This window comes from Sphaerodactylus townsendi, linkage group LG08, assembly GCF_021028975.2.
Source record: "Sphaerodactylus townsendi isolate TG3544 linkage group LG08, MPM_Stown_v2.3, whole genome shotgun sequence".
In the NCBI taxonomy this organism is placed as follows: Eukaryota; Metazoa; Chordata; class Lepidosauria; order Squamata; family Sphaerodactylidae; genus Sphaerodactylus; species Sphaerodactylus townsendi.
The window spans coordinates 9,204,935-9,348,109 of record NC_059432.1 but is presented as its reverse complement, the minus strand read 5'-3'; the positions used below and the strand labels follow the sequence as shown (position 1 = coordinate 9,348,109).

Genomic DNA, 143,175 nt, shown 5'->3' with positions numbered 1-143,175 from the left:
TCTTCCTTGGCTACATTCCCTGTTGAGCTTCCATCCCTCCCACCCCAAGATGGTTGCTATTGTCAGCATTTTTTCCCAGATTCCCCCCTCTGTGTGCTTTGCAACTTATCCCTGAAATCAGCCTCCATTGCTGAAGACTGGAAGATGGCCAATGTCACACCAATCTTTAAGAAAGGATCTAGGGGGGACCCGGGAAATTACAGGCCAGTCAGTTTGACATCTGTTCCTGGTAAATTAGTAGAATCCATCGTCAAAAATAAAATTATAAAACATGTAGTAAAGCAAGACCTGCTGAGGAAGAGTCAGCATGGCTTTTGCAAAGTCCTGTCTTACAAACTTACTAGAGTTTTTTGAGGGTGTAAACAGGCATGTGGATAAGGGGGAACCAGTGGAGATTGTCTATTGTCTATGGAGCAGCAGTGGCGTAGTGGCTAAGAGCAGTGGCTAAGAGCAGGTGCACTCTGATCTGGAGGAACTGGGTTTGATTCCCAGCTCTGCAGCTTGAGTTGTGGAGGCTTATCTGGGGAATTCAGATTAGCCTGTACATTCCCACACACACCAGCTGGGTGACCTTGGGCTAGTCACAGCTTTTTGGAGCTCTCTCAGCCCCACCCACTTCACAGGGTGTTTGTTGTGAGTGGGGAAGGGCAAGGAGATTGTATGCCCCTTTGAGTCTCCTACAGGAGAGAAAGGGGGGATATAAATCCAAACTCCTCCTCCTCCTCCTCCTCCTCCTCCTCTTCTACTTCTACTTCTACTTGGATTTCCAAAAGGCTTTTGACAAAGTTCCTCACCAGAGACTGTTGAGAAAACTCAGCAATGAAGGAATAAGAGGGGAAGTCATCCTATGGATTGAAAACTGGTCGAGGAACAGGAAGCAAAGGGTGGGTGTAAATGGGAAGTTCTCACAATAGAGAGATGTAGGGAGTGGTGTCCCCCAAAGATCCATTTTGGGACCAGTGCTCTTTAACCTATTCATGAATGACCTGGAAGTAGGGGTGGGTAGCGTGGTGGCCAAGTTTGCAGATGATACAAAATTATGTAGGGTAGTGAGAACCACAAAGGATTGCGAAGAGCTCCAAGCTGACCTTGATAAATTAGGTGAGTGGGCTAAGAAATGGCAAATGCAGTTCAATGTAGCAAAATGTAAAGTGATGCACATGGGGCAAAAAATTCAAACTTCACATACACGCTACAGGGGTCAGTGCTATCTGTCACAGACCAGGAAAGGGATTTGGGCATCTTAGTTGATAGTTCCACGGGAATGTCAACTCAATGCATGGCAGCTGTGAAAAAGGCAAACTCTATGGTGGGGATAATTTGGAAAGGAGTTGATAATAAAACTGCAGAGATTGTCATGCCCTTATATAAAGCCATGGTGCGACTGCACTTGGAGTACTGTGTTCAGTTCTGGTCGCCACATCTCAAAAAGGATATCGAAGAGATAGAAAAAGTGCAGAGGAGGGCAACGATTGGAGCACCTACCTTATGAGGAGAGGCTGCAGCGTTTAGGACTCCTTAGTTTGGAGAGATCTGAGGGGGGATATGATTGAAGTCTATAAAATTATGCATGGGCTAGAAAATGTTGACAGAGACACATTTTTCTCTCTTTCTCACAATTCTAGAATCAGGGGGCATACATTGAAAATGCTGGGGGGAAGAATTAGGACTAATAAAAGGAAACATTTTTTCACGCAACGTGTGATTGGTGTTTGGAATATGCTGCCACAGGAGGTGGTGATGGCCACTAACCTGGATAGCTTTAAAAAGGGTTTGGACAGATTTATGGAGGAGAAGTCGAACAATGGCTCCCAATCTTGATCCTCCTTGATCTGAGATTGCAAATGCCTTAGCAGACAGGTGCTCGGGAGCAGCAGCAGCAGCAGAAGGCCATTGCTTTCACCTCCTGCCTGTGAGCTCCCAAAGGCACCTTGTGGGCCACTGCGAGTAGCAGAGTGCTGGACTAGATGGACTCTGGTCTGATCCAGCAGGCTTGTTCTTATGTTTTTATGTTCTTATGCTGTCTACTAGCATTTGTTTGGTTAGAGTTTGTGTCCCTAGTTATTTTTATTTGGGTGGCAATTCTTTTTACAGGAAGCCCTCTTGTCCTTGTGGTGTGGATTCCATGACCCAGCTCTTTTAAACATGTCAGGTTTCTCCTGGGGGGGGGGGACATGGCTCAGTGGGTGATGCTGAAGACCTCTGGCCCGAGACGACCCTGGAGAGTGGCTGCCGGTCTGAGCAGGCAAGTCTGACCTTCAGGCTCATGACCTGACTCAGTCAGAGACAGCATCACAAGCCTGGGTGGTTGTTCAATACGGATCTTGAGCACAGAACGGAACACGCCCTTTCCCACCTTCAAATTATGCTCTGGAAGGATGACCCTGCCAAGAACCCCACAAAGAGGAGTCTGGCTGGGAAGACAGGAGAGATTCCAGTCCCAGCCTGGTCTGGCCCTCCAGTTGGCTCAGGGGAGAGGCAGCAAACCACAGGTCCCATGTCCGGATCACCAGCAAGCGGCTTCTGAAGAGGGGACCAGCTGGGTGGTCTCCCGGCAGAGGCATAGGTAGGGAAAATGGAATCTGGGACAAAATCTGAGTTTTCCACCCCCCCCATATGGACAGCCACCCTCCCCCACCATGACCAAAAGCCACCCTCCCCTACTACAACCAAAGAACGATTTTTTGCACCAGGTCAACTCAAAGCGACCATCATATTGTAGAACTTGTCTCAACTCGCAAATCTGAACATAGCAATGGGCCATGGCACACCAGAGATTTTTTAAATTGGCAACATTTTCATAATGCTTTCAAAATGTTTAACAATTATTATAACACTTTAAAGTATACTACTTAAAATGCTTTCAAAATGTTTTATTACTGCTGTGAATAATGTTTTATTACCCTCCACTCATTCCTTTGCATTTCTCCCAAGCATTGCCAGAAATAATAGCCAATTTGGATAAATGTATTGTCGAAGGCTTTCATGGCCGGAATCACTGGGGTGCTGTGTGGTTTCCAAGCTGCATGGCCGTGTTCTAGCAGCATTCTCTCCTGACGTTTCGCCTGCATCTGTGGCTGGCGATCCTCTGAAGATGAGAGATCCTCTGAAGATGCCAGCCACAGATGCAGGGGAAATGTCAAGAGAGAATGCTGCTAGAACACGGCAATACAGCCCGGAAACCACACACTATCCCAATTTGGATAAATAAGCCACAGTACAAGCAAGCCTGAATTTTCTTCTCTTCCTTTGAATGCCTATTTCACAAGAATTCCAAGATTCGTTCTCTAATTGCTAAGGGTGCAGCCCAAAGTAACCTCTGGATGACCCAAAGGTTCTTCCCGGGGGGGGGGTGGTGGTGGTGGTGGTGGTGGTGGTGGTGGTTATGTATTCTTTTGCTTTTATATGGTGGTGAGCATTCATCAGCCTGGGTAGCCAAAGCCAGAAGCTGCTGTGGGCTGCTTGAGCACAAACTCACAATCTACTTTCTTGACTTGCTCTTGAAAAATCTGTCTTGAGTGCTGAAAATGTGCAGAATTTCCACATTCAGTAAACCTCTGAATACCAGTGCCAAGAGGCAACATCAGACTTTGGCCTCTATGCTTTTTTGTTGAACCTCAGGGAGTTTACTGTGGGGAGCTTTACCTGCCTAAGCATTCTCCTTAACGCATCACTCTCTAAGCAATCCCAGATCCTGCATTTAGAGGAAATTCTATGAGCTGCTATGTGTTTGTGTCCCCTGCTCTTTCTTCTAGGCTCCTTTGTTGACAATTTAGTTATCACAGACATTGAAGATACAGCTATTATTAAAACATCCTACATTGTGCAGAACTAGGGTTGCCTGCTCCAGACTGGGAAATACCTGGAGATTTTCAAGGTGAAACCTGAGGAAGGGGGGTTCAGAGAGAGGACAGACTTCAGTGGAGTGCAATGCAGAATCTACCACACAAAGATGCCATTTTCTCCTGGTGAACTGATCTCTGTACCTGGAAATCATTTGCAATTCCAGGAGATCTCCAGCCACCACCTGGAGGTTGGAACAATGTGACTTGCACTCTTTAGATAACTATTATGTATCTGAAATTCATTCCACTATCTATTCAACCACTATAGTGAAATTCAACCACTATAGTGAAAAACTTACTTTGAGAGACACGGTATTATAAAATTATATGCCAAAAGCTATACCAAAAACAAAATAGCCACAGGCAACTAAAATAGCAAAGCGGAAGACAGGAAAGTTTAGAGATAGATCTTTTTCAAGTGGAATCAAGCATGCACTTACAGCACATGTCAGTGTAAGTAAACTGATCATCAAAATCTATTTGGCATTTACATGACAGCCAACAGCTGCAGCCACTTTCTGAGTATAATTAACAGTGAACTGTGATAGGCTAGGTAACAGTATATAAGGCTGCAGCATACTGAGAACTGTGAGACTCATGTCTTCGCTTTGCTTTGCGAAGCACTTTGTCTGAGTGAATCATACTTGAGAACCAATAAATGCAGGCCACTTCTGTGAAGCAGAACTTCTGTGTGAGTGTCTATGTTCCTACAGGGTTCCAGTATTCCGTGCTGCTCTACTACAGGGGTGTTTACTCTACACCTCAACAGCACATACATGTATATGCATAATTTTTTAGCTATATGGATTGTGCATAATATTAAAAACTACTAATCAAAACTTTGCAGGTTCAATTGTTCAAGTTTCATGGCTGGATGCATTCTAGCATTTATGAAATTATTTTGTAAACTCTTCAGATTCTGAATCTCCAAAGTTCATGGTGCCTGTGTGCTGTTTGCATAATGCGGTTTTATAGTGCTAAACTGTTACCTATAAAGGATTATTTTCATATTCAATGCATTATTCCATATTTCATATTCCCCGATGCTTTTTAACATCTGAATGCACCCCCTGGCAAGTTTGGTCCAGAGTTTCGGGCTGCGGTGTCATCAATATATGGATGTCACTCAGCTTGTGTTCACGATGGAGGGCCACCCGTCTTCAGACCCTGAGGCTCTCCAGCGTTGTTTGGACGCTGTTGCTGGTTGGTTGAGTGCGAGTTGGCTGAAATTAAATCCTACAAAGATGGAAGGCCTGTGGCTGGGTCGGGGAGAGTGTCCAGAGTCCTTTGGCCTACCTATGCTGCATGGTGAGGCTTTACAGCTAGCCTCATCCTCCAAAAGCCTGGGGGTGATTCTGGACCCAGTACTATCAATGGAGGCCCAGGTCACCCGAACGGCTCAAACTGCTTTTTTCCATCTGCGGCAGGCACGGCAATTGGCCCCATACCTCTCCCGCCCTGATCTAGCCGCTGTGATTCATGCAATGGTCACCTCCAGGCTAGAATACTGTATCTCGCTCTTTGCGAGCTTGCCTGTACCTCGCTCTTCGCGAGCTTGCCATCTGGAAACTGAAACTCGTACAAAACGTGGCAACCAAGCTTCTTACGGGAGCATCGAGCAGGGACTGGATTACTCCGGTCCTATACCATCTGCACTGGCTGCCGATCGAGTTCAGGTCATGTTCAAAGTGTTGGTCTTGACCTTCAAAGCTATTCACGGTCTTGGACCTGCATACCTGAGGGACCACTTCTCCCCATATTGCCCCGTTAGGCCCCTCCGTTCTTCAGAGGAGGACCTGTTGGTGATCCCTGGCCCTAAAGCAATCAGGCTGGCCTCTACAAGGGCCAGGGCTTTTACAGCCCTGCCCCCCACCTGGTGGAACAGGCTCCCGAGGAAGATCAGGGCCCTGCAGGACTTGCAGAGTTTCCGCAGGGCCTGTAAGATGGACCTGTTCCGCCAGGCATTTGGCCAGCCTGGGTAAGAACATCGCTGCCATTTCATCTGGCTTCCCATGGGCATAAAGGTGGGGAGGGGGGAGGGATGAACGCCATCTGACACTATATGGTTCCTGGTTTTATTATTGATAATTAGTTGTTTTATGTTATGTTTTTAAGCTGCTTTTATTACTGTTGTTCACCACCCTGAGCCCCTTGGGGGAGGGCAGTCTAAAACTTTAATAATAAATAAAAATATTTTTTTAAAAAATTAAAGATCTCGTGCAAATGCAATTCACAGATATCATACTGTGCTTATGCTGGAAGATAACAGGTAAAAGCCACAAATTAGCTTTTGTTTTGATTAGCCCCCTCGTGAAACCTTTGTTAAACTGAAAGCAGAAAGTCATTTTTTCTTTTCTTTTAAAACTTACCAGTGCAATTTTCAGAAGGGCATGCATGATCTCTTCTCTACTGTCCCTGCTGGCTGCATCCCAGCCCTTTTGTCAGTTTTCTCCCCCCCCCGCCCCCACTTCATGAGGCAAAACTGATTAGTGGAGTGAAAGTGTTAGGATCCTTAGGTGGAAGTGATCACGTTCTTCTGGAGTTTGTTATCCAGTGGAAAGGGGATGCTAAGCATAGTCATACACGCATTCTAGATTTTAAGAAAGCAGATTTCAGTAAGCTTAGGAATCTACTGGGTGCGATCCCATGGTTAAAAATACTAAAAGAGAAAGAAGTGCATGATGGCTGGGAGTTTCTTAAAAGTGAGATTTTGAGGGCACAATTTCAAACAGTTCCAATGAGGAGAAAAAATGGGAAGTGTCTAAGGAAACCAGGATGGCTATCTAAAGAACTTTCAACTGAGCTAAGATTTAAAAAGGACATGGACAAGAAATGGAAAAGGGGGGAAATCGCCAAAGAGGAATTCAAACAAACAAGCAGGATGTGTAGAGAGAAAGTCAGAAAAGCCAAAGCACACAATGAGCTGAGGCTTGCCAGAGAGGTTAAAAACAACAACAAAAGGCTTTTTTGGTTATGTCCGTAGCAAAAGAATAGAGTCACTGCATGGAGGGGATGGCAAAATACTAACCGGGGATGGAGAAAAGGCAGAACTACTCAGCACCTTCTTTGCCTCAGTCTTTTCCAAAAAAGGAAACACTGCACATCCAGGAGAAAAAGAAACAGAAGATGCAGTAGGAGAAATGCAGCACAAAATAAATAAAGAGGTAGTGCAGGAATACCTATCTACTTTAAACGAATTCAAATCTCCAGGGCCTGATGAACTGCATCCCAGGGTATTAAAAGAACTGGCAGAAGTAATCTCAGAACCACTTGCTATAATCTTTGAGAACTCCTGGAGAACAGAAGTCCCAGTGGACTGGAGGAGGGCTAATGTTATCCCCATCTCTCAAAAAGGGGAAAAAGGAGGACCCTAATAATTCCCGTCCAGTCAGCCTGACATCGATACCAGAGAAGATTCTGGAGCAGATCATTAGACAGACGGTCTGCCTGCACTTAGGGTGATTCCCCACAGTACATTCTGTAGAGCTCGACTTGCGTCCGCCTGATTTTTTCTTCATGAATTTGACTCACTGTCATTCTGTACAGCAGTTGAGCTCGTTGTTCCTCAGCTGAGCTCGTACATCCTTAGCCGAACTCAGAGGGCGGGATGAGCTATCCTGCCGTGCATTCTTTGGGCTGACACGAAAAATTGGCAGCCGAGCTCGATTCGCTGTTCGTCTGCACATGTTGAGCTCGTCTCTCCTTACCTGAGCTCATTGGGCGGTTCTACTCGGTAAGGCTATCCACCCCTTCAAGGCTGATTGGCTCCATTTTTTCCAGCGGCTGGATATTGACAGCCCCTTTAACGGGCATGTCGCAATGTTGGATGGACTTTGCGACACCGTCGTGAAGGTGCAACTTTACATGCTTCCTCACAAACAGGCTGGTGAACAATCATGGATCCTGAATTGGAGGAGCTCTTTGCTGCCATTGTGGTGTTGGTTGCACATTTGAGCAGCCTACTGGAGACAGCGGCGACGGTCTGCTGCCGCATTGTCAGGCAGCTGAGCCACAGCTGCTCTGTTCCTCTTGCCCATTGTGTGGCCCTTTCAGCGATTTCCCGACGTCCACGTCAATGGTGGAAAAACTGCATGTTGCCATACTGGGATGACAAGAAGTGGATGGAAAACTTCAGAATGGACAAGGGGACTTTTAAGTGGCTGGTCGAAATCCTGAGGCCGCACCTGCAGTACCGGGACATGCACATGCGCCATGCTTTGCCTGTGGAAACGAGGGTTGGCATGGCTCTCTGGTACTTGGGAAGTCAAAACACATTTCGGGAAGTGAGGGAGCAGCTCGGTGTTGGGCGGACCGGTGCCGCAGACGCTCTGCACGAATTCTGCAAGGCGGTCCAACAGGTGCTGTTCCCAAGCGTGGTCAGAATGAATCAACCCATCCATACAGTTTGTGAAGGCTAAGTCGCTCCCCCCCCCCCCGCGTTTATACGTTTCATGATACGGTGGCCCTCTCTTTACATTTCCGCCATGTCCCCTGAGTTGCCTGGAGTGGACTGGTGGGAGGGGTTTTTTGGGGTGGGGGTGGGATTTCACATATACATTATGCAGATCAGTTGTTTAGGACATCTCCCAAGAAACACAGGATTAATTCATCCCTGGGGTTGGATGCAGTTCAGAAAAGGTATGCTTTGAGATGTGATGTATGTGAGTGCCTGGGGTCCACTTGCCATGGCTTCGTGCCTGCCCACGGACCGAACCTTGGTCCCACCCAGATGCAGCTAAAGTCCTGACCCTGACAGAAAGCCCCAACCTCCTCTCCCTGTGATGCTTCAAAGGGCTTGGTTTTTGCAAACATGAAGATTTCCAAGACTGGCAGGTTGCAAGGATGAGAGGCAGCTGCAAAGGTGACTGGCAAGCTTGCTTCACCCAGAGTTTGGCAAGGTCGGGTTGGGTTGGGGGCCAGGCAAATTTCCTTCCTGGCCATTACGGGTTCCAAGGCAGCCGGAGCTCACTGAGAGATGGCTGAATTCAATCAGGGCAGTACTCTGTTCCAGACATGGAGGCTCAATGTAGCCACTGAGGAACACCTCCCCTTCTGATTTGTTCAACCTCCTTTTAAAGTCAACCCTGGTCAGTAGTTGGGCAGGAGACCTCCAGTACAGGTGGGTGATGTGGAAACAGGCAGTTGTAAACCTCTTCAGAACTGGGTGCAGTGGTTAAGAAAAGGAGACTGTAATCTGTAGAACCGGGTTTGATTCCCAACTCCTTCACAGGAGTGATAAGACTCTAATTTGAAATAGGTTTGTTTCCCCTCTCCTCCACATGGAGTCTGCTGGGTGACCTTGTTCGAGTCACAGTTCTCTCAGTCTCTCAGACTCACCTACCTCAGTCTCACCTACCTCACACAGTGTGTGTTGGGGGAGGGGAGGTGATTGTAAGCTGGCCCTCTCTTCGGAGTTCCGCCATGTCCCCTAAATTTCCTGGAGTGCACCGGGGGGAGGTGTGTTGGGGGGGGGGAGTTGGATTTTAAAGTGATATATATTGCGCAGATCAGCTGTTTAGGAGATCTCCCAAGAAACACAGGATTAATTCATCCTTGGGGTTGGATGCAGTTTAGAAATGATATGCATCCAGATAAGATGTTTAAAACCAGGATGGCCTACTCCAAACATAACGCCTGGTGTGTTCTCGGTGATAGGTGGAGTAACTCATCTATTCTGAATAGAAGCAATTCAGCTCACTTTTTAAGTGAACCTCCACTTCCTGCAGCACAACAAGCTTGGCCTCTTATTACTTATCCCTTTCTCTCCACTGTCTGCACAGGTGATGCATGGTTTTGCAAAACTTGGATTCCCACAGTGTGTTGGTGCCGTTGACGGATGCCACATTCAGATACAGAACCCCGCAGACAGCAGAGAGGAGTACATCAACAGGAAATTGGACATCCAGGGAAGAGTCATGATGCCCACATTTTCTACTGGTGCGAGTTTGTTGGATGGTGGTGTCTTCTTTCCCTCTGCTCCATCTCTAATGGTGAATGGTGCCAATGTCCCCCCATTAGTCCTGGATGATGGTGCTTTCCCCATCCGTAAGTGGCTTGTCAAGCTGTATGGGCCCAACTCCAGTGCTCTGCAGCGCAGGTTCAACTGAAGGTTGTCAAGAGCCAGATGTGTGGTGGAGCGCGCTTTCGGGAGACTGAAGCAAAGGTGGAGGTGTCTCCAGGGCAAGGATGTAGGTAAGTGGGGGGTTCTTGGGTTCAACCCCCCCCATTTATGTCCAAAGCTCCGCCCCTCCGTTTGTGGGTTTTTAAAACATTTGTAGTGTTTTTGGTTTTTGGTCTGCAGGGGGCGCAGTGTTTGGGCTAGCAGCACCAAACTTTCAGGGATTGTTTGGGGGACTCTCCTGATGATACTACCTATCTCTTAATGATACCACCCAGGTTTGGTGAGGTTTGGTTCAGGGGGTCTAAAGTTATGGACTCCCAAAGGCGGTGCCTCCATCCCCCATTGTTTCCAAAGGGAGCTAATAGAAGATGGGGGCTACATCTTTGAGGGTGCATAACTTTGGACACCCTGAACCAAAGTTCACCAAACATGGGATGTATTATCAGGAGAGTCTTTTATTGATACCACCCAGGTTTTGTGAAGTTTGGTCCAGGGGGTCCAAAGCTATGGACTCCCAAAGGGGGTGCCCCCATCCCCCATTGTTTCCAAAGGGAGCTAATAGAAGATGGGGGCTACACCTTTGAGGGTCCATAACTTTGGACCCCCTGAACCAAACTTCACCAAACCTGGGTGGTATCATTAAGAGATTCTCCTAAAGATACCCAGAAAGTTTGGTGCTTCTAGCTTATCAATTGCACCCCTGAAAGCAGGTACCCCCCAAATTTCCCCAGATTCTCCTTTTAAATCCACCCCCTTCGGCATGGATTTAAGGGAAGAATCTGAGGTCCTCAGTTTAGAAGAAGAGTTTGGATTTATAACCCCTTTTCTCTCCTGTAGGAGACTCAAAGAAGTTTAAAAGGAGAATTTGGGCTCTCTAGTTTAAACACCATTGAAAGTGATGCTGTTTGGGGATGGATTCCAGCATCACAGCGGCTGCGGGGGGGGGGGGGGGGGCTCATATTTTGCACCAGGCTCCATTTCCCTTCCATGCCTCTGCCCAGAGGGGAGGGCAGAAGGAACTGCCGGCTGCCAGCTGGGAGTCCAGCTGGTGGGAGGCAGGGGAGGGAAGGGCAAGGGAGTCTGCCGTCCCCGGCCTTGGAGAGCTGCTTTTATAAGCGCTAGGCCAGGGGCGGGGCTTGGGGAGGTGTGGTGATGCCCTAGGGGCAGATGGGGGTGTGGCCCCACCCCCAAACCTTTCCCATAAAAAATCTATACCTACGTCCCTGCTCCAGGGTCCCTTGAGAGTTAAGTTTGAGAACATGAGCACACTTGTAAGTGCCTATGTTGCCCTCCACAACGTTTTGTGAAAACCATGGGACTTACGTTCCAGAGGAAGAGGGGAGTGGTGGTCTGCCACCAATTGATTCTGTAGCATGTTGTGACAACATTTTTGAATGCAATGAGGGTGAGGACTATGACCCTACTGAGGCTAGGAACAGAACAGAGGGACAACTGGTTAGAGACACTATAGCGGAGTTTATGCTAGCAACACCGGAGTAGAATTAGTGGTGCTGACTTGTTATAGTATTCCAAAATAAAGTGGTGATGTTGAGGACATGCAGCTATTTCTCTTGCATTTCTACTCCCATTATTTTGCCTCAGCAGTGATTGCTGCACGGGTGAGGGCGGTTTCCCTGCCCAGCTTCCAGGGTTCATCAGCAACAGAATCATTTGGAACGTTACTTGCCCCTCAGACATCCCCTGCTGAAGACACTCCCCACCCGCATTTCCATTGCACCCCTTTGGGTGACAGACCACCCTCAGAACAGCTGCCTGTCCCTGTAGCACAGAAAGAAACAGTTAACACAAGAAAGTGAGGAGGCCTGGTTATAAGCAAAACTGTAACATTTATTTAAATCCAAATAACTGTATTGTCGGCTAGTAACTTGCCAACGGCATCAGCGGGCCTGTAAGAAACAGTCCAACAGAACTCCACAAAATTCAAGGTGAGGAGCTAGACTCCGCCTAAACGGCAGAGCTAATCACAACCACCTCCTCTGTTGCTGTGATTGGTGGGGGTGTGTGACCTCCATCTCCTGACTCGACATCAGTAACGATGACAAGTCTCCCCTAAGAGCTAGGTGTGGAGAGCTTGGCCATTCCTCTGCTCCTGCGGGCGTTGAAGGTGGGTCCACAAATACAGCATTTTCCAGTCTCTTCAATCCACACCTGCAATGGTGCTCTCCAGTCGTTTCAGGCCTCGACATCTCCCCAACAGACCAGCTGTAAATCAGGCAGTGCGCTACCTGACCAACGCTCTCTCTCTAACGTTACAGTGCGAGGCCTGCAGCAGCAGATGGATAGGATGGACCAGAGACTGACTACACATATCAAGGGTCTGCAGATGCAGCGGTTTGAACAGACTGTGCACGCAGATGAGGGGTGGTAAGGCATTGTGTAAGGCCAAGCATGCACCAGATGTGGAGGATGTGAGCACAGAGGCTTACAGCACACCGTCTCCCACTGTGTCCTCGTCAGAAACAGACTGATTTTTGGATCAAGAGTGGAGTGTGGTTTGAAACAGTCTCAATAGTGGACAATATATCCTGTTTCCTCCCCCCGCCCCTTTACAGGCCAGAAGTCGCTGTTGGACTTCATCTGAAAGTTGCACACCTGGCCAGCATGCAATTGCATGTGACTGTAACCTTTCATGTTTTATGAGAACTCATTTGAATAAATCAATGTTTTTTATTGAACACATGTGTGCTTATTCAATATCATACAGACCACCGCTCACAGTACCTTCCCCATTGTCCCAGGAAATGGCCAAATCCCCCTCCCCACCACAGGAGATAGGTTTCATTCCATTGAGTAAATGGTGAAGAGTAGTCCATTCTGAGAACGTTACGTGGAGCTGCAATACTTAGGGAAACAGAGAAGTTACTCATGGAAAGCAGTGTTGTCAGGCCTTCTTAAATCTCACCTACTCCCTGTAAAATTTATAACTGGTCAACAGGGAGGGAGGATTGTGTTACTTCCCGCACTCCGAGGTTCCAAATGTCTACAGATCCAACACTTTGGTAGGCTTCTTTGTGTGTTTATCAGTACCCCTCTGACTGCCAAGGTTTGGCTGCCTTGCCTCTTTTTGCCAGGAGTGCCCTCAATCTCCTCAGAAGAACCCCCCCACATCCCCCACTTTCATGACCACAGCTGGCCAAATTTGAGGTCTGCCCTGTCATCCTGGTTTGCTGAGTGAAAAACTGGACTAGACTTTCTATGGCAGCTGTTGACCCTTTCACAGCATCGGCTATGGTAGACATGTGGCGGTTGAGAGTGCTCATCTCTGACTGAGCTGTGTCCAGGAAACCTTTGGTGGTGTCCAGCATCCACTCACCAATGTCGGACAGCTCACCCACATGACGTAGCCTCCTTTTTTTCAGCAGAGCTTCGCGCTCTGGAGACTGCATCAATTGTAAAGGGCAAGGTGAACCTGCAGTGAGAGAAAAGGGGAGAAGGTGAACGTGGCCTTGGTGCACATGTGTTTTTTACACACTCTGAAGTTAAGGAAACGCTCTGCGGATTGTCAGTGGTAGGTACAGCCTGTGGCGCACATGGAGCACGTTCACAGCTTCCACAGGCATGACTGCACATTCCTATGCAGAAAACAACCACAAGCGCCATCCTAGCCCGTAACCAACAACGGTGCACGCTGAAAGGAATTGGCGGCGCTCATGGAAAATTAATGGTCCCAGTTGCCTTCCAGTGAAAATATTGACCAGTGTGGCAATTCATGTGCTCACCTTCCCTTGTGCTCAAACCTCGTGGTGTGTTGTCCTCTCCCCCCTCTTCATCATCACTGTAGAGGCTGGGTGAGTTTCCTGTTTCTGAGCAATCAATTGCAATAGTCAGCAATAAGCAGCTTGCAGTATCCCTTTCCAGCTCCCAGAATCCCCGCCCTCTCTTCCCAACTTTCAAAGTTTCCAAAACTGGCCATGGGGTCACACACCTTCTGAACCTCGTAGAAGCTTTTGTGGATCTTTCCCACCTAGTTTTCGGGGGCTGAGCACCATTGGACTGCTGGTGACAAGGAGACGGGGCCAATCAAGTGTGCTTTGACCGCTTGGCGTCACTGGCTGGAGGGTGCAGCCCTCCCGTTCGAGGTGTGGACCGACCATCGGAACTTGGCGGTGCTCTGTGCCCCGGGGAAGTTGTCTGCCAAGCTAAATCCAAGTTGGGCTGACTTCTTCTCCCGCTTCAAGTTCACTCTACATTTCCATTTTGGATATCGCGCACATAGGGCAACCTTTCACATAAGCCTCCACATCCTCCCTCAAAGTTTTTCACCAAAACTGTCTACGGACCAAATGCAACATCTTCACAAACCCAAAGTGACCTGCCGTTTTTACGTCATGGGAGCCCTGTAACGCAAGGAGGCGCGCTGCTGGACGCACATACAGTTGATCCCCCTTCCACCAGAACTCACCCCGCTTTTCCAGCAGGTCACCCCCTTCATCCCGTGGCACTTTGAGTGCCCCTGCCCCCCGTAGGGCCTCTTCCAGCGAGGTGGGAAAAGCTGGGGGGCTGGAGTGAAGCGCCGCCCGACTCCGAGTGACAACCGCCAAGCCCAGCTGAGAGGGGGAAAATACCGTCCCGACCAGAGCGGGGTCCCCCGGGGAAGGATCTGGCAGCTGAGACAAGGCATCAGCCAGGCAATTGGCCTTCCCGGGGAGGAAATGTAGAGTGAACTTGAAGCGGGAGAAGAAGTCAGCCCAATGAAGTTGCTTGGCAGACAACTTCCCCGAGGCGCAGAGCACCCCCAAGTTCCGATGGTCGGTCCACACCTCGAACAGGAGGGCCGCGCTCTCCAGCCAGTGACGCCAAGCGGTCAAAAGCACACTTGATCACCCTGTCTTCTTGTCACCAACTGTCCAATGGCGCTCAGCCCCCAAAAACTTGCGGGAAAGATAGGCGGGAAAGATCCTCCCCTGTAGGGGTGAGCCAGCGAACCCAGCAGAGCTTCAGACAGAGCACAGGAATGCCTGCACCATCTGTTGCCTTCTGGGCGCACACGTTCACCTGTCACAAGACCCCATGACACATGGGTCACAAGATGCCCTGGACAAAGGGACAAAAGGTATATACCCCTAGGTATGGATTAGGCCCGGACAGGAACGTTTCCTCCCGCACGTACGCAGCCCCTATTTTATTTATTTATTTATTTATATATGTTTCGATTTATAAACCGCCCTATCCCCTGGGGGCTCTATGAGTCAGGTATTGTGCAACATCCTCCCACTCTCCCGCCTTCCCCAAAACCCTAATAAAAGGTGCTAGGGACCGCCAGCTCGGCAGAGTAGCCAGATCCACGGATCACGCTATATCGCCACTGGCTTCTCTCCACCGGATGATATCGCTGCGTCTTGTCTCTTCATTGCGTCACCCGTAACGACTTCATGCCCCTTTCTGCAGTAGGACTGTGCCCATAGCTTTGTCCAAAGCGTCAATGTGAACAACAAAGGGCTTAGAGGGGTCACCATGGCACAAGAGGGGCTCCAACATGAAGGCGTGTTTGAGCGCCTGGAATGCCGCCTCACATCCTGGCAACCACGGCAGCGGACCCGGAGGCCTCGTTGCCCCTGGCCCCTTTTCCTTCGTGCATAGCAAATCGGTGAGAGGTAGCACCAGTCGGGTGAAATCCAGTATAAAATCCCGATAGAAGTTAGCGAAGCCCAGGAATGACTGCAGCTGGCGCCTGGTGTAGGGCTCCTGCCACTGCACCACATCACAAACCTTACCCAGGTCCATCTCCAACCCCCGGCTGGAGATCCGGTAGCCCAGAAAATCCAGCCGCTCCTTATGAAAGTCACATTTAGAGATCTTCACGAACAGGTCATTGTCCAGGAGCCGCTGAAGCACAGCCCGCACAGTTGCGACGTGCTCCTCCTCCGGCTGGGAGTAAATTAATACATCGTCCAAATACACTACCACCCCCTTGAACAGAAAGTCCTGGAGCACCTCATTAATCAAACACATGAAAGTCTCCGGAGCCCTGGCTAATCCAAACGGGAGGACGCGGTAGGCAAACTGGCCCAGCCTTGTGTTGAAAGCCGTCAGGTGCTCATAGCCCTTGCTGATCCGCACCCGGTAGTAGGCTTCCCGCAAGTCCAACTTAGTGAATATCTTGCCCTCGCCTAAGCAATTAAATAAGTCCTTGATTAGGGGGAGGGGGTACTTGTTACAGGCAGAAACCGCATTCAGTCCCCGGTAGTCTGGACACAAGCGCAAGGAGCCATCCTTTTTCCGCACGAACAAGACAGGTGCGGCAAAGTCGCTGGTCATCTGTTTTATAAAGCCCCATTTCAAATTTTTGTCCAAAAACTCCTGGAGCGCCTGCGCTTGCAATGGGCTCATGGGGTAGAGGCGGCTTTTCGGCAGCTTAGCCCCCGGGAGTAACTCGATCTTACAGTCAGTCATATGGTGGGGGGCCAGCTTGTCACACTCTGTCTCTTCGAACACCCTCCGGAGGTCCCGGTAGAGCCGGGGGATGGCTGAGACATCCAGTGCGCTCCCAGCCCCCTTGTGGGAGAGTGCCGCCTTCAACTGTGGGGGCCCAGACATATGGTCGCCGCAAGGGGGGGGTCAACAAATCGAATAGAGTTGGAGGGCTCTATCCAATGCGTGGCCAGTGCACCCCCAATGTTGCCCCATCCATCTGCTCAAACAGAATGGGACAGTGCAGGGGGACCCGCCGTAGCCCCAACAGGGTTACAAGGGCCGGCTGCATTAGGCAGCGGGTGCAACCTGAGTCAACAAGGGCCTGCGTCTGCACTCTAGTCCCACAAGTCTGGTTCGACACAGTCACTGGGAGAAGAAATGGGCCATTGAGTCCACTCACTGTCAATTTCACACCCTTTGAAGGGACCTGGTGTCGCGCACGCATCAGGCCAGGTCTCTGTTGTTTCCTGCCGACTCCTTGGGGTCACCCGCCTCCTTGGAGGCCAAGCTCGCCTCACGCAATGCCACTTGTAGTCCAGCACCCTTCTTGAATGGGGATTTCTTCCCCGGACCCGGAGTCGTCCTGGTCTTCGCTGTGCCCGCGGCGGGAACCACCAGGGAGTCGGATTTCTTTCTCGGACACACCGCCACCTTGTGTCCCTCAGGCACAGTCCCAGCCACCACTGCCGAGCATAAAGCGACTCCCTTGCCTCCTTGCCACCGCGAGCTGGGGAGGTATCCTCCAATGAGGGACGGGGAGATGCCGGCGGGGGTTTGTCCTGTTGTTTGAGTAGCTGCACCCTCCGTAGGCGGATCTCCGCTTCGCCCGCTTGCATGTACCACCCTGCCAGGGAGGTCGGCTCCGCCGTCACCATGGCCCATTGTGCCACCTCTGGGTGAAGTCCCTCTTGGAAGAAGTGAATCTTCACCTGCTCCGGCTAGTCCTGGACCACCCCAGCTAGCTGGCGGGACTCTGAGACGTACTCACTCACGGATCAGGACCCTTGCCGGATCTGCCACAGCCTGACCCGGGCCTTCTCCTCCTCAAACGGATCCTCGAACTGCCGCCGCAGGGCCATCATGAAGTGGGGGAACAAATGCAGTTCAGGCACCCGGCTTTTGTAAAGTCCCACGTACCAACTGGCCACCGCTCCCTCCAGGAGAGCCCCCATCTCATGTACCTGCTCGACCTCATCCTTGTAGTTACCGCCGTGCTTCTTCATGTGCGCCTCGACCTGTACGAGGAAGTAGGCCAGCTTCTCCATAGTCCCATCAAAACGGGCCTTCACACGCCACCACCGCTGCGGTGCCTGCAGTTGTTGCAGCCCGGGCGGGTCCAGTGGCCCTGGCTGCCTGGGCGGTTCATCATTGGGAAGCGCGGGCACTGGCTGCTCCCCCTCTGGAGGCTGCGGCGGCAGCAACTGCGGCGGATCCTGATGATCCCGCTCTGCCGCCTCTGCGCGGTCCAACAGGAGTTCCATGTTGCGCCGTAGGAAGTGTATCTCCTGCAGCATTTCATCTCGCTCCCGCCCTTGCTCGGACCTGGGCCTGTGACCACTCACTTTGCGCTGCCGGGTACCACTCTGAATAAATGTCCTGATCTATGGGTTGCGTGAGCCAAGTGGACGCACGCCGCCCAGTCGCCTTGGCCCCCCAGCCCACCTGCTGAGAGGAGGCCCACACGTAGGGCAATCTCACGCTCTCCCCACCGCTGGTGCTCCACGCGGCACCCAAGGAAGGATCGGGTCATTCGGGGATGAGGGCATCCTTCTCCTCATCTCCCGAGTCTGGGTCGCAGGGCTCCTCGTCCTTGTCCGGACGACCAGTCCCTTCCCTTCATCAGGTTCGCCCGTAAGGGTCCCGCTTGTCGTTCCATCCGAGTATGGGTCAAACTGAGATTCAGCTTAATGTCAGGCTCTCGAACGTGGAAATAACAGACACCGTAGGAAATTCCTAAAGCAGTTTATTTCTAACAATGCGTAAAGTAACAATAGAAAGCTGAATCTAAGGTCTCCAGTTTAGATCCAGAGATTATATCCTTCAACCCCCCCCATTTGTCCCACACCAAATGTGCCTTACAATTTCTACAACATTTGCACTACAGAGCTTCAAAGAACCTGGGAACTGTTCACACCTTCTTGCAGGAGAGCTGGCACCATGGAGTTGCCAGGAAGGGAAGAGGGAAACAGAAAAGCAGTTACATGAAAGCATTTACAGAAAAGCAGTTACAGGAAAGCATTTGCAATTCTTACACAGCAAGACATCTGGGTACTGACAGGCTTGGTCCTGACAGGTTAAGGGGTGACATGATAACCATTTTTAAATATTTGAAGGGATTTCATATCGAAGAGGGAGCAAGATTGTTTTCTGCTGCCTCAGAGACTGCCATTAGGAAGAATTCCCTGACCACCAGAGCTGTTCGACAGTGGAATTCACTGCTTCGGAGAGTGGAAGAGTCTCCTTCTTTGGAGGTTTTTAAACAAAGGCTGGATCAGCATATGTCGGGAGTGCTTTGATTGTGTGTTCCAGCATTGCAGGGGGTTGGACTTGATGGCCCTTGTGGTCTCTTCCAACTCTATGATTCTATGAAAACTGAAAGTAGGAGCCAATGAGAAGAGGGCTCATTTGCATGCAGGCTCTGAGGGTGCTGGGGGTGTCAGACTCTCAGTTCACAGAACAACTCACTTGAAAATTCAAGGACATAGAGCAGAGAAATAGAAAAGACTGTTCTGGCCCATTGGCGCCAAAACTGTTGATAATGTGTTCAGGCAATCCCAACCCCCCATGTGAACTCACAGACACAGAAAGGTCCAGCCCGTTCTCACCACAGAGCTTCAAGGGCAAGGAATTCATAAACACCTGCAAAGCAAAAGCAGGATGCTGGGAAACTGGGTAAAATGAAATTGGGACTCGCGATAACTTGAAAGGTTCGCTGATAGTGAAGACATAAATACCAAGCTGAGTGAGTTTTTTATATACAGAGAGAAACAGAGCGAGAGCGAGGGAGAGGAGGAGGGGTGTGCGATTGGGCGGAGGGGGCGGGGAGCAATTGGGTGATTTTGTGCCCCCACGTGGATCCCTGGGAAAAATGGAGCCCAAGTCAAAATCTGAGTTTTGCGCCCCCCTCCCAATATGGGCAGCCCCCCTCCCATTCCACGACCAAACGTTTTTTGCACCAGGTCATCTCAAAGTCACCATCACATTATAGAACGTGCCCCAACACACAAATCTGAACACACCCAGGGCTCCCTAGTTTAAACAACATTGAAAGTGATGCTATTTTTTGAAGGGGGGGATCCACCCTGAAACAGCATCACTTTTAATGTTGTTTAAACTAGAGAGCCCAGATTCTTCTAGAGAGCTCAGATTCTCCTTTTAAATCCATCTTAAAGGGAGACTGTGGGCTCCCTAGTTTAAACAACATTGAAAGTGATGCTGTTTCAGGGTAGATTCCCCACCCACCCTCCAAACAGCATCACTTTCATCAGTTATGGTTGTGGGTTTTCCAGATAGATGAGCCTTGGTCTGATTCAGATCTGTAATTCCTGACTGCTCCGCCTGCAACTGTGGCTGGCATCTTCAGAGGTGTATCACAGAGAGAAGTCTGTTATACACTGTGTCCAGCCACAGATGCAGGCAAAACGTTAGGAACAAGATCTACCAGACCACGGCCACACAGCCTGTAAAACCCACAACAACCTGTTGAATCTGGTTGTGAAAGCCTTCGACAATACTTTCAACGTTTTTTAATGTAGGGAGCCCATATTCTCCCTTTAAATCCAGTCCAAAGGGGGTGGATTTAAAGAGAGAACCTGGGGAAATTTTGAGGGTGCCTGTCAGGGAGTAATATTTAAGCTAGCAGTACCAAACTGTTAGGCTATATTCAGGAGACTATCCTGATGATACCATATAGGTTTAGTGAAGTTTGGTTCAGGGGGTCCAAAGGTATGGACCTTCAAATGGGCAGCCCCATCAACTATCAGCTCCCATTGAAAACAATGGGGGATGGGGCACCCCCTTTGGGGGTCCATAGCTTTGGACAGCCTGAGCCAAACTTCACCAAACTTGGGTGGTATCAGCAGGAGTGTCACCTGACAATAGTCTGAAATTTTAGTGCTGCTCGCCTAAAATTGCGCCCCCTGCTGGCCGACAAAATAAAAACATTAAAAATATCAAAAAAATAGAAATGATCCCAAATTTTTCCTGCGCCCCCAATGGTGGGTGCCCAGGACATTTGTTCCTGGATGTCCCTGTGGTAGCTACGCCTCTGCCACAAGGTCCCCCGGGTCATGTGTTCCTGGATGACCCCATGGGAGCCTTCCAGAAAGATCATGGGCATATCCTGAAAACTCACCTCCACTACTCTAAGGTTATTGAGTGTGAGCAAGGCAGCCTCTATGCTTCTGAGCTGCAAACAGCAAGGGCCAGGCAGGGCAGCTGTAGCTTCAGGCATCCGGCTGCGAGGAAGAGCCCACCCACAACTGGCCACTCCAGGCCTCCTGGCTGCACACGAAAAGCAGCTTCCTTGTGACAGGATGGCCCACAGAGGCACCGACATAAGCCTGAGACATAACTGACAAACAGCCAAGGAGCAAGGAGGACTGCCAGCATGTGGCCACTGCCCTGGAAGTGGGCTGAGAGTGCCCCCCCTCCCAATCCTGCCCCCAGATGCTCCTCTGCTCACTCCATTGCTGTGGTTGTTGGCTTGGCTGTGATGATTGGCTCGCTCTTCCAGAGGTGCCACATGACAGTCTTACTCATGAGGTGGGCTGAGGAAAAGGTTGCTGCAGCTGCTGGTTCCAAGCCACCACACTGATGTCCTCTGGAGGCTGCCGAGAAGAGAAGGGGAGGCGGCGGCATTTAAACACAAACCCTTCGAAGCCAAGAGCTGAAAGGGATCCTGACAGCTCCTCTAGCAAAGGCCCTTGCCCGGCACTCCTGGCTGACCCTTCAGGAGCCTTTTCCACACCTGAAGAGGTTCTGGATCGCCTCTTCAGGAAGTTTGGTCCGCACCCCAACATCACGGTGCATTTCTGCGCTTCCCGGGATTGTGCAGACTTTTCCCTGATCCTTCTCAAATCTGCTTTGTTCTGCCATGTTGGGAAGGACTAAAGAAAAGCCCAGGTGGCTGCCCTGGGATAGGGGTGGGAACATTTGGATTTTCCTGGTCCTGCCACATGGTGGCCATTTCCCCTCATGGCCGCCATTTCCTCTCCCCATGGTGGCAGGGGCGGGTTTACAAAAAAATCAGCTATTTAATATTGTTATATTGATATACTAAAATACCAAAATATGCATGAGTTTCTTTGAATATTCAGTTTTTTAAAGCAAGTTTCTGTTTCCTTCCTTTGTGGAAACATATGCAAAAGATCCCGTTTCCACAAAGAAATGAGCTAGAGACATATTTTTAAAAAGAAAGAAAGCTGGGAATTCAGAGAACCTGATACATAAACAGTGTGTGTGTGTGTGTGTGTGTGTGTGTGTGTGTGTGTGTGTGTGTGTGTGTGTGTGTGTGTGTGTGTGTGTGTGTGTGAGAGAGAGAGAGAGAGAGAGAGAGAGAGAGAGAGAGAGAGAGAGAAAATAATTTTTTTTATACCAGGGGTACCTGTTGTGCAGAAGCCCCAAATCCACCTGAGCAGCTGCAGCCAAAACAGAGAAGCCAGGCTTGTCTTTCTCCATGTGGAGAACACCAATGATTACTGCTGGCACTGCCAAGAAATTATGTAATTTTGGCAAGAGACGAATGTTAGAATTAATCTTATTTTGCCTCCTTCACTTATTCTTACTTTAAATACTTTAATTCTAGGATCTTTCTGCTCCTCGGATCAGGTGCATTGAATTCTTAAATCTGCTTTGGGGGCTAGTAGGATAACCTTGCATGACTTGAAGGCTCATGCTTCCTCTGGGACTGATGGATTTTTGTGCTGAGGGGAAAAGACACCCCTGACAGGTTCATATAAGTTTCCCCTCTGAATGTTGCCTAATTTCCTCTGATGCTGCATTTTGCCTTCACCTCTCTTCTCTACTCCACCAGCCTTACGTAGACCACCTTTACTGTTATTTGACAATTAATGATTTCTTAAAATGTTTTTAAAAGGATGCCAATAGATCACCGTCACTAGAGAACTGCCAACCTCACCCCCCACACCACCGCAGGAGCAACATCCATTTGGTGGAATGTTCCTGAAGGGTTTTGGTTCAGCTTCGATTCCAGCTTTGGTGAACACATTCCAGGCTGATTTGTGTGACCTCATCATTATTCATTATTTCTGCTTCTGTACTCAAGTGCAAACAACAGTTTGCTGGTTGAGGTGTTGTGGCAAATTCTGGTTTGCTGAGAAAGTAGAAGCAACTGATCAGCTCTCTGAGGAAGAAAGGAGCCTGCTTGAACACACAAACTGGCCTTATACTGAATCAGATGTCTAGTCTGTTGAGGACCTGTATGGAGGTCAGTGTGGCCTACTCTGGCTGGCAGCGGCTTGCCAGCGTCTCAGGCAGAGCCTTTCACATCAGCCTTTTTAAAAACAGACCCAGGACCTCTTGCACACACAGCGGATGCTCCGCCATTGAGCTGCAGCCCCCTCAGCAGGTGAGGCTGAAGCTCATGTTGTACAGCAGCAAAGTGCAGTTGTTTGTAGAACTGAAACAAAGCCACAAGCTCTCCTCTGCCCTGCCTGGGCTGCTTGAGCAACCTGGCAGGAAATATCTGGGCAGGAGGACCAAGCGCAGGAGCAAATACCCTCAAGTAACAGTTTCAGGACACAAGAGGCACATACTGGACTGGGCATGATGCCAACCCCTGCAGTGTAATTAATCTCCTCTCAAGTGCCAGGAAAGAACCAGGCACCTGTCACCATTGGTTGCCCCATTTCTGCTCCTCCACTTGCCAAAGTGGTCTCTGGGGTGAGGAGTGGGGGAAAGAGACAGGAGACACTGGCCATTTTGTGCAGCTTCTCAGGTCAAGCTGCAAAGCCAGGTGAAGAAGGGTGACCGGCCAGAGGGACCCTCCAGTATGGAGGCGCCCTGCAGAGGCCCTCCACGGAGCAGTTCGGCTTCTCCCATGGGTGTCTCACAGTCTGGGCTGCCTGAGCATGTGATCGGCCATCAGAGACGCCACAAGGCAATGGGAGCAGGCAGTTGAACACATCCGCAGGCCCGAGACAGTGAGAGATTAGCCCACAGACGAAGGGAAGCAGCTGCCCCCTGACCCCGGCGAGAGAACAGAACGGGGAAGAGGCACCACGTGCACCACTTCAGAAGTGCAGCCAGCTGGAAAAGGTGACAGTGCTGAAGCCCCGTGACAGCCTTCCCACCCTTCGCCCCAACAGCAGAGGGAAGCAGAGCAGACGACAGGAAGGGGCACCACGAGGCACGACGGTCCTCTGGAGGAGAGCAGTGGGGCGTGTTGGGCGTTATAATTCTCAGGGCAAGAATTCTGCGTGCACAGAAGAGCTAAACCATCCAGGAGCAAAAATGGTATTTTCTCAGCAGGTTCCCTGGACAGGCAGCAGGAACTATTTTTTTAAAGAAAAAAATAAAATAACCAAGAGTTATTTCTAGACATGGAGATTTGCCAGAGAAAGAGAGCTTTAGAAAAGTATTAGGGAAGGTGGAGTTTGCAGAAATTCTATGGCAGATGCTGCGGTGTTTACAGTGACAGACTCATCACAGGAGCCCCGTGGGGTGCGCGGTCGGCTGCACCACCAGAGTTTGATCTCGATGGAGGTCTGTTTCAGGCAGCCGCTCAAGGTCGGCTCAGCCTCCCATCTTTCCCAGGTCAGTAAAATGAGCACCTGCCTTGCTGGCAGCAAAGTGCAGATGACTGGGGAAGGCCATGGCAAACCATCCCATAAAAATAGTCTGCTAATAAACATTGCGATATGACATCACCCTGTGGGTCAGTAATGACCTAGTACTTGCACTGGGGACGACCTTTACCTTTCACCTGTCAAGCGTCCTTAAAAATTGCTAAGGCTGCTTATTCAGCTAAGGGAATACACAGATCACAGCACTACCTGAGAACTTGTCATCAGAGATGGAAAGAATGGGGTCTTTCCACTTTTGAAAAATGCAAGACACCAGAGGCATATCAGGGGAAATGGCACCCGAAGACAACCCCTCCTCCAGGCACCCCCCGTGCTCCCTGCCACTGAGCCCTGCCCCCAGCCTCCGTGCAGGCTGAGCCCCACCCCACCCCCACCCCGGCCTCCATGCAGGCTGGCAGTGCCTGGGCAGGGCCTGGGGAGACCTGCACAGAGGCCAGGGAGCGGGGCTCTGTGGTGTATGGCTTAGGCTTACACCTTTTGGTTATGTGGGAGAGCATCCGCCCCCCCACATAATCAAAAGGCGCGCTCTCCGACGACAAACTGCCTGGGCAGTCGGGACCACCGGGTCCGCTCGGGCCACAACAACCACCGGTACCGCCGAGGCGGCGGGTGTGAAGGCTCGTTTTGATGGGACGATGGAAAAGCTGGCCTACTTCCTCGTGCAGGTCGAGGCGCACATGGAGAAGTACGGCGACGACTACGAGGATGAGATCGAGCAGGTACATGAGGTGGGGGCTCTCCTAGAGGGAGCGGCTGCCAGTTGGTATGTGGGACTTTACAGGAGCCGGGTGCCCGAACTGCATTCCTTCCCCCACTTCATGTTGGCCCTGCGGCAGCAGTTCAAGGATCCGTTTGAGGAAGAGAAGGCCCGGGTCGGACTATGGCAAATCCGGCAAGGGTCCCGATCCATGAGTGAGTACGTCTCAGAGTTCCGACAGCTAGCTGGTGTGGTCCAGGACTGGCCTGAGCAGGTGAAAATCCACTTCTTCTGAGAGGGGCTTCACCCAGAGGTGGCCCAATGGGCCATGGTGACGGCGGAGCCGACCTCCCTGGCGGGGTGGTACATGAAGGCGGGCGAGGCAGAGATCCGCCTACGGAGAGTTAAGTTACTGAAACAGCGGGACAAACTCCCGTCGGCACCTTCTCATCCCTCGTTGGAGGGTACCTCCCCAGCTCGCAGTGGTAAGGAGGCAAAGGAGTCGCTCTATGCTCAGCGGCGGTGGCTGGGACTGTGCCTGAATTGTGGCGGCAAGGGGCACAAGGCGGAGGCGTGCCCGAGTAAGAAGTCCGACTCCCTGGTGGGTCCCACTGGCGGCACGGCGATGGCCAAGACAACCCCAGGTCCTGGGAAGAAATCCCCATTCAAGAAAGGATCGGGTCTGCAAGTGGCATCACGTGAGGCGATCTCGACTCCCGAGGAGGTAGGCGGCCCCGACTCCAGCGAGGAGTCGGCGGGAAACAACAGCGACCTGGCCTGATGCGGGCCCGATGCCAGGTCCCTTTGAAGGGTGCGAAATTGACAGTGAGTGAAGCCAACGGCCCATTCCTTCTCCCAGTGACTGTGTCGAACCAGACTTGTGGGACTAGTGTGCAGACGCAGGCTCTTGTTGACTCAGGTTGCACCCGCTGCCTAATGCAGCCGGCCCTTGTAAACCAGTTGGGATTACGGCGGGTTCCCCTGCGCTGCCCCATTATGTTTGAGCAGATGGATGGGGCTACATTGGGGGGTGCACCGGCCACGCATCGGACAGAGCCGGTCCTTATCCAATGCGGGGAGCACTGGGAGGAGCAGCAGTTCATCATTGCAAAGGTGGCCAAATATTCCCTGGTGCTGGGGGTGCCCCGGTTGTGAGACCATGATCCGGAGATCTCCTGGGTGTAAGGTTGTGGGGTGATAACTGTTTTCTGCTTCTAAGCCACGGCCTTAGTAACATTCCAGAGACTGGGCTACGTGCCCGGGAGGACTGTAATCAGTAACCTTGCTGTCTATGCTTTTTGCTTCTGTGAGAACCGAGCTTGGAGTTTGGGGAAGGTTGTCTTATGGGCTGTGGGAGGGGGCAAAACCGCTCGTAAAAGCAGCGGTCTGGTGGGAAAAGGTCAGAGTCCGCATTCCGTGTATTGTGCATCATGGAAGTTTAAGAATAAAGAACTTTTCAAGTTACTTTGTTTCTAGTCCTTTCTGGTTCCTTACACTAGGCCTCCAACTCTATTCAATTTGCAGATGCAGGCGGGGGTCTCCCAGGAGTGGGCTGGGAGCGCACTGCATGTCTCGGCCATCCCCCAGCCCTACCGGGACCTCTGGAGGGTGTTTGAAGAGACAGAGTGCGACAAGCTGCCGCCCCACCATAAGACCGACTGCAAGATCGAGTTACTCCCTGGGGCCAAGCTACCGAAAAGCCGCCTCTACCCCATGAGCCCATCAGAAGCCCAGGCGCTCCAAGAGTTTTTGGACAAAAATTTGAAACGGGGCTTTATAAAACAGATGACCAGCGACTTTGCCGCACCTGTCTTGTTCGTGCGGAAAAAGGATGGCTCCTTGCGCTTGTGTCCAGACTACCGGGGACTGAACGCAGTCTCTGCCTGTAACAAGTACCCTATCCCACTGATCAAGGACTTGCTTAGTTGCTTGGGCGAGGGCAAGATTTTCACTAAGTTGGACTTGCGGGAAGCCTACTACCGGGTGTGGATCGCCAAGGGCTACGAGCACCTGATGGCTTTCAACACGAGGCTGGACCAGTTTGCCTACCGCGTCCTCCCGTTCGGGTTAGCCGGCGCACCGGGCACTTTCATGTGTTTGATTAACGAGGTGCTCCAGGACTTTCTGTTCAAGGGGGTGGTAGTGTATTTGAACGATGTATTAATTTACTCTCAGTCGGAGGAGGAGCACGTCGCAACTGTGCGGGCTGTGCTTCAGCGGCTCCCGGGCTGTGCTTCAGCAGCTGCCTGTAACAAGTACCCCCTCCCACTGATCAAGGACTTGCTTAGTTGCTTGGGCGAGGGCAAGATTTTCACTAAGTTGGACTTGCGGGAAGCCTACTACCGGGTGCGGATCGCCATAGGGCTAACGAAAGCACCCTGACGGCTTTCTAACACGGCAGGTAAGGCTGGAACCAGTTTGCCTACCGCTGGGCCTCCCGTCTCGCCGGGCGCACCGGCACTTTCATCTGGGCGTGCTTCTGATTAACGAGGTGCTCCAGGACTTTCTGTTCAAGGGGGTGGTAGTGGCATTTGGACGCATGTATTAATTTACTCTCAGTCGGAGGAGGAGCACGTCGCAAGTGTGCGGGCTGTGCTTCAGCGGCTCCCGGACAATGACCTGTTCGTGAAGCTCTCTAAATGTGACTTTCATAAGGAGCGGCTGGATTTTCTGGGTTACTGGATCTCCAGCCGGGGGTTGGAGATGGACCCGGGTAAGGTGAATGATGTGGTGCAGTGGCAGGAACCCCGCACCAGGCGCCAGCTGCAGTCATTCCTGGGCTTCGCTAACTTCTATCGGGACTTTATACCAGACTTTGCCAGGCTGGCGCTGCCTCTCACCGATTTGTTGTGCACGAGGGAGAGGGGGCCAGGGGCGACGAGGCCTCCGGGTCCGTTGCCATGGTTGCCAGAATGTGAGGTGGAATTCCGGGTGCTTAAACGCGCCTTCACGTAGGAGCCCCTCTTACACCATGGAGACCCATCCAAGCCCTTTGTCGTTCACGTCGACGCTTCGGATAAGGCTATGGGTGCGGCCCTACTACAGAGGGGGGAGGATGGGAGGTTGTATCCCTGCGCCTATCTTTCCAGTAAGTTGTCGGGGGCTGAGCGCCATTGGACGGTTGGTGACAAGGAGACGGGGGCTATCAAGTGTGCTCTGACCACCTGGCGTCACTGGCTGGAGGGAGAGGCCCTCCCATTCGAGGTGTGGACCGACCATTAGAATTTGGCGGTGCTTCGCGCCCCAGGGAAGCTGTCCGCCAAGCAACTTCGTTGGGCTGACTTCTTCTCCCGCTTCCAGTTCACTCTGCATTTCCTCCCTAGGAAGGCCAATTGCCTGGCTGATGCGTTGTCTCAGCTGCCAGATCCCTCCCCGGGGGACCCCACTCCGGTTGGGACGGTGTTCTCCCCTTCTCAGCTGGGCTTGGCGGTTGTCACTCGGAGTCGGGCGGCGCTCCGTCCCAGCTCCCGAGCTGTCCCTGCCTTGCTGGAAGAGCTCCTACGGGGGGCGGGGGCACTCGAAGTGCCGCAGAATGAAGGGGGTGACCTGCTGGAAAGGCGGGGGGAGTTTTGGTGGAAGGGGGATTGACTGTATGTGCCTCCGGCAGCGCGCCTTCTCGCGCTGCAGGGCTCTCACGATGTAAAGACAGCTGGACACTTTGGATTTGTGAAAACTTTGCATTTGGTCCATAGACAATTTTGGTGGAAAACTTTGAGGGGAGATGTGGAGGCCTATGTGAAAGGGTGCCCTACATGCGTGATGTTTAAAAGAGTGCAAGGGAAGGTGTCCGGCCTCCAGCCCTTGCCGACACCCGCCACGCCCTGGAAGGTGATTTCCATGGATTTAATTACCGATCTCCCGACCAGCAGAGGGAAGTCAGTGATCTGGATGGTTGTGGACTTGTTTTCAAAGCAAGCACATTTTGTTCCTTGCACCTCGCTGCCATCGGCGAGCAAGTTAGCCCGCCTGTTTGTAACTCACATCTACCAACTCCACGCCGCTCATGATAAGATAGTATCAGACCACGGCGGGCAGTTCATTTTGCGGTTCTGGCGGCATTTTCTGAAGCTACTGGGCACAGAACTCATGCTGTCCTCGGCGTTTCACGCTGCCACAGATCGGGCCAGGAAGGGAGCAATAACGAACGCTGACTCTCGAAAGCAGTACCCAAGCGAAGTGTTACATAAATTTCCAGCAAGACAATTGGGTTGACCTGCTGCCTTTTGAGGAATTCGGCCTATAATACATGCGGTGCATAAGCAGCATCGGGAAAACCCCTTCGAGGTCGCCTCAGCAGTCGGCAGCCGCCTCTTCTTGGGGGAGGTGCAGGAGGGGCCCGTAGAGCTCCAGGAATGGGTGCAGTCCATCCGGCAAGCTTGGGGGCCGATGCAGCGGGCTTTGGAGAAGGCGAAGCAGGGGTATAAGCGGCAGGCCTACAAGAAGCGGCAGCCGGTGACTCTTACGGTGGGGGATTGGATGTATTTATCTACCCCGAACTTGCGGGGGCTGCAAGGGTGCAGGAAACTGGGGAAGAAGTACATAGGCCCTTTCCAGGTGCTCAGAGTGATCAATGATGTGACAGCCGAATTACGGTTGCCAAAAAATTTGAAGTTCGTGCATCCTGTTTTCCATTGCAGCCTTCTCAAAAAGGCGCCCCCGCCAGATGATTGGCACCCTCAGCCGGCCGTGCCTGTTCCGAGGATGGTGCGAGGGGAGCCTCACCACGAGGTGGAGGAAATCTTAGACTCCCGGGTGCACCGGGGCCGGCTTCAGTATTTGATCGCATGGACTCATTTCCCGGCTGGAGACAACGAGTGGGTCGACTCCAAAAACGTTCAGGCCGCTCGCTTGGTGAAGACATCCCACCGGGCCTACCCCGATCGCCCGGGGGGGGAGATCTTTAGGTGGGCAGAATGTCAGATCCATGCCTGTCAGTGTTTAGATGTCTTGCTGTGTGGGGATTGCAAATGTTTCCTGTAAATGCTTTCCTGTTTCCCTCTCCCCTCCCTGGCAATTCCCTGGCGCCAGCCCTCCTGCGGGAAGGTGCGAACGTTCCCAGGTTTCTTGAAGCTCTGTAGTGCAAATGTCATGCTCTCTGTGAAACCCATTTGGTGGGAATCAAATGGGGGGGGGGAATTGAAGGATATAATCGCTGGATCTAAGCTTAGATTCAGCTTTCTTTGTTACTCTATGTGTTGTAGAAATAAACTGCTTTAGGACTTTCCTACGGTCTCTGTTATTTCCACGTTCGAGAGCCTGACACGAGGCTCGGTGGTGTATGGCTTAGGCTTACACCTTTTGGTTATGTGGGAGAGCACCCCCCCCCCATAACCAAAAGGCTTGTGCCCAGGAACATGGGTGACCCCATGTCCCTATAAGCCATACACCTCTGCAAGAGACACAGTATTGTTCTGAACCTCTACTAATTTTTCAGTTCCCAGAATATTTTTTGGGGCTCCACTCATCCTGAACCTTTCCAAAAACTCCCTGGCAGGTTCCACATGGCTTCTTAGACATCACACAGCATTCGAGTTGATAGAACGTTCTACATTTATTATATTCAGCCTGTGCGGAATCCACCAAAGTCTATTTCCTGCTAGTCTGCTTCCCAATTTATTTATTTATTTAAAAACCCAAGCTTAATCCATTCTGATTGCTGGCCCTTTGCTCTGGAAAAAAGCAGGCCCACTCGCGAAAAGGATGTGTAGACCCAGTCCTTCTGTGGTTTTCCTGCACCGAGGGGCCTGTTGTTCCCTTCTGCATCCTGTCAGAGTTACCAGAGTCGGGGTCTACACAGTTTGCCCTGATGAGAACCAGCCTGGGAGGCCCCTGGCCTTGGGTGCTGGTCTACTGCCTACCCTCCTGTGTCATCCTGGAATGGAAAATGTCCCCGTTTGTGCTGAAGCAGCCTTTTTTTCTTTCCACTTTGTCTGACCTGGACAGACAAGCAAATGGCCCTTTTGCTCGCACAGGCAGATTCCAAACACAGGTCTCTTCCATTTCCTCCTCCCAATCATCCCAGGAGCTCTACCTGTGATGTAGTCCCTTGTGCCACTGGTGTACTGAGGTTATTCAGATCCCAGATTGATTGATTGATTGATTAATTGATTGATTATATTTATAAGCCGCCCTCCCCTGAAGGGCTCAGAGATCTCAGAGCTGTTGGCCCAGAAGCCAGGAGGTTGTCCTGGAAGGAAAACAGCTATTAGAAGCATAATAGTCTAGCCAGGCTGAGAAAAAAAACCAGAATCTGCAGAATGGGTTCCTTACCAGCAACCTTGCAATGATCTAATGTGACCTACGGCTACACAGACTTGACTTAGGGTTTGAATAAAGTGCATAAAGGTATGTTCCCTCTCCCTGGGGCCAAAAACCCACAAATTTGCCCTCTTAAAGAGCAAGTTGCTGGTTTCAGACAGTCCTCCTGATGTCAGGCCCAAGCCATGCTGGCCTGGCATCTCGCACATCCGCACCAAGGCCACAGCTGGGTTTGCATTATCATCGCCTGAGGCTGGGAAGGTTTTCTGTTGCTTGCTTGCAACTAGTTGCAGAGGCAAAACCGCTTTCTTATCTCCAGCTTCCTGGAGGAGGGAAGTGTCTGCAACTATCACAACAATATTTCATTCTCGCCGTCTTTCTTGTGCTGATGTTTGGGGAATGTGAGGGAGGGGGGATTCTGGGATGAGCCATGTGGCAAATGCTCAGGAATATACTGGGGTTCAAGGGACAAAGCGCCAGCTTTGGCTTCCTGAATCTTGGGCTGACAACAGTTCCAATAAAGTTCTTGAAACTTTCCTGCGTCTTGGGGTGTTGTGTGGTTTCCAGACTGTCTGGCCGTGTTCTAGTAGCATTTTCTCCTGACATTTTGCCTGCATCTGTGGCTGACATCTTCTTCCCTGAGTCTTGTTTGCTGACTGGAGAAAACTGACCTTACATTACATTGCTGATCTTACATTAAGTCAAAGCTTCTAAATCCCCAATTCTAAGCCCAGATCTACTCTCAGTATGGCTGGGTCCAAGGGGAACCACACTACTTCTGACAGTGAGTCAGATACCAATGATGGCGGACTCTGTGGCCGGCCTACAACCCCCTTTGCTTGGGGACATATTCACCCTGGCCCTGGATTGTGGCCTAGGCACCCTGGCTGACTTGCCAGGTCCCCAGGAGCCCGGGATTCATGGATGGCAGCGGCCCCTTCCAGGCGATGGGAATGAGAACATGAGGGGGCCCTCGCTGCCTGCGACCCTGGGAGCCCCGCCAGTTTGAGCATGGCCCAGCACAAGAGGCTGGATGATGGTGCCGTGAGGCTGAGGCACTTCGGAGGGAAAAGGAAGACCTCCAGCGGGAATGCGACCAAATGCGGTTCAAGATGTGGGCCATGCAACGCCAGGTGACTGACCTGATGGCACCCTAGCTGGACCTGGCAGCAGGAATACAGAACCCACCTGGCCAAGCCCTTGCCCAAGCAGGCAGTGGTGCTGCAGGGGGAGCAGCCCTGGTGAGACCAACACCTCCAGCACCGGGCCAAGGAGGAGAAGGGAGCTGAAAGCAATGTTCGATGGGGAACCTGAGAACTGCCCCTACTTCCTTGTGCAAGTGGGGGGCCTATATGCACATGATGGATGATGAATACACCAACGATGTTGAGTGCATGTACAATATTGGAACCCTCCTTGGGGGGGGAAGCAGCGGCCTAGCTGGTGGGCCTCTTCGAAGAAGATGCCCCCGAACTCCATGATTTTGACCGCTTTATGATTTTGCTCCACCGCTAATTCGAAGACCCCTTCCTGGAGGAGAAGGAGAAATAGGCTGCAATGCCTACACCAAGGGTTCCAATCAGTAGCCAACTACAGGGCTGAATTCTGTCAGCTGGCCAGCCACCTGCGAAATTGGCCTGAGCATATCTTCATTCACAAGTTCAAAGATGGCCTAGATCCAGAGGTTATGCAGTGGGCCGTCGTGTCTGGGGATCCGGATATTCTGATGGGATGGATTTGCCTGGCAGGAGATGCGGAGGCCCACCTGAAGGAGGTGCAACGAGCCAAACAGCGCAGGGGACTGAGCCCCTGCCGACCCAGTTAGAGGAGTGTGGGGGGGTGCAAGCTGTTTTAATTACTGGATTTTGTGCAGGCAAATCAGTTCTGGCTTTGTCCAGGGAAGATCCACATCTCTGAATAAACTACTGCTCTATACATGGGTTTGTTTCAGTTTTTGGGGATTCTGACATGCTGCCCTAGTGTTTTGGGGATGATGATGATTATGATGATAGTTGTTGTTTCAGAGTTCCAGTTGTTAACCACAACCAGGTCTTTTTGTTATCCACCTTGTCCTTGATTTTCTCCAGAAATTGGCCGTGCAGTGCTTTGTTGTGCCAGCTTTCAGTCCTCATTTTTATTATTATGGTAGATTTCACAGCTGCCAGATCTTTAGTTGGTTGTTGGCCTTCATTACAGTTCGAGCCTCACCCAGAGGCCTAGGAAGTTGAAATGTATTGGCGTAGTATTCGTGCGGATCCCAGCAGGGCTGCCTTCTGAATTTGACCGATGTTAATTTTGTCAATTCGAAGATGTTTCAAGTGCTGCCCTAGTGTTTTCGGGATGGCGCCCAGCATGTCGGGATGGCACCCAGCATCCAACAGACTGACAATTAATTATGAAAAAACCAAGGTATTGGTCTTCTCTAGTCACTTTAAGAAACTCACATGGGCAATGAAAAGCACCCAAATTGAACAGGTTAAGTGCTATAAATACCTTGGCCTCTCATTCTCCTTTAACCTTTCATGGGCAACCCAGAGGAAGGCCGCTCTCCTAGCTACATCTAACAGTATGGCAGCATTACTACGTTTCTTTTACAGCAGTGGCTACTCCTTTATCCCTCCTGCCCTCAAATTTTTCAATGCCAAAGTCGCCTCGAGATTTCTTTTACTGGAGTCCCAATTTGGATTCCAAGCTATTAACCACCTCTTGAATCCTCTTAAATCCAATTTTTTCACAAGATAACTGGACTCCCAAATTCAGTGTGCCCTATGCAGTCCTCCTTTTGTCTGGAGTTAGGGTCAAAACTCCTTGGAATCAGCAAGCAGCTTGCATTGAGGACTCTTTAGATTCTGGCTTGCTAATTCATTTTCTCTCGGACTGTAAATTCCCTGGCTATCCACCGGCCTGCTCCTCTCTGACACTACCATATCTCCAACCCCCCTGGTTTTCCCATTACAATTGTAGAAAAAAAAAAATTGCCCTCCTTATTGGACTGTCAGTGGATTCACTTTGTCCCTTGTCTTATTCAGAAGCTTATAGGAAATTAAAAGGTCAACTATTGGATAGAGAGTCGTCTACCCTAATCACCACAGCCAAGAAAACGTGTTCCCCCCGTATTTTTCGCCCCCATTTGAACTTGGCACACTAGTTCCCACTTGGCACACTAACTCCCACTTGGCACACTACCTGTATTGCTTAATAAACCCCGTTCAAAGGAGAGCCATAATGCTCGCCAGGTTTAATGTTATGCCTTCTGCCTTGTTGCATGGCAAATTTAATAAGCAAGAAAAGGCTAAAAGATTGTGCCCATGTAACAATGGCTCAGTTGAATCTCTGGCCCACCAATTACTACACTGTCTCAGATTCAAGGAAATCAGATCCAAGTATGTGAATCTTACTCCTTTACATTTACCCCATCTCCCCGATTTAATTAGATTACACTACTTGTTGGACAACCCTGATTCTTCTCTCTGTATGATAGTGGCAGACTTTCTCCTGGAAATTACCAAACGCCAGTAGATTTCCTTCGACCTAACATTTATTTCCTGTATTGCATATGCTTTTTAATTGTTTTTTATTATTGTTGTACTGTTGTCTATGCCAATAAAGGCTTGCTTCTCACTGAGATGACCTCAGCTGGCTTGTGCCATAGACGCTGAAGGTCAATTTTCAAATCATGGTATCTAGTGACCTTCTCGTGTTCTTTTTCAGTGACCCTGCTGTCACCGGGTACTTCTGTGTCGATGATGGTCACTTTCTTGTCCTCGATCACAGTGATGTCTGGTGTATTGTGTTTCAACACTTTGTCCATTTGGACATCTTTTCATTTTCCATTACTTTCTCTGGACCATGTTCCCACCAGTTCTTAGCTGTTCTTATGTTGTAATTCTTCTTGCATAAATTCCAGTGGATTATCTTGGCCACTGAGTTGTGTCTCTGTACTCAGTCTGGGCAATCTTTTTGCAGCAGCTGAGGACATGATCTACAGTTTCACCAGCTTCTTTGAACAATCTGCACTTTGCATCATCTGAGGATGATGATGATGATATATTAAATGTATAAACCACCCTCCTCCAAGGGGCTCAGGGCGGTGAACAACAATAATAAATACAACTTTAAAACAGTTTAAAACAATCAATATCTTCTTATAAAAACCAAGAACCATATAAGATCAGATGGCATCTCATCCCGCCCCTCTCCCCATTCAACCAAGTGAAATATGGGTTCTATGGGACTTACCAATTCTATGCCTAGCATCATTCTTTATCTTGCCTATATATCTTTATCCTAATAAGTTTGAAAGAGCATACAGAAATTATTCTTTCTAGAGCATCCTCCAGTCTTTCAATCCAGATAATTGGCATTAAAAAGTTATCAGATCTTTTTTAGGATTGTCATGCATCAATAAAGCTTTTTCAGAACACTTTTCTGTAATGGAAGTACCACCACAGTTATACTTTTTAGGAGTATGTTAACACTTGTACTTTTTATATTTGAATACTCAAAGGGCTAATTTTTGTATAAATATTAACACATTTTTGTTTTTCTGTACTCTGACATTTGCCAAGACTGTTAATAAAAACAGTCTAATGTTAAAAAAGAACAAAAGCTTTTTACATGTTATGTTCTAGCATAAGCACAGTATATCTGTGACTTGCATTTGCACAAGATCTTTAATGCACTGAATATGAAAATAATCCCTTTATAGGAACAGTTTAGCACTATAAAACTGCATTATGCAAACAGAACACAGGTATCAGAAACTGCAAAATTTTAATTAGTAGTTTTTTTAATATTATGCATAAGCCATATAATTAAAAAAATTATGTAGATACATAGAGGCCAAAGTCTGATTTTTTGCACCAGCTCATCTCAAAGTCACCATCACATGGAACATGTCTCAACTCACAAATCTGAACACAGCAATGTGTCATGGCACACAGCAGAGATTAAAATTTTTGACAACGTTTTCAAAAGTCTGATGTTGCCTCTTGGCACTGGCATTCAGAGGTTTACTGCCTCTGAATCTGGAAGTTCTGCACATTTTCAGCACTCAAGACAGATTTTTCAAGAGCAAGTCAAGAAAGTAGATTCTGAGTTTATGCCCAAGCAGGCCACAGCAGCTTCTGGCCTCAGCTACCCAGGCTGATGAATACTCACCATATAAATTCAAAAGAATACATAAGCCCCCTCTCTCTTTTTCTCTGGGAAGAAGCTTTGGGTCATCCAGGGGTTACTTTGCGCTGTAACCTTAGCAATTAGAGGGCAAATCTGCAGCACTTGGAGTTCTTTTTTTAATAAATGCTTTATTCAGTTTCATAAAATACAGTTATGAATAGTCATTTTCACTCTTACATCACAGTTGTTTGTCATTAAAATAACAAATCAAGTATATTATAAACTTTATACAAACATAAATCAAGTCAAGTTTCATTTTGCTTCAATGTTTATAATAACTTCTTCCCCTCCCCCCTTATGACTTCCCCTCTAATCCTATCCTTTTAACATTTTAACAACTTTGTTACAACAGTTTTGTTAACAAAAAACAAATTAGAGAAGCAAGGTTCTCTACTAACTAAGCATCAAAAGAAGAATTCTCAGCTGATATTGTTATTAATATTCTACTGGAGCTATTGAAATATTATTTCTTTCTGACTGGTAATTTGTCCACGGGAGCCATATTTGTTTATATTCTTCTGAAGGTCTTCCCCTGATCTGAAAGGATATCCTGTCCATTATGTACAAATTCTGTACTTTTGCTTGCCACTCCTTCATTGTGGGTATTTGGTCTTCCCTCCAGTGCCTTGCTACTACTATTCGAGCTGCTGAAAGTAAGTGAAAAATTAAATGTTTATGTTTTACAGGTATCTTCTCTTCCATAAAAGCCGGCCCCAAAGGTAAGTTAATGCATTTTTCTTTATATTGTATCCTATTATTTCTCTTATTTGTTTTTCAATTTCTTGCCAGTATTTTTTAATTTTCTTACAAGTCCACCATTGATGGAAAAAGGTACCTGCTTCTTCTTTGCATTTCCAGCCCCTAGGGGAATATTTATTATTCATTTTGGATATTGTTGTTGGTGTATAATAAACTCTATAATACATTTTAATACTGTTTTCCCACAGATCTGCAGATGGTGTAAACTTATAGACCTCTGTGTAGAATTTCTCCCATTGTTCTAGGGTGATTACTTTACCTTTGTTTTCAGCCCATTTGATCATATTGCATTTGACCGTTTCATCCTTTTTTAAAATTTTTTTTATTGTATAGAGTATTTATACATTTGTTACATTTAGTATTTTTCTTTCATCTATACATTTTTTCCATTTTCACCCCCCTCCCCCTTCTCTTTATTGATTTTTTTCATGCAAGCAGCAGGAGGTTCATTCTTCTTATTCTCTTGTTCCATGGCTCTTCGTTAAATCTGTAAGGGTGGGGGCTAGTGCGCTCACCCAGCCGTCTCGACCTTGGCAGATTCCTCGTACTGGGCTTACTGCCCGGAGTACTGACCTTGCTATGCTTATCATATATGTTTGAAGCTTACTTTTGCTTTCCTGTGTGAAACTTTGCTTGGGTCTGTGCAAGGGGGAGGGGCAGTGACTTTGTCTGTAAAAACGACAGCTCTAGCCGAGGGGGGTCAGTTCTCACATTGCGTGTATTGAGACCGTTGAAGTTTATGGAATAAATGAACTGATTTAAGTTGCTTTGTTTCAAGTCCTTCTGAAGTTCCTTACAAAATCCGGCATCTTCAATCCATTCTTTATACACTGTCCATATCTTCTTAATATCTTCTATTTTTTCTTTCCATAAAATATTTCTTGTCAGTCTTTCAAATATCTCTAGCTGTATTTGTTCCCATATATATTCCAACCAACTTGAAACTGTCCATTTTTTATTATCTTTCCAGCCCAACGCCAACACTGCGTGTGCTGCTCTAATCATTATTTTATACATTGGTTCCAAACTTCTATTCACTCTAATGTCGTCTATTATCCCCACAATTAATAATTCTTTATTTACATCAATTTTTACTTTTACCAGTAGTTCTACATATTTTAAAATATTCTCCCAAAACTTTTTCACTACTTTGCATTCTATCCACATATGTATATAATATGCTCCTTTTTCTCCACAATGCCAACACTTTGGGCTTAATCCTTTAATCATATAGGCTAGCTGTCTTGGGGTTCTGTACCATTTAAGTATGACCTTTCTTTCTAATTCCACATATTTTTCAATCTTTATCTTCTTCATACTATCCATTATTCTATTTTTTCTTCATCTAAGAAATCATCTTTTTCCCATTTTTGTTTCAACGTTCTTATCATAAATTCTTTATCCTCTACTATATATTTGTAAACTACTCCTATAATCTTCCCTTTCATTGTTTCATGGAGTCTTAACCATTGATTCATTATACATTCACCTTTTATTCTATATTTCCTTAATTTTTCCCATAATCCTCTTATTGCCAGCCAATTCTCTCTCCCACCCAATTCTATTAAGTTTTGTAATGGTATGATTTCTCCTTCATGAACTAAATCTGATACTTTATGTATCCCTTCTTCTTTCAATTTTCTTATAAGTTTTTCGCCTTCTATTCCAGTCACGCTCCCCACTGGGGCCCTATCCAGAATGCCAGGCATCCATTTACTTCTCCATTTTTCCCAAATATCCATATTCACTTTTCTTGGACCTATTACTTTATTTATAACATTTTTATAATCATTTATATAAATACCATGATTACCTATTCCCTAATTTACTTCATTTTCAAATTTCAGCCATTTTGAAGTATTATCTTCATTAATATCTAATAAGCTTTTTATCTGGAATGCTTCATAATATTCCTGGGTTTTCGGTATTCTCCAGCCTAGGAAATTGTGGGAACAGGCCAGAATGTGTATAAATTTGTATTTGATTAAGTTATAGAACCAAGGATTTGCAAAGAATCAAAATGGGAGCTTCTGTGTAAGTGACCAAAAGCCTGCATGTTTTGCAACAGGTCAAAGGAATGTTACAAGCTTGCTAGTGAAGATGCTGGCAAGCAAGATAACATCTTTGACATCTTGGCACTGAGGGGCCAACGTGACAGAAGACAAATGCATTTTATAACTTTGGTTTTTGGGTTAGAAATGAATGTGATTAGTTAAATCAACAAAGTGTTTTTCTATATAGTTAAATGAACACATAAATGATAATGAGAGAGATTCACATGTATTAGTATTTCACTATAATTCTATTGTTTTAGAATCATGTATGTATAAATCTTTTAAAATGTTAGAAACATTTCATGCTGGGAAAAGTAAGTTTTATGAGCCAAAGGAATCCTGCATGCCCTGGAGGTATAGCTCTCTCTGGGAGAAACTTAGCAAAACGGGTTTTTCTTGGAGGAGCAAGCTAATTTTATGGCAGCCCTTTGCATATGCCTAGAGGGCCATAAAGGTAACAGCATGTAGTGTTTGAGTAACAGAATATACTTAGAATACAGGCTGCCTTCATGTGACCAGATCTATCCAATTAGATTTTTAAGGTATATGAATCATAATACGTGGAACAAAAAGGGAGGACTATGTGACGTCTGTACTCTTTGCATCTACAAAAACTAAGGCTCTTCCTCTACTGGGCCTGTCTCTCGCTTGAGAGCACCAGGGCCTCTCCCTCGGGAGAGGTCACCTTCTGTAACTTATCTGTATTCTGTAACGTTCTAAAATCCGTGTCTCTCAATTGAGAGCACTGGGGCGTGTCTCTCCCTCGGGAGAGTTCACATTCTGTAAACTGATCTAAATTCTGCTAAGTAAAAGAAACTGTCTGTTTGTTTTCTAATGTCAGATATCTTTTGCTCTTATTTTTAACTTAGTTTTTCTTAAAACTAACTCAGCTGTGTAGGACCAGAGAGCGGCCCTGGCCCCACAAGATCATTTGGCATATATGCTATTTTATTCATAACTCTCGCATTTTTTTTATTAAATACCCATGCTTTTATTTTCCTATCCCATTCTTCAAATTGTTTTTTAGCAATTTCCATTGGTAGTGTTCTAAATAAATAAGAGATTTTAGGCAATATACACATTTTTACTGCTTTTATCTTCCCCGTTATAGATAGGGTTTTTGCTTCTTAACTTTTTATTTGATTTTGAATTCTTTTCCATCTATTTTCATAGTTATACTTATATATCTTATCTTTTCTGGTAGAAATTACAATTCCTAAATATTTAATTTTCTTCTTTAATATTTCTTTATTAAATTGTTTCTTTTCTATATTCACTCCTAATATTTCTGTCTTGTCCATATTCACTGTTAATCCTGAATATTTCTTCAAATCCTCTAAAATTATTTTTAACTCTTTCATTGTGTCCTCAGGGTTAGTTGTTATCAGTAATACATCATCTGCAAACATATTTATTTTGACCGTTTCATCCTTTGTTTTTTGTTGTCTTAAGATTTTGTATATTGTACTTATGGTTTTCCCTTCATTATTATTTAAGGCTTTATCTAGTTCATTCAACTCTTTCTGAATACCCCAGGTTTTTAGATCTATTTGGAAGCTGTTACGTATTTGCATATAAGTATACCAGTGACATATATTTCCTTCAAAATGTATTAATTCTCTTCTCTTCATCAATGCAGCACTTGGAGTTCTTGTAGATACAAGTGTGAAATAGGCATTCAGAGGAAGAGATAGAAATTCAGGCTTGCTTGTACTGTGGCTTATTTGGGCAGGTTTGATATTAATCCAAATTGACTATTATTTCTGGCAATGCTTGGGAGAAATACAAAGGAATGAGTGGAGGGTAATGAAACATTATTCACAGTAGTAATGAAACATTTTGAAAGCATTTTTAGTAGTATACTTTTAAGTGTTATAACAATTGTTAAACATTTTGAAAGCATTTTGAAAATGTGTTCAAAATGTTTAATCTCTGCTGTGTGCCATGACACATTGCTGTGTTCAGATTTGTGAGTTGAGACATGTTCAATGTGATTGGTGGCTTTGAGATGAGCTGGTGCAAAAAATCATTCTTTGGTTGTAGTGGGGGAGTGTGGCCTTTGGTCATAGTGGGGGAGGGTGGCTGCCCATGGGGGGGGGCGCAAAGCACAGATTTTTGCCCCAGGCTCAATTTTCCATAGCTACACCTCTGCCTACCACCACCCCCCACCTAAGAGACAACTTACCTTATAGCCAGATGTTAAGACTCAAGAGAAACTCTACTCAGGAACACACTTTCCAGAATGAAGCTACTTTGTTGATCCGCACTTATTTCTCTAGAGGTTATCCCACCCAAGTGTTACAGACAGCCTGGAATCGCATGTGCACTGTGTGTAAGGAATTCCATAGAAGCAGAAATAAAAGGCTTTTTGGGTGTAAAAGACCGTTTATTCAGACATCCTAGAAAGCTCACGTACACGCAGTGGCAGGAATAAGATCTCCCGCCAGAAGCACAGGTTATAACTCTGTCCATCCCATCCCCCCTCCCGGATTCCCATGGGAACGGAGGTCTCATCTCCCTCGCAGAGATAAGGTCTCCGCCGGAGAAGCTGGCCCATCGCCCGGGCTGTGGAATGTAGTCAAGGCCAGGCGGCTGACCCGCTCATCGACACCATTGAATCCTTTACACTCTGCCTCCCTTAAAAAAGACCTCCCCAGGTTTCCAGCGGAAAGGCGCCGGTGGAAAGCAGCAGAAATGAGGGCGGGGCGCCAATATTTTCGAATAAACCCATTGATTATGGGCTCCAGAGGAATACCCCACCCAAGAGACTAAATATTGTAAGCTGCTACATTAAAACTAGAGTCCAGGGATGTTAAGGCCAATTTCTGTGAATGCTTGTGGCCATCAATAATAGTCGGTGGGGGTCTCTCCGGCTGGTCGCTAAGCAGGCATCGAAACGGAGCCTCCTTGGAGTAAACTGGAATGGAAGACAGGATGGATATTACTAAGAGAGTTAGGGCAAATCCAATCGGCAGTGACATCATTAATCACTTTAGTAATCTGAAAAGGTCCTACCTAATCTTTTGCCTAGTTTTGAAAATTTATGCATCGCCTCTGGAGATTTTTGGTAGACAAATACACCCAGGCGCCTACACGCAGAGGGAAATCCGAAGCGGTGCTTTATCCGCTTGCAGCTTTTGGGAGTCTTTAGCCTGTTGTAAGGCAGTCTGGACCATTTTCCACCCCTCGGCCAGAGATGAAATCCACTGCTGAAACTCCATTGGGATCCAATGCTTCCGCGAGGTAGTTGCGGCAACGGGCGGGAAGGAGCTTAACCGACACAATTTCTCGAAGGGGGTCTTTTTGTACCAAGGCGAACCGCATTATTATAGGCTGCATTCTGCAAACGAATTAGCTCGCTAATTCAATTGTCTTGGTGGTAGTTGGTGTAACAACGTGAAATACTCGCTCTAGGGTTCTGTTCGCTCTCTCTGACTCCACCACAATACTTTGAACGCAGTAGGGGGCGGCAACCGCCGGGCTGCCCCCCTAACAACCTCTAGAAAAGCTTTCCAGAACTTTTGAAAATGAATTGGGGGCCAAGGGGTCGAGACCACCTTAACGGGGGCGGAGTGTAGACGGTAAACATGCTGAATGAACAGACGCTACTTAATTTAGGAGCTGGAGGGGATGGAAGCACATGGGATGAAATGGGCTTTGTTTAGAAAATAAGTCCACCACCACCCACAAGACCGTGTTGCCATGACTTTCTGGCAAATCTGTAATAAAATCCATGGAGATGACTTCCCAGGGCGGGAGGCCACCGCAGAGGCTCTCAACAGACCATGGGTTTTCCCCTGAACGCTCTTGGCTTCTGCACAAAACGTGGAGCAACCTTTTAATACATCGCCTCAATGTCTCATGGCGCATCAAGCTACCACCAGAACTTCGACGGGCGGGCCAAATGCAGAGTTTTTAGAAAGCCAAAATGTCCAGCCGAAAGCGGGCATCATCATGACAGGCCTTCGAACCTGCTTTACGGAGGGGAGGTATCGCACTAACAATCCCCCCGCCGCCAAACGCCATTCTCCAAACGCCTATAATTGGGAGTCACCTTCCTCCGCCGGAGGCTCGCGCAGCCCCGCCTCCTCGAAAAGGTTCCCCGTGAGGGAAAGGAGGAGACCAGGGCTGGGAGATGGGCGGAGAAGGAGGAGTGGATGTCTGAGATCGGGTGACAGCCAGCCCCAATTGGGAGGGGATAGAACAGTGCGCTTGTGAATGTCTCCGATAAGGCAGCTCCACCCCCCTCCCCGGGTAGGCTGGTGAGAGCGCATCAGCCAGTTTATTGGTTTTTTCCGGGGAAAAAATGGACCGCGAAAGAGAAACGAGAAAAAGAAATCGCCCAACGGCTAAGTTTTTCGCTGACATCTTGAGGGTGGAGAGGGCTGACCAAAGTTCTTTGTGATCCGACTCAAACTTGAAAGGGGTGTTTAGGCCCCTCCAGCCAGTGGTGGCGCCAAGTGGAGAGTGCTACTTTGATGGCCGCGAGTCTCTTTATCCCCCCCTACAGTCCAGTTGAGTTCGTAGCACCGGAGAATTTCTTTTTTTTTGGATAAATAAGCACACGGAACCAGCCTATCATCTTTATTTTCTTCTGCAACAGGGCTGCCTCTAAGCGCTTTGTCCTGAGGGCATCCACGCCGGAACCACAAACGGGAGATCTGGGTCAGGGTGCTTCAGGATAGGTTCGGTAGTAAAAGCAGATTTTAAAAGCTGAAAGGCTGGTCTGGACATTCTTCAGACCATGGAAAGGGGGGGCCCCTGGCTTTGGCAGTCAGTGGATCTTTACCCTTAGATGCGTAAGAGGTCTCGTGGAGTGGGAGAGTCAGTTCAGCGAATTGGGGTATAAAGTCACGAGTAGAAATTAGCAAAACCTAGAAAAGATTGGAGTTCTTTTCGGCTGGTAGGGCAGGCCATTGGAGGGACCTGCATCAATCTTAGCAGGATCCATTTTAGGCCCTCGGGCGCAGATCCGGTAACCCAAATAGTCAATAGAGGTTTTGCGGGAAACAGCATTTGGAAAGTTTGGCATTAAGAGGGAGTTGTTGAGCAAACGTGCTTTAATACTTCCCTAACCAATGCTTCATGCTCCCACTCCATGGTTTGTGGAATAAATTAAAAAGCGTCATCTAAGTACACCACTACTCCCTTGTACAATAAATCATGGAGAACTTCTGCTGATAAAAGGGCCATAAAAGAAGCTCTGGGGGCCCCACTTAACCCGAATGGCATTATTAAGAGGTATTCAAATCTGTCCAAGCAAACTTTGTGTTAAATGCAGTCAAGTGTTCATAGCCTTCAGCAATTCTGACTCTGTAGTAAGCTTTCTTCCTCAAGTCCAACTTAGGTAAAGATAAAGGTCCCTTTGCCCCTAACAATGCATCTAAAAAGATCCTTGGATTAATGGCAAAGAAAGGTATTTATTGGACATTGTGGGAGACTGCATTGGAGTCCTCGGTAATCTGTGCAGAGCTAAGTAAAGACTCCATCTTTCTTTTTTACAAAACAATACAGGAGCAGCATGTGTGTGTTTGGTAGCTCATTGCATGAACTCATGAAAGCGAAGTTCTTGTCTAAGAAGGCACGGGTTCCTTCTCCTCATTGGGACTCCATGCGGTAGATTCTACCTTTTGGGGCAGTTGCCTGGCTGTATTACTTCACTTTTGCAGTCGGTGTCTCTATGGGGTGGCAACTGGATCGCATTCTTGCTCCTGAAATACTCTGGCTAAATCTTGGTAAGTCCGGTGGAATGCCGGTAGAATCGGGAGCATATGTCAGCTGGATAAGAGAAAGCCAGGGGTGTGTGTCAGGAGAAGCCGAAGTTTTCCCCAATTCATGTGTTCACCGCAGGGAGGGTCAAAGTGAATTCTAAGATCCTTTCTTCCAAAATGAATTTTGGTTCATTGCAACAACAACCATGTAGCATGCGCAGAACTATGGAGTGTTTGGCCACTGGCGCCAGAATAAAACTAATTTTCTCCTCTAATCGGTCGGGCGCAGCCGGAGGGAGAACCGGTTATGCGCTTTTGAACTGGGCCGGGTCCTTTCGCCTTTCCCCGAAAGAGGGACTGCCATCCATTTGGGTGAATGGTATGGAGCTTAGCCAGGGGACTCTCGGCTCTAGACCCTAGCTCCTCCGCCACCTGGGGTCAGCATTAAGCAATGGGAGCAGCCAGAATCCCACAAGGGCTGGAGGGCTTATAATACGAGTGGCATGCTTAGCGGGGTTGGCCAGAAACGCTTGGATTGTAATGGGAGCGCTTGCCTCACCTTACACCAGCTGCCTGGAGTCAACCAACCCATGTCCATGGGGCCTGAAGAAAGGCAAACAGCTGCTTCCCTCTCTCTGGGTGCGCCTTCGATAACTGCCTTTAGATCGAAGCCCCTGTTAGCGACCCCGGATTTGGCGTGGTGGCTTGGCAGGATGGGAGTGCGCGCAAGGCCGGAGCGTTGGCTTCTGCTTTTTCGGGCAGTTGGCGACCAGATGACCTGGTCCTCCGCGCAGTAAAGACACAATCCCAGTCGGGCGACGGCGCTCGGAGAGTGGTCTCTCGGGTAGGGGCGGCTGGGCTTGGCAATTGGTGGTCGCCAGTGGCGGGTTTTAACGGGCGTGGGCGGCCTCCCTCGACTAACGGCAGCGCATCTAAACGAGACGCGCCTACCTGGGGATCCCAATTGATCCAATCAGCAATAGTGGGGGATCCGACTTAAAAACACCGCTTTCAACGCAGCTTGCCGGGCCAACAGCATCCGAGAAGTATTCACATTTGGCGCGCTTCCAGGCCACTCCAGGAGGGAGTCGGCAGTCACGCAGACGCAAATTGCAATAACGGGCAGAATTCTTTCGCAAAACGAAAGCGGGTTGCCTTGCTGAATAAGGATTTGATGGTGCGGGGATAGCTTCATTTTCAGCACCCGGATCTTGGAAGCCGGTGGGCCTTAAGGCTTGGAGGAACGCTGGCACCCGTAAGGCAGTATCTTCATCTTGCAGGTTCAAAAAAGAGTTACAAACCAGTCGGGCTAAGCTGCCCCATCCAGGACAACTGAGCCGATGTCCCGATATTTTTTCGCGCTCAGACCGGTATAAATCGCCATAGTCCTCCATGGGCATTGGGCATCGAAGGTTGCAAGATGGCAAGTAGGGAAGTTTGGAAGCCGGGTCCCATCGAAACTTGGGCAGGTATTGGGAGGTTCTGTAATATCCCCTCTCCATCGGCCCTTAGGCTTGCACGCAGAGGGCGAAGCGGTTGGGCAAAGCAGGTTGGCGCAGGGTTGAGGCAGCGGGTTGCGCAGGGGGGGCCGGAGATCGGTGGAGGTGGAGGTACCTAACGCTGGTGACGCTTGGCGCTCTGGGTGGGGAGCCGGTCCTTGGAAGGTGGTGCAGGACCCAGCAGCGCCGCCCTCTAGGCGCCCGGCTGTACCCATGACAGCGTGCAGGACTCCAACTTGGAGTTGTCCTGTTCTGCTGCTTCTTCAGTTCCCTCTCCAAGGCAGCCAGCTCTTCTCTCCTTGGCGCAGGTCAATGCGTCCCTGGTGCGCATGCAAAGCTGCTTTCTCTCTCGCTCCAAATTTTAGCCAGTTCGCCTCGCTGAACAGCTGCAGTGAAGTTCCACTCTAGATGCGTACGTTAGCGCCTGAACGCTTTCGCGTTGACGCTGTAAGTCCAGTTTGGAGTGGTCCAGGACTTTATCATGGGACGGATAGATTCTGGCGCGATATTGCCAAGTTGCAGCGCATCTTTGGCTTACCAGTCCAATTACGAAAGTTGGACTTCTTTGCGCTTCGCTGTTCCCGGTCTCTTTGCAGGTTTTCACGCTCTTGCTGCAGCTGTTCTCGCTCCTCTTCCCATGTAGCTGGCGCTCTTTCACGTGGCTCCACATGCTTCTTGGGCATCTCGCAGTCGGCCCACTTCCCCTCATCCCAGCTCTCTTTCGATGGGAGAGGGAATAGCCGATCCCAGGCTGGGAGTGCAGAGCTTTCTCCGGACTCCTACTTCATCTGAATCGGGCAGGACGTGATGCTTCCACCGGGTGGCTCCACAGGAGGCATCTCAGGGTGCAGCCGCTGGTCCGGGATCTGGGGGGGGTCCGATGAGGAAGATGGTAACGGATAATTCCCTCCCAATCCCTGGTATAGTCCCAGTTTCAACGGTGGTCTTCGGACGGGCCCCAGTGCTATGCCACGGTGGATCTTTGGGAGCATCACCAAAATACGCAGTCCACAGGAATCGCTCAATGGACTCCCTGTGTTTGCTGCATGAAAAGGTGGTCAGGCCCGCCTCCTCCCGCGACAGGTTGCATCTGAGGTTTGTAATCCCATACCAAAACGGGTAGATACCCGCATCCACAGGCGCTCGATCCATAGACAGCGCCCCAAACGCACTCAATGCTAAGTCCCCATGAGTCGCTCTCTCTCGCCCCTCGCTCCAACGTGGAGTAAGGGAAGACTCGTGCCTTTGATAATGCAGGACGGGAAAGAGTCACTCAGCTGCAGACCTCGCTCTCCTCGCCGGTTCCTCTAACCCCAGAAGGGAGAGCTCGGAGCCCTCTTTGGGGGCTACCGAACCTTCCACAGGAACATTCAACCTCTCCATGCCGAGACACCAGAGGTCCACTGCACTAGGAAGATAGATGAACGATGGATTCCTGCCACAATGTAAGGAATTCCATAGAAGCAGAAATAAAAGGCTTTTTGGGTGTAAAAGACCGTTTATTCAGACATCCTAGAAAGCTCACGTACACGCAGTGGCAGGAATAAGATCTCCCGCCAGAAGCACAGGTTATAACTCTGTCCATCCCATCCCCCCTCCCGGATTCCCATGGGAACGGAGGTCTCATCTCCCTCGCAGAGATAAGGTCTCCGCCGGAGAAGCTGGCCCATCGCCCGGGCTGTGGAATGTAGTCAAGGCCAGGCGGCTGACCCGCTCATCAACACCATTGAATCCTTTACACTGTGCCACACGACCAATTGTTAACACCAAAAGTGAAAGGAAGGGAGACAGGCATTAGACTTCACCCCCAGAGCACAAGAAATTAAAAAAGATTATTATCAAACATTGGCATCTGGTCAATGAAATTTCTGGTTGCCAACAAATACCTTAAATAGGCTTTAGAAGGATTTCTAATTTTAAACAACAATTAATCCATTCAGATTTTCTAAAGATAGACAGACCCATCCCACCTATTATTGGACATTATAGATGTGGGCATTGTGGGTTATATAAACAGTCTCTCAATACTAAAATTGTTGAAGATCCAGCTATGGGTTGTAAATGGCAACTACAACATTGATCTAATTGTAACACAACCAAATGTGTTTATTTATTGGAATGTCCATGCCATTATATTTAGATTGGGATGACGACCAGAAGCTTGAGGACCAGATTATTAGAGCACGTATCAAATATAAGGTTAAAAAAGTGGAAGCTCAGTTAGTTGAGCATTTTGTGAGAGCAGGTCATAATGAGAGAGATTTTACTTTTGTGATCTTATATCATTGCAACCATTTGTCAGAGAAACGAGTTGATATTTTTAAAAATCTGTTTGCGCAGTGAAGCCAAGTGGAAACATAGATTCCACAGCTATATGGGAAATGGGCTTAACAAAGAATTGGATCTTTCATGTTACTTATGACATGCATAGGGTTATTCTTTAAGGATAGCAGTATGGTAGATTGAGCTTCAAATGAGTTCCACCTGGATAGTTATACTCAATTAGCAGTGTAGTATAAGGAAATGGGCTTCAGTGTCAGCTGCAGCTATTACACTGAAAAAAACAGGAAGGGATAAGAGAGAGATATGACGGTTGTCACTTATAAAATAATGTAAGTATGAGATAGCTTGAAAACAGTCATTGAGCGCATTCCGTTTGGATGTGGTTATTTATTTGACTTTTGGGGGACTATGTCCCGTCTTTTGAGCCGGGTTGGGAACCTGGGCAAGTTGTTTATTTCCCAATTTTGAGGAGAAGCTCTGTGAAGATAAAATATATTGGTATATGAAGAGATCCAGAAGGATACTGAATCAGTTGATGTTCCATTACTCCGTTAAAGGGATATATGCATTGTAAACAGTGAATGAAAGTTAATTCTTGAATGTACTGATGATATTATTAATTTGACTTGATGATTAGCAAAGCATTAAGCATTAAAATGTCTGGGCATCTGTGCCAGCGGTTAGGTGCAACATGTATTTCTATTGTTCCATGCATGGTACGTTGCATCTCTTTAGGTTCCTTTTTTCCTTGTAGAGGCCAGCCTGATAGCTTTAGGGCCAGGGATCACCAATAGGTCCCCCTCCGAAGAACGGAGGGGCCTGACGGGGTGATATAGGGAGAGGTGGTCCCTCAGGTATGCAGATCCAAGGCTGTCAAGGGCTTTGAAGGTCAAGACCATCACTTTAAACATGACCCAGTACTCAATCAGCAGCCAGTGCAGATGGTATAGGACTGGCGTAATCCCGTCCCTGATTGATGTTCCCGTAAGGAGCCTGGCTGCCGCATTCTATATGAGTTTCAGTTTCCAGATCATGGCTAAAGGTAAGCCCGGATAGAGCGAGTTGCAGTAGTCTAGCCTGGAGGTGACTGTTGCATGAATCATAGTGGCTAGATCAGGACGGGAGATATGGGGCCAGTTGCCTTGCCTGCTGCAGATGGTAAAAATGCACCTCGCAGTAGCGGAAGGGCTAGGGTTGAGGCTCAAGAAACTCAGAACCCCCATTAATTTGAGCAAATGGGGGGGAGCCCCATGGATGGGTCCCACTGAACCCACAAGACTGTGGCAGTATTAGTAAAATGTGGCAGGCCCCCTGCATCCGCAGGCAACTACAATCGTTCCTGTGGTTTGCAAACTTTTACTGCGATTTCATCCCTGACTTTGCCGAAAAAGCCCTCCCCCTCACAGGATCCAAGTTAAATTGGACTGTTGGTGAGAAGGTAACCAGTGCCATCAAGAAAGCCTTGGCGGCCTGACGCCATTGGCTAGAGGGTGCCAAATTTCCCTTCGAGGTTTGGACTGATCACAAGAATTTGGTCGTCCTAAAAACCCCCAGTAAATTGAACGTGAAACAGCTCCACTGGGCCGCTTTATTTGCACACTTTGACTTCACCCTCCATTTTTTTCCAGGCAGGCGTAATTGCCTGGCCAACGCCCTCTCCCACCTCCCCCAGAAGGGGGCCGGGCCAGCCCACTCCTCTCATACAATCTTCATGCCCACTCAGCTCGGCCCCCAATTGGTCATGTGTAGCATGGCTAAAGGCACTGCCCAACCCACAGCCAAGCCCCGTCTGCCTCTCCCTTTGGGGGACAAACTGAAAGCTCTCTGCAGAGGAGGAAAAAGAGGTGGGGGCCCTCGAAGAGCAGGAGGGGTCTTGGTGGGAGGGTGGAAAGCTTTATGTCCCTGCGACCCTCTGCACCAAGGTCCTCACTGGTTGCCACAATGTCAAGTCGGCAGGCCACTTCGGCTTCGTCAATACCCTGCACCTGGCCTGCTGCCAGTTTTGGTGGTGCTCCCTGCGCAAGGATGTTGAAGCCTATGTAAAAGGATGCCAAACATGCGCAATTACAAAATATGTCCCATGCAAGCAACTGGGCTTGCTCCAACCCCTGCCCACTCCTGAGGTCCCTTGGCGGGTTGTGTAAATGGATTTCATTGTCGACCTCCCCTACAGCAAAGGGAATTCTGTAATTTGGGTGGTGATCGACCTGTTGTCCAAGCAGGCTCACTTTGTGTCCGGTGGGGGATCCCCTCAGCCTAAAAACCTGCCAAACTCTTCAACACATCTATCACCTCCCCACCACCCCGGTCAAAATAATTTCTGACCACGGCAGCCAGTTCGTGTCCCAGTTCTGGAGACAGTTCATGAAGTTTCTGGGCATGGAGCAGGGCCTCTCCTCAGCATACCACGCTGCCACAGACGGCCAAACCGAACACATCAACGGGGTATTGGAACAATACCTGAGGTATTACGTTGACCACCACAACAATGATTGGGTGGACCTGCTCCCTTTTGCAGAGTTTGCATACAACAATGCCATGCATTTCAGCATGGGGAAAAGCCCCTTCCATGTAGTTTATGGCCAACCTTTCCCCTTGACAGGAGATCTCCAGCAAACCTTTTCCCTTGGTGGGAGATCTCCAGGATTGGGTGGCGTCCATTCGGGCCTCCTGGAAAATAGTGCAGGATGCCCTGTGGAAGGTCAGAGAGGACTTTAAGAAATAGGCCGACCACAAACGGACCCCAGTCAGCTATGCAGTGGGGGATTATGCTTATATCTCCACAAAAAAACTGTGGGACCTCCCCGGCACTTGGAAACTGGAGCATAAGTTCATTGGACCCTTTAAAGTCCTAAGAGTGATCAACCCGGTGGCCATGGAACTAGAACTGCCTAAGAACTTATGAGGTGTGCACCCTGTTTTTCATTCTAGCCTCCTCAAGAAAGTTGCTTCAGGCAAACAATTGGCAGCCTCTGGACCCCCGCATGTTGCGAGGCAAGCTACACCACATAGTGGCCAACATCTTGGACTCTTGACTACACAGGGGCCACCTACAACATCTGGTGGCCTGGACGAACTTGCCACCTGGTTTCAATGAATGGGTCTCCCATCCACATGTGCAAGCTCCCCGATTGATCAGGGACTTTCACCATGCCTACCCCAACTGCCCAGGGGTGAGGGAGTTTTAAGGAGGGCAGAATGTCCTGGGCTGACACAGTTCTAATAAAGCTCTTGAAACTTTCCTGTTTGCTGACTGGAGTAACAGACCCTTACACCTGAGGACGCGCATATTCCAAGGATGCTTTCTGATCAGAAGCTCAGAACAACGGCCTGGAGGACCAGGAGGTAGAGTTGCAGATGAAAACTTAATCCCTGTTTTGACCCTGGTTTGCACTTCTGACTTGGCTTTGCTGCACCTCTCTGGGTTCGGTGCTTTGCTGTCCTGGTGTGCATTAAACTGCTGGATTGTCTGTGGACTGCTTCTGACTTTCATTGGTGGGTGTCTGCCTATGACAAAACTATGAAAATGGCAAAAAAGGACAATGCTAGTAGCTTTCAACTCAAAGCACCTGTAAATAGGTCAGCCAGAGATCTGCCATGGAAGGAGCATTCTGGTGCATGTGCCCAAAGTAGTGCTGGGCATGGAAAACACTTGAAGGTATCCTTGGGCGCTGCTTTCATCTTCACAAGATAAAAAAATGCAGCCTTTTACAATCAACTTCATAAATGTGAAGCAGAAGAACCAACGATTTGGGATTTAAACTTGGAGCACAGAAAATTGGATGCCACTAGCCTAGATCTGAGTGGATGTCTCAGTCTCTTTCAGCATCCCTGATCCCATCTGGAAAAATTTGGCTGACACACCTGGTGCCAGAAACAGGCATGAAGTACACAGGTGTTTGGCAGTTTTTGTGTTTTCTGTCTCCCCCTAGTGGCTAAAGACAGTGTATACAGCTGATCATTTCCTCCACCATTACATTATATTATGGGAGGTGCAAGTTATGAATTTTAAACCAAAAATCTATTTTTACCATTTTAAAGATAGCATTTAAACTCTGAGCAACTGTGTGCTTCTTAAGAACCTATAATTTACCTGAGACAATCAATGGTATTTTTGTAGTAAGGTACAGAATTAGAACCACGTTTGAAATCCTAAGAGACAACACACTCCTAGTCAATTGTCACATGTTCCACCTGGGACAGGAGAGGTGGGGGCAGAGCAGGTGTGATCTTGCAAGCTGGGCTTTGGGCTGGGACCCCCTGCCTGAGCCCTTTTACTGCACAGGAGCTTGAATGTTGGGTTGAGCAGCCCAGCATGCAAGATTGCCCCCTTGCCTCTCCTGTCTGAACCTTTGCTTTCCAAGGCCTACGGAAGGGAGGTGGGTGGGTGGAGGAGAATCCGATCCTGGGTGCTGGACATATCTTCAAAGCTTCACAACTTGAGAATTGTAATGGATTTTCATATCTTCAAAGACATGTCCTCTAAAATAAAGGGAAACTATACATTGCTTCACTCCTGCGGCCAACAACAGCTATCCAGAGCCCACTGTATTGTATACCACCACAGGCTTTGCAGCTAGTATAAAGAATTCAGTACATCAAACTGTATTACACAAAGGACACAGAACATCCTAGCTAGCTCTTTGTGTGTGTTTGTGTGTGTGAGCGCGCACGCGTGTGCACGTGGGGTTCCTTGAACAAGCTGTGTTTTGGCACTCTCAAATGTATAAAATGTTTCTCTACTAGAGATTATTATTATTTAATTAAATATATATCCTGCCCTGAAGTCAGGCTCAAGGCAGAGTGAAAACATTTATCCTTCAAAAGCCGGGATCCAGAGTCCTGTCAGGATGGCAGCTATGGGGATTTGGCTGCCTGGGGAACTGTGGCTTTCAGCTATGCACTGCTTTTGCTCCTTTGTCTTTTTCCACAGCTGGCTTATCAAGCAACCTTGAATATCTGGAGATGTTGCGGGGAACTGTTCTGCTGAGGGTTTCACATGGGGGGGGGGGAATGAAAAGTACAATCCATAACAACACTGGTCTGAGAACTTGAGCTTCAGAACAGTCTTCTGTTGCTTTCTTGTCACTTGCAATAACATCTGAAACTTTTAAAGTTTGCCTGGTTCATTGTCAATCCAGGGGAGTCCTAACAAGTCCCTGGATGCATCCTGCAGCCTGAATGGCCATATGAGTGATGCTGAGCTCTGCCCCGTGAAGCTGATGACCTACACTCTGCGAAAACTGGAGGTGCCTCCTCCTTGGCGGGACAGAAGAGCTCACCTGTGCAAGAACTACACATGCTCAACTCCTCGCTTACGCAAGTCCCTCAACAATCACCCCTGCGCCATTAGCGTAGCTGGTATACTGAGCCCAGGGGGAGAGAGCATCATGTAGTTGTGTCAATGAGGCATATCTGGCGGCACCTCCTTGAAAGTGAGACTGATTCCACACACACACACACACACACTCCAGAAAGCCAGGAGACCAAGGCTGCCCTGATGGGCATCCACCAGTGGGTGTTACTGGCCTCTGGAGCACCTCTCTGTCCCCAAGGGTCTTCAAGGCCCACTGGATCCCAGGCAATCCTCAGCCAAGCTGGGGCGGGGGGAGTCACAATCTGCCCTCACTTGCTCTCTCGTTCAGATCAGAATGGCATCACGTGGGCTTTTGGAACAATCCAGGATCCTCCCCCCGGCTCTGCTGGCGGCTTCCGTGTCTTTCCTGGGCTTCCCTACCCATTAGTTTTTACACTGTAGACACTGGGTTCTTCGGAACGTTTTGGAAGCAGCTTCTTCTCTGTGGGTCTCAGGCCCTGGCTCTATACACTTGGTACTACCACTGGAACTGGGAAGCTGCAGAATTGCATTCCTTTAATTGTATGCCAGTATGTAGAGGAAGTCTGTGGAGTCCTGAGTTTCACTTTCACTTGGTCCTTGATGACTGACTGAACACTGAATTTGGTCTTCACTGAATTTTGTGGACTTCTAGTTTGATTCATAATCAAAGGCAGAAGGCAAGGTTTTTCTTTCAGCAGTCTGCAGGCAATAAACCTTTGATGTCAAAGTCTTGTGTCTGTGTTACGTTAGTTGACTACTCCAATTCTGTACCTACTTCAACCTATAATTCCATTGGTTGGTGATTCCCTTGTTTTTTTTCCACCTTTCGGGTTCTAGATTTTGGGGAACAAACTTGCTTTTGGTTTCCTGAATTGCATGCCCCCATCACTCCACATGGAGTTTAGGAGTGGGGGTTCTGGGATAGGAGGCTCTGGGCTGCCTGATGATCCTAACCCACTCACCCAACCTTAGGCAGAGCCCAGGCTTGCCCCACCCCAGATATGCCTTTGCTAAAGGATGGCAGAACAAAAGCATTCAGGCTGCTGCTGGAATTTTCACACTCCAGACCCAACGGGCTCGATTAGATGCCAGCCAAATGACTGACTCACTCTTTCCTTTGCTTTCACCCACAACACTCAGTCATCCCACACCTAGCATGTTTCACACGTGGCTCACTTGACAGCCCTCTTTCCCCCAGCCTGGAATCCCTAACTTTTTTGACCCTGCAGTATCCTTCAGAATTTAGAGAATCTGACCGGGGAGGTCACTGCCCACCGCCTCACACGGGACATTTTCCAGTCCAGTTTCCATTCCCCAGTAAATGGTCCAAGTGAAAAGCCCCTCTACTTGTGAGGAGGCAGCCAGTGACTAGTTGTCAGACCTCGTATCTGGAAACTGTAGATTTGTTCTAAAGCCTTTAATTCAGAGTGTAGGTAACACTGTCAAAGAGGAATCTGGCGATTCCCAAGCAAACCCACCACCTATATACTGCCGCCCCCTCCCACCAAGTCAAACGGCTTCTGCTCCCCCTATCAAACTACAAAGCATTCACTACAAAGCATTGCGAGCCTGGGAACAGTTCACACCTTCCTTTGACAAGAACTGTGTCTGGGATACCCTGGGACGCCGAGGGGAAGACCATTTGGCACTGACAGGCTCAGTCCTGACACTAGTCCTGCCTTCACAATGACCCTGCCTACTTTTCTGACGCACGTGGCAAGGGTCTGGGGAAGTGCCTGCAAGCCCTATGATGCTCATTGGCACCATGTTGATGAATACACTGCATGAAATAAAGATGCCACAAAAGAATCTTTTGTCATTTTCCCACTTCTATTAGTTTCTTTTAAACAGCACAGATAACACGGCAACAGGTGGTTCTGTGGACAGGACAGAGAAACCCGCGAAGGCCTCAGATCTCGTAGTGCTTCACCTCCGGTGGCTCCTGGCTGGGATCTCCGCCTTTTTCCAGATACAGATTGTTATAGGGATACTGCTTTGGGCCCTGTGCAGGAGACACATGAAACAACAAATTCAGCCTTCGAGTCTCCAGTTCCCAATTCTGACTCCCTCCCCTACTTTTGAGGCTTCTGTTAAGCCTCTGTCAGCCACTGTTAGGTTTCAAATAAAGGTGACTCCAAATAAAGGTGACTCCAATACAGAACTTTACTCTGGGCAGAAAGAACCTGATCCCTCTACAAGCAAGGTGGTTACATTAAGGACACGCAGAAGACACACACACACACAGAGCCAGTGTCATGCAACAGTTGTTGCTGGGCTAGGCCCAGGGATGCTTGGAAGTTAAACAGGGATGGCCAAACTCATTCTTGGATGGGTGTCAGGAGGCCTGCGTTTAGGGGTGCTTGTGCCGCTTTACTGTTCACTGGAGGGAGGGGGGTGAGGGTTAATGCTGTTTCTAACTGTCTTTTCAAGCTGCTGTGGAATGTCTGCTAGTCGCAGGTGTCTTCAAGGTCACGGACTGGTTCTCTCCATCGTTATCTGCATGCATTCTATGTGGGGCGCTCTTTCCCAGGATGGGGGGGGGGGTAGCCTAGCCCTATAATTGCTGTGTGAATACTGAGTCCGTCATTCTTGGCTTTGCCAACTGCAGACCCATCATTTCAATAAACTGCTGTTCTACAACACGAGTTTGTCGTTTACTGGGGGTTCTGACATTAAGCCAAGAATCCCCCTTTAGGTTGAATTCCACGCGGCCTTGCCCTGCTGGGATTACACCTTTTTTCTATTTTCCAAGTGAAGACTGCATTTTGCCGGTATGTCTTCTTCGGGTGCTACCGGGGGAGACGGGCCTGGAAGAGTCGAACCGGGACTCCCACTTGGCTCAGACCTGACCAGGTCGGATTCATCGCCTGACCCGGCTGAGGGACCTCGCATTCCAGCTGGAAATACAGTCGTGTCCGGAGGTGATCTGTCAACTGCCAGCTATCTGGAGGCTCCTACCCGTTTTTTGACTGCTCCGTTGGATGTCTCGCAGGGAGTTACCGTGAGACGTCGCAGAGCTGAGCAGCTTCGGGATTCCCAGGCTTGGGGGATGTCCAGCGCCTCCTGGGCAACAGCCCCCTTGGCAGGGAATATATCTGGGTCCGAACATCCTTCGGACAGTGCCAACGCCTCTGAGGCCGCCTGGAGAATGTTACAGGCTTCAGAGGAGGCTTGGGACTTGGAACGGGAAGAGTATCGTCGGACTGTACAGCAAATGCAACTCACTTTGGGGCGTTTGCAAGCTGCCCTGCTCCAAGTGCAGCATCCTGGCCCTGGTCCTGCCCCTGGACATGCGCCTGCGGATGGGGCGATTCCTGCACAACCTGCTCCGATCCAGCCTGCCCCGCCTCCACCAGTTTTACCGGTTCCCCCACCACCAGCCCAACCACCAGCTCAACCACCGCCACCCCTGGCCCCTCAACTGCCTCAGCCTCCCCGGGCCCCGCTTCTGGCTCCACCAGTGCCAGGATTGATGGGAGCTCCTCCATTCTGGCAGTTGGGGGGTGCCTTGCCTCGTCCGCCATTTATGGCTAGAGTACAGTTGTCCTACCGGTTTAATGGCACTCAGGACCTGTTGCCTGCCTTCCTGGTTCAGGTGAACACCCACATGTTACAATATGGGAGGCAGTATCTGAATGACTTTGAACGTGTATGTGAGGTTGGCTCGAACCTGGATGGACCCGCTGTGAAATGGTATGTGGGCCTATTCCAGCGCCAAGCTCCGGAGCTGTACAACTTTCAAGAGTTTATGATGGCTTTACGTCGCCGTTTTGAAAGCCCTTTTGTTGGTGAGCAGGCGAAGCAAGAACTCATGGTCATGCGTCAGGGCAAGACTCCCTTTGTTGAGTTCGTTGAGACTTTCCGCACAGTGGCCAGCCGGATTCCTGATTGGGACGACCCCGTCAAAGTGTTCCCCTTCAAAAAAGCCTTGCACCCTGACCTTCTCAATTGGTCCCTCATCCGAGATAACCCTCAGACCCTGATGGAATGGATCACTCTGGCTGGCACCGCAGATGCTAGAATGCGTGAGGCAGCCACTCTGAGAGTGTCGGTGGGGAGAACTCCGTCGCTGCCGTCACGGAAGACCGTCTCCAGCCCTAAATCAGGGATCTCCACTCAGTCTCGTCGCCAGCTCACCCCGGAGGAAAATGCCGGTCGTCGTCGTCTGAACCTCTGTCTTTATTGTGGGGAGGGGGGCCATTTCGCCTCTGCCTGTCCTGCCAAGAAAGGCACCCCCTCTGCCTCCTCCACCCCCGTGGCCAAGCAGCCTAAGTCTGGGAAGCCGTCTCAAAAGGGTGGAGCCCGTGTTGCCGCTGTCCTGCCTGAGGGTCTGGAGCAGCCGATCCCTTGGGAGCCCCCGCAAGCTGAACGGGTGAGTGATCCTATCCTCCTGCCCCTTGTTTTGACTATGGGCCCTGGCTGCCCGAAGTTGCTAGTGCAAGCCATCGTGGACACGGGCTGCTCCCATTGTTTGATCCACCCGCGTTTGGTGGAAGCCCTGCATATTCAGCCGGTGCCATTGACTGAGACTATTCGGTTTGATCAATGGATGGCTCCCCTCTGGGGGGCGGCTCCATTACGTCCCGCACTCCCAAAATTTTGGCTGGTTGTAAGGAACACTGGGAACGCCGCAGTTTCATTATTGCACCCATCTCCCAATATCCTGTTATTCTAGGGCTCTCCTGGCTCACTGATCATGACCTGACAATGGGAGTTCTGACAATGGGAGTCCATCAAAGAGGACTGGAGCTGCCATGCCCAGGAAAGTGATTTGTCTCTTGGCTTGGAAACCCCACTGTCCTGGGGTCACCAGAAGTTGTTTGCAACTTGATGGCACACAGCAGTAATGACAGGGCCCCAAGGCAGCTGTGCTCCTGTCCCCACCTGGCAAAGGGGCTGTTGGACCAGCTGGGCTCACTCACACACTACCTGTAAAGGATTCAATGGTGTTGACGAGCGGGTCAGCCGCCTGGCCTTGACTACATTCCACAACCCGGGCGATGGGCCAGCTTCTGCAGCGGAGACCTTGTCTCTGCGAGGGAGATGAGACCTCCGTTCCCATGGGAATCCGGGAGGGGGGATGGGATGGACAGAGTTATAACCTGTGCTTCTGGCGGGAGACTTTATTCCTGCCACGTCGTGTACGTGAGCTTTCTAGGATGTCTGAATAAACGGTCTTTTACACCCAAAAAAAGCCTTTTATTTCTGCTTCTATGGAATTCCTTACATTGTGGCAGGAATCTTAGTTCATCTATCTTCCTAGTGCAGTGGACCTCTGGTGTCTCGGCATGGAGAGGTTGAATATTCCTGTGGAAGGTGCGGTAGCCCCCAAAGAGGGCTCCGAGCTTTCCCTTCTGGATTTGGAGGAACCGGCGGGAGAACGGGTCTCGCTGGTAACTCTTTCCCGTCCTCGAATCGACACGAGTCTTCCCTTACTCCGTTGGGACGAGGGACGAGGAGACGATCATGGGGACTTACATGAGTCGTTTGGGGCGCTGTCTATGGATCGAGCGCCTGTGGATCGCATATCTGCCCGTTTCCGTATGGATTACAAACCTCAGATGCAACCTGTCACGGAGGAGACGGGCCTGACCACCTTTCATGCGGCAACCCAGGAGTCCATTGAACGATTCCTGGACTCGTATTTTGGTGATGCTCCCAAGAATCCACCGTGGCATAGCACTGGGGCCCGTCCGAAGACCACCGTTGAAACCGGGACTATGTCGGGGATTGAAAGGGGTATCCGTACCAGCTTCCGATCGGACCCCCCAGATCCCGGATCAGCAGCTGCGCTTGAGGTGCCCCGTGGAGCCACCGGTGGGCACGATGTCCTACGTTCAGATGAAGAGGAATCCGAAGAAAGCCTGCGTTCCCATCCGGATCTATTCCCCCTCCCATCTAAAGAGAGCTGGGATGAGGAAGTGGGCCGACTGCGAGATGCCCAAGAAGCATGGGCCCGTGAACGCCAGCTATGGGAAGAGGAACGGGAGCAGCTGCAGCAAGAGCGTGAAAACCTGCAAAGAGACCGGGAACAGCAGCGCAAAGAAATCCAACTCGAATTGGACCGTGCCAAAGACGCGCTGCAACGACAATATGTGCAGAACCTATCAGTCCATGATAAAGTCCTGGAACACTCCAAACTGGACTTACAGCGTCAACGCTAAAGCTGCTTCAGGCCTTGCGTACGCAAAGTGAATTAACTGCAGCTGTTCAACGAGACGAACTGGCCAAACTGGAACGAGAGAAAGCAGCTTTGCATGCGCACCAGGATGCATTGACTCGCAAGGAGAGAGAGCTAGCCGCCTTGGAGAGGGAACTGAAGAAGCAGCAGAACAGGATGCCCCAAGTTGGAGTCTACGCTGTCACTGGTACAGCCAACGCCAGAGGGGCGACGCTGCTGGGTCCTGCTACCACCTTCCAAGGACCGGCTCCCACCGGTACACCAGCGGCACCGGCGTTGGTACTCCCACCTCCACCGATTCCGGCCCCCCCTGCGCCGCTGCCTCAACCTGCGCAACCGCCGCCCCAGCGGGCGCCAAGGGCCGTGGAGAGAGGATATTACAGACCTCCAATACCTGCCCGTTTCGATGGGACCGCTTCCAAACTTCCCTACTTCATCCTACAACTCGATGCCCACATGGAGGACTATGACGATTTATACCGGTCTGAACGCGAAAAAATATGGGACATCGGTTCCGTCTTGGATGGGGCGGCAGCCGACTGGTTTGTGACTCTTTTGAATCTGCAAGATGAGGATACTCGCACGGTGCCGGCGTTCCTCCAAGCCTTAAGGGCTCGCTTCCAAGATCCGGGTGCTGAAAATGAAGCCATCCGCACCATCAAATCCATTCAGCAAGGCAACCGCTCGTTTGCAGAATTTGCCCGTGAATTTCGTGCGGCGGCTGCTCGACTCCCTCCTGAGTGGCCTGAGCGCATGAAATGTGAATACTTCTCGGATGCTGTCGACGGCAAACTGCGTGAAACGGTGTTTCTAATTCGGATCCCCGCGCACTATTGCTGATTGGATGGACTTAGGGTCCCCAGGTGGCGTCTCGTTTGGAGTACGCTCGTGCCGGAGGCCGCCCACGCCCAAAACCCGCCGCTATGACCACCGCTGCGACTCCCAAGCCCAGCCCAGCAGCCTCTACCGAGACCACCTCCGAGCGCCGTCGCCGTCTGGGATTGTGTCTTTACTGCGGAGGACCGGGTCATCTAGCCGCCAACTGCCCGAAAAAGCAGAAGCTAACCGCTCCGGCCGCGCGCACCCCATCTGCCAAGCCACCACGCAAATCCGGGCCGCCCCCAACGGGCTCGTCTAAGGGAGTCACCGAAGGCGACCCAGAGGAGGGGGAAGCAGCTGTTTGCCTCTCTTCAGCCCCCATGGATATGGGTTCAACTCCAGATGCGGTGAGTGAAGGCAGCGCCCCCATTACAATTCAAGCGTTTCTGGCCAACCCCGCTAAGCATACTCGCATTATAGCCTCAGCCCTTGTAGATTCTGGGTGCTCCCATTGTTTAATGCGGCCCCAGGTGGCGGAGGAACTAGGTCTAGACCGAGTCCCCCTGGCTAAGCCCATACCGTTCACCCAGATGGACGGCAGTCCTCTCGGGATCGAAGGACCGGCCCAGTTCAAAACGCAACCGGTTCTCCTCCGCTGCACTGACCATTGGGAGAAAATTAGTTTTATTCTGGCGCCAGTGGCCAAACACTCCATAGTTCTGGGCATGCCATGGTTGTTGTTGCATGAACCAAAATTCATTTGGAAAGAAAGGATCTTAGAATTCACTGACCCTCCCTGCGGAGAGCACATGAATTGGGGGGAAAACTTCGGCTTCTCCTGACATCCCCCTGGCTTCATCAGCGATGCACGCTCTAATTGCTCCCGATTCTACCGGCATTCCACCGGCTTACCAGGATTTAGCCAGAGTATTTCAGGAGCAAGAATGCGATCAATTGCCACCCCATAGAGACACTGACTGCAAAATCGTAATACAGCCAGGGGCGCAACTGCCCAAAGGTAGAATCTACCGCATGAGTCCCAATGAGGGGCAGGAACTTCGTGCCTTCTTAGACAAGAACCGGCTTCAGCGGGTTCATGCGGGCTACCAAACACACACATGCTGCTCCTGTATTGTTTGTAAAAAAAAGGATGGGTCTTCTGGCTCTGCACAGATTACCGAGGACTCAATGCGGTCTCCCTGTCCAATAAATACCCTTTGCCATTAATCAAGGACCTTTTAGATGCATTGGGCAAGGGACGCATTTTTACTAAGTTGGACTTGAGAGAAGCTTACTACAGGGTCAGAATTGCGGAAGGCTACGAACATTTGACTGCATTTAACACGAAATTTGGACAGTTTGAATACTTAATAATGCCATTCGGGTTAAGTGGGGCCCCCGGAGCTTTTATGGCCCTTATCAACGAAGTTCTCCATGATTTATTATACAAGGGAGTAGTGGTGTACTTAGATGACGTTTTAATTTATTCACAAACCTTGGAAGAGCATGAAGCATTGGTTCGGGAAGTATTGAAACGCTTGCTCAACAACTCCCTCTTTGCCAAACTTTCTAAATGCTGCTTCCACCAAACCTCTATCGACTATTTGGGTTACCGGATCTCGCCCGAGGGCCTAAAAATGGATCCTGCTAAGATTGATGCAGTCCTCCAATGGCCTGCCCCTACCAATCGAAAGGAACTCCAATCTTTCCTAGGGTTTTCTAATTTCTATCGTGACTTTATACCCCAATTCGCTGAACTGACTCTCCCACTCACAGACCTCTTACGCACTAAGGGTAAAGATCCACAGGCTGCCAAGCCCGGGATAACCCCTTTCCTCTGGTCTAAAGAATGTCAGACAGCCTTTCAGCTTTACCAAATCAGCTTTACTACCGAACCTATCCTGAAACACCCTGACCCAGATCTCCCGTTTGTGGTTCACGTGGATGCCTCGGACAAAGCGCTTGGGGCAGCCCTGTTGCAGAGAAATAAAGATGATAGGCTGGTTCCGTGTGCTTATTTATCAAAGAAATTCTCCGGTGCTGAGCTCCAACTGGACTGTAAGGGGATAAAGAGACTACGGCCATCAAAGTAGCACTTTCCACTTGGCGCCACTGGTTGGAGGGCTAAACACCCCTTTCAGGTTTGGTCGGATCACAAGAACTTGGCCGCCCTCTCCACCCTCAAGATGTCCGCTGAAGCAACTCCGTTGGGCCGATTTCTTTTCTCGTTTCTCTTTCACTGTCCATTTTTTCCCCGGAAAAACCAATAAACTGGCTGATGCGCTCATCGCGCCTACCGAGGTGGAGCTGCCTTACGGGATATTCCGCGCACTGTTCTCTCCCCTCCCAATTGGGGCTGGCTGTCACCCGATCTCAGGCGTCCACTCCTCCTTCTCCGTTCCCAGCCTGGTCTCTCCTTTCCTCACGGGAACTTCGAGGAGGCGGGGCTTCGCTGAGCCACCAGCGGAGGAAGGTGACTCCCAGTTGCGCCTGGAGAATGGTGTTTGGCGGCGGGGGGATTGTTGGTACGTGCCTCCCCCCCTCCGTAAGCAGGTTCTCGAGGCCTGTCATGATGCCCGCTCGGCTGGACATTTTGGCTTCCTAAAAACTCTGCATTTGGCCCACCGTCAATTTTGGTGGCGCGCGATGCGCAAGGACATTGAGGCGATATATTAAAGGTTGCTCTGTTTGTCGCGGAAGCCAAGAGCGTTCCGGGAAAACCCCATGGTCTGTTGAAACCTCTCCCGGTGGCCTCCCGCCCTGGGAAGTCATCTCCATGGATTTTATTACGGATTTGCCAGAAAGTCAGGGCAACCACGGTCTTGTGGGTGGTGGTGGACTTAGTTTCTATACAAGCCCATTTTCTTCCCTGTGCTTCCATCCCCTCCGCTCCTAAGTTAGCAGCGTCTGTTCATTCAGCATATTTATCAGTCTACACTCCGCCCCGTTAAGGTGGTCTCCGACCGCGGGCCCCAATTCATTTCAAAGTTCTGGAAAGCTTTTCTGGGTTTGTTGGGGGCAGCCCCGGCGGTTACCGCCCTACCGCGTTCAAAGTGACGGTGAGTCAGAGAGAACGAACAGAACCCTGGAGCAGTATTCACGGTGGTACACCAACTACCACCAAGACAATTGGTGCGAGCTAATTCCGTTTGCAGAATACGCCTATAATAATGCGGTTCATAGCAGTACAAAAGACCCCGCCGAAATTGTAATGTCTGGGTTGTGTCCTTCCCTCCGTTGCCGCAACTACCTGCTTGGGCGTTGAATCCCCTCGAGTTTCAGCAATGGATTTCATCTCTGGCGAGGGGTGGAAAAGCGGTCCAGACTTGCTGCCTGTACAGCCAGGCTAAAGACTCCCAAAACTTCAAGCGGATTAAAGCTTACCGCATTTCCGGTTTCCCTTTGCGTGTGGTAGCCTGGGTGTATTGTCTACCAAAAAATCTCCAAAGAGGCGTTACATAAATTTGTTGTTACTAAAAAAATAGGCAAAAGATTAGGTAGGACCTTTTCCAGATTACCTAAAGTGATTAATAGATGTCACTGCCCGATTGGACTTGCTGCTAACTCTCTTAGTAATATCCATCCTGTCTTCCATTTCAGTTTGCTTTCCAAAGGAGGCTCCGTTTCCGATGCCTGGCACGACCAGCGGAGGAAGACCCCCCCACCCGACTATAATTGAAATTTAAGCCACAAGCATTACGAAATTGGCGCCATCCTAGACTCTACGTTTTTAATGCATGGCGGCTTGCAATATTTAGTCTGCCAGATTGGGTGGGTATTCCTCTGGGTATAATCAATGGGTTTTATTCGAAAATATTGGCGCCCCCCGCCCTCATTTCTGCTTTCCGCCATGGCACCTTTCCGCACAAAGCCTGGGGGAGAAGTCTTTTACCCAAAGGGGAGGCAGAGGTGTAAAGAGGATTCAAATGGTGTTGGCGAAGCCCGGGTCAGCCGCCTGGCCTTGACTACATTCCACAACCTGGGCGATGGGCCAGCTTCTGCAGCGGAGACCTTGTCTCTGCGAGGGAGATGAGACCTTCCTTCCCATGGGAATCCGGGAGGGGGGATGGGATGGACAGAGTTATAACCTGTGCTTCTGGCGGGAGACTTTATTCCTGCCATAGGTCGTGTGCATTGAGCTTTCTAGGATGTCTGAATAAACGGTCTTTTACACCAAAAAAAAGCCTTTTATTTCTGCTTCTATGGAATTCCTTACACTACCTTTCCTCACGGGATTGTCACAAAAATACAAATGGGGGGGAAGGGAGGGAAGAGCTGATTTGTGTCAAATCTCCAGTGAAAGAAACAACACCTTGTAGAGAATGGAGGTTTATTCATGCATCCAGAGAGCAGCTTGGAAAAGCCAGAATTGACTTTTCCGCGTGCAAACATCAGTAATAAGGAGACACCCCCCCCCCATATGAACAGACAGAGAAATATGCAGGCAGTTTGATAAAAGCAAAAGTCCGTTGGAGCTGACCTTGGCCAGCACCTGGTGGTGAGCTGCAAGAAATGAAACACAGACTAATATTCCCCATAAGCCCAAAGTGCTAAGCAGCTCCAGCACCCCTAAAGTATCCTGACATTTCTGCTCTCTCTAGGGCCCTCCCCTCGGTTTGCTTGGACAGTTGTGATGAAACTCCTGAATGAGCCTAGGAGCCTTGATGTCTTCCACATTGACCCATTGGTCATGTCCAGGTAGCCAGCCTTTCCAGGATACCAAATATTGTAAGCGGTTACGATAGATGTGAGAGTCCCGAATAGCAGAGATTTCATGGTGGTCCTCCCCATCAATCAGAACAGGAGGAGTTAAAGTAGACTCGGGATGCTGTTGGTCCAGCAAGGGTGCTTTCTTCAGCAAGCTGCAATGACATACAGGATGAATCTTATGTAAAGCCTTTGACAAGTCAAGTTCAGCAGTGACTCCATTAATTACTTTAATCACTTTATAAGGACCAATGTACCTAAGTCCCAGTTTGGTAGGCTTATGAATATCACGCAGATTTTTTGTAGAGACATATATCATGTTGCCAACCACGAGGGGGAGCTCACGTCTATGTTTATCAGTCTGCTGCTTGTACGCGATTTGAGCTTTCTGCAACGCTTTTTGAATGGATGGCTAACTGGCTGCCAAAGCCCGGATCCATTCTTTGAATTCAGGAGGAGCTGCTGCGCCCTGAGGCAGGAACGGAAGGGGTTTTGCGGAGTGACCAGAGACTACTTCAAAAGGGGGCTTGCCAGTACTACTGTGAACCGCATTGTTATAGGCATATTCAGCAAACGGCAGTAACTCCACCTAACTGTTCTGTTGATAGTTCACATAACACCGTAAATACTGCTCCAATGTCTGATTGGATCTCTCCGACTCTCCATCTGATTGAGGATGGTACAGAGAAGAGAGTCCCTGATCAATATTCAATAATCGCAAAAAGACTTTCCAAAACTTAGAAATAAATTGGCTTCCCCTGTTGGATATGATCTTATCAGGGGCGGAATGCAACTGGTAAGATATGTTGAACAAACAACTGAGCCAGTTTCTGAGCAGTAGGGATGGAAGCACAAGGAATGAAATGCACCTGTTTAGAAAACAAGTCCACCAACATCCAAATAACCATTCTGCCACTGCTAAGTGGCAGATCGGTAATGAAATCCATTGCAATCACTTTCCAAGGGCCATCAGGAGATTCCAGCAGTTGCAATAACCCTGAGGGCTTTCCTGGCACCCTCTTGGCCATAGCACAAACAGGGCATCCTTTAATATAAAGTTCAATGTCCCAACGCATGGAACGCCACCAAAACTGCCTGCGAATGAGATGCAGCGTTTTTACGAATCCAAAATGCCCAGCTGACTTAGAATCATGACTCAGATGGATTATTTCTGCCCTGATGGTAGGTGGAACAAAGAGCAAGTCACCTTTACACCAAAGTCTGTCCTGCAACAGTAACAATCCACCCCCTTACTCATCCGGGACAGTGGCCAGGCCAGCGGTTACAAACATAGACAAAAGGGAGGAGGGAGGCTTTGGGGCATCTACCAATTGGAGCTTTGTGTGAGAACGAGTCACAGTCCGTCCCAAATGGGTGGGTGAAAGTATTGTCCTGGGAACCAGCACAGTGACATCAGAGTCCACCCTCTCAGGAAAGCGGGAAAGAGCATCGGCCAGTTTATTTGATTTGCCTGGGAAAAAATGCACTGTAAAGAGGAAGTGATTGAAAAAGTCCGCCCAATGGATTTGCTTGGCCGAGAGCCGACCAGGAGTATACAGGGAGGCCAAGTTTTTATGATCAGTCCACCCTCAAAAGGACTTTCCACCCCTTCCCCAAAATGGCGCCAAACTAAAAGAGTGGTTTTTATAGCACAGGTTTCCTTATCACCAACAGTCCAATTTAATTCCGGACCAGAAAATTTCTTCGATAAACACGCGCATGGGTAAAGGCGGCCATCAGAAGCCCCTTTGCAACAGCGCAGCCCCCAAAGCTTTATCAGAGGCAACTAGGTGCACAACAAACATCCAGGAGGGATCAGGATGCCGTAGGATGGGCTCAGTAGTAAAAGCAGCCTTAACAGCATCAAAAGCCTGCTGGCATTTGAAAGTCCAAGTTATAGGCGCGTTAGGACGGGCTGCAGCCGAGTCCTTCCCCTTGGTTCTCAAAAGGTCAGTGATTGGTAAAGCCAATTCAGCAAAATTGGGAATAAAGTCTCAGTAAAAATGTGCAAATCCCAGAAAGGATTGGAGTTGTTTCTGGGACGTGGAGGGGGCCAGTTCACCACATCTGCTACCTTAGCAGGATCCATTTCCAAACCTTCAGCAGAGACCCGATAACCCAAAAAATCCATATGGGACAGGTGGAATTTGCATTTAGACAATTTCACAAACAGGGAATTAGCCAACAGTCTTTGCAACACCTCCTGAACCAATGCCACATGAGATGCTTCATCCTCAGTGTAGATTAACACATCGTCCAAATAAATGATGACACCTTTATACAGTAAATCATCCAGAACCCCATTAATTAAACTCTGGAACACTCCAGGGGCCCCTAACAACCCGAATGGCATAACTAAATATTCATACTGGCCATAGCGGGTGTTGAATGCAGTTAAATGTTCATAGCCTTCAGCTATGCGAACTCAATAACATGCTTCTCTCAAGTCAAGCTTGGTGAAAATTCGGCTCTTGCCAGGATTGGCAAGCAATTCTTTGATCAGTGGCAAAGGGTATTTATTGGTAGTAGAAACAGCATTCAAGCCACGATAATCAGTACAAAGTCTTAAGGAGCCATCCTTTTTCTTGACAAGTGCTGCAAAGCTGCTGCAAGCTTTCTGTATAAAATTGCAGGCAAGATTTTTACTCAAAAATTCTAGAAGGGCAGCATCCTTGGGACCAATTCAATTTTGCAATCGGTATCTCTATGAGGGGTTAAAGTATCACATTTGGTTTCTTCGGACACCTGCCACAATTCCTGATAGGGCAGAGAGATACCGTCCTGAGTAGGGGAAGCTTGTTTTCCATAGCTGAGTGGACCCGAAATTTCAGGAGGATGAAATGACATGTGCTTTGTCACATGTTTTGTAAAAGTTACAATATGGTGTTTTGTAAAAGTTACAATATGGTCCTTCCATTGAATTTGCGGATCATGGTTTATGAGCCAGGACATGCCAAGAATGACAGGATAATCCGAAATGTTGGCTATGACAAAACTACGCCTCTCCCAATGCTGCGCAGTTTGCACCAACACTGACTCCGTGCGAGAATCAACTGGGGGTCCCTGCATCGGGCTACCATCCATCTGATTAAAGGACAGAGGCTTGTGCATGGGAATGGATTGTAATCCCAAGCTCTCCACTACACTGGGGTGCATTAAACAGTGGGAGCAACCTGAGTCCACCAAAGTGTGAACCTTCCCTGCGGGCCTTTAGAGATGAGCAAGGGGAGGAGGGTGGGTTCACTCACCCTTTTCGAAATGTCTTTGGTGGTCTCTTGGGTGGCCTTGGCATAACTTTTGTAATCCTCATTCGATGAATTGTAATCCAGGTCCGTAGGTAAAGCAAGGCAGGCCGCTCTTTTCCTCGGATTGGGTCCCTTTGCCAATGGTTCACTCTTGGTCGGGGCAGAAGGCTTCGCTGGCTGCTTCACTAGACTAGGTGGCCGGACCCGCCACAATACAAGCACAAACCAAGCCGCTGCCAGCGGGTGTTTTCTGATTCAGTGAGTTTCTGGCGAGGCGCTGGTTTTCTGGGAGGTCCAACTGATTTACTTGCATGGGCTTTGGCCTCATGCATTCGGGCATCGGATATGCCTGCCTGCATTATCCACTCCATCAAAGTAACTGGACTGTCCCGTTGGAGTGCCCATTTCAGCAGCTCAGGATGCAGGGCTTGCTTAAAAGTATAAATTTTGACTGGATCATCCCAATCTGGGATTTTACTGGCCACGGTGCGAAAGTTCTCCACAAACTCCACGAAAGGAGTATTGCCCTGACGCATTGGCATCAGCTCCTTCTTTGCCTCCTCCGCAATGAAGGGGCTTTCAAAGTGGCGGCGAAGAGCCATCATGAATTCTTGAAAGTTGGGCAACTTACCAGCCCCCCGTTGGAACAGACTCACATACCATTCTGCCGCTGCTTCGTCTAAAGCAGAGCCCACCTGGTGTACCCGTTCAGTATCATGCTGATACTGATGATATTGTTGCATATGGGCACTGACTTGTACCAAAAAAGCCAGGAATCGCTTCTGGGAACCATCATAGCGCACATTGAATCTAACACGAGGGCCCATGGGTTTCGGGTAACCAAACAGAGGCAACATTGGATACCCGAAAGGCTGGACTGGATACAGAGGTGGCATGGGCGCAGGAAACTGGGGAGTTGGGAACTGAGGCGGTGATGGCATCGGCTGACCCCGAGGGGCCAGGATGGGTCGCACCGGTGGGGCTAGAATCAAAGGTGGTGCTGGTTGTCCTGCTCCAGCCCCCTGCTGACCAACCACTGCCTGCCCCGGGGCTCCTGCGGGCTGTCCCACTGGTTGGCCATCCACTCCTTGTCCCAGTACTCCCACGGGCTGTGTCGTGGGCTGGCCATCCGCACCTGGGCTGGGCACACCACCTGGACTCCATTAGTCGGGGGCTGACCAGGCGGAGCTTGATGCAGTTGAGCCAGGCGGGCTTCCTCTTGTGCTCTAAAGAGTTCAGCCCGAGTCTGACCAATTGTCACACGCATCGTCTCCATTTCCCGATACATGTGGTTCATGGCCTGTTCATACTCCATGCGTTCCTCCTGCCAAGTGCGCAATACGTGCTTGGGCATGGATCATACGCCACATCTCCACCTCAGTAGACTCCACCTTGTTAGACTTAGCAGTGTCAGCTGGCTTGTCAGGTGCCACGGACCCTCTGTCAAGGGGAGCCTTAACCCACCCCTGTAAGTTGTCTAACTCTAGCAAAGAGTCAGTTGGCAATGTAGAAGTGTCCTTCTGATGAACTGTAACTCCAGAGTCAAGGGGAGCAAATAGAAAACGGGTAGTTCCCACCGAAAGTCCTCCAGCCGCTCCGACAGGGGATGAAGTGACTCGTCCAGTCCCGACCGACCTCTTGTAGGGGTCGCAGGCGGCGAGCCTTGATTTAGCCAGACGCAGGGTAGTCGACCCTGCTGAATTAGCCTTGGTGGAGTCCAGTGTAGTATCACTCTCCCCCTCCTCACGCGGTCCAGCCACCGACTCCATGGCGTGAGGGAGCCCAGACAGTCCTTGAAGAAAAGCAACCAGATGTCTAACGTGTGAAACTCCAGCACCAGATGTGATCATGAAGTTCAACACAATGAAAAGTCAATTCTGGCTTAATGTCATATCTCCAGTGATAGAAATAACACCTTGTAGCGGTTTATTCATGCATCCAGAGAGCAGCTTGCAAAAGCCAGAATTGACTTTTCCGCGTGCAAACATCAGTAATAAGAAGTGAGGAGACACCCCCCCCCATGTGAACAGACAGAGAAATATGCAGGCAGTTTGATAAGAGCAAAAGTCCGTTGGAGCTGACCTTGGCCAGCACCTGGTGGTGAGCTGCAAGAAATGAAACACAGACTAATATTCCCCATCCCCCATAAGCCCAAAGTGCTAAGCAGCCCCAGCACCCCTAAAGCATCCTGAGAGTTTGCTACTGGGGCCTTCTTGGATGAAGGGTGGGATAAAATATAATGAACTTCCTGTGACTGTACAAGCTCCTGGGAATGACTGCTAGAGCCAGGCGTGCTCTATGGAGCGTCAGCACCGTCCTCGAAATTCAAAATACTTGGGTTCAAACAAATGCCAGCTCCAGACTCACCACAGGTTGATATGATGGATAGATCTGCCCCAGGCCAAACATGAAGACCATGAAGCCAATAAAGCCGAAGAGAGTGTTGCGCATCGTATGCCACGGAACCATCGTAGGGGTGGTGTCAACCCGAGTCCGGAGGAACTTGTCAAAATCCCAGTGCATCTAGTCACAAGACAAGAACAAATGAGGTTACGTATGGCTCCATCTGGCTGATTACAGAGCTGAAAGGAAATAAGCAAGAATAAAGATGGGGGTTTCATACATTTACATTAGTAATATTTGGGAGTTCTTGATAGAAAAGCTCGAATGTGAGTAAGTTTGCCTCAGCAAAAACAAGTCTCAGACAGAGGAAAACATTTTTTTAGATGCCTTGGAATGTTACGCTCAGGGCCTCTTCTAGTGGCTAGTTGTAGGAGTCCTGGTGGACAAGGGACAACAGGAAAGATGACAATCGAGTACATGAATTCCCACCAGACTCTGGCCTGTAAACTACGCAGGTTTGGAAATCACACTGTGATCAGAGGATGCTGACGGCTGCCACCAGTTCCGGGGCTGCAGGCATTTCCCCCAGTTGCCTTGAGCCAGACTTGAGCGTGCGGAGACTCGCCTTCCTTCCAAACATACCTTTTTACCCATAAACCTCACCGGCAAAGAGCAAATGCATGTCAGCTTCACTCGCCAGAACCAAACGAACAGGAGTCCTTCTACCCAACCACGGCCCAGCAGCCTCTCACACGCTTGCTAGTGCATTTCAAAGGAGCCTCAAGTGGCCGCTCTTGAGATCAGAACACTCTCACACAATTACATCCACTGTTACAAATTCTGTTATATTTATTATATCCATCTTCCAAAACAAACAAACAAAAATGGGAAAATTGGAGGAATGGTATACCTCCTTTCTTCTTGCGGACCTTGAATGTGAAACCTGGGGAGCAGGATGTGTGTGTAATGAATTATTGATTCTGACACTGAATAAACCCCAAGTCAGGTGTCAACTGAGAACAGAAAGCTTTACTTGGCAGCTTATGACCGTCCTCCTGCTGCTCAGATGCCACCTCAAAGCACAGCTCACTGTGTTCTCCATCAAGCTTGAACTGAGCAGTTGGGCTGACTGGCTCCAGCTTCACAGCAACAGTATCAACAGTATAAAGCAGGAGCCAGTCAGCTCGGCTGCTCAGTTCAATGCGGGGCCCAGAGTGGCTTGGGTTGAGTTTCAAACTGCCAACTCAAAGACTGCAGTTTAAAGATGGACCCAGTCAAGCTGAGCCCAGCCTCAAATGGAGTTCTGGGGGATGGGCCCAGATAAATGCTGACAGTCTTCAACTGAGCCCCTGCTCCTGAACTCCATGTGGAGTTTGGGGGTGGGTCCAGTTGTGAGGGAGGGGGTAGTGGGCAACATGTCCCCCCAAGTGACCCTCCAAGTGGCACCCAGAGCTCCAGCCCCCTCACGTCCCTGCACCACAGCGTACGGGCCACAAGACTCTTGCACTGCGTTACAATATTATTTAAAAGATACTCTCTAAAGTGCTGGTCCTACTCACAAATTACATCTTAAATGCCAACTTCTATGTACATTATTAATGGAGGAACTGCAGTTTGACAGAACGTTACAATTACAAAGATGTTTCCTGCACTCTGGAGACACCAATTCTACCCCTGGTTGCCATTTTCAGATCAGACGCCTCAGGATTGTGAACTGATGTCCTAGGTTAAAGCCTATTCATCCTTACCGGTTCTCCATGGTTCCGTCTCAGATCACTGTAGTCCCAAGTGTAATAAGGATCTCTTTCATGCTGGGATCGGTCTGGGAGCTTGGGATAATCACCATAACTATGAGAAACACGAGACAAAACAGCAATGTAAAACTGTCACCCCAGATGGCATAAATTACCATCGGAGAATGTATTTATTACACTGATATCCTGCCTTCTTTCCATCATAGAAATCATGACCTTGCGTTCCCAGACAGTCTCCCACCGAAGCGTTGCAGCACCAGAGCTCCACAAGGGTGTCACCCTGGATACCATCCATGCACATTCTAAGAGAGGAACTGAGGAGAAATCTGCTAAAATAAAACTGAGAGCCAAATGTCAAATCTATGACCGAGAACTGTCTGCAAATCAGGCCGTGATTTCCCAATAACTGGGACTTGTCCAGATTCCTAAACTGGGTCACATTCAATTCCTGACTTAATGTTGTCACATGTGGACTCCTGATGATTGTCAATCACAGATTCAAGTGTCTGTGCTGATTGTGATTCCAAATGGAATGTGGAATAAATCTACTGCTGTTTCCCCCACAGCCCTTTCTTCTCTGCTAATGTAGATTTACTGTTGCTTATAACTTAAGAGTGTGAGTCTAGGACAGTGGTGGCGAACCTTTGGCACTCCAGATGTTATGGACTACAGTTCCCATCAGCCCCTGCCAACACGGCCAATTGGCAGGGGTTGATGGAAATTGTAGTCCATAACATCTGGAGTGCCAAAGGTTCGCCACCACGGGTCTAGGATTTAGAAGACCCAGGTTCAAATCACCACTTTGCCATGGGTAATCTTGAGCCAGTCTCCTCCTTCCAGCCTAACCTACCTCACAGGCTTGTTGTGAAGAGACAACGAGCAATGAGCAACAAAGACTGCCCCCCCCCCCGCCCTTGACAGGAAGGGCAAAATAAGAATTAACTAGATAGAGATATGCAGATCTCCTTAATTTCAATTCCCCCTGATAACCCCCCCCCCATCATTCACACACATGGTCTTGAGAGGCGGGTGGATTGTAAGAAGAAAGAAAGAAAGAAAGAAAGAAAGAAAGAAAGAAAGAAAGAAAGAAAGAAAGAAAGAAAGAAAGAAAGAAAGAAAGAAAGAAAGAAAGAAAGACCAAATGCAATCTTTGGGTATATCAACAGAGGCATAACATCCAAATCGCAAGATGTCATAGTTCTGCTGTGCTCTGTGTTGGTCAAGCCACACCTGGAGGCCTCATTTTAGAAAGGATGTGGGCAGACTGGAGCGGGTGCAGAGAGAACCATAGAAACATAGAGATGGAAGCGGCCTCCACAATGACGGAAGTCACAGCCACCTCCCTCCCCGCCCCACTCCCCCAGTGACCCCTGCCCCATGCCCAGACAAAGGCCAAAAACCCTCAGAATCCCTGACCCATCAGGTCTGGAGAACTGCCTCCTGACCTCCCAGTGCCGATCTGAGCATGTATGAAGAACTCATGAGAGCCAAGCATGGACTCTTCCCTTCCTGCCCTCCCTCTCACGATCTGCCTACATTTACAGCCTTGAAGTCACGTGGCCGTTCAGCCTCCACTTAAAAACCTCCCAAGGAAGAGAGCCCACCACCTCCGGAGGAAGCCTGTCCCACTGAGGAACTGCTCTGCCAGGAAGAGCTTCCTAATATTTAGCTGAAACTCTTTTCATTTAATTTCAGGCACAACCTTCTGGGGCTACAGAAAACAAACTCTCGTCATTAGGAAGACATTTCTGTAGCAGGAGTAGTTAGGCAGCCGAATGTGCTGCCTGGGGAGGGGGTGCACTCCCCCTCTCTGGCAGTCTGCAAGCAAAGGCAAGATGGAAGCTTGTCAGGGATGCTCTAGGCCAGGGGGGTCCAACTCAGGTGCCCCAGATGTTCATGGACTATGATTCCCATCTGGGGCGCCAGAGCTGGACACCCCTGCTCTGGCTGATCACCGTTTGAGCAGGTTGGATAAACATGTACATTTGTCTTTTCTTTGTATCCTGCCCAAAGTGGCTTACAGCATTCTTCTCTCCTCTGCTCCATTCTCACAACAGCCCTGCGAGGGAGGCAGGCTGGGCTGCAAGACCCCTGAGAGAGCCAGTGAGGTGGCCTAGGGTGGCGAACCTTTGGCACTCCAGATGTTATGGACTACAACTGGCCATGCTGGCAGGGGCTGATGGGAATTGTAGTCCATAACATCTGGAGTGCCAAAGGTTTGCCACCACGGGCCTAGGCTGAGACCGGCGCCTGGCCCGAGCTCACCTGGCAACCTCCCAGTATGGCAGAGGAGGAGATCTAAGCCTGGGCCTCCCAGGGGTTGCTCGGACCCTCTGGCCGGGCGCTGCTTTAGGCGGGCCGCCTCTTCCTCCTCCTCCGTGGCCATTCCCAGGACAGTTCGTCCCGCGACCACGGATGGGGGCGAACTGGCAGGAGCAAACCAGGGAACCCAGCCCAGGGACCCCCCCCCCCCAGCCAGAGGGGGGGGGCTTTGGAGGAGGGCACCCAGTGGCAGCCAATCAGGGAGGGAGGCAGGGGGGTCTCCCAAGCCCAGAGGGGTGCAGCAGGGACCTTGGGCGCCCTCGGGACTCTCCCGCCCCGCCCCGCTCACCCGAGGCCGTCGTCCGGGAGGGGCTCGTAGTCCTCCACGCGCAGGTTGTACTTGCGGGCGGCGGCGGCGCGCTCCTCCGGCGTCCTGGGGAAGGGGCCCGGCAGCAGATCCTTGGGCAGGTTCGAGGCTGCGAACAGAAGCGCCGCTCAGGCCGGGGGGGGGGGGGGCAGAGCTCCCCCTCCCCTCTCCCTGCCCAGGCCCCCACCGCCCGCCCGCCCGCCCGCCCTCCCGAGCGACCCGCTGCCTCTGCACAAGGAGGCTCCACCTCGCCCGCCTGCCGAGGACGCCGCTCCGGCACCGCAACGCGGGAAGAGGCCGGCTGGAAGGGGAGGGCGCCGTGACCTTCTCCGGGGAGGGCAGGGGAGGGGAGCAGCCTCCCTCCCGCCCTCCCTCCCTCCCTCACGCACCTGCCCGGGCGCCGCACGGAAGAAGCCCCCCCGCCGTCCAGCCGCGCCGCCGCCACCGCCCCCCCCGCCCGGCCAACATCCGCCAGCAACAGCAGGGCCCCGCCGCCATCGCCAGGCCCGCTTCAACAATGCGCCTGCGCGGAAGGGGCCCGGCTGGAGCGGAAGGGCGGCGCTCCGGAGGGCCTCGGGGACGAGCGACCCCCCCCCCCCGAGAGCGGGAGGAGGGCCTCGCAGGCGGCTGGGGGGAAGGGGGCAGGGCCGGCGCTGCTTTCTCCCCCGCCAGGCCACGCCCCCAGCCCCGCGCAGGGTGCCCAGGTGGGCCCTCTCTCTCTCTCTCTCTCTCTCTCTCTCTCTGCCCCGCGGGAAGGCGCGGCTGAGCCTCACCTGGCCCCCACCCCCACCCCCGAAGCAGAACCGGCGGGGGTCCGGGGGGGGGGGGGGGGATTGCTCTCGCCTGCCTCTGCCAAGCTGCCCCGCGGGGGTCCTGGGGGTCGCCCGTCCAAGGACGAGCCAGGAGCTCAGTGGCCAGGGCCCGGCGGGACAGGGTCAGGCTGCGCCGCCCCGCTCGGGGGATGCGACGTTCCCACTCGGAGGCCTCGCTGCGCCCCCCCCCCCCGTGGTGCCCACCGCCCCGAAGGCCTTCAGATGCAGGCGGGCGGGGGCTGCTCCCCTTCTCCCCCTGTCCGTGCCCCACCTGGCACCTTCGGCACAACCAGCAGTCGCCCTGGGCCTCTTTATGCCCCATCGGCCAGGAGGCAAACTGGAGCCCTGGGCAAAACCTGAGTTGGAAGCCCCCCCATGGGCGGCCACTCCACCACAACCAAATTTTTTTTGCACCGGGACATTTAGTGTGCCTGCAGGTGCATTTTCAGACATGTGGCACCAAAATTTCAGCATATCATCAGGAGACTGCCCTAATGATACCCCCCCGAGTTTGGTGAGGTCTGGTTCAGGGAGTCCAAAGTTATGGACTCCCAAAGGAGGTGCCCCATCCCCATTGTTTCCAAGGGGAGCTAATAGGAGATGGGGGCTACAGTTTTGAGGGATCCATGCTGGCCCCCTGAACCAAGATGCACCAAACCTGGGGGGTATCATTAGGGCAGTCTCCTGATGAGACCCTGAAAGTTTTGAGACTGTGCCTTCAAAAATGTGCTCCCCCCCCCTTCAGCCTGCAACCCCATTGACAGCAATACAAAAACTCAATGAAAGAGGCAAGATTCTTGGGCAAATTTCTGGGATGTTCCTGCAGGGGGCAAATTTTTGGATGTGCCCCATCCCCCACTCTTTGCTAAGAAGATGGGGCTACCCTTTTGAGGGTCCATAACTTTGGACTCCCTGAACCAAACCTCAGCAAACATGGGGGGTTGGGGGTAGCATAAGGACAGTCTCCTGACGATATGCTGAAATTTTGGTGCCGCTAGCCTAAAAACTGCGCCCCCTGCAGGCCAAAAACGGAAAACCACTAAAAATACCCAAAAACGAACCCCGCATTTTGATGCCTCCCACAAGGTGGTGCCCCGGGCAGCTGCCCACCTTTCCCAGTGGGCATTACGCCCCTGCCGTTGTCATGTGTTCTCTCCCACCCTCCTGACTCCATCCCCCCCATCCTGACCCACCCCTCACTCTGCTGGGCTGCCTTCTGGTGGGATCGCTCCTGCCCCTGCAGCTACCAACCCCCCTCTCACTCCCTGGCCCCTCCCGCACAGGACTTCCAGGGCCCGCCTCTGCCATTTGGCCTGGCCATGACCCCGCCTTTGGCTGCAGCGAACCACAGTTGCTCCCCGGCCGCCTAGTGGCTCCGTCCAGCTTGCCCGAGGGCCCTGCTGCATGTTGTGGGGCCCCTCCTCTTGCCTGCGGTGGTTTCAAGGGGTTCTGCTCCTCCGTCCTTGAGAAGTCCAGAGGAGGTGGGCTGCCTGTCGCCTCTCTGTGCTGCCCACTGACTCTGGGCAACATTATTGACAAAGGGAGATTCGACTTTGTATTGTCGAAGGCTTTCATGGCCGGAATCACTGGGGGGCTGTGTGGTTTCCGGGCTGCAGAGATCAGCATCTGTGGCTGGCGATCCTCTGAAGATGAGAGATCCTCTGAAGATGCCAGCAGCCGCGGATGGTGAGAGCAGCTAAACATCCAGGAGAGAATGCTGCTAGAACTGCTACAGACCATGCAACCAGGAAACCACCCTGGCACCCGAATCTTACGTACACTTTGGAGGCTCATATCCTTGTTGGTCTTTAAGGTGCTGCTGGATTCAGGTCCACTAGGCTTTGACTCACAAATGAACATAAACATTTTGTGTGAACACTGCAGAGAGCCCCTAAGAGTCTGTGTCTCTGCTGTGTGCAGACAAAGGCCAGCCTTGATTGAGAACACGGGAAAAACTTCCTCCTCTTGTAAAGCCACATAAACAAGCTGAAAAAACTGTGTGGTATCAGGCATAAGCACACCCACACTCTCACAGAACAGTAGGACAGAAGCATATCTCTGTCTCCAGTAAATGAATATGTTTATAACTAATGCCATTAGACCAAATGGGTTTCGTGATAAATAATTTGGAATGGTTTTTGATCTGCAGAGGTTTATAATAGAGATCGTTACAGAAACGTTCCCCATTACGGCTGAAGTGGATAACACAGGAAAAATGAGAGACACCACCCCAGAGTTGATATAATGAAGTAAAATGTAGAATTCATTAATGCTAATATTGATCTTATCAAAGGTAATGTGTTAAAAATAATGTCAGAATATAAGCATGCTGTTTCAACTGTTTATGTTCCTCCAGCTTCACCAAGACAAGACAATTAGATTTGGATATTAACTTTAAAAATATTGATACCAGTTCAATAAAAAGAGAGACTATTTGCATAATGAGGTGAAATGCAAAATTGATCTTATTTGGAATTGATCCTTGTATCCAGAAACTTTGCCTTGCATATATAAGATGGTTTCCAGAATAAATTCTCATTAATTTCCCCCAGACCACCTGGAGCGGATGAGCACATCAGGGACAGTTTCATAACCAAGTTGTAAAGTCAATAGTATTATAACAATGGCTAATTAAATCATATTTAATTTTAGCTGGGGGAAAGAAAGGAAAAAATTGTGCAACCTATTTTCAAGCCACAGGAACAAGGGCATAAAACATACCTTTGTAAATGTAGTTAGCCTTCAGTTCTCTAAGTGGCCATTTTTTAAACTTCAGTATCTGAAATTTCAAGGGCACAGTTTAGAAGAAACCATTCAGAAAGAGTGCTTTTATGGGTGGAAGTGACTACATCAGTCCTGACACTACAGTAGATTTAATTTGTTTCTTAAAATATTTTAATTCCACCTTTCTCACTGTGGTAAGTGACCAGCCAATGTTAGGAACAAAACATTAAAATTCTTGTTTCATTCAGTTTAAGAAGAGTTGGATTTATATCCCCCTTTTCTCTCCTGTAAGGAGACTCAAAGGGGCTGACAATCTGCTTTCCCTCCCCACCCCCCAAACACCCTGTGAAGTAGGTGGGCCTTGAGGGGAGCTCCAAGAGCTGTGCACTAGCAATTGTTAAGGTCACCCAGCTGGCTTTGTAGTTCAAGTGTGCACAAGCTAATCCTAGACTTCCTCAGAGATAAAACCTCCCACAGCTCAAGCAGCAGAGCGGGGAATCAAACCTGGTTTCTCCAGATTAGAGTGCACCTGCTCTTAACCACTATGCCACTGACAGTCTCCCTACCAACATTGACATATGAAGTATGCCTTCCATCTAGGTTTGCCAGCCTTCCAGACCCTACAGATCTGCAATTACAACTGAGACCACCCTGGAGAAAATGACTGCTTTGAAAGGTAGACACTATAGCTGCTGTGGGACTCTCACTCTGTCCTCCCTTTGTCATTAGGGGTTCTTACGGCCTTTTCAAAACTCTGTCCCAAATCTTCAGGAATTTCCTAACCCAGAATTGGCTACCCTCAGGGCTGCCATTTTGCATTTGGTGACTGAAGATCTCCTGCTATTCCAAGCGACAGAGATCAGCACACCTGGGAAAAATGGATGCTTTGGAAGGTGGCAAGGACGTAGGTAAGCGGGGTTCTCGGGTTCAACCCCCCCCAGTCATGTCTGAAGCTCCGCCCCCCGTTTGTGGGTTTTTAAAACATATTTAGTGTTTTTTTGGTTTTTGGCCAGCCGGGGGCGCATTGTTTAGGCTAGCAGCACTAAAAATTTCAGGGATTGTTTGGGAGACTCTCCTTATGATACTACCCAGGTTTGGTGAGGTTTGGTTCAGGGGGTTCAAAGTTATGGATTTCCCAAAGGGAAGTTCCCCCATCCTCCATTGTTTCCAATGGGAGCTAATAGAAGATAGAGGTCTACATTTTGAGGGTCCATAACTTTGGACACCCTGAACCAAACATCACCAAACCTGGGAGGTATCATCAGGAGAGTCGCTTACTGATACCACCCAGGTTTTGTGAAGACTGTATGGAGTGGTCCAAAGCTATGGACTCTGTGCAAAGAGGTGCCCCATCCCCCATTGTTTTTTCAAAGGGAGTCACTGAGATGGGAGGCTACACCTTTGAGAGATCCATAGCCTGGGACCCCTGAGAACCAAACTTCACCAAACCTGATGGTGTCATTAGAAGAGTCACCTAAAGATACCCTGAAGAGTTTCAGGTGCTACTAGCTCTTAACAATTGCACCCCCCTGATGTAGGCACTCCCCTGTTTCACAGATTCATCCTTTTAAATCCATCCCCGTTGGCATGAATTTAAAGAGAGAATCTGAGGTCCCCAGTTTAGAAGAAGAAGAAGAAGAGTTTGGATTTATAACCCCCCTTTCTCTCCTGTAGGAGACTCAAAGGGGCTTACAATCTCCTTGCCATTCCCCCCTCACAGCAAGCACCCCTGTGAGGTGGGTGGGGCTGAGAGAGCTCTGAAAAGCTGTGATTAGCCTTAGAGTCACCCAGGCTGCCATGTGTGGGAGTGAACAGGCTAATCTGAATTCCCCCACAAGCCTCCACAGCTCAAGGCTGAGCAGGCAGAATCAAACCAGGTTTCCTCCAGATGGAGCTGCACCTGCTCTTAACCACTCATACTATTGAAAGTGATGCTGTTCAGGGTTGGGGGGATAATTCACACCCCAAAACAACATCACTTTCTATGTTGTTTTAACTAGGGACCTCAGATTCTCCCTTTAGGTGGATTTAAAAGGAGAATTTGGGCTCCCTAGTTTAAACACCATTAAAAAAAGTGATGATGCCCTGTTTGGGGGGTGGATTCTTTTGAGACAATGGGTCAGCCATGGAGGGGCGGCACAAGACTCCAGATTTTGCACTGGGCTCCATTTTCCCTCCTTGCCTCTGCCCAGAAGCGAACTGCCAGCTGGGGAGCCCAGCTGGTGGGGCAGCAGGGAGGGAGCAGAAGCGGGGGAGTCTACCGTCTCCAACCTCAGAGAACTGCTTTTATCAGTGCTAGGCCAGGGTGGGAACTTGGTGGCGTGTAGCCATGCCCTAGGGGCGGGTGGGGGTGTGGCCCCCCCGCACTCCCCCCATAAAAATCTATACCTACGTCCCTGGAAGGTGGACTTTATGGCCTTTGACCCTATTGAAGTCCCTTCCTTCCCCAAACTCCACCCTCCTCAAGATCCACCCCTCAATCTCCAAGTATTTCCCAACCCAGAGCCCCAGCAAGCCTAGTGGCTTAACTTGGCTACTAATGCCAGAATGCCTTGAAAGACCTTGGCAAAACAGGCCAGCCTGCAAAAACTGGGCCCGAGGAGGGTTTCAAACCACTCCCCAGAGTGGAAGCTGCTCTGGCAAAAGAGCAAACCCAGGAGGTGGCCATGCAGACTTTAGCGAGGGCTTCCAGGAGAGGCTGCCCCTTCAAGTAGGCAGGCTCTGGACTACAGACGGCTCTAGTGGTCAATGCCACTAGTGGGAGCAAAATTTATTTTAATTTTATTGATATCATTTACAGTCTGCCTTTCTCACTTGGACTCAAGTGTGAGTCAATACTGTCAACAAGATGGGGTATTCAGTAAACAATACAGTAAAGATTAGGGTTGTAGGAGTCAGATCTAAAAACAGAACTGAAGCAAAGTGTAAGTCTTAACATGACACATTAAATAATCCAAAAATTGCACAGTAGGATCCTAGTTTCAGTAAGCGAAATGCAACTCCTACTTAATTCAAAGTTCCTAATGAAGAACTGTGGAGGTTCACATCTTTGACAGTGTGATTCCACCTGATGACACTTAATATTAATGAAAACAACAGTAGATGGACTTCAGATTTGATCTTTTCTTTTTCATCATAAATAATGTATAGAACAGCAATCAAATATGTAGAGCAGTAATGAACATGTAACACTTCAGGCCTGTTGAGCTCCAACAGACCAGTGTCCAGTCTTTTCTGACTTCTGTCTAGCCATCTCCTTAAAGGTGAGTGCACCTGCAGCTCTGCTCTGCCTTTGGGGTGTCGTTTCTTCTGTCTTTTCAGGAGTTCTGTGTAGCCCTAGAATATTAACATGCAGTTTTATAACAAGGCCAGAGCCCTTCGGAGATTTCAGACCTTTCCTGAAGCCCCCTCTGTCTTTGGGGAAGATGGCCTATTTTCTTTCCTATATGCACTTTCCAAACTCTTTAGCCTCTAGAGTGACTCAGGGTTACACAACATAGTAGCATAGACTGCAGTCCTCGATAACTTATCTACATAACTTTGTGAATCTTTTCGTACAGTGCCACTCTGCTGCCTGCGTGGAAAAGCCCTCTTGAATAATTCCATTCTGCTTTTGGTAGTTTGTGGAAAGCCAGGAGAGCAGGAAACTTCCGGACCTCTACAAGGAACTAGGCTGCTTCAGGATGGGTCTTATATACTCCCACCACTGGGCTTCCTCTGGCAGCAGGCTGTCCTATTTTGTACCCACCGAAGTTTTTGCATGGGTTTCTTAGGGCAACCCTACAAAGAGTGGGAAAGGTCACAGGAGCACAAAACACCCTGTCTAGATGAGCAGATTCTAATCAGCAAGGCATGTTTCCACACTAACTGCATGTGAAAAAAACACAGCCTTTCTTTGCTACTACTGTGAGGTTTGTGTCCAGCATCCTCAAAAGCTTATACCAGACACCCCCCCTAACTTTTTTTTGAGACCCGAGGGGGGGTGGAAGCTGATTTTGGGAGTTCTCCGGACACAGGCTGGTGACACAGGTATAAAGCAGCAGCTACAGGAAGTGCTGCCAACCGGAATGAATGAATGGAGGTTCCGGTTCCGGTTCTTCAGGAGTGGCCGTTCGAAAATCTTCTCCGATAAGGCTTGCTTATTTTTTTCTAATTACTTCTTTATAGCTTTCCTGGTAACTTCTCCTTTCTTTCTTAAAGAAGAATACAACTTTGTATGGGAGTAACTCTTTGGCTTTAAATTTAACATGGGGAGTAAAAAAAAGCGGACTAGAGAGCTGGAAGAAAACTCTCTCCTCCCCACGGCTAAACAAACCAAAAAATCCGAGTTTTGCTGGAAATTCCAGTAACAAACCCGGTGTACCTGAAATCTTAGCCGATAATGAACCAGTGCCGAGAGAGATAAAAGTCCCATTAGAAGCTTCATCAGAAAGTTAGAATAGAAACAGGAATGTCTAGCGCAAGAGCAGTAAACAAGCCGAGTGAACGAATCTGATTAACATAATCTGAGGAGTGCATGACGGTAACCATACTGGAAACAGAAAGGAGCAGCATGAGCTATTTAGCTTATTGTCCCTTTTAGTGGGGACAGTAGAATATATATACAATGAACCTCAGGTTTGCTAAATGGTGGAAATGAATGAAGTTAATGGACCTTAAAAAAGCAGGAATGTACTGAAGCACAATTAACTGCACAAAGAGAGATACAGCCTAGTGCCATAAAGACCACTCCTGTTAAAGGCACAAGTACCAAATTTCCACAAAAAAGCAGAACAACTAAGAATCCATGCAGCTTAATACTCTCATCTAACAAAATCTGCTTATCCATGCGTGGCAAATACAGAGGCACAGTCCCTGACTGGAGTAAACCTTCTCTGGCCAAGCATCATCTCGGTATACTATTAAAGGAAGATTACCACCGAAGTCAATTTATACTCAGTTGAAATGATGAACTTTAAAATCACTCAATTAAGAGCTTTGTTAACTTTTAACTCATCCAGAATTTCACAGCTGCTGGGCGCAGAAGAGCCTGGCTGGCATCCAAAGGCTTGGCGACTTTATCACGGGTTTTTCAAGACATCACCCGTGCACTCCACTAATCTACAAAGCAGTCCACTCACCCAACATGGACGATCACTGAAATGACACCAATATAGGGGAAACGTACATGGCCCAGAGTTACACACAAGAACTATATGGAGACACTCAGCTTCAGGAAAAGTGAAGGAAAAGGTGTCAATGTGATTTGAACACAAAACTCCCATGAGATTGGGCAGGAATCGGGCAGGAGCAAAATGGCATCTTTAAATAGATGTGCTCTTTAGGCCATGCTTGGAGCCCATCAAGAAACAGGATGATTGCATCAAAGAATTACCATCACCAAAAGGAACCCAGTCTAATGGATCGTAGACCACTGCCTTTACAAGATGAATTCAATACCTGCAGATAAAAATAACAAACCTTCAGAGATCCAAGAACTTGGATAGTCAAAAATACACCCCCAGCACCCTTATTGAGCTGGAACTTGACAGATGGACAAGTCAAGTCTTAAACAATGCCCAGGCTGATGAGAAAGCAGGGAAATCATGGGCTCAAGAACTTGCCTTGAAAGCTCCAATACAAGTAATTTCCTTCAAGTGATGAATTGCATGGAGCAATGCCCAAAGGACAGCAAAATTCACAAAACAGACCTTCTTCTCCTCAAATCAATACAGTATTAGATCAGATCCCTAATCAAATAAACATTCCAACAGGAACAACTCAAACTCTGCAAACTACAGCGTGCATTGAAATTAATCCTCCTACAAATGCCCAAAATGATCTGGAAATCTTTTCTACAACAAATAAGAACACTTTACATTTATCTGAAAGCCACAGGATTTCCAGCGAAAAAAGAACAAACGGCTGTGTATTCCAGGATAGGGGTGATAGCTTGAATAGACTGGAACAGCTAGGATTGATCTAGGCTCCCGATCTACATCCTCGAATTTAAGTATCAAAATATTGGCATGGAATATTGCTGGATGGAATTCAAAAAGGAGACAATGACCTAATAGACTATCTAGCTAAATTAGACTGCATTCTACTCCAAGAAACATGGAGCAGCTGAAGCCCCAAAACTAAAAGGCTATTTCTCCTATCACTTACCAGGCTTCAAAAACAACAAAGAGAAAAGGCAGATATCAGAAGCTGTGGCCTTTGTTTCCTGATCAAGGAAACATTAAATGCCTTCTCTTGCAATATCAAGAGCTCCTGCAACCCAATTGCACAGAGCCATCCTGATGACCCTGAAACAGTAAATCACTTCATTAGCTAATAAACACCTATCTACCTCCAACAGATTCAGACATTGACCTTAATATGCAATGGAATCAGCTCACAGACTATATCAACACTATGGAGCTGGAAAATTCCAAACAATCTTTTTTCCTTATAATGGGCCATCTAAATGCTAGAATAGGCCTTGATGCTGCCTCGCATTCAGCCCAGGAAGAGGAAAGTAGCTACAACTTAATGTTGTACAAGAGACACCAAGACTAATAAAGGAGGTAAGCTACACCTAATTGACTTTTGCCAATCTCAAAATAAAGAGCCAATTCTCAACGAGGAATCAAATAAATTTCAATTCGTAGAGGCTCATATTGTACATCTCTCACCAGGGGATGCAGCACCGTTGATTTTTGGCCTTTGCTCCCCTGGAAACCACATGGATCATATTCATACCTTTGACATAGATAACCGAACAGAGTGATCACCTTGCCACTAGCCTTCATAGAATTCCAGAAGTTGAGACCAAATACTTTTTCCAACACTGAAACAACCAACAAAACAGATAGAGTGACTTCTATAAGAGGGATCTACTGGACTACCAATACAGCTAATTCCCCTGGCAATGCTTCTAAAATCAACGGCCTTCTCAGATATGAAAGAAGCAATAATTAATAATGACAACTCCCCTTGTGATGGATTATTTTACCAAGAATTTCACCTAACTATTCACTGCTTGGCCCTCGACCCGCTCTTAGTAAAGACGGGGAGCTGGTTGGTTCGACGATGAATGTATTCTAATCCAAAAGGCGTCTTCGAAAAGACTTTAAGAATTTTCTTTAACCCTAATCACTTCATCTTACCTCTGGCTTCTTACAAGGAATCAAAACAACTTCACCAACAAATCATTAAGGAAAAGAAAAAACTTCCATCAAAACCAAACAATGGCATATACTTCATGAAGCCCTGAATTCCAACAAACATGCAAGAAATTTGCATGGTCAATTGTAAATGGCACTAGTAATCAAAATCACACTGAACAACTATCACTGAACAGCAATGGATACAGCATTACTCAACCTCTTTTAACTTGAACCCAGCAATGAATTTCATTGAAGCGCAAAGTTTAAACCACAATTAGTCTGATCTCCCCAATGTGGGACCGCACTAGAGACAAATGTACTATCGACTATTATAAAAAAAGTCTCAAGAAAAAAATAAGATGCCTTGATTGGACGGGATTCCTCAGTGAAGTCCCGTCCACCATGTTCGAATGGTGGAATCAATTTTGGTTAAATTGTTCACTTACATTTGACCAATAACGGTTCAATTCGAGACGATGGTTTATCATCAATAATAATGGTCACCAATCCACAAAAAAGGACTCCACCTAACGATCCTGGAAACTTTCGACCAATTAGCCTCCTGTCCATTATTGGGAAGGTTTATACTAAATACCTCGAAAGTAAGTTAAAAAACATGGATGACTGAAAACAACATCACAGGCCCACAGATGAACAAGCTGGGTTTAAATCTGGAAAATCTACCATGGATCATTGCCTAACCCTCTACACTCTGGCAAACAAACAAATATCAATCCAAGGGTCAAGGGAAATTATATACACAGCCTTTTTAGATCTGAGTAGTGCATTTGATACGCAATTTCTAGAAGTATCCCTATGGTCCAAAATTAACTTCTATCTCCAAATTGGAGCCATCGATTACTTATGCTTATTCAGTAAACTATATAGCAAACACCACTTGTCAAGGTCAAATTAGATCAAACTGGTACACTATCTTGGAAAAAATTCCAATCACCAGAGGGGTCAGACAGGGGATGATATGTGGCACCTCATCTCTTTAACATCTACATAAACGATTCCTTCTAGAAACCACTCTTAGCAAAGTCCAATGGCCATCCTCCTAAAATTGGACAATGTCCCGTTCCACTCCTCTTCTCTATGCCTGGACGGTGCTGTTATTTTTATCCCAAACATCCATTGGACTCAAAAGAGATATCTAAGAGCTTTTTTTGACTACTGTGATCTCAACAAACTAAAACTAAACAGTGAGGAAGTCAAAATAATCAGATTTTCCAAAAACTAGGAAGGTCCTCTTTTCCTGGAAAATCAACAATATTGAGATCAAGCAGGTAACAATCCTTTAAATATTTAGGGATCACTTTTCAATACAATCTAAAATGGTCCCTTCATAGATCCTTGCTTAATCTCATCAACCAGACCCGTACCATGTCTGGTAGTAATCCAATTTTACTACGGAAAAGGAAACCAATCGAGTAAAAGCCATTATTAAAAAAAATTTTCCAAATGAGTTGTTGCCCTAAAAATCCCTCTTAATACGGCATCCCAATTTGGATGGCGATTTCCAACGTGATGTTGAACAAATCCAAACTATTATTTTCTGAGAAGGATTTTGGGAGTCCCGAATAGGTGTCACCCTATCCAACTTTATGTCCTGAAGTTGGCCTCTAGTATGTGGAAACTAGGAAGCTTGGATTGCCACCATAAAGTATTGGCTCAAAATACATTTTAAGATCACTTGCAGGCGGTGATATAAACTCAAACCTTTTAAAGACAATTTTCAATTCTACTTGGTTCAAAGTCATTGTGAGAACAAAATCAGAACCATAGGATTTGATTTGGACAATGTTGGGACTGATAAGTGAACTGCATATTATTTTTTCAATCAGATCCTACAAAGACTGAGGGATCTGGAACATCGTATTGTTTCTATCCAACAAAGCATGGCTGTATGCTCTCCCCGCTCCCTCGGAATACAACCAAGTTACAGAGCAAGAGCTAACATATCTCTCATCTCTGTTATCCATCAACCAACGTCGTGCATTCATGCTATGCGCCTCAATATTTTCCCCATCAGCTGAGAACCTCAGGGAGATACCTCCAGATCCCTAAACATCCAGAGACTATGCCGTTGGGGATGTGGGATCTATAGGAAACCATAACCCATAGCTTCTTCTGGAATGCTGTCTTCACAGTAACCTGCGCATGATTTTAATTCACCCTCTGCTGCTTCCAAGACTTGAGCACTCCAAGTTCCAGGCCACTCGCTTTCTGCTAAGTGACTGTAATCCATCGATCACCTTGGCAGTGGCTAAATTCTTGGAAAGCATTTTAAATACCCATATTTAAATGTTTTAAAAGTTTTCTCTTTTAAATGTTTTAAAAGTTTTCTCTTTTCTCTTTTAAATGGAAATAATTTGTATGCCATTAAAGGTTAAAATGAAATGAAAATGAAAGTGCTGCCAACCACAACATGGATGCTACAGGAGGTGGCACGCGAAGCCCAAGCGAAGGGGAGAAGAGGGCTAATTGAAAAAAATACACTGGAGGAGTGAGATGAATCAAAGCCAACAATGGTGTCAACTGCTGCTGAAACAGTTATTTTGCATAACTGACTGGCTCTCCAATGACTAATCAGAGGCCCTGCTGGGCAAGAGCCCCAAGTGACCCACCTACTTCTAAAAACATTCAGTGGGCACCAAGAAAGGTGTCAGTAGAACCATTCTGGGGACTGTGGCTTATACCTGGGACTTATTGTAGGTATGTTAAGGTGCTACATGACTCTTATCTTGCTCTTCTACTGTAGACTGCCTAGATTACCCATGTTGGGTTGCCAGTCCTGGGTGGGGAAATACCTGGAGATTCTGGGGTGGAGCCTGCAGAGGGTGGAGTTTATGTGGGGGGGGGGGCTCAGCAGGGTATAATACCATAGGGTGCTTGTAACAATCTTAAGGCTGGATTGAAATGATTGAAGGTTTGTCTTTAAACTGAGTGCTGAATAGGAAGGGGGGTAGTGGCCATAAAAAGGCAGGGGAGCCGTGGCTGGGTTTTGTGAGGGGTGGAAGAAGGGTGGAGGCAGAGAGTGTCAGAGGAAGAGACCTCTGTGAGACGAATCTTGGCTGTGAGTTTTATAAGGAGAGAGGGAGAAACAAGTTAGTTTTGAGATGTTTTAATCTGTGAAGAATATAGAAACTGTCAGAATTTGAGTGCCAGCACTCTCTCTGAGGAAGAACTGGAGTATGTCAGAAAGGGACAGAAGCTGTATGAGTGTGACAAAGGGTGACATAGTTTCACTGTAAGAGTGAGAAGAGTCAGAATGACTTTATGCTGACTGCAAGTTATTTAAAGCAGTTGGTGCGTCAGTTAGGTTTTATTTTAATTTTTGTAAATAATTTGTTTGGAACCTTGACGTTACCTACCCATTATAAAGAAAATCTTATTTTGATTCAATGGAATATTGGAACTCCCACCTGTTTTTCCTTAGTACCACAAATGCCATCCATTTGCCTTACTGCTCGAACACACTACCGAGAAAAAGAATAAAATAAAGGGGGAAATAAAATAATTTTTGGAATTTAATTCCTGATGGCAGCTTACAAAATAAAGAGACAGAGAAGTCAGAGTAATATTGGAGGGGCAACATCACATAGGCATTGGATGATATATACACACTGTTTAGTGATATACTAACCTCATACCTCCACTCTGTGAAGAGGGGATTGGAATGTTGATGGTTAGTGCTAACACCTGCTGAAGTTTTACTGTTTTGCTTTGTATTATCTCTGCTTGGCGCTTTTCCCAGACTGGCCTGGCCTGGCATGTGAATCTGTCCGAGTGGGCCAGGCCGCAGTTCTCTTGAAGTCTTCTTGTAGAAGAAGAGAAGAAGAGTTTGGATTTATATCCCCCTTTCTCTCCTGTAGGAGACTCAAAGGGGCTGACAATCTCCTTGCCCTTCCCCCCTCACAACAAACACCCTGTGAGGTGGGTGGGGCTGAGAGAGCTCCGAGAAGCTGTGACTAGCCCAAGGTCATCCAGCTGGCATGTGTGGGAGTGCACAGGTTAATCTGAATTCCCCAGATAAGCCTCCACAGCTCAGGTGGCAGAGCGGGGAATCAAACCCAGTTCCTCCAGATTAGATACACGAGCTCTTAACCTCCTATGCCACTGCTGCTTGTGAGCCCAATTTCTTTGATAATCAGTTCTTGCAAGGACTCTGAATGAATCTAGCCATTTCAATAAAGATCTTCCTTTTCCTAAGAAGATTCTGATTGTATGGACTCAGTTTGTCACACGCTCCCGTTTCTGAGCCAAATTCTGATGGGAAAATTCCATAATACTGAGAGATTGCACACTGAGCTGCAGTGGCATATTTGCCTAGCCCCATGTCCCGGGCGCCCCCTAGTGGAGGGCGCAAAAATTTCAGGTCCGTTTGTGTGTTTTTTGTATTTTTAGTGTTTTTCAGTTTTCAGCCTGCAGGGGGTGCAGCTTTAAGGCTAGCAGCACCAAAATTTCAGAGTATGTTTAGGAGACCCTCTTGATGATACCACCCACGTTTCGTGAAGTTTGGTTCAGGGAGTCCAAAGTTATGGACTCTCAAAAGGGGTGCCCCATCCCCCATTGTTTCCAATGGGAGCTAATAGGAGATGGGGCTACACCTTTGTGGCTCCATAACTTTGGATCCCCTGAACCAAACCTGGGTGGTATCATCAGGAGAGTCTCCTAAAGATACTCTGAAATGTTGGTGCTGCTAGCTTAACAATTGCACCCCTGACAGCAGGCACCCCACAAATTTCCCCAGATTCTCCTTTTAAATCCAACCCCTTCGGCATGGACTTAAAGGGAGAATCTGAGGTCCCCGGTTTAAACATTGAAAGTGATGCTGTGTGGGGATGGATTCCACTGGAGGTGTTCTGTGAGAGATGATGCTGACATTTGTTTGGTAAATGTTTTCTCCACTGGCTTGGAGATGTTTCTCAGGCTAACAACTGACTTCATAGGGTTGGTGTGAGCACAAAATTAGGAAAGAAAGTTAGTGGGAAGAGAGCCATGTATGTTTTGCTGGGGGTGGGAGGTATTTTGTGAGCTGGTGCAAAAAATCATTGTTAGGTCATGGTAGGGCCACCCATACCGGGAGGGGGGGGCAAACTCAGGTTTTGTCCCCAGGCTCCTGTTTGCCTAGATATGCCTCTGCTGAGCAGTTCCTGCATCTGAAATGCCTCTTAATTACATCAGCAGAGATTACAGGTTTTTAAAAAATCTGATCTTATTAAAGACCCCTTTAAATTAGATCTCCATCTCCATTCCATTCTAGAATACATGGCATAGCCAGGGACATCGGCTACAGTATGTGCCAGTGTTTATGTATTTGGCTGGATAGAGGTGTATAGTCCATTGCAAAGGTAATCCTGGTTTCTGTAGATTTAACTTGGGATGTCAAAAGATGATGTCTATCCATTAGATCAGAACTTTCCCACGCATTTTTTTAAAAGGTAATTGGGATATCCCCTAGTGGCAAATTTCTGGATCAGATTGTTCCCAGTTCTTTTGAAATCCCTGTGTTCAGAAGAGTTCCTTTTTATCTTGACTAAATGGCAAGGAGTTCTTTAAATGTCAAGGATGGTAAGATTTGGTAAGAGCGGCGCTGATTTTTCTACTGGTTTTACTGCCAGTGTTCCATTTGGAGCAACATAAATGGTTGTGAACAAAGAATTCACTATTTTAGAATCTATAGTGTTAGAAAATTTAATGTATGTATTTAAAGAATTCATCCATTCATAAAAAGGTTGTACCAGTGCGTTGTCTGCAAGGATCATGAGCATGTCATCAATAAAATGAGCCCACGTACTTGGCCCATGGTCAAGAAGGGAACCTGATCTCGAAACTATGGGTCTTCCAGGGTGGTGGGTGGTGGGGAGGGGACTGGGCTTGTGGACTTTGGGTAAAATATAAAAAAACCCAGAACTCTTGGAAATGGGCATATAAGATACTTAGCGACTGATTACTTAATAATGCCCATGAGTGATGCTTCCTCCACTGTTATTTTAATGAGCTTTTTTATACATCTTAAACAACTTAATAACTACATGTAACTATATATACATTCACACACTTATATATTCCTGTTTCCCTGAAAATAAGAGCTACCCCGATAAGCCGTAGCATGATATTTCAGGATTTTTGGAGGATGCTTGAAATAGAAGCCCTACTCCAAAAATAAGCCCTAGTTATAGATTCTCCAGCGCCGCTGATCTGGTCACATTGGGGGCGCAAAATCAAGGAAAAAATAAGACATCCCCTGAAAATAAGCCCTAACACATCTTTTGGAGCAACACACAGAGAGAGCAAAAATTAATATAAACCCTGTGCATACATGCGCGCGAGAGCGAGAGAGAGCTATCTACCTAAAATCATCTTGTAACCCACCCCCCCCCCCCCGCCGCCGCTTAGAGAGGCGCTCGCCCTTCCCCCCTTCTGCCGCTAGGTGGCGCGACTGCCTCTCGGCCTGTTCGGAAAGAGGCCGCCGCTTTGCCCGGATGTTTCGGACCGGCCACTTCCGGTTGCGGGTAGCGGCGTTTCCGGCCCGGGCTCTCGGGCGGCGATGGCAGAGGCCTCCCCGTCGTGCTCGGCTGCGGTGGGCGGCGATGGCGGCTGCTCGTCCTCCTCCTCCTCCCCGGCCTGCCCATCGCCGCCGCAGCCGCCTCCTGCTGGGGCCTTGGAGGGCGGCGAGCGCGGCTGGAGCGAGGCCCAGTTCCGGCGCTACAGCTTCGCGACGCGGCCCATCCCCCGCCTGCGCCACGGAGACCCGCGCGCCGAGCAGCTGCTGGAGAGCGAGGTGGGGCCCTGGCCGGACCCGCGCGCGCGTGAAGGATGGAGGGGAGCCTAGGGCTTTCCCCCATATGCAGTGGTTACCAGCTTCCAGGTGGGGCCTGGAGAACTTCTGGAGGGAAGGGTGGCAGAGAATGGGGTCTGCAGCCTTCGGCTCTCCAGATGTTCATGGACTACAATTGGCCATGCTGGCAGGTGCTGATGGGATTTGTTGTCCATGAACATCTGGAGAGCCGCAGGTTGCAGACCCCTGGAGGAAAGAGCTGCCCCGTACCCCGGTGAGGACCATCCCCAAATCTCCCGGGATTCCCCACCCCTGTTGGCAACTTCAATCCTGTGAGGGAGCCTTTGCCGCCGCTGCCCGCCCGCCCAGTGAGCTGTGTGTAAGTGGGGGTTATACTGGGGCCCTTCACCCAAGCGCTGCAGCCCCCATGCCGCACAACCGCTTTCTTGTGCTTCTCCTCCTCCCCTGGGAAGTCTGCAGCCTCGAACAGAAGAATCCTGCCTCCCGCAGAGTGTTTGGGTTGTTCTTGAGGAAAGCATCGCTCAAAACATCCTGTGTTTTGAATTTTAACTGTGATTACTTAAAGAAGAATGTAGTGGCAGAATTGTGTTTCATCCTAACGGCTGTCCTTGCTGATTGTATGTCACAACACAACATGGTCATTGAGCACTACAGCATTCTCTTTTGCTTTTCTGGAACACAACTTTGTCCAGATGCTGCTGACGTTGGTACTATTCAAGGAAGGGCTCTGAAGAGTGGCTTGATTTTTCTGTACTGTGGATGCCTATTGAATTCCTTTTGTTTGATCATCCACCTGTTTTCTTTCTGTGGTTTTTGGATGTCAGAATAAACAAACCAGGTTGTTTGTGAGAGTCACATTTTTTTCCCTATTGTCTCAGTTTCTTGAATTGCCTTCTGTTTTTCCCCCAGGAGCCAGTGGTGCTGACAGATACAAATCTGGTATTTCCTGCCCTGAAATGGGATCTGGACTACCTCCAGGAGAACATTGGCAGAGGAGATTTCTCAGTCTACAGAGCCAGTACCCACAAGTTCTTATATTACGATGAGAAAAAGATGGCCAATTTTAAGAACTTCAAGCCTAAGTCAAGTAGGGAAGAGATGAAATTCAGTGAATTTGTTGAGCAGCTCCAGGAAATCCAGCAGCAGGGGAGCAGCGAACGGTAGCACTGGGAATGGGGGGTGGGTGGGGAGGTTACGTATGGCCTTTTTGGTGAAGATTTGTAAAATGTAAGTACTGTATATACCTTTGGCATAAATGTCGTCGACCATAAATTCGAGGGCACCTAATTTTCCCACAAAAACCCGGGAAAACTTATATTATGACTTCGTATATATGAAAATCAGGAGGGGTGGGAAATGCAGCAGCTGCTGGTAAATTTCAAAAATAAAAATAGATGGCAATAAAATTACATCAATGGAGGCATCAGTAGGTTAAATGTTTTTGAATATTTATTTCAAGAAAAACAGTAAACTGGCTCTGTAGCGAAGAAGTGGAAAAGGAGGGTCAGCACAAGAGCAATATGGGTATCAACAATAATTTTAAAAGTACAAAAACCTTAAAGCTCAACCAGCAACCAAGCTAAAACACAAGAGTTAAAATCCTCCAAAACTGGATTCCTCATCATCATCTGTATGTCCAAATGTAACCCAACTTAGATTTTAAGAGGGATATTATCAGAAATGGAAAATCTACTATTAGCTTCAATTGTAAACAATGGGGGATGGGGCATCCCCTTTGGGGGTCAATAACTTTGGATCCCCTAACCCAAACTTCACCAAACCTGGCTGGTATCATAAAGAGACTCTCCTGATGAGACCAGCCATGGTTTCAAATAGTTCTTCAGAGGAAGTTGAAGTTATGGAACTCCCTGAAAGAAAGTAGCCCCATCTAATATCTCCCATTGAAAAAAATGGGGAATGGGGGCACCTCCTTTGGGGGTCCATAACTTTGGACCCCCTGAACCAAACTTTACCAAACTTGGCTGGTATCATCAGGAGTGTCTTCTGAGGGTACCCTGAAATTTTGGTGCCGCTAGCATAAAAACTGCGCCCCCTGCTGGCCGGCAAAGTAAAAACACAAATTTTTTTTTTAATGACCCGCGTATAAGTCGAGGGGAGCTTTTTCAGCATTTAAAATGTGCTGAAAAATTCGACTTATACATGAGTATATACGGTATATGTCAGACAGCTCAGTTATGTTTTGCTTTCTAGCCCAAGCGTGAACCACTTTAAGAGGCTGATGCCGGGTGATCCCAATGTTGTAGCTGAATGTGCAAGTGTGTGTGTTTATTTTATTTGGAATAATTTGTCTTGGGCCTCATTTGATACAGTTTCCAAAAAAATATGTTAATGATAATACAGAAAGGAATCACAAGAAATCACAAAAGATGGCAGTATTGCAGAGAGTCCTCCAGTTTAATAAAGCAAGAGAATTTCAGGGCCCATTTGTATGCCCCCAGCCGTTGAAAAGAGATAATGTTTATATCCATTCTGATTGGCTTGCATGAACTTCATGCAGCATTGTGGTGGTTGCTGTTCTGAACCATTGCAAGAACAGTTCTGTTCCTTACCACAGATGTGATTCCCTTGTATGGGGTGGGCATTTGGAACTGAGTCTGTTCTGCAGTAAATAGATAGTGCCTAGGCTGATTTGGGAAATAATGATCTGAAAATGCTCAGTCTTGGTTTAGAAATCACAGGTGCTTGTGTGTGTCTGTTTATATGATCTGCAGAATTATCATGTGCAAGTCTGTGGTGCTTGTTTTTCTGTGAAGGCTGCTTATCAGTTTAAACTGACTGTTGTTCTCAGGAAAAGCCTTTTCTGAACTCTGAAATGCCAGCCTTCTGCTAAAATGTTTTGAGATCTTTCTAAACAAAGGATGTTTGTGCCTCCCTGTTTTTCCCTGGCTCGCATGGGCTCATATTCAGGTTGTATCTGCAACAGACGCTCAACGACACAGTTGGGAGGAAAATTGTAGTGGATTTCTTGGGCTTTAATTGGAATTGGATAAACAGGCAACAGGCAAAGCGAGGCTGGGGTCAGCTGACATCCAACTTGCTTCTGATTGGCATGGAAGGTAAAAACAATTATTTGCTTATATACGGACAAATAGCTTTGACCAACTTAACTGTGCTTTTGTTTTGATATCCTTTTAAAATTACTGTGCAGATGATGTCTTCAGTGTTCTCATTCTCTGAAGAAAGGCAGGCAAAATATGTGGGGGAGAGGTCTTTATTTCCCCCTCCCCCTCCATAAACTGGGAAGGAACTGAGGCCTTTTCACCTCAGAATTAGGGGAAGCCATCCCTCAGGGCCAACTGTAATAGCCAGGTTGTTGAAACTCTGACCAGGTCGATGAAACACTCGGCCAGTGAAGGGCTACTACTGAGGCTAGTCTGGGCCCGCATCCCACAAAGGTTCCTTGCTAACAGCATGGAGTTGAAAAGAAAAGCACCGTCTTGATCCAGATCATCTGCCTGGCTAGTGCATTTCTCAAAACAGGCAGGTTGGCAGTCATGTGACCTGCTTGGTGAGAGGGGCCAGCTTTCATTTGTCTTTCTGTAGCTTATTGACTCCTCATCTTGTTTCTCGTCCTGCAGGAATCCAAATGTTACAGATACACCAATGTGGTGTGGTGGTTAAGAGCAGGTGGATTCTAATCTGGAAAACCGGGTTTGATTCCCCACTCCTCCACCTGAGTGGCAGAGGCTTATCTGGTGAACCAGATGTGTTTCTGCACTCCTACATTCTTGCTGGGTGACATTGGGCTAGTCACAGTTCTTTGGAGCTCTCATAGCCCTGCCTACCTCACGGGGGGTCTGTTGTGGGGAGAGGAAGGGAAAGGAGCTTGTAGGCCACCTTGAGTCTCCTTACAGGAGGCGGGCCTATAAATCTAATCGGGGAGGAGGTGGCCTATAAATCGAATCAATCAATCAATAAATATAAATCCAAACTCCTCTTCTTCTAAAGCTGAACGGCTTATTCAGATTTCCTTGCAAAGGAATTTGCTGGGTGCCTCTGTCATGATCATGCAAACTTTAGTACGGTGATGCTCCCATTTTTTGTACAGTTGTGTGCATGAATCATGGTGACTTAAGAGCACACCTGTCCTGTAGCTTTTATGGCTTAAATTGGTGTAACATTTTAGAGAATTGTGGAGGGGTGGGGCTGTTGCGTCAGGGGGCTGCTGAGCATTCTGGTGGTCCCTGGACACTTTCAGTACTTTGATAGCGCGCCCCCCTCCCCCCCGGTGGCCCATTGGGAGCCAGCATGTTTCTCGCACCCGTCTGCCTTCTGTATTAATGCAGAGGATAGCCTCTTCAGCAGATCGGGTGACTGTTGTCTTCTCCTGTTTTCTCCTTGGGCAGGGAATGTGACTCCAGCTCACTATGATGAACAGCAGAACTTCTTTGCTCAGGTTCAGGGTTACAAGCGGTGCATCCTCTTTCCGCCTGACCAGTTTGAGTGCCTCTATCCCTATCCTGTGCATCACCCCTGTGACAGGCAGAGCCAGGTGAGACACCTTAGTGCCCAGTGCCTTCATTGCATAAACAGTTAGAAGAGATGATCCTTGTTCTGATCAGTTGGAAGGATCCTCTTATGCTCCACTGTTCTGGTGCTTACAGTGGATTACAGTATACCCAAAGAGAGGTCACAAGCAAAGCAGGACCTAATTGGTCCTTATCTAGCATTCATTTATCTGTTTCTCTTAATCTGTTCTCTAAATGTAGGAGTTGTATGCCCACTCATATCCAATTCATTTTTAGAATCATTAGTTGTCTTTTTTAATGATAGTTTACCTAGGAGATGAAACATGCTTTCCCCTAAGATACAGCATTATCCACCAGGTTTCCAGATGTTGCCCCTTTCACTTACAGAAGCCAACTTCTAGATCTCATGATTGAATATAGAAACTGAGAAATACAGAGTTTCAGAGTGGGTCTTGGAGGGGTCAGGAAGGCACTGTCAGCTGCTTGTCACAACTTGGCCACAATACTCCTTTATCGCCACTTCTACTAATCAATTATAACAGCACATCAAGTAGGATTATTTGATCTAACTGCCAAACCAGGTACCATTTGCATATTTCATTATCTGCTTAGTCCATATGCAAAACTTGGTTGTCCTGGTTAACTACTTTGCCTCTTGCATGCTGCAAACTCTGTGGGTTAGGGCTGGGGCAAGTATTTCAGTTTCTTCAGGGAATTTAGGACGGGAAGGGTAATGTTTGGCAGAGTTCCTGGGGTGTAGGCCTCTTCACTGATGCCATCTTCTCTCTGCTCTGCTAGGTTGACTTCGATCATCCTGACTATGAGAAATTTCCCAATTTCCAGAATGTCGTAGGCTATGAGACAGTTGTGGGCCCCGGCGATGTGCTGTACATCCCCATGTACTGGTAATCATGGGAGACTGAGAAGGGATTGGGTGGTGTGGGAGTGCCTGGTGGTTGCAAACAGAAACCCAGACCAGGTTCAGAAATTCAGATTGTGGGCTGCAGATATGCTGTAGGGCCCAAGTGCTGTTACCTTCCCTGTCTTGAAGAGATCAAACCCAGAGACAACTCATGACATCGTGGAAGTCTCACTGGTCTGATCTTGTGGCCTTTTGGGGCTTTGAGGTGAAGGCTTGTCTTTCTGTATCTCTTCCTGACTGTTGCCACAGGATAAAAAACAACAACAACATTGCAGACAATTCATGCATACACTGGATGATGTTCTAGCTTTTGAAACGGGTTGCCAGCCTTTGTAGAACACTGGGGGGTCCCTGCCAGCCTTTCCCCTCTGCCTCCCCTGAGTCCTCCCCTTGTTGCTGCCTTTGGTGCTGCTGCTGTGCCACTTGACTTTTCTGTGCATGGATTCCTCCATCCGTGGAGTAGCCTCTGTGGTCCCTCCTGCCGGCTTTTGCCAATGCAGAAACAGAACAGATCTGACCCACTGGTGTCCGTGTGTCACTGTAAAAAAGAGGAGGTGTTCCCAAGCATCTGCTTCTGTCTGCTGGAGTGATCATCTGTACCATTTCAGCCTTTCCAAAGACCCTAAGTGTCTACAGGTACACTTTCTGTGACGTATATAAAAACCTGGATCCTGGTCCATTTTATTCTGGCCTAAACCCTTTGCATGAAAGGTAAGCTGAGCTGGAATCAAGCAGGAAATGGAAGTGCACTTGGAAAGAAAGAGGGATGCTGCTTCTTTGTAGTTTCCGATTCAGCCAAGCTGGTGGTTCTTTTTGTTTCCTGTGGCAGAGGAGTGGAAGTTGTACTTGCAGGCTTAGCCAAAAGTTGATGAAGGCAGGAGGGCAAGGGATGGGGCACAGCCCCTTCGCCTCAGGCACATATAGCACTCTTAAACAGAGGAGTCAGAGCATGCCACTGCTCCAACACCTTATTGTTCATATTGAAATTACTTTGGGATTAAAAGTGATAATTTAAAAAAATCTATAAATAGGAATGTGAATAGCTGTTTTTCCTTTATGTGTCTTTGAAGGTGGCATCACATTGAGTCTTTGCTGAATGGAGGAACTACCATAACTGTGAATTTTTGGTACAAGGTAAGCATTGCCTTTGCTCCTGCTCTTGGCAGAATGCCAACTGCTTTAAGGGGCGGTCTGGCCTCAGCACACCTGGATCAAAAATCCTTCACCTTCGCTCCCTACTGAAAAGGGATACAGGACTCTAAATTCATTCATCAGTGTTTTAGTGCTGAGACACGTCAAATACCAACAGAATTGTAATATATAGTAACTTTCCTTCATTGGGACATGAATCACATTCTTATTAATACTGTCCCAGATCCATTCCCACTCATGCCACAGTACAGAATCTGCTATATCACGTTCCCAACAGATTTTATTCCCGCCCTTTATTCTGTAAATTATTAAGTAGATTATACAGTCCTTCTTTTTATCAGTTACATACGTCAACAATTCTCTTTTAACAACTCACCTGCCATTGTCTTCTGATTTTGCATCTCATAAGTCAGAAGTACCAAAATAGTGGTGGTCAAAGTCCATCCAGGCTATCTCATCTTCAACAACAACTTTTCTGATCCCAGTCAAAGCACCAACCGGCTCCATTGTAGAAGACTGAATTGTAGCTCATTGATTGCTGAGGGAGACACACCTGAAACTGCATGCTTCTTTGTATCTTTTCCAAGTTTCTAGAGTAGCCTCATAGTCCCAGGAGCAGCTGTCAGTTTTTGTTATGATGAAACTGCATGACATCATTAAGTCGCATGACCCTAAGTTCTTTTATGTTATGCCTGACTTCAGAAAAATAATTTGTGTTACTTTCCTTTTTGTCTTTTTATTTCATCCCCCCCCCCCCCCAAGGAATGTGTCTTCTAGTATCCAAAATTTTAGCCCTGCCAAAATCTGGAGAAATATTATACTTTGAGTATTCCTTCAATGTTAATGCTGCTTGTTGAACAACTTCTTCATTCTGTAACCAGTCTGTCTGTCTGTCTCTCCCCCCTCTCCAAACATGGGGCATAATATGCAAACTTCATAGGGCCAATTTCTACCACCACTGGTGAGGCTGGGAAATAAAAACCATCCTTGAATAAGGAATGGATGAAGGACAGGATAAAGTAAAAGTTGTGTTCTGAGAGGTTTAAAATACCATGAAGCATCCACAAGAAGGTCTGGGGTAACAATCTTGCTTTTGTCAAAGCTTTTCGATTCTCATCTAGATCCTGTTTTAAAGTCCCCTTCTAGAGCAGTTTGGCCAGGGAGTCACTTCCTGTAACTGAGACATTAAAATTACATAAAAGATTTTTCAAAATAAATTTGGAGGTATTAACAGTTGCTCATGGTAATCCAGTTCAGTTTCTTTTAACATTATGAACTGCCCTTCTTTTATCACCCATCTCCTCTAACACTTTTAGTAAGAGGGTCCTAATTGCTGCTCTGTTTTGATCTGTGATAAATACACTTTTTCAGATTTCATGTCCTCTAGAAAATGCTCATCTCCTTTTTCATATGCGTCTCTTGAAAGAAATCTTAGAATCGTAGAGTTGGAAGAGACCCCAAGGGCCATCATGTTCAACTCCCTGCAATGCAGGAACACACAATCAAAGCACTTCTGACAGATGGCCATCAAGCCTCTCTTTAACAACCTCCAAAGACAGAGACTCCATCACACTCCCAGGTAGTGCATTCCACTGTTGAACAGCCCTTACTGTCATGAAGTCTTTCCTGATGTTTCGGTGGAATCTGTTTTCCTTCACTTTGAACCTCTTATTCCTGATCCTAGCCTCTGGAGCAGCAGAAAACAAGCTTGCTCCCTCACCAACATAACATCCCTTCAACTATCTAAATATGGCTATCATGCCGCCTCTTGACCTTTTTTTCTTCTTCCTGCCAAATTAAAACATACCCAGCTCCCAAATCAATCTCTCACTGCGTGGGCCATGGATTCCAGACCTTTTACACCATTTGGTTAGGTTGCCTCCCTCTGGACTCCTGTTACAACTTTGTCAATATCAGCCTTTCTTGAACTTCGATTGCCCAGAACTGTACACAATATTCCAAGGTGAGGCCCATCTAACCCGGTTATGTAGAATAGAGAGGTACAATGACATCCCTCGATCTAGACACTGTACTCCTATTGATGCATCCCAGAATCGCATCGGCTTTCTTGGCTGCTGTCTCATGTTCAGTCTGTGGTCTACTAAGACTCCCAGATCTCTTTCGCATGTAGTGTTGCAAGCCAGGTGTCACCCATCCTGTATCTGTGCATTTCATTTTTTCTGCCTAAGTGTAGTATTGTAGTATCTTACATTTATCTCTGTTGAAATTCATTTTGTTTGTTTTGGCCCAACTCTCTAATCTGCCCAGGTCATTTTGAATTCTGACTCTGTCCTCTGGGGTATTAGCTATCCCTCCTATTTTGTTGTCATCTGCAGATTTGATTAGCATGCCCTCTATTCTATCATCTAAGTCGTTGATAAAAACTATTGAAATGGACTGGGCTCAGGACAGAACCTTGTGCCATCCTACTAGTCCAGGGGTCTGCAACCTGCGGCTCTCCAGATGTTCATGAACTACAAATCCCATCAGCCCCTGCCAGCATGGCCAATTGGCTGTGCTGACAGGGGCTGATGGGAATTGTAGTTCATGAACATCTGGAGAGTCATAGGTTGCAGACCCCTGCACTAGTCCTTTCTCTCTAGGATGAAGATGAGCCATTGGTGAGCACCATCTGAGTTCGGTCAGTCAACTAATTACAAATCCATCTAATAGTAGCATTGCTTAGTCCACATTTCACTAGCTTATTTGCAAGAATATTATGGAGCACCTTGTCAAAAGCTTTACTAAAATCAAGGCATGCTACATCCACAGCATTCCTTTCATCTACCAAGCTTGTCGTTCTATCAAAAAAAGAGATAAGATTTGTCTGGCATGGCTAGTTTTAACCCATGCTGAGTTTTTGTGATCACAGTATTCCCTTCTAAGTGCTGGCAGACTGTCTGTCTAATGATCTGCTCCAGAATGCTACTGCTCCTCCTTTCCTATTTGATCTGTTTCTCTGAAATAGGTTATACCCTTCAATTCTTTTGTTCCAATCACGAGACTCATCCCAACAGGTTTCAGGGATGCCTGTAATATCATATTTGTTTTGCTGTGTTAAGAGTTCATGTTCATCTTGTTTATTTCCCACGCTCTGTGCATTGGTGAAGAGACATCGAAGGCCATGGTGCATTTCCTCTGGCTGCTTCTTTAAGGTTTTTTCCCTCCTGCTGTTGGCTTCTTGACCTACTCGCTCAGTTCTCCCTATAACCTTTGGACTATAATCAGTATCATTTGATGAACTCCTGTCTGCTTGAATACTGTCTCCCTCCCCCACATAACTCAGTTTAAAGCCCTTCTGGTCAAGTTTGTGAGCCTCCTGGCAAAGATGTTTCTACCTACAGGCATGAGGTGCAACCCATCCCTTGCCAGCAGTCCCTCTTCATGACACCACAGACTGTGGTCCAAGAATCTAAATTGTTCCTGGCGACACCACTTGCGAAGCCAGCTGTTCACCTCCACTATTCTTCTTTCTCTCCCTGGGCCATGTCCTTCAACCGGGAGTAGAGATGAAACGACAACTTGTACATCCAGATCCTTCATCTTCCTTCCCAGAGCCTAAAAATACGTTCTGATGTCCTGAAAGCTACACCTTGCTGTGTCATTTCTTCCCACGTGGATCAAAAGGAAGGAGTAATGGTCAGTGGTCTTAACAAGTCTTGTCAGCTTTCCAGTGACATCACGGATTTTTGCCCCAGGGAGACAGCTTACCTCTCGTGGCTACTTCTGTTCCCCTCAGCAGGGAGTCCCCAAGCACGACTACACGTCTCCTCTGAGGTTTTGCAGGGGCCATTCTGTGGGCTGAATATTCTTTCACATGCACATTCTCTGAGGTCTGACTCTGTTGCTCCTATGCCTGTTCCTTATCCTCACTGAGAAGGGAGAGAACTTCAAATTGATTTTGTAGCTTTAAGCTCACAGAATGCTCCCTAGTCCCTCTACTTCTTTGTGTCACATTCCTCCAATTGCTCACCTTCAGCATTTGAGAGCTGCTATCTTCCTCGGAGAGATTCCCAGTGTGTTCCTCACCCAGTATCATCTGTTCTACTCTGTTGAGGAAATCTTCCTTTTTCCTAAAGTCTTGAAGAGTAGAAACTTGTGCCTCCAGCTGCTGGACCTTCTCTTCTAAGAGAGCAGCCCACTTACACTTGCTGCAAATGTAGCTTTACACATCCTCTGGCAGGAAAACAGACATCCTACAGCTTTTGCAAGTAACTGCAGCAACTCCTTTGCCAGCCATATTTAGCAGTTACGTAGTGCGGAAACAGATCTCAGGACCTCCTTTCAAAAAGTCCTATATGCATTTCTCAACAAAAACATGCTCCCCTTACCTGTTGAGACAAACCCATTTACTGAGCTCCAAGGACAGAGACCTAATGGCTGAAGCCCTGACCCCTTGCCAAGACTCCGACTTACCTTCTACTCTCTTTCAAAAGATTTGCCTTTATTGAGTAAAAGAACTGTGTGTACCGCTGCGTGCCTGCTACTGCATTCAGAGAGTGAGCAATAGAGCTAATTGAGCTAAATAGCAAACCCCATCTCTCAGAAGCCTGAGGCAAGCACACAGTTAGACCAAAGGAAAAAAAACACCCATACAAACAAAAGCCTTCCCCAGCCCTCAAAGAACAAGCACACAAGCCCTCAGAAGCACACGTGAGTAAATTTCCATCTTTTTATTAACAGAATTCAAACTTATGTTAACTCATTACCTTAAATGTTATAATCAGTGTACCATTAGTAAAACAAATATGAATGGAAAAGGTGATCTTACTTAACTGTGTTGTTTGCTAAACTTTTGTGTTTTTAACATTACAACCGTCAGAATCTATATACACATTTAATCTAAACAGAATACTCAAAAAATATCTAAATTTCCTTACCTGCAACTTGTTAGAAAATTGAATTTCTGCCATTTTTCTACAGAATCTGAATGTAAGTTCTTCAAATTTGTGTCTCTTTCTGTTACTAAGTTCTACCCCTTACATTTTTTATGTAACAATGGCTTCCTTTATCCTCATAAAAGATGTAATCGCATACTGTGGTTTATTTAGCCTGCAGGCCACATTATGTTGCTGCCTCTACATCAACTGCAGCAACTTCCTCCAATCCAATATACCTTTTCAGAAACTGCTTACAGGCAGGATTCTTACTCACTCTTGTCTGATTGAGGATGGGGTTTTGGGGGGTGGGGGGACGACCATGGCTCTTGTGGTTGAAAGTCTGAAATCCTTGTGCCAGTTACTTGGGAGCGATGGTTCTTTAAATGTGAGACTTTTTCCCACATTGGGATAACATCTTGCACACCATCAGAAGGTGTTTGTGTGTGTGTGTGTAAAGTCACCACTGGCTTCTGGCAACCCCAGCAAGGGGCTTTCAAGGCAAGTGAGAAGCAGAGGGGGTCTGCTGTTGTCTTCCTTTAGCTGTCAGAATGGTTCTGTGTAATTTTTCAAACTGTCTTCTTTGAAAACTGATAGAACAGTGATGGCGAACCTTTTAGAGACCGAGTGCCCAAACTGAAACCCAAAAACCCAATGTCCGGGAGCGGGGGTAGCCCCCACCCCCTTCCCGGACTTGCTCCCCTGCCTGCAGCCAGCGGGCACATCCCCCGTGACACGGGGCGCGGCGACGGGAGGGGAGACCCGTCGCAGCGTCGATGGGGGTCAGGAACGCTCCTCCGAGCCCTGTCGCCGTATCGGCGGGAGAGTGGAGCGGCACCCCACTCTCTCCCCAGCCGAGGTGACGGGCGGAGGCCCCGGTTGCAGAGAGGGGCGCATCAAAGGAGCCGCGCCGGATGAGTGGGGCCAGCTGAGCCCTGTTGGGCTAAGTGCGGGAGGCGGCAGGAAGCGCGGGGATGTGTGGGCGGGGTTTTCAACCCCACGAAGTATGGAGGAAGGCATAAAAGGGAGGAAGCACAGGGAGGACGGAAACGAGAAGGACGAGGTGGAGGGAAGGAGGGAGTGTGTGCGTGTGTGGGAGGGAGGGAGAAGAGAAGAGAAGAACGTAGAGAGACAAGGAGGGCGACAGTGTGGGAGACCAAGTGGAGGAGAGGAGAGGACAAAAGGGGTGAAGCTCTTGGAGAGGAGGGGAGATGGCGGACAGTTAGAGGGAGCAGGAACTGAGAGGGAAGGAGGAGCTAGCAGTCCAGAAGCTGACAGGGGGGCTGCCCTACTCTCCCTCCCAGCTTTCTGCGAACCCTGGGTCAAGCCAGCACATCCTGTGGCTAAAGCGGCTATCCCACTTAATCCACTCCCCGGAGAATGGGAGTGAGGCCGGAAGTTCCAGCATCTGGGCAGGGGAAGGTGGGTTGGCAACAGGGGCCCCTACGGGGACCCCGCTCTGGGCGCAGGACACCCACCTATTTATTGCAAAGTGCCAACACGGCAATTTAACCTGAATGCTGAGGCCAGCGGGAAGGACAAGCACTCCTGTCATGGGCGGAGGAGACCTCTCCTCGTGTGTCTGGCCTCTCCCCCATGCACATGGCCTCTGCCGGGGGATCGCGCAGGGTTGGGGGTGACGGTGTACGTGCCCACAGAGAGGGCTCTGAGTGCCCTCCCTGGCACGCGTGCCATAGGTTCGCCATCACTGTGATAGAATCTTCTCTTTCAAGAAACATAAATCCACTCATCCCTTCCAGGGGTCTGCAACCTGCAGCTCTCCAGATGTTCATGGACTACAAATCCCATCAGCCCCTGCCAATTGGCCATGCTGGCAGGAGCTGATGGGAATTGTAGTCCATGAACATCTGGAGAGCCGCAGGTTGCAGACCCCTACTAGACTGCCTGTGAGCTGGGGACATAAGCAGACTTTATCTGAGGAGTCCCATCTTTTTGCGTAGTTAACTTATTTTTCTTCACCTTAGCAGCATCCTAGAGGTTGAGACCCCCCCCCTTTTTGGGGGGAGTAGGGCCAGGCATATTTCAGAGAGCATTAACACCTGTGATTTTGTTTCCAGGGTGCCCCGACCCCCAGAAGGATTGAGTATCCCCTCAAGGCTCACCAGAAAGTGGCGATCATGAGGAACATTGAGAAGATGCTGGGCGAGGCCCTTGGGAGCCCTCAAGAGGTGCAGCACAGTTCCAGGGCGGGGGGGGGGGGGGGCGGCGCAGAGAGCCCAGGCGGGAGTCCCTTTCCTAATTCCTGAGGGTTCGGAAGGGCTGAGCCCTGTATCAGGGGTTGGAAATTATGCCACCACAAAGCACCTCCTGTCGTTGTTAACACAGCAGAATAAGGCTCTGGGGGAAGTCTTCAGAATTTTCTCAACCCGAGTGAGACCCTTTTCAGACTCTAAAATTTGTTATCTTCCTTAAACATCAAAATGGAATAATGGTATGAACATCTCTGCATCATGAGTTTGAAAACTATTTCAGTTCTTTCGGTTTAAGGGAAATGGGAAGGCTTCAAAGCCCATTCATTGTAAACATGCAAACTGTTCTACTTTGAAGAAAGAAAACAGCAGCAACAGGAACCCGACTGCCTGTCTTTAAAGACAAATGAAAAGAACCCATGAGACACCAAAACCTACAGGACCACCACTCCTATTACAATCCCCCACGGTCCCTTTGGTCTAGGGGCCTCTTGCAGGCAGCTGGCACCAAGATGGCTGTCAGCAGAAGGGCCTTCTCAGCTGTGGCCCCTTCACTGTGGAATGCACTCTGAGGTAACACTGTGCCCGGCCAGACTTGTTTAGTTTCCTCAGGGCTGGCAAGGCAGAATTTTTTAGGCTGGTCTTCAGAGTGTCATCCACAGGTTTTGGGTGTTTTATTAGTGGGATGGGGCAAGCTATGTATTTTAATAGTGTAGTGTTAATATTTTAGGTTCGTTAACTGCTTTTATGTTGTTTTAAATCACTTATACTATTTTAATGGCTGCCGCAAGGCCCTTTGGGTGAATGGCAAAAACATAAATAAAGCAGAGGTCTGTGTCCACGGTTGTCTCAGTAGGCTGTGTCCTGGGCTCGCAGTCATGTTAGGGAAGGTGGAATCTCAGTTACTTGGCCACTGTAAAGAGGGAGGTAGCCCGAGATACCCAGTAGCTCTTGCGGCGTTACGGCTGGCCTGGCCAACACTAGCAGGAATGCATCCTCCAGCGCCATTCAGCCACGCACATTCCACCTCCTGTCTGTCTTTGTGTGTCCTGAGCAAATTTAACAAATTCTGGACCAAACTTTCCGTGTTGGGTTCCTGTATTACCTGATTCAGATACTTGTGTGGGAGAAGGAAAGAGACACGTATCCCTTGTCTTTGGAGAACTGTACAGCTTGCAGCCTTTGAACCTGTTGATAAGTGAACGGTTATTGAGAAAAGTGTGGCTGCGTTCTGTCCATCCTCAGGGCATAGGCAGATTTCTCCCTGCAAGGGATTACATTTGGGTGATGGAGGAATTGAGATAGAGCCTTGGCAAGAATGCTCAATTCTGAATCCCAAACTTATTTTCCTTGATTGAGTCATGACTGTGGAGGCGTTCAGTTCAGCAACTTTTCCAGCTTTGTCAAGTCACCTTTTTGTGTGTTTTTGTTTCCTTCTGGCTTTTGTACAGGTGGGCCCCCTGCTAAACATGATGATTAAGGGGCGATATGACTAGTCCTTGGCCACGGCACTGATGGATGTTGGAGCTGCTTCATGGACATTTTGTGGAAAATCTGAGCGCTATTATTGCACACGGCACTTAAAAGACTACCTGACCTGACCTGACTCTGCCACATCCACGTCAGTACAGGGAAAAACCAGCACCGAAAAACCATAGCACACTCCCTTGGGGGGCTTCAGTGGGCCTCCCAGAAGCAATCCTGACTGTCAGTAACTCTGTGTTCCCTTCCTGCCAGATTTTCAGAGCTTGGCTCCTGGTGCTTGACTAATTTTGAAAGCAGTATGAGATAGACTGGGAAGGGAGCAAAGGTCAGACTACCCTTCTCGGGCTCTGGAATTTATGCCACTGTTTGAGAACATCCTGTTCCCTTAGGGTCCCAGCTTGGAACCAAAAACCTGTCAACGTGTCCTGTCCTGGCTATTTCATCCTCTGATGTCGACTGCTTTCTTATCTTTGGGTGGTAGAAACAACCAGATGACACTATCAGTGTGTGAGAAGCATCTGGACACGGCATTTCCTTCCACACGTCAGCATTAGAAATCCTCCTGGAAAGCTACCATCTTCCAGTTGTTTCTTCCCTCCAATTTTGCCTTTCTGTTTTTGACTGAAGTGAGTTTCAAACTGATGGTGCACCCACTGTGTGGAGTTAACCTTGGAAGCTGTCTTTGCAGAGTCTTGCTTCTGGCTCTCAGAAGGCTGGGTCTCCATGTTCTGGACCTGGGAGGTCTTTCCTTCAAGCAAGCATGGGATTGCGACTGTGTTTCTGCAAGGAAACTGCCTTCCTTTCAGTCTCGTGGCAGTTTTCATTTGCCTTCTGTATGTCAGCAAGGGAAGGATCGGTTAGAGTGGAGAAAGGCCGGCCGTGGCCACTTGATCACCTTCCAGCAGAGTTTGCTAGTGGCGGGGGGATTCCTGCCTCGCTTCTGCCTGCTTCCCTATCTGGAGGTGGAATGGGCACGTGGCTGTCACATCAAGGGTGTTGGGTGGTTTGTCTCCCAGTAGGCCAACCTGAATTGCTGTGTCTTTGCCATAGAGGCATCTTCTGTGAAGTGGAGAGTTTTGAGGAGCCATCCTTGGAGAACTTTTTTCTCCCACTGGCTGTGGTCTCTTGTACTGGGGCAAACGGTTCTATGCATTGCGCATGCAGTAGCCAAAGAACTACTGAAGAAAGCTGGGGTGTCGTTTCAGATTCTGCTTGATCCAGAGGAGCGTCTTGGAATGTGAACCCAAGAGCCACAGAGACTTGTCGCAGGCCGCCTGCCCACTGAGTCAGCCCTGCAGTCTGCAAGGAGGCCCTCAGTGGTCTGCATCCTGGCCTTGGGCAGGGAAAAGGGTGGGGGGAGCTTCTGAAGAACGAAGCTTGGGTTGAAAGCAGAAGTGTGCTGCCCGGCTGTTGGGCTCCTCACGGAGGCCTGCCTGGAAAGGGCCAGGAGCCACTCCAGAAGGAAGAGGACAGAACTCGTGGGCAACCTTCAGATTTCTTTGCTTTCTTTTTGCCAAAGGTGTAACTTGAATGTTTCTAAAGAGGTTTTTTTTTTAAATTATTGTTTTGTTGCACTTGATTGGCTGAAATGAGAGCTGTGTTTTGATGCACTGATGGACTGATTTACGTACTGTCTGTTTTTTTGTCTCTGCCTGTTTGTTTTCTCCTGGTGCTTTTGATGCCTTGTTGTGGTGTTGAGGGAAGCTGTGTGTGTTTACTCCGTGATAAGAATTTGTGTGAGGGTGCAGGATCTCTGGAACTCCAGCTCTTGAAATACAGCCACTGTTGAACAACAGAAGTCTGAACTTTCTTTCCTTTGTCTCCCTTCATTACTCTTTTTCCTGTAATAGGGAATTTGAAACTGGCCTGCCGTTGGAAAGCCCTTCCTTGTAGTGCCCAGACACAGTCACAACGCTGATGCCACAGGACTGCATGCTGCGTGTCTGGGCACCCCACCAGAAGAGTGCTAGTTGCGGAAATGCTGCAGAATGGGCCCTGAGACTGTCCATCTCTTGGAAGACGTGTCTAAGTATATTTCTGTGTCTGCAAAAGAGGCCTCTAAGCCAGGGCTCCAGCTTGCAAAATCCTGCCCCAGTGACTTGGGAACCTGTAGTGGGCAGAGCATTTGCGTTGCATGCAGAAGGCCCCATGTTCAGTTTCCAGCATTTCCTGTTAAGGATTGGGTCATAGCTGATGTGTAGGACCTCTGGACGAGACTCTGGAGAGCTGCTGCCAGTCTAAGTCTGCCATACTGACTTGGACAGGTTAGTGGTTTGTTTCAGGATGAGGCATCTTCATTCGTTCTTCAGCCTTGATCAGGGGGTGCTTGGAGTGGCGTAGGAGCGGCAGTGGAGTAGTGGTTAAGAGCAGGTGCATCCTAATCTGGAGGAACCGGGTTTGATTCCCTGCTCTGCCGCTCGAGCTGTGGAGGCTTATCTGGGGAATTCAGATTAGCCTGTGCACTCCCACACATGCCAGCTGGGTGACCTGGGGCTAGTCACAGCTTCTCAGAGCTCTCTCAGCCCCACCTACCTCACAGGGTGTTTGTTGTGGGGGGGAAGGGCAAGGAGATTTTAAGCCCCTTTGAGTCTCCTACAGGAGAGAAAGGGGGGATATAAATCCAAACTCCTCTTCTTCTTCTTCTTGGGGGGAGGGTCAAAGCAGCCACACAGCTCTCCCTTGGCCCAAGCAAAGGTTTCTTGCAGAGAACATCCGTCTGAGTCGCCAGTGCTGCAGAGAGCATTATTTGAGCAGTGCTGGAGAAAAAACCCACATGGCTCGCAGTGTGAAGGAGTAACCCCCTTCCCTCTGTTTGCTGTGGGGTTCCCTCAAGGTGTTAAAGGGTCCCCTTTGTGTTTTAACTGGACGTGTGACTTATTAAAATGTATGTTGCCTTGCATGACTCCAAGAATACTAGAAGTTCAGGGCTACAAGGAACATCTGTCCTGCTCCCCCCAATGCTGTGCTCTTTTTTGGGGGGGGGTGCTGGTGTGGGAAGAGACTCCTCCCATATGGCCTAGATATCCTAATGGTAGGTAGCTTTAGAAGGATGTCTGAAATTATGGGGACTTCCTGGGATGGAGTGAGGGGCAATCTGCAGTGGTCACCCCTTTAGCAGCCCCAAACAGGGGAGCTTATCCTGAGAAGACTGAAGTTTTGCCTCCTTTTCCACACAGGAACCACACCAGACTTCTAGTACCTCAGCTGTCAGATTCAGTATCTCTGCATGTGAGGAATGACAACTACTAATGTAGTTACATTCGCCTTCAGAAAGGAAAATTTCTCAAAGATGAGGGGGATAGTGCGCAGGAAGCTAAAAGGGAAAATCAAGAAATCAAAAACTGTCCAAGATGCTTGGAGGTTATTTAAAAACACAGTAATCAAAGCTCAGCTGGAATATGTTCCACAGGTCAGGAAAGGCAGCGCCCAGTCCAAAAGAAAGCCACCATGGTTAACAAGGGAGGTTGAGGAAATTATCAGAAAAAAGATGTCTTTTAGAAAATGGAGGTCCAACTTGACTGATGGAAAATACCAGAGGGAACACAAATGGTGGCAAAAGAGAAGCAAGTTAGCTGTAAGGGAGGCAAAAAAGGATTATGAGGAATGCATGGCTGCGAACATCAAGACCAGCAACAAATAGTTTTTCAAGTATATCAAAAGTCGGAAGCCAGCTAGGGAAGCAGCAGGCCCATTAGATGACAAAGGAACAAAAGGTGTGCTTAAAGATGACAGGGAGATTGCAGAGAAGCTAAATGAATTCTTTGCATCTGTCTTCACCCAAGAGAAGGTGAGGAAACTCCATGCACCTGAACCATGCTTCTTAGGAGGCGAATCCGAGGAACTAGTGAAGATAGTGGTAGACAAGGAAGAAGTTCTGGCAGCCATTGATAAACTGAATGCTACCAAATTGCCTGGCCCAGATTGCATTCACCCAAGAGTTCTTAAAGAGCTCAAGCATGAAATTGCTGATGTTCTCACATTAATATGCAACTTATCCCTGAAATCAGGCTCCATCCCTGAAGACTGGAAGATGGCCAATGTCACACCAATCTTTAAGAAAGGGTCTAGGGGGGGACCCGGGAAATTACAGGCCAGTCAGTTTGACATCTGTTCCTGGTAAATTAGTAGAATCTATCATTAAAGATAAAATTATTAAACATGTAGAAAAGCAAGACCTGCTGAGGAAGAGTCAGCATGCCTTTTGCAGAGGCAAGTCCTGTCTTACAAACTTATTAGAGTTCTTTGAGAGTGTAAACAGGCATGTGGATAAGGGGGAACCAGTGGACATTGTCTACTTGGATTTCCAAAAGGCTTTTGACAAAGTTCCCCACCAAAGACTATTGAGAAAACTCAGCAATGAAGGAATAAGAGGGGAAGTCCTTCTATGGATTAAAAACTGGTTGAGGAACAGGAAACAAAGGGTGGGTGTAAATGGGAAGTTCTCGCCATGGACTGATGTAGGGAGTGGTGTAACCCAAAGATCCGTTTTGGGACCAGTGCTCTTTAACCTATTCATAAATGAACTCTGGAAGTAGGGGTGGGTATGCTGTTGGTGGCCAAGTTTGGCAGATGATACTCAAATTATGTAGGGTGGTGAGAAACCTGAGAAAGCGATTTCGCAAAAGATCCTTCCAAGCGGACCCTTGATAATTTTAGGCAGTGAGTGGGGCTAAGAAAATGGCAAGTGCAGTTCAGTGTAGCAAAATGTAAAGTGATGCACATAGGGGCAAAAAATCCAAACTTCACATGCATGCTACAGGGGTCAGTGCTATCAGTCACAGACCAGGAAAGGGATTTAGGCGTCTTAGTTGATAGTTCCATGGGAATGTCAACTCAATGCAAGGCAGCTGTGAAAAAGGCAAACTCTATGCTGGGGATAATTAGAAAGGGAGTTGATAATAAAACTGCAAAGATTGTCATGCCCTTATATAAAGCAGTGGTGCGACCGCACTTGGAGTACTGTGTTCAGTTCTGGTAGCCACATCTCAAAAAGGATATCGAAGAGAGAGAAAAAGTGCAGAGAAGGGCAACGAGGATGATTGAGGGATTAGAGCACCTTCCTTATGAGGAGAGCTTCAGTGTTTGGGACTCTAGTTTGGAGGGGAGACGTCTGAGGGGGGATATGATTGAAGTCTATAAAATTATGCATGGGGTAGAAAATGTTGACAGAGATACATTTCTCTCTCTCACAATACTAGAACCAGGGAGCATCCATTGAAAATGCTGGGGGGAAGAATTAGGACTAATAAAAGGAAACATTTTTTCACACGTGTAATTGGTGTTTGGAATATGCTGCCACAGGAGGTGGTGATGGCCACCAACCTGGATAGCTATTAAAAAGGGCTTGGACAGATTTATGAAGAAGTCGATCTATGGCTACCAATCTTGATCCTTCTTGATCTTAGATTGCAAATGCCTTAGCAGACCAGGTGCTCAGGAGCAGCAGCAGCAGCAGAAGGCCATTGCTTTCACATCCTGCATGTGAGCTCCCAAAGGCACCTGGTGGGCCACTGCGAGTAGCAGAGTGCTGGACTAGATGGACTCTGGTCTGATCCAGCAGGTTTGTTCTTATGAGTGGGCAGTGTTACGACTTGGCAGCCCTGTGCATAAGAAAGGCTCTTTCTAGGCGGGTGTCTGTGTGTGTGTCTGCGTGAGACGGGCAAGTGAGGAGGCTGTTGCATGGCCAAGCCTATGCTGAAACTTCAATTCTAATTGCTGTCTCCCGAAGTCAAATATTTGTTGCAGGCGGAGGATTAATTGGTGGGGGAGGGGGAGCTGCTGCCAATTCTAGAGAATACCAGGAACAGATGCCTGCGTGCCTTGGGGAGAAACAGCTTCCTTCTACAACTCAGAGCTTTAAATTACGAGGTTTTTACTGATGCCAACAGTTGTGGGGAGTCATCTGCTCTCATTTGCGTAATGGCTTCTGTCACTGCTGATTAGACAGAGGATGAAAGAAAAGAAATCTGACAATTGGGAACATATGATCATTAATCAGAAACTTAGTTAAGAAAAGGGGCAAGAATATCCCACAGACAATGGAGAATGGCCACCCTTGTTCCCTCCCCGGCTGATGCCATCCTGTCAGGGGGGAGAGGTGCCTGATTAGCATGGCTTGACTGAGAGAACTGTGAGGGGTCTCAGGGCATTTCCTTGCTGGCCTCTGAAAAGCCAAAGAAAGGTGGATTTGGTCTGTTGCCTGCAGATCCATCCTCAAATGAAAGTCCCGGTGGGGCTCACACAAGGGGGCCACTGGACTTGGAAAGAACCTTGCACTCCCCTCTCCTTCCATAAGGCCACGTTTTTGAAACCTGACCCAGTCCCAGGTTGCGGCCAGGTAAGATGGGTTGAGAGGAGCTGTCTGCCTCAGGCAGTGGACAGGGCACGGTGGGTCCAGTTCCTGGTCACGAAAAGTTGGATTGATATTCCAGTACTTGGATTCATTCAGGGGCAATTTCCAAGTGCCAAGAGCACTGGATAACCAGAAAACTACTGGGTTTTGCTAAATTAGGAAAATAAATAAAAAACACGAGGCTTACTAAGTAAGTTGTGCAGTCATTGGTGTTACCCAGATAATGCCTTTCATAGAATGAACACAAGCCCAGAGGCTACTCAAGACAGACTTGATTTCCCCCTTGTCCTCTTGTTTTTGGCTTGCTTTCCACTCAGTGTGTCTGGACATTTTGATTCTTCCTGGCCCAACAGGGAGGGTTTCACTTTGTCCTATTGGGTAATTGGATTTGAAAGTGATTCACCCCCTGATCTGCTTTGCATCTTTTCTCCACATGTCTCAACACCTCCGGACATCCAGGCAGCCCCTCTCCTGACTCTTCCTGGCAAGAAGGGACGTTGTCGTTCTCATGCTGCATATCTTGTCTCCGTAAAGGAATCTCATCTGTCAGCCTGAAATCTGATGTTATCGTTCTGTTCATATGTCAGAATGTTTCCTCTGTGTTTTGATCTCTCTGAGAAGCACTTGATTTCTGCTTCACAAGGGCGCTGCCATTCTAAAATGCCATAATGTCCTAAATCTGCATGGGACCACATCACAACACTCTTATTCCCTCCTTTATCAACCGTTTGTGTGGCTACTATAAATCTCCTGACCAGGACAAGGGGGTGGCTGCTGCCTTCCACGAACAGCTTGAGAGGGTATCTGAACGACATAATCTTGGTACCTTCCCTGAAGGTGCGGTTAGAGACAAACTCTGCAAAGCATCCACAGTCACGCAAGTTCCTGGCCTGCCTGGCTGACAACATACTTCATTAAGTGGTAGAGGAAGCCACGAGGGGCTCAGCCATACTTGACTTAATATAGACCAACAGGTAAGAGACTGGAGGTGGGGTGACAGTGGTGGGGACCTTAGGGAGAAGTGGTGTCCTAGAGTTCCTTTTGCTGTAAGAGACCAAGGAAATTTGTAACTAACTCTTAGATTTTTGGTGGGACAGATTTTAATAAACTCAGAGGCATGGTGAGAGTCATTGCACAGGCAGGATTGCTGCACGGGAAAGGAGCAAGTGAAAGGTGAGCTCTCCTAAAACAATAGATCTTGCAAGCTCAAGCCATTGCTATTTCAACAAGAGAGAAACATGGTAGGGAATCCATGAAGCCACTGTGACTGAACAGAGAACTCAATCAAGAGCTAAGGAAGAAAAATGAAATGGAGGGATGGGCACCACTCTAAAGAAGAGTATCTGTGGGTTGCTAGGCACTCTAGGTCATCATGGGGGCCATGGAGGCCAAAGCTCACAGTCAGATGATGCTGGCCAGGAAGTCCCACTACAACAAGAAGAGCTTCAGATATGTGAGGAGCAAGCAGAAGATAAAGGCGGCCATAGGCCCACTGTTGCAGGAAAATGGAGAAACTCTGACAAAGGACAGAGGGCATGCTAATCAGATTTGCAGATGACATCAAATTAGGAGGGGTAACTAATACCTCAGAGGACAGAATCAGAATTCAAAATGATCTGGGCCAAAACAAACAAAATGAATTTCAACAGAGACAAATGTAAGAATGCACAAATACAGGATGGGTGACACTAGACTTGATAACGCTAAATGTGATCTGGAAGTCTAAGAAGACCACAAACTGAACATGAGTCAGCAGTGTGATGCGGCGGCCAAGAAAGCCAATGCGATTGTGGCCTGCATCAATAGGAGTATAGTGTCTAGAGATCAAGGGATGTAATTGTACCTCTCTATTCTACACTGGTTAGATCTCACCTAGAGTATTGTGTACAGTTCTGGGCATCGCAATTCAAGAAGGATTTTGACAAGCTGGAACAGGTCCAGAGAAGGGCTACCAAAATGGTAAAAGGTCTGGAATCCATGCCCTACCAGGAGACACTCGGGGAGCTGGGTATGTTTAGTTTGGTGAAGAGAAGGTTGAGAGGTGACATGAGAGCCATGTTTAGATATTTGAAGAGATGTCATGCTGGTGAGGGAGCAAGCTTGTTTTCTGCTGCCTCAGAGACTAGGACCAGGAGTCATGGGTTCAAGGTGGAGGAAAAGAGATTCCACCTAAACATCAGGAAAAACTTCCTGACAGTGAGGGCTGTTCCCCAGTGGAGTGCACTACCTCGGAGTGTGGTGGAGTCTCCTTTGGAGGTTTTTGAAGAGAGGTTGGATGGCCATCTGCCAGGAGTGCTTTGATTGTGTATTCCTGCATTGCAGGAGGTTGAACTTGATGGCCCTTGGGGTCTCTACCAACTCTTTGATTCTGTTCTATGACTCTCGGGGGCTCGTAGCATAGAACCGTACTTTAGACAACTTCACCTCTGGCACTAGTTCAATTTTACAATCTATTTTGCGGTGAGGGGGTAGAATATCCCATTCCCATTCCTCAAACACTTTCCACAAGTCCTTGTATTCCTCGGGGCCCTCTTCAGCCAGCACTGCCATTACCACTTTCCCAACCTAGGTCTTTGGCCTCTGAGGGCTTGGCATTGACCGCTGTCCCCATTTGTGTAGCGTGCACTGAGGGGACGTGAATTGTATTAACCCCTCCATAAAATGTCTGCGTCATTTTTGGGTAACCAGGTCATGCCTAGTACCTGATCTGGATGTACAAGTTGTTGTTTCATCTCTACTCCCGGTTGAAGGACATGGCCCAGGGAGAGAAAGAAGAATAGTGGAGGTGAACAGCTGGCTTCGCAAGTGGTGTCGCCAGGAACAATTAGATTCTTGGACCACAGTCTGTGGTGTCATGAAGAGGGACTGCTGGCAAGGGATGGGTTGCACCTCATGCCTGTAGGTAGAAACATCTTTGCCAGGAGGCTCACAAACTTGACCAGAAGGGCTTTAAACTGAGTTATGTGGGGGAGGGAGACAGTATTCAAGCAGACAGGAGTTCATCAAATGATACTGATTATAGTCCAAAGGTTATAGGGAGAACTGAGCGAGTAGGTCAAGAAGCCAACAGCAGGAGGGAAAAAACCTTAAAGAAGCAGCCAGAGGAAATGCACCATGGCCTTCGATGTCTCTTCACCAATGCACAGAGCGTGGGAAATAAACAAGATGAACATGAACTCTTAACACAGCAAAACAAATATGATATTACAGGCATCCCTGAAACCTGCCATGGGATGAGTCTCGCGGATTGGAAATTGGGTAAAAAAGAATTGAAGGGTATAACCTATTTCAGAGAAACAGATCAAATAGGAAAGGAGGAGCAGTAGCATTCTGGAGCAGATCATTAGACAGACAGTCTGCCAGCACTTAGAAGGGAATACTGTGATCACAAAAACTCAGCATGGGTTAAAACAAGTCATGCCAGACAAATCTTATCTCTTTTTTTGATAGAACGACAAGCTTGGTAGATGAAAGGAATGCTGTGGATGTAGCATGCCTTGATTTTAGTAAAGCTTTTGACAAGGTGCTCCATAATATTCTTGCAAATAAGCTAGTGAAATGTGGACTAAGCAATGCTACTATTAGATGGATTTGTAATTAGTTTACTGACCGAACTCAGATGGTGCTCACCAATGGCTCATCTTCATCCTAGAGAGAAAGGACTAGTGCAGGGGTCTGCAACCTACGACTCTCCAGATGTTCATGAACTACAATTCCCATCAGCCCCTGTCAGCACAGCCAATTGGCCATGCTGGCAGGGGCTGATGGGATTTGTAGTTCATGAACATCTGGAGAGCCGCAGGTTGCAGACCCCTGGACTAGTGGGATGGCACAAGGTTCTGTCCTGAGCCCAGTGCATTTCAATAATTTTTATCAACGACTAAGATGATAGAATAGAGGGCATGCTAATCAAATCTGCAGATGACAACAAAATAGGAGGGATAGCTAATACCCCAGAGGACAGAGTCAGAATTCAAAATGACCTGGGCAGATTAGAGAGTTGGGCCAAAACAAACAAAATGAATTTCAACAGAGATAAATGTAAGATACTACACTTAGGCAGAAAAAATGAAATGCACAGATACAGGATGGGTGACACCTGGCTTGCAACACTACATGCGAAAGAGATCTGGGAGTCTTAGTAGACCACAGACTGAACATGAGACAGCAGCCAAGAAAGCCGATGCGATTCTGGGATGCATCAATAGGAGTATAGTGTCTAGATCGAGGGATGTCATTGTACCTCTCTATTCTACACCGGTTAGATCTCACCTGGAATATTGTGTACAGTTCTGGGCATCGAAGTTCAAGAAGGATATTGACAAGTTGTAACAGGTCCAGAGGAGGGCAACCAAAATGGTAAAAGGTCTGGAATCCATGGCCACGAGGAGAGATTTTGGGAGCTGGGTATGTTTAATTTGGTGAAGAAAAGGTCAAGAGGCGGCATGATAGCCATATTTAGATAGTTGAAGGGATGTTATGTTGGTGAGGGAGCAAGCTTGTTTTCTGCTGCTCCAGAGGCTAGGATCAGGAATAAGAGGTTCAAAGTGAAGGAAAACAGATTCCACCGAAACATCAGGAAAGACTTCATGACAGTAAGGGCTGTTCAACAGTGGAATGCACTACCTGGGAGTGTGATGGAGTCTCTGTCTTTGGAGGTTGTTAAAGAGAGGCTTGATGGCCATCTGTCAGAAGTGCTTTGATTGTGTGTTCCTACATTGCAGGGAGTTGAACATGATGGCCCTTGGGGTCTCTTCCAACTCTACGATTCTAAGATTTCTTTCAAGAGACGCATATGAAAAAGGAGATGAGCATTTTCTAGAGGACATGAAATCTGAAAAAGTGTATTTATCACAGATCAAAACAGAGCAGCAATTAGGACCCTCTTACTAAAAGTGTTAGAGGAGATGGGTGATAAAGAAGGGCAGTTCATAATGTTAAAAGAAACTGACCTGGATTACCATGAGCAACTGTTAATACCTCCAAATTTATTTTGAAAAATCTTTTATGTAATTTTAATGTCTCAGTTACAGGAAGTGACTCCCTGGCCAAACTGCTCTAGAAGGGGACTTTAAAACAGGATCTAGATGAGAATCGAAAAGCTTTGACAAAAGCAAGATTGTTACCCCAGACTTTCTTGTGGATGCTTCATGGTATTTTAAACCTCTCAGAACACAACTTTTACTTTATCCTGTCCTTCATCCATTCCTTATTCAAGGATGGTTTTTATTTCCCAGCCTCACCAGTGGTGGTAGAAATTGGCCCTATGAAGTTTGCATATTATGCCCCATGTTTGGAGAGGGGGGAGAGACAGACAGACAGACTGGTTACAGAATGAAGAAGTTGTTCAACAAGCAGCATTAACATTGAAGGAATACTCAAAGTATAATATTTCTCCAGATTTTGGCAGGGCTAAAATTTTGGATACTAGAAGACACATTCCTTGGTTTCTGCTGGCAAAACTTTCTACCCTGGTGCCATGGGGATGGGGAGGGCAGAGTTTACCCAGTGCTTGGTTTCTGTTGGCAAATCTTTCTACCCTGGTGCCATGGGGATGGAGAGGGCAGAGTTTACCCAGTGCTTGGTTTCTGCTGGCAAATCTTTCTACCCTGGTGCCATGGGGAGGGCAGAGTTTGTCCAGTGCTTGGGTTCTATTGGCAAATCTTTCTACCCTGGTGGCATGGGGATGGGGAGGGGAGAGTTTGCCCAGTGCTTGGTTTCCGTTGGTAAATCTTTCTACCCTGGTGGCATGGGGATGGGGAGGGGAGAGTTTATCCAGTGCTTGGTTTCTGTTGGCAAATCTTTCTGAGCTAAGATTTAAAAAGCTAAGATTTAAAAAGAGGGGGAAAATCACCAAAGAGGGGGGAATCACCAAAGAGGAATTCAAACAAAAAACCAGAATGTTATTTGGGGAGAAAATCAGAAAAACTAAAGATCATAATGAGCTGAAGCTTGCCAGAGAGCTTAAAAACAACAAAAAAAAAGGCTCTCTTTTTTTGGTTATGTTCATGGCAAAAGGAAGAAAAATAATTGGGTAGAGTCACTGCATGGAAAAGATGGCAACATATTAACAGGATTGAGAAAAGGCAGAACTACTCAACATATTCTTTGCCTCGGTCTTCTCCCAAAAAGGAAATGGTGCTCAGCCAGGGGAAAATGAAACAGTAGGTACAGTAGAAGAAATTCAGCACAGAATAAATAAAGGAATACCTGGCTTCTTAAAATGAATTCAAGTCTCCAGGGCCTGATGAGCTACATTCCAACGTATTAAAAGAACTGGCAGAAGTAATCTCAGAACCACTTGCTATAATCTTTGAGAACTCCTGGAGAACAGGAGAAGTCCCAGTGGACTGGGGGAGAGCTAATGTTATCCCTATCTTCAAAAAGGGGGGAAAGGAGGCCCCTAATAATTACCGTGTAGTCAGCCTGATATCAATACCTGGAAAGATTCTGATCATTAAACAGACGGTCTGCCAGCACTTAGAAGGAAATACTGTGATCACAAAAAGTCAACATGGGTTTCTGAAAAACAAGTTATGCCAGACTAATCTTATCTCTTTTTTTGACAGAGTGACAAAGTTGGTAGATTAAGGGAATGCTACTTTGATTTTTAGTGAAGCTTTTGACAAGGTGCCCCATAATATTCTTGCAAGAGAAATGTGGACTAATATACTTGCGGATAAGTTGAGTTTTTCAGCACATTTTTTGTGCTGAAAAAGCCCTTCTCGACTTATAAGCAAGCCACTGGCAGCCGCCGCCGCCTGTTGTCCCCGTCACTCACTCAGTCATCTTTTTCTTTCCCGCGGAAAGGCTCTGGGGAAGCAGTTTTAGGGAAGCTGCTGCTCTGGGAACTGGCCTGTCTCTCTATCTTTCTTAAAAAAGAACAGTATACCCCAAAGATTGCTTAAGCACTGCACTGCACAATACATCAGTACTAAATTTATGCTATCAGTACATTAACAATAAACCAGTATATTAGCAATACAGTGGGTTGAACTTGATGGCCCTTGGGGTCTCTTCCAACTCTTTGATTCTGTGATTCTAAGTTGAATCCAGTGAGGTCATGTGGCTGGATCTGTACAAGTTGGGTGGGGAGCACCAGTTGCCAACCCTGGACAGGTTCCAGCTGAAGGCTGTGTCCACCATCAAGAATTTGGGTGTGCTCCTGGATGCCACCTTAACTATGGAGACCCAAGTGGCCCAAACAGCCCGTACAGCATTTTCCCATCTACACCAGGCAAAGCAGCTGCCACCCTCCCTTTCCCAACCCTAGTTTGCCACACTGATCCATGTAACAGTTACCTCCAGATTGTATTTCTGCAATTCACTCTATGCAGGACTACCCTTGGATCTGCTCTGGAAGCTCCAGCTGGTGCAGAATGCACGGCAGGCACACATTCAACCAGTGCTCCACCAGCTGCACTGGCTCTGGGGGAAGCACCAAAACATATTCAAAGTTCTTGTACTTATTTATGTATTTAGGGGGTGATTTTTCACCATTTTGGAAAAATGGGAATTTAGTAAATTATTAGAACATTTAATATTTAACTAGCTTTATTATTGCAGTGTTTTAATGTTAATGGTTTGGATGTATGTTGTGAGTTTTATGCTTTGGATGTAGTAAGCCACTCTGAGCCCAAAAGGAAAGGGGTGGCATATTAAATCCAAATAATAACAGCAACAACATGATAATGGAGAACTGCATGAACTGAAAAATGAATTTGCATATGGTTTGGATTGACTACAAGAAGGCATTCAGCTCACTGCCCCATAGTTGGATCATGAAATGCTTGGAAATAATTGGTGAATATGAATATTCACCGAAAAAGCAATGAGACAGTGGAGAAGTGAACTGACAGTTGGAAATGACAACTGTGGAACAGTCAACATCAAGCGAGGAATTTTCCAAGGTGATTCACTATCGCCCTTACTGTTTATCATCAGCATGATCCTACTAACAGTGATTTTAAAGAAAACAAAGTTGGGATATCAAATGGCCAAAGACTCTGAAAAAATCTCCCATTTGCTTTACATGGATGATTTGAAGTTCTGTGGGAAATCAGACAGAAATCCAGTCACTAGTGAACACAGTCTGAATATTCAGTGCAGACAGTTCAATGGAGTTTGGCTTGTACAAGTGCGTCACTGTGGCGATAAAGAGGGGCACAATCACTGAGAGCGACGGCATAGAAATACCTGATGGCCAACTAATCAGGTGCAATCAAAAGGAAGCCTATAAATGCCTGGGCATTTTGCAGCTCGATAACATCAAGTAAAAACTGTGGTCAACAGAGAATACACCTGGAGAGTAAGGAAAATTTTGAAATCTAAATTAAATGGCAGGAATACCATCAAGACCATCAACACCTGGGCCATACCCATCATCAGGTCACTGCGGGAATGCCGCATCCAGCTGGATACTACAGGCTTTAGGAGTTCGGTCTTTGGATAGAAAAGCGGAAGCTTATGACAGTATACCATGCCTTACACCCATGCAGTGATACTTCCCTGGAGATCTGGTGGCAGAGGGCACTGCAAGTAAAGCAAATGATTGAGGAGGACAAACATGCGCCAGCCAATTAAGTGAATGAAAGTCAAGAACGAGCATTGATTGAAGTGAAGAAAAGGCATTTACTGAAAGCCCAGAGAACGAAACAGTACAGGAAAAAATGCCATTAAAACAAGAACTGAAAGCTGGCACAACAAAGCACTACATGGCCAATTTCTGGAGAAGATCAAGGACAAGGTGGACAATGAAAAGACCTGACTGTGGTTAACAGCAGAAATTTGAGTACAGAGGCATAATTCAGTGGCCAATATGATCCACTGGAATTTATGCAAGGATTACAAAATCAAGATGGTAAAAACTGTTAGAACATCTAATCCCAGGAGAAAGTCATCGCTGGGAAGCAAAAGATTCGAGATTTACATTATTGGGACTTTGGCCATTACAACAAAGTGTTGGTGCATAATACACTGGACATCACAGTGGCTGAAGACAAGAAAGTTAACAGCTTTGACATAACAATGCATGGTGACAACAGGGTAGGTGAAAAAAGCATTAAAAGGTCACTAAATACCATTATTTGAAAATCGAGCTTCAGCGATTACGTCACAAACCAGCTGAGGTCGTTGCAGTGGTAATCGGCACCCTGGGCGCCATTCTGAAAACACCAGGGCAGCCCTTGAAACATCTTCAAATCAACCAAACCAACATATGTTAGATTCAAAAGGCAGCCCTGCTGGGATCCACATGAATACTACACCGATACATTACAACTTCCTGGGCCTCTGGGAGAGGCTCAAATTGTAATGAAAGGCCAACAACCAGCTAAAGAACTGGCAGCTGTGAGATTAAACAAAATTAAAATAATAATAAATTAGCAGTGGTCTCTCTCTTATGTAATGTCTCCACCTTGGCTGTGTGCCTGGTTCCAGATATTTGATGGATTTTGATCATTTGTTGCATCTCTTTACTCGTTTCTCCCCGGTGGGTCATGACTGCTGAAATGCCGGTTCCATTCTTATCAGTCACATTGTTTACAGTTTCAACTCTCTGAAATCTATTGCAGTTGATAATATTTTATTGTTTGTGTTTTTGCTATGCAGTATGTTATTTGCTACCTTGGGAGCCAGATGGCCAAAAGGGTAGTATATTGATCTTCAAAATGAATGAATGATGATAATAATAATAATCTCCATTATCTTGTTCTCCAGTTAAAACTTTTCCTTTGACTTAGCTCCCTGATTGGCTGGCTTCTTTCAGAGCTGCTCCCCTCAAGCTGACTGGCGTCCCTCCAGTTACCCTCATCACAACAATTCCAATTTTGATGAAAACAGACAATATGTTCAAAAGTTAATGAGCTTTGATGGTGGGGAGACTCTGTTCTTTCACCCCACTGTTGTAACTGGTGTTTGAAGGCCTCAAACAAATGCCCTCGCTGTGGGTGACATTGGCTCTGTCCTGCCTCTCTCAGCTCTTGGGGGAAATAGCTGACCATCTGTCTCTTGCCTGAATCTGCTGTCCTGCCGTACCTGGCTCTCCCTTCACCAGTAGACAAACATTTTGATATTGATCTTTCTCCTTTTCAACTTTGCATTGAGATAATGTTGCATTTATTTCAGTCTCTGTTTATTTATAGATCTCCCATCTGTCTTCCCCTCCCTCCCATTCTCTCTTCCAACCCTTCTCCCTCTACATCTTTTCCTCCCACACGCCAGAAATGATTAATCATTTTGACAGGCTCCACAATGGCCTTTATTTCCTTCAGGGAGCCAAGAAATGTCTACTAGCACCTCTCTGACACTCCCCTTCTTCCACCGGTTGGCCGAGATGGTTGTGCTGGAGTGGTGCTGCTGTGGGTTGTTGGGGCTTTTGGCATGGCAGCTGGGGAATGGTCAAAAGGGGGTTGCTGGGTGGAGTGGGCCAGACCGGCCGGCTGGAGACAAAGGTGTGTCAGGGCAAACTTCCGGCATAATTTTTGGTGGGCAGTGGCCAGGAAGGTGACTGCTGAAGGCCTGGCTGTGGGAATCTAGCGGCACTGGGAGATTTGATTGTCATCCCCAAACAAGGGTTGTCACTCTAGAAAGAACGGAACACATAACAATTCCCTCTCTCATGGGTAGAAGTTTTCTTTCTCTCCCCTGCTTTGCCAGCGGTGCTTTGAGGGTCATATTTTCTCCACAGAACAAGTCCCTGAGGAGATAAATCTGGTCATCTTCTATTGGACCAATTCCAGTGACTAAACAAGGGGGGGGGTAGGCAATATTTGAGCCACATAATGTTCTTGGAGAAGGGGAATGTTAAATCCAATTAATTGTCTCCATCTAGAACACCTTGCCAGAAGAGAGTCCCTTGACAAGCAACATGACTTGGGGAGGGCTGAGAGCTCTCAGGGGCCAAGTTCTTAGATCAGGGGTAGGGAACCTGCGGCTCTCCAGATGTTCAGTCCCCCCCCACCCCCCCCCCCCCCCACCCCCCCCCCCCCCCACCCCCCCCCCCCCCCACCCCCCCCCCCCCCCACCCCCCCCCCCCCCCACCCCCCCCCCCCCCCACCCCCCCCCCCCCCCACCCCCCCCCCCCCCCACCCCCCCCCCCCCCCACCCCCCCCCCCCCCCACCCCCCCCCCCCCCCACCCCCCCCCCCCCCCACCCCCCCCCCCCCCCACCCCCCCCCCCCCCCACCCCCCCCCCCCCCCACCCCCCCCCCCCCCCACCCCCCCCCCCCCCCACCCCCCCCCCCCCCCACCCCCCCCCCCCCCCACCCCCCCCCCCCCCCACCCCCCCCCCCCCCCACCCCCCCCCCCCCCCACCCCCCCCCCCCCCCACCCCCCCCCCCCCCCACCCCCCAACAGGAATGAGACCTCCCGCCCAAACTACAGGTTATAACGTACCCGAGTCCTTCCCCCTCCCTGGGCCATCTGGGCCCATCTCATGAGAACGTGGAATGCTCATCCTGGACAGGTGCAAGATAAGCCGGGCCCACCAAGGTTGTTGCTGCCGGACCTGGCCTGTCAGCCTCGCTGGAGGTATCTCACAAGGCTAGCCATTGGGAGAGAACCAGGCAGAATTGCCATCCCACACTCTGCCTCCTCTCTAAGAAAGCCCCCCCCTCTGGTTTATTAGGGAAAGGCTTTGTGGAAAGTAGAAATGAGGGAGGGGGCATGACACATTTCTCTGTATACACCCATTGATTATGGCCAGAGGGATAGCCAAACCCAAGGAACTAGATATTGTAGACTTAATAAGGGAGAAACGGGAGTCCGTGAATAGCATCTATTCTATAGTGTTTGTGGGCTACCAATTATAACTGGATGGGTGTAATTCCGGAGGGTCGCGTAAGCAGGTGGCATCTGAAACGGGAGCCTCCTTGAGTAAGCTGGAATGGAAGACAGGGTGAATGTTACTTAACAACGAAAGGGCAGTTCTAAACGAAAGTAGTAACATCATTGATCACCTTTGTAATCCTAAAAAGGGCCCTACAAATCTCTTGCCAAGTTTTGAATATTTGTGCACGCCTCTAAGGTTTTTTAGGTGGACATTGGCGCAGACCCATGCCCCAACCCGCAGAAGGGGAAGTCTGAGCTTAATGCTTGTCCGGCCTGGAATTTTTTTGTGATTCTTTGGCCTGTTGTAGGGCAGTAGACTGCACCGCTTTTCCAACCCTCCGCTAGCTTAAGAAATCCATTGTTCGAATTCCGGGCGGGCTGCAGTGTTCTGCAGGCAGCTGGGGTAACGTGCGGGAAGGACCGAACACCAGAAACAATCTCGAACGGGGTCTTTTGCGCGTTGCTGTGAATGGTACTTGCTATAATGATACTCTGCAAAAGGGAGTAAATCGCATCCAATTGTCCTGATGATAGTTAGTGCGTCAACGTGAATACTGTTCTAACGCTCTGTCTGTCCGGCTCTTGATTGGCCGCCACTTTGAACGTCATAGGGGGCGGCGACTGGCCGGGTGGTTCCTAACAGCTCCAGGAACGCCTTCCAAAAACTTAGGACATCAATTGGGGACCGCGGTCGGACACCACCTTATCGGGAGAGGAGTGTAGGGCGAGTAGACATGTTGGATAAACAACCGGGCTAATTTAGGTGCCGACGGGATACGGTGGTGTAAGGAATAAAACAAGTGCTTTGTTTAGGTGACCCACTACCACCTATAAAACCGTGTTCCCGTGGCTTTCTCCGGCAAATCTGCTATAAAGTCCATGGAAATGACCTCACAGGGTCGAAAGATGCAACGGGGAGGGGCTTTAACAACCCATGCGGCTTTCCCGATATCGACTTGGCTTCCGCATTTGTGACGTGGGACACCCTTTGATATAACGTTTCAATGTTCTTTGCGCATGGAGCGCCACCAGAACTGTCGGGCGGGCCAGATGCAATCGCTTTCACCAAAATCCGAAATGCCCAGCCTGACGGGATTTATCACTGACATACCTCGAGAACCTGCCTCCGGAGAGGAGGAGGGACGATACCAACACCCTCCCGCTTCCAAACACCACCCTCCAAACGTGAAGTTGTGAATCTCCGTCCTCCGCCCGAGAGCTTTCGGAGACCCATATCCTTGAACCCCCCTGGAGGAAGGGGGAGACGATGTTAGGGCCGGTGGCCGGAGGGGGAGGAGCCGCTGTTGTTTGTGATCGGGTGACAGCTAATCCCAGCTGGGCGGGAGTAAGAACGGGGTCGCGTGGGATGTCTCAGAATGTAAGTGTCCCCCCCCTCCCGGGAGGTTGAGACAGCCAGCATCAGCCAGTTTTGTTGCTCTTACCAGGGAAAGGAAAATGGACTGTGAAAGAGAACCTGGAGAAGAAATCGGCCCAACGTAATTGTTTGGCAGACATTTTGAGCGGTGTAGACAGGGCAGCTAGATTCTTGGTGGATCCGAATTCAAACTTGGAAAAGGAGTGCTTGGCTCCTTCTAGCCAATGGCACCAAACACCTCCAAAGTAGCAGCTTTGATAGCCATGGTCTCCTTATCCCCCACAGTCCAGTCTTGGTTCAGTTCAGCCCCAGGAAAAACTTTTTGGACAAGTGCAAGCACACGGCACCAATTTGTTATCTCTTTATTTTTTCTGCAAGAGGGCAGCGCCCTGGCGCTTTATCCGAAGCATCCACATGCACGGCGTGGAAGGGGAAGAGTCCTGGGTTTGGGGTGCGACTTAAAATTGGTTCCTGTGGTAAAAGCTGTTTTTAGCTGCTGGAATGCTGACTGGCATTCCTGCAGACCAGAAAGTGAGGGGAGCTCCGGGTTTAGAAGGCCTGCAAGTCTCTTTGCCTTTGGTAACGTAGGAGATCTGTGCAGCTGTAAGGTGGATCTCAGCAAATCGGGGAATAAAGTCACGATAGAAATTGGCAAAGCCTAGGAAGGATTGTAGTTCCTTCCTGTTTGGTGGGGCAGGCCATTTCAATTACGGGCGGCTATTTTCGCTGGGTCCATTTCCCCAAACCCTCATGAGAGATCCGATACCCCAGATAATCTATGGAGGAAGCCGATGGAAACAACATTTTGACAACTTTAACAAAGAGGGGAGTTATCTAGTAGATGCGTTGTAAAGACTTCGCGTGCTAGTTTTCTCATGCTCCTCAACATCGTTTTGTGAATAAATTAAAACATCATCTAAAATATACGTAACCATCAAATCCCCTTTGTATAACAGATCTTGTAAAAACTTCGTTGATAAGAGCCATGAAAGCCCTGGGGCTCCAGCTAATCCGAATGGCATTTCATTAAATATTCTGTATTGTCCAAACTTTGTATTAAAAAGCTGTCAAGTGTTCATAGCCTTCCGCAATACGGACCTCTGTAATAAGTTTCCTCTCTTAAGTCCAATTTAGTAAAAGATCCGCCCTTTGCCCAAAGCATCCAAGAGGTCTCTTTAATTAAGGGCAAAAGCGATATTTGCTTGGATACAGACACAGCATTCAATCCGCGATAATCAGTGCGTAATAAAGCGTCCTTAACCAAACCGGCCCTTCTTTTTTTAACAAATAGAAACAGGCGGCATTGGTAGTATGTTTTGTGGCTCTCTCGCATAAATCCATCGAAGCCAGGTTTTATCTATAAGAAAAAGCGCATGGAGCTCCTTCTCTTCGGTCGCGACTCATCGCGATAGATTCCTACCCTTTGGGTAACTGGAGCCCTGCCGGGTTGCAGTAAAATTTTACAGTCGAGTATCCCTATGGGGGGGAGCAATTGGTCGCACTCCTGTTCTTGAAACACTCTGGACAAGTCTCCTTCATACGCCTGCGGATTTCCGCAGGACCAGAGGGCAGACAATACATTTAAAGCCTTTGGGACTCATGCGAGCTTTGCTCTCAGTGGGAGTTGGGTTTTCCCCGCTCATGTAGCAATCCCCACAGGGAGTGATCCGTGTGAATTGGAGGGATCCGGGTTTCTTTCCATATGATGTAAGTTGGTTCGTAGTAGGAGCAATCCAAGGGCATGCTCTAACTTACCAATAGAGTGGTGTTTAGCAACAGGAGCAAGGATGAAACTTATTTTTTTTCCAAATGAGGTCGCAGCAACTTGAAGAAATACCGCTGAAAAGCTGGGTTTTTTTAAAACGCGTGCCGGACCTTCGCCACCTAGAGGGCTACCTTCCATCCATTTGGGTGGAAGGGAATGGAGTTTACACCAAGGGGACTCGGTCTAAACCGAAGGGATTCGTCAGCCACTCTTTGTGGTCTCTTCATGAGACAGTGGGAGCAGCCCGAGTCCACAAGTCTTGCGGAGGCCAGAATGCGGCTGCGATGTTTACTTGGGTTGGCTAGCGCAGTCTGGAAATGGTAAATGGGAGCACTGCCTTCAATTCTCACCGCGATCCGAGTAGGGTTAATGTCTTCAGGTGCTGCTGACAGGCAGAGCTGCTACTTCTCCGTCTCCTCGAAATCTTCCCCTCGATAGTAGCTTTAGATCGACCCCTGAGGCGGGCGTGGATCTGATTTCCTCGCGGAGGCTTGGGTCCGCCACGGATGCGCAGTGTAGTCCCGGAGGTTGAGGTTTTGCTTCTTTGGGCAGTTGGCAGCCAGGTGGCCAGGGCCCCCGCGAGTAGCAAAGCTGCACAATCCCAAGCGCGCGGCGGCGCTCAGCATTACGTGGTTTCCAGCTATGCGAATGCTGGCAGGAGTTGGACTTTCGCGAGTGATAATTTTGGTGCTGGTGTTAGCGGCTGGTTTTGGGCGCTGACTGGCCATCTTCATGCTGGGCGCCCAGCGCTAAGACGAAAGCAGCGACTTGGTGATCCCAGTTCGAATTACATTCAGCTACTGTCCGCGGAATCCGGATGAGGATAATACCGCTTTCTCGCAGTTTGATAATGTCCGCGCATGCCTTCGAAAAAAGTACTCACATTTCATGCGTTCGCTGCCAGTCTGGAGGGAAGTTTACTGGGTCCGCTGCCAAAACCGAAATCCCCGGGCATATCCAGCGAAAGAACGGGTTACCTTGCTGGATGGTTTTACTTTCGTACGCGCATGGCAATGTTTTCTGCATCAGGATCCACCTGGAAACGTAAGACGTAACGCCCTGGAGGAACCCCCCCCCACTGTGCGAAAAGTGTCGCCAGCCTGCAATTCGTAGAGAGTAACGTAATCCATTCAGCCGCTATGCCATCCAGCACTGATCCAATGTCCTCCGGACTTTTTTTTCAACGTTCACAGAACGATATAGGTCATCATACTCTTTGCATACATGGGCATCGAAAGTTGTAGGATGAAGTAGGGAAGTTTTCGATGCAGTCCCGTCTGGAAAACGAAACCGGGATGGAAGCGGTCTGGTAAAATCCTCTTTCAACAGCTTCGAGGTATGCCGCGTGTTGAGGCTTGTTGCCGGGCAAAGTGGAGTAAAAGGTGGCGGGACTGGCCCGGAACCGGGAGTGGCTGAGGCGCCCGGGTTGGGAGAGCCGCTGGAATCGGGACCTCGAATTACCATGCCTCCGGAGAGGAGAGGAGCTGTAGGTGCCCGGGAGACTCTATCATCTGGAGCCCTCAAGTCGAGTGTAGCCCGCTAATGTCTTCGGCAAACTCCTGTTATTTCCAAGGTCGGCCACTCCTCTTCTTTCTTTCGCGGGTTAGAGGCGGTCCTGGTGCGCATGGCAAGGTCAGCCTCTTTCACGCATCCATAATTTGAAAGCTCGCTCATCTCGGCTTGTATTGCTGTAGTCAGTTCATGCCGTGTTTGGATAGCTCCCATTTGAGTACCTTCTACGCTGGCGTTAGGTAAGTCCATTTTCGATTGATCCAGTGCACTTTGTCATGTGGATTGTTCAGATTCTGCTGGAACTGTCAACGCCACGCTTCTCTTTCGCGATCCTCAACTCCATTTGGATTTCTAAAGCGGCGTTGCTTCTCACCGGTCTCAAGTTGCAGAGTTTCTCAAGGCTCCTCTTCCCAGAGTTTGCGTATCGGCAGCTCCCAGGCGAAGTTTGGCTTCCTTGCGCAGCAGGGCCACTTCATCGTCCCAACTTTCTCTTCTGAGAGGGCATTGTGGGAACGGGTCAGGAGTGCGGATTAAGTTCCACCCTCAGACGGACTTTTTTTCGGGATTCCTCCGACCGGGCTTCCACAGAGCTCTTCCATCCGTTTTCACACTGCGCCCCCGGCTCCGGAGCCGGGGTTTTAGTGTGGAACCCTCTCACCCGGTCACTCGATCCGACGCCAGCGTCATTGTTCCAGTCCTCAGTCAGTGGCGTTTTGGGGCCATCGCTACCCGGTGCTGTGCCACCGTTGCTGCTCCTTTGGGAATATCATTACAAAGTAACTTGTCTAGGAATCTTTCCATGGATTCCTGGGTGTCAGCATGGATGGTTGTCAGTACCAGTTCCTCAGGGACTGGTTGCATTTGGGGTTTGTAATCCACCTTTCGTTATTCCGGAGGGAAACGAACCGATCGACAGGAGCCCGATCCATGGATAATGCACCAAACGCTTTCGATGCATCTCCATCGTGTCGGACCCACCTTTGTTCATCCCAATGAAACAAGGGCAAACTTGTCACTGCTCTCTAGGTCTGGAGAGAGTCACCAGAGAAATCGGCCCATCTCCATCTCCTCTAGATCCTCGGAATCTGGAAGGAAGGCTCGGGAAACCCTCTATATGGGGGGGCTATCGTGCTCTTCCACATGGTCAAGAGTACTCAATCTCTGCAATGTCGGAACAATTCAGAGAGATCCCACTTCTGATGCTTAACAGTAAGGTTAAAATGTGATTCCTGTCATTGCAATGTAAAGTGAATTCCAAAGAGCAGAAATAAAAGGCTTTTGAATATAAGTCCTGGATTTATTCAAGACAACCTTTAGAAAGCACACACACACGATATGACAGGAATGAGACCTCCCGCCCAAACTACAGGTTATAACGTACCCGAGTCCTCCCCCCTCCCTGGGCCATCCGGGCCCATCTCATGAGAATGGAATGCTCATCCTGGACAGCAAGATAAGCCGTCCACCAAGGTTGTTGCTGCCAAATCTGGCCCGTCGCCCGGCTGGAGGCATTCCGTCAAGGCCAGCTGGCTGGGAGAGAACCAGGCAGAATTGCCATCCTTACAGGAGACAGGAAAATCATTTTTTCACTCATAGATTTTGAGGACAGAGAAACCTTTTGTCCCGGGTGGCCAGGCCTAGGTCTTAGGTCTCTTTCAAGGCAGTATTTCAGGATGAGTGCTGGGGGGCTGGAATAGTGTAGCAGTTCGAATGTGGGAGTGGGGAGTCACAGGTTCAAGTCTTTGCCCAGTTGAGGTACTAACCATGTTCTTTTTCAGCCTAGCCTACCTTGCAGGGTTGCTGTGAGAGTAAGATGAAAGAGGGGAGAACCATATAAACTGCCATGAGCTCCTTGGAGGGAGGGAGGGACAAAAATGTGATGGATAGACTCTTTAGAAGACTGCATATCTGTGAGATGGCCAAGGAAGTGGAATGGGGCCTCCCCCAAATGCTCAGCCAGTCCAGGGGGTTGACAAGAAAAGTCCCCACCTCTGGTCAGACGGGAGACTTTGACCTAGTATGACGCACAAATGGCTGAAGACGATGGCTCTGTAAGCATTGCGTTACTTGCTCCGTGGCTGTTTGCTTCACAATGGCGCTTCCCCATCTGGATTCTCCTCCTGTGAAGTGTCTCCAGGAGATCTGATCTGCCATTTTCCTACCCATCGCTTCTTCATCATTTTTGTGCAGCCTCCATTCGGGGAAGGTGCCTGCCACCCCCACCTCCACCCCCTTTTTGGTTGCTGCATTTGGACTCGGGTTGGTTTGCTAGACCATGTGAATTTCTTGTCAATTTCACTGGATTTATTGTTGCTGTAATAGACCTTCAGTGAGAAAATAACCCTTCTGATCCTTCTGGCCCCAAGAGTGGAAGGAACTGCTCGGTGTGAGTGGGGGAAGGTGAGGAGGAGTGAGAAACCCAAATAAAGCTTAACACACAGTGATCTTCTTCACAGTGATCTAACAGAGAGAATTGTTTCTCTCTTTCTCACAATACTAAAACCAGGGAACATCAACTGAAAATGCTGGGGCGGGGGGGGGGGGCGGGATTAGAACTATTAAAAGGAAACATTTCTTCACGCAACGTGTGATTGGTGTTTGGGACATGCTGCCACAGGAGGTGGTGATGGCCACTAACCTGGATAGCTTTAAAAGGGGCTTGGACAGATTTATGGAGAAGTCAATCTATGGCTACCAATCTTGATCCTCCTTGATCTCAGATTGCAAATGCCTTAGCACACCAGGTGCTCGGGATCAGCAGCAGCAGCAGAAGGCCATTGCTTTCACCTCCTGCATGTGAGCTCCCAAAGGTATCCGTTGGCCAGTGTGAGTAGCAGAGTGTTGGACTAGATGGACTCTGGTCTGATCCAGCAAGCTCTTACTTATGTTCTTATGTTCACTTTCCCTGCAAAGAAAGAGGAAAAGTTGCCATTTCAGAACTTTCAGAAACCACAGGGATTCTCTGATCTGAAGGTGGGGTGACTTGCCCAAGTGGGGAAAACGTGTGTGTAACCAAGAATCAAATCCATAGGGAATGTACGTTCAATGTGAAAGAGACCACAAGTGTGCAAAATGACACTTTCCCCCTCTCTTGATTTAGGGATGCTTGTTGGGAATACACTGGAGAACCTGTTGATTCCTAACATTTGAACATTTTGTGTGTCTGTTTGTGTATTTGGTTCTCATTTGGTAAATCAGACCAGCCCTCATCAGTAAAATCCCCCCACCCCGTCTTTCATTGCTGCATTACTTAGTCTTGCCAATTTCCTGCAGATCTCCTAAAATTGTTCCGCACTACACAGATCAGTTCTGCTGGAAGTAAATGGATGCTGGACTACGTGGCATCACATACTTTCTGAGTTTCTCTCCCCCGGCAATCCCCCCCCCCCACCGACTCTGTCCTCCCATCTTCAGGAATGTGGCGACCCAGAACTTGCAACCCCACAGCACTTCTGACACAAGCATCTCCCTGTGCCTGCCCTCTCCATCAGGATTTAAAAGAGGTCCAAAGTTTCTGTCTCTTTTGCAATGTGGAAGGGCAGAAGGCAAGAGGGAGCCGTTTGCCCCAGGTGAAAAGTTTCCTGTCAGTCTCAGGCTTCCCATCCCGGGCCAGCCTCCATTTCTCCACCAGTGGTGGAGGACTCACCTCTCGCCAGAGACACAGCCTTGGAGGAGAGAGCTGCTTATCCGAGAGGTATAATGGTAACAATCTCAATTCTAAATGCATGACCTTGCACTGGGCTGTATTAAATTATGTCTCGGAATTGGCCCAGCTCCCTAAATGCTTAATTTCTTTTATAAAAATGTAAGAGGAGAGGCGCACAAGGTCATCGGCAGAAATGCTTGCCTCTGGAGCAAGCGGCAGCTTCGAAGAGAGATTCTCACCCATGGAACTCTCTCACTGCCGTTTCTGGGTCAGCGTGGCTGCCTTTGTTTCCACAGACCTCACTGCCAAGACCCCAGTTCTTGCTGAGCAGCACACAGTTAACCTCTTTGATGTGTCCCTCTGAATTTTCTCCCTCCTTTGTCATTTGACAACTGAACACAGCCAACCAGTGGCGTAACTAGGCAAACTGGAGCCCTGGGCAAAACCTGAGTTTGATGCCCCCCCAGGCCCAATGCAACGCCAAGCATTCCCCTTGTATGCTACGTCCTTGAGTGATGCTTATCTAGGGCAAACTGGAAGCTTTCCAAACGTGGCAGTTTCACCCCCCCCACTGTGACCAAGCAATGATTTTTTACACCAGGTTGTTTCAAAGTCACCATCACATTATAGAACATGCCCCAACTCACAAATCTGAACACAGCAATAAGCCATGCCACACAGCAGAAATAAATTTTTTGAAAAGCATTTTCAAAATGCTTCTCTAAAATGTTTTATTACTGCTATGAAAACATTTTATGGTGTTGTATCCAGTCCCCCCGATTGAGGGAAACAGCATCACTTTCATTGTTTCAAAGGAGAATCTGGGCTCCCTAGTTTAAACAAGTGATGCTGGAATCCACCCCCAAACAGCATCATTTTCAATGGTGTTTAAACTAGGGAGCCCAGATTCTCCTTTTAAATCCACCTTAACTGGGGGTTCCCAGTTTAAACAACATTGAAAGTGATGCTGTTTTGGGATTGATTCTCCCCCACCCTGAAACAGCATCACTTTCAATGTTTCAACTGGGGACCTCAGATTCTCCCTTTAAATCCATGCCAAAGGGGGTGGATTTAAAAAGAGAATCTGGGACAATTTGGGGGGTGCCTGCTGTCAGGGGTGTAATTGTTAAGCTAGCAGCACCAAACTTTCAGGGTATCTTTAGGAGACTCTCCTAATGATACCACCCAGGTTTGATGAAGTTTGGTTCAGAGGGACTGTCCCAAAGTTATGGACCCTAAAAGATTGTAGCCCCCCATCTTCTGTTACACTCTCATTGGACAACAATGGATGATAGGGAGCACTCCTTTGGGAGTCCATAGCTTTGGGACCCTCTAGACCAAACTTCACAAAACCTAGGTGTTATTGTAAGAGACTCTCCTGATGATACTCTCCCAGTTTTGGTGAAGTTTTGGTTCAGGGGGTCCAAAGTTATCCGCACCCTCAAAGGTGCTTAGACCCCATCTTCTGTTAGCTCCCATTGGAAACAATGGATGATGGGGCACCCCCTTTGGGAGTCCATAGCTTTGGACCCCCTGGACCAAACTTCACAAAGCCTGGGTGGTATCAGTAAGAGACTCTCCTGATGATACCTCCCTGGTTTCGTGAAGTTTGGTACAGGGGATCCAAAGTTATCGACCCTCAAAGGTATAGCCTTATCTCCTATTAGCTCCCATTGGAAACAATGGGGGATGGGGCACCCCCTTTGGGAGTCCATAACTTTGGACTCCCAGAACCAAACCTCCTCCACCAAACCTGGGTGATAACATCAGGAGTGTCTCCCAACACATCCCTGAAATTTTGGTGCTGCTAGCCTAAAAACTGCGCCCTCTGCAGGCCAAAGAAAAACACTGAAAATACAAACAAATCCTCAAACGAACCTGCAGTTTTTGCGCCCCCCACAGGGCTGCGCCCAGGGCAACTGCCCAATTTGCCCTATGGGAGGAACGCCTCTGCAGCTAACAAACCACCACACTGTGGCTTACCATGGAGGACATATTTGTGACCACTTAGCTGGTTGCACAGAGGAAAGTAATGTTAAGCTTCGATCCCTTCCAGTCCGGCTTCCATGCTGGGCATGGGACGGAGACTGTTCTCGTCGCTGTCACAGATACGCTCCGTATTCAGCTCGACCGAGGCGGATCGGCGCTGCTGGTATTATTAGATCTCATCGCAGCGTTTGATGTGGTCGACCATGACCTTTTGACCCACCGCCTGGCCGCCTCCGGGGTGCGGGGCACTGTCCTTCAATGGATTGCCTCGTTTCTCCGGGGTCGAAGTCAGCAAGTGAGGTGCGGGGATCAGGCCTCCCGGAAGTGCCCGCTTAACTGCGGTGTACCCCAGGGGGCTTTATTATCCCCGCTGCTATTTAATATCTATATGCGACCCCTTGGTACTGAATTTTGGGCTGACCTGTCATCAGTATGCTGATGACACTCAGCTCATTCTGTTGATGGAGGGGGGAGCGGTCGCCACTCTGTGGCTCTCCAGCACTGTTTTTTTCTGAGGCGGTTGCTGAAGTTGGTTACAGCAGCAAGCAGAGTTAAAACTGAATCCTTCGAGAGACGGAGAGATCCTCTGGCTTTGGCCGCGAAAGGGGGGGCAGGATTTCCAGCCGCCCGGTGTGGGAGGGGGTCATATTAAAGCGCCGACCCCTCCGCTGCTAAGGCAGCCTGGGGGGGTCCACCTGGACTTTGTCTCTTTCAATGGAGAGACCCAGGTGGCCCCATATAACCGGAGTTGCCTTTTTTCCATCTCCGTCAGGCTAGGCCGGCATGGCTGGCTCCTTTCCCTCTCTCCCCAAAGCCGGACCTGGCCACTGCCAGTGATCCATGCAATGGTCACCTTCAGACTAGACTACTGTAACTCTTCGCTCTCTACGCGAGGCCTCCCCTTGCGTTTGATCCGGAGATTAAAGCTGGTCCAGCATGCAGCTTAGTAGCGCGCCTACTTCTACAGGCAGCTGCCATTCCATATGATCACATTCCAGCCTGTTTCCCGGCGCTTCTAGCTGCGGCCATTTGGCCTCGCCAGTAGAGTTCCGGATACATCTTGCAAGGTACTGGTGTTGACCTTCAAGGCCTTACGCTGACCTGGGACTCCTCGTATCTTCGGGACCGCATCAAATTCCCCATATGTCCCTGCACGGTTTCCTTCTAACGTTCAGTGGAGGCTAACTTATTAGTGGTCCCTGGCCCCTCAATGATGCTGCTAGCCTCCACGCGGGCCAGGGCCTTTACGGCTCTGGCCCCGGCCTGGTGGAACACTCTCCCACCAGCTGTTCGGGCCCTGTGGGACCTTGGTGAGTTCTGCAGGGCCTGTAAAACGGAGTTGTTCCGCTGGGCCTTCGGAGAAACCAGCCGCTGAAATGGTGCCCCCTGCTGGCCCTTCCATCTGGGCCTACCATCCACTATGACTCGCCGTCCTCCCCCTCTCTGTCCCGGGGAGAATTTTAAAAGTTGGGCTTCGGACGCCTCTATTATTATCTATTATTGTCATTGTTATTGTTATCGCTGTTTTAAAGGTTTTAATGCTTATGTTTATATTTTTATGTTGTACACCGCCCAGAGCCCCTCGGGGATGGGGCGGTATAAAAATCCGAAAAATAAATAAATAAATAAATAAATAAATAATGGCAACCTACATCCATACCTGGTCAGGACAATTGTAAGGTTCATCTCACCACCTGAAAGATATCCTGGGCATCTGTAAGTACAGTTTCTTGCGTAGGGGTGCCCACCTCAAATGGGGGCGCGGAGATCTCCTGACTACAGAAATCAGTTCCCCTGGCGAAAATGGCCGCTTTGGACTCTGTGAAATGACATCCCTGCTGAGGTTGCTCCCCTCCCCAGACCCTGCCTTCTTCAGGCCCCACCCCCTAATGTCCAGGAATTGGCCAGCCCCTTTTGTCTTGAGCCCAGTTGAGCTCAATTTCATCAGAGCTTGGAAGCTAAGTGTGGCTGGTTTTGGTTAGTGCTTGGATGAGAGACTCCCAGTAGCTGCACAGAGGGAGGGAATGGCAAACCATCTCTGCCTTGACCCCCCCCCCCACTTGAAAGCAGGGAATTATTATCATTATTAGAGCGATACTGTTCTTTTTCCACCCAGCAGAGGGCACTGCACTCCCTTCTAAGAGTCTCATCCTGACACAGGCAGGAAGAACAAATGAGTTGTGAAATAGGAGGTGATTCACCAAAAACCAAAACAAAGCAGGACCAAAGAACAGCAATGATCTGTACACTCCAAGCTGTGTCCTCAGGCTTTTCTCTGTGGTTTTAAACTTTTAAAACTCCCCAATCAAAGAAAACTTTATATGAACAATTAGGTTCCCAAGTGGCTATAATTGTGAAAGTTTATAGCATTCGATAGCTGTTGCTTAGAGAAATGTTCATAGGAAGAGTAAAACACAGTTTATGCTTTTATGTCGTATCTTCATTGTATTTCTCAGCTGTTTGTTTTATGGAAACTTTTTGGCACTGCAAACTGTCAAGAGAGACGCTGATTTTCTTCCCCATCATCTCAAGGACATATGAGTGAACAATAAGGGAAATAGTTGTGTATCCTGAAGGTTTCTAATTAAGCACAGAAGCGCCCATTCACTCGTACTGGTCTGACTATGTGCTGTTTTACGCTTGTGTTGCGCACTGTGTCAGGTGCGGGGCAGCAGAGCAAAAGCAGCATCTTCTCTGACCTCCGCAGCTGCTCCAAGGGGCCCGGCCTCTTGTTCCTAGGGGAGGAAGGAATGGATGCTGTCTTAGCAACTGGTCCAAGCCAGAGTACTCTTGTTACTAGGGCAAGGAAGACCGAGGCTAGGGGGCTTGGGAGGTATGGGAGAAACTGGTCCCCGTGCTCCCTCAAGTGAATATCAGAGGCCCTCAAACCTGAGACAAATGCTGTGTGCCACTGGTATCTCGGGGGTGGGGGTGCTGTGGCAGAGTTGCCAGCTCCAGGTTGGGAAATCCCTGGAGATCTGAGGGTGGTGATTAGGAGGGTGGGTGGGGCCTTAGGGCAGGGAGGGAAGGGACTCACTGGGCTATGATGCCATACAACCCAGGACAGGAGCTTCCTTAGAGAGGGAAGAGATGCGCCGGGGCACCAGACATGATTTCAAACGTCCGTTCTTGTCAGCATCCCTGTGCTCAATACAGGTGGGTGAGTGACTATGCATGGGGTTGCCAACTCTGGGTTGAGAAATTCCTGGAGATTGTGGGGGTGAAGCTTGGGAAGGTGGGGTTCGGGGCGGGGAGAGACCTTGGCAGAATAGAACGCCATGAAGTCCACCTTTCAAAGCACCCATTTTGTGCAGGGGAACCGATCTCTGCATTCTAGAGATCACACATACATAAGCCTTTATTGGCATAGTCAGAAACTTACATAAATCGGGAACAATTGCATGAATACCTGATAGATAAAAGGCCCCACGGGGAGCACAACAAATACTTTCTACTGGGAACTCTCAACTATCTCCGCAATGAAATTGGCGATCTCTTCACAAAGACCGGGGTCCGAGTTGTTTAACAATAGAGATAACCTAGTCAGATCAGGCAGCCCAGATTGGAAGAAAAAAAATGTAAGTTGGTATATTTAAATCTGATGTTATCAAATCTGGTGCAGTGCAAGAGTTGGTGAGTCAGGGTTTCAACCACATTAAGTTTGCAACTGTATAACCTTACGGATTTATCTAAATTGCTGAACCTACCCTTTAATAGGGCAGAGGGCATAACGTGAAAACGCGCAATGGTAAGGGCTCTCCTTGCGCGTGGGTTTGTTAAGGTATGGAGGTAATAGGTCATATGTCTCTGCTCAAATGGAATTAGGAGTTGTGTTGGAGAGCAGGTTTGTTTGGCTGCTAGATATAAATTTGCAAACTCTAGATCTAAAAGCCGATCTCTGAGCCTATTGTATGCTTCTGAATAGGACATTAGGTAGAGTGATTCAATAGGCAGGCCGACGGAAATAATCTTTCTCTTGATTAGAGAAAACCAGGGGTTAGCCTGCGTGTCCTGTAGTATCAATGAGACAAGGGAGCGTTCGGATGGCAGGTAGTGAAGGCGGAGCCAAAATCTGAAGGCTCTAAGCCAAGCTTTATGTTCCAGGGTGTTTTGCCCCAGTTCTGAACACAGGGCTGTGTAAGGGATGCAGTTTGGAACTCCCATTATTTGGTGGAAAAACTTGGATTGGGGGACATTCAGAGCTTGGTTCACTGCTTGGATCCAGATGGGGACCCCATAGAGTAGTTGGGATTCAACCTTTGCATTGAAGGTCCTTAATGCAGCCAGAACAAATGAGTGCCCTCTGCTATAAAAGAATCGAAGGATTCCAGAGATACTAGGGGAGGACAGAGTGAGCGCTGCCTTTTGGTGCAAGGACCAGGAAAGATTGTGTGAAAAGGTGATGCCAAGGTATTTGAAACAATAAACTTGCTCAAGAAGAACATTTTTTAGTTTCCAGAAATATTTTTTGCGGGATCTAGATTCTAGAGATCAGTTGACGTAAAAGTGGCAGATCTCTAGGCCCCACCTGGAGGCTGGCAATCCTTGCTGAGGCCACTTCCAGTGTCGTCCTGTTCTGGATGGGCCAGTATTCAGGCCTGGCCAAGTCACTCAACCCATTGCCCACCACTGCTTTCAATGGCCAAAGAAGGCACAAAAACGTGCTCAGGTTGCTGGAGAAAAGCCCAAGAAGGCGGCCCTGCTGTTTCCCCCTCCAAGCGCTCTCGTTCTTGAGGGTGGATTCAGAGGGCTGGGAGCTGCGTGAAAGATGCCCCTGTCAGGTGAGCCTGGCCCTTCCTTTCCTCTGCGTTGGGCAGGGAGGCTGTGGTGACTGGCCTTTCTGTGGCTTGGGCCTGTTTCTGGCTCCTCTGCATCCCACCCCTCCCACAGCAGGGTGGGGGTGGGCTGCGAGGCGGGTCGTGTGGCTCTCTCGACTGTGCCTGCCTGTGGGCTGCTGTGGGTGTTATGGATGCTTGGCCTCCTTCGTAGAATGGCAAGTGGTTGTGGTAAAATGTAATCAAGTGGAAAATTGCAGTGCATATAAACACATATGGCAGTCAATGGCTGGGCATTAGGCACAGGGACTGCAGGCAGGAAAAAAATTACAAACATTTCCCAGCAAGTGGCAGAATCTTAAAAAACAATAAGATATCAGCAATGTAATGGGGTGATTTGGGGAGGCAGCAGGTCTTGCTGGAAACAAGGATTCATGCCACTGCGCCGGCAGAATCACTCAGAGGCCTTCCACAAGGTTTGTCTCTCTGTGCCCGGCAGCTGCCAGGAGAGGCCTGTGGGTGGCAGAAGCAGGGAGGTGCCAGGCAGGGCTGGGGACCCATTTCAACGAGCTGACCGACGGGGGGTTGTGCTGGGTTTGCAGCTCAGCTGAATCCAGGCCTTGGTAGCTGGCTGTGAATGGGGGCAGCATTGGGTCACCATCCTCCAGTGCGGGCTGGAGATCTTCTGGGATCATGCCGTTGCCAACTCTGGGTTGGAAAATTCCTGGAGATTTGTGGATGGAGCCTAGAGAGAACGGGGTTTTGAGGAGAGACCTCCACAGGATATAGTACCACGCAGTCTACCCTCCAAAGCAGCCATTTTCTGCAGGGGAACTGTAGTTCGTAGGTCATCTGAAATTTTGGGAGAACTCCAGGCCCCACATAGCAGTCGACCCCCCCTCATTCCCCTGCAGAAAATGGCTGCGTTGAGGGAGTGGCCTCTGCAGCAGCATCAACAGCCCCCGCTGAACTCCCTCCCCTCTTCAGACCTTGCCTCCTCCAGGGGCACCACTCAGAATCTCCAGGGGATTTGATAACCTCAGGTGTGGGGGTACCGGGGCCCCACTGATGCCCTTTTGCTACTTCAGTGTATGAAAGCTTGAGTGCCAAGCTAAATTGTTTTTATTTTCTTTTACAAAATGTACATCTCACCTTTCTGTCCTCAAAAGAGCCACCAAGTAGCACAGATGACTTCTGAGCAAGGGAATGTTGTTCCTTTAGGTGTCTTAGTGGGATGAGAATAGGGCTGCCAACCGCCAGGGGGAACCTGGAGTCCTTCCATGACTTCCAGACAACAGAAATCATTTCACCTGGAGAAAATGTCAGCTTCAGGAGGTGGATGATTCTATGACCTCCCGTCCCTCTAAACTCTCCAAACTCTGGAAATTTCCCAAGCCAGAGTTGGCAACCACAAATGAGTGTAATGTTGAAATAGACTGTGAAGTTTCCATTTCCTTCATTTGACTTCTCTGGGACTAATATGAAGGAAGATTTTAGGGCAAGGAAAGGAATTTCCTCAGCTGGTCCAGGTCTCAAGCTGTGAGATACCAAGGAGGAGTTCTTGCCTCCCACCCACACACACAACTAGGGTTATTCGCTGCCACCAGTAGCTAAAAGTCCATGTCTGAGAACCTGGATCTC

General features: G+C 48.5%; 2 protein-coding genes and 1 long non-coding RNA gene across 4 annotated transcripts; 1 reads left to right on the top strand and 2 right to left on the bottom strand.

Annotated features, from left to right (window-relative positions):
• Positions 1-11,793: 11,793 nt before the first annotated feature.
• On the bottom strand, positions 11,794-14,108 carry LOC125438174. The gene is made up of 2 exons (XR_007245302.1): positions 13,707-14,108; positions 11,794-13,396 (listed from the first exon to the last, which is right to left on the bottom strand). It is a non-coding gene; the product is annotated as an uncharacterized LOC125438174 (long non-coding RNA).
• A 41,707-nt stretch (positions 14,109-55,815) lies between these two features.
• Positions 55,816-76,232, bottom strand: NDUFB8 (NADH:ubiquinone oxidoreductase subunit B8). 2 transcript variants are annotated; one of them, XM_048506422.1, is made up of 5 exons: positions 76,072-76,232; positions 75,665-75,791; positions 73,048-73,147; positions 71,324-71,479; positions 55,816-56,006 (listed from the first exon to the last, which is right to left on the bottom strand). In XM_048506422.1, exons 1-5 carry the CDS (start codon positions 76,178-76,180, stop codon positions 55,914-55,916), a joined length of 585 nt encoding a protein of 194 aa, XP_048362379.1. In that variant the 5' UTR covers positions 76,181-76,232; the 3' UTR covers positions 55,816-55,913. The 2 variants fall into 2 exon arrangements, with proteins under 2 accessions (XP_048362379.1, XP_048362380.1); XM_048506423.1 differs by lacking the exon at positions 55,816-56,006 and adding an exon at positions 65,318-65,866.
• Positions 76,233-92,871: 16,639 nt separating this feature from the next.
• On the top strand, positions 92,872-110,087 carry HIF1AN (hypoxia inducible factor 1 subunit alpha inhibitor). The gene is made up of 8 exons (XM_048506050.1): positions 92,872-93,138; positions 94,066-94,316; positions 96,085-96,233; positions 97,524-97,669; positions 98,445-98,551; positions 99,639-99,702; positions 106,676-106,786; positions 108,259-110,087. Exons 1-8 carry the CDS (start codon positions 92,905-92,907, stop codon positions 108,301-108,303), a joined length of 1,107 nt encoding a protein of 368 aa, XP_048362007.1. The 5' UTR covers positions 92,872-92,904; the 3' UTR covers positions 108,304-110,087.
• Positions 110,088-143,175: the final 33,088 nt, after the last annotated feature.

Coding starts and splice junctions, on each gene's coding strand:
- HIF1AN (XM_048506050.1), top strand. CDS start 92,905: ATGGCAGAGGCCTCCCCGTCGTGCTCGGCTGCGGTGGGCGGCGATGGC. Junction 93,139..94,065: donor AGCAGCTGCTGGAGAGCGAG/GTGGGGCCCTGG, acceptor TTTTTCCCCCAG/GAGCCAGTGGTGCTGACAGA. Junction 98,552..99,638: donor CTGTACATCCCCATGTACTG/GTAATCATGGGA, acceptor GTGTCTTTGAAG/GTGGCATCACATTGAGTCTT.
- NDUFB8 (XM_048506422.1), bottom strand. CDS start 76,180: ATGGCGGCGGGGCCCTGCTGTTGCTGGCGGATGTTGGCCGGGCGGGGG. Junction 73,148..75,664: donor CTCCCGGACGACGGCCTCGG/GTGAGCGGGGCG, acceptor TGTTTCTCATAG/TTATGGTGATTATCCCAAGC. Junction 56,007..71,323: donor ATCCATCATATCAACCTGTG/GTGAGTCTGGAG, acceptor TCTCCTGCACAG/GGCCCAAAGCAGTATCCCTA.